At 42.2% G+C, this 140,460-nt stretch overlaps 9 protein-coding genes and 2 long non-coding RNA genes across 24 annotated transcripts; 6 read left to right on the top strand and 5 right to left on the bottom strand.

Moving 5' to 3' along the window:
* Window positions 1-30,065: 30,065 nt before the first annotated feature.
* On the bottom strand, window positions 30,066-48,805 carry LOC107313370. Its single transcript, XR_001554970.2, has 4 exons — window positions 48,676-48,805; window positions 36,793-36,938; window positions 31,203-31,286; window positions 30,066-30,495 (listed from the first exon to the last, which is right to left on the bottom strand). It is a non-coding gene; the product is annotated as an uncharacterized LOC107313370 (long non-coding RNA).
* Window positions 48,806-49,769: 964 nt separating this feature from the next.
* On the bottom strand, window positions 49,770-66,201 carry LOC107313488 (glycerol-3-phosphate acyltransferase 3). The gene is made up of 12 exons (XM_015861802.1): window positions 65,970-66,201; window positions 59,758-59,830; window positions 55,975-56,245; window positions 55,431-55,505; window positions 54,870-54,959; window positions 54,561-54,654; window positions 54,041-54,156; window positions 52,841-52,896; window positions 52,375-52,460; window positions 51,981-52,109; window positions 51,380-51,459; window positions 49,770-50,874 (listed from the first exon to the last, which is right to left on the bottom strand). The coding sequence occupies exons 1-12, from the start codon at window positions 66,111-66,113 to the stop codon at window positions 50,748-50,750; spliced, it is 1,341 nt and encodes a 446-aa protein (XP_015717288.1). The 5' UTR covers window positions 66,114-66,201; the 3' UTR covers window positions 49,770-50,747.
* A 7,439-nt stretch (window positions 66,202-73,640) lies between these two features.
* LOC107313427 (glycerol-3-phosphate acyltransferase 3-like) lies at window positions 73,641-96,368 on the bottom strand. Of its 6 annotated transcripts, none has more exons than XM_015861622.2 (13): window positions 96,290-96,368; window positions 94,707-94,881; window positions 84,371-84,443; window positions 82,524-82,794; window positions 81,331-81,405; window positions 81,109-81,198; window positions 80,112-80,205; window positions 79,709-79,824; window positions 78,117-78,172; window positions 76,992-77,077; window positions 75,833-75,961; window positions 74,809-74,888; window positions 74,109-74,354 (listed from the first exon to the last, which is right to left on the bottom strand). In XM_015861622.2, the coding sequence occupies exons 2-13, from the start codon at window positions 94,773-94,775 to the stop codon at window positions 74,240-74,242; spliced, it is 1,254 nt and encodes a 417-aa protein (XP_015717108.1). In that variant the 5' UTR covers window positions 94,776-94,881; window positions 96,290-96,368; the 3' UTR covers window positions 74,109-74,239. The 6 variants fall into 6 exon arrangements, with proteins under 6 accessions (XP_015717105.1, XP_015717110.1, XP_015717108.1 ...); XM_015861620.2 differs by lacking the exon at window positions 96,290-96,368 and adding an exon at window positions 94,981-95,654; XM_015861621.2 differs by lacking the exon at window positions 96,290-96,368 and adding an exon at window positions 95,099-95,654.
* ABRAXAS1 (abraxas 1, BRCA1 A complex subunit) lies at window positions 95,634-101,028 on the top strand. The gene is made up of 9 exons (XM_015861618.2): window positions 95,634-95,765; window positions 96,352-96,442; window positions 96,738-96,774; window positions 97,123-97,189; window positions 97,998-98,191; window positions 98,572-98,691; window positions 99,280-99,364; window positions 99,797-99,908; window positions 100,043-101,028. Exons 1-9 carry the CDS (start codon window positions 95,679-95,681, stop codon window positions 100,465-100,467), a joined length of 1,218 nt encoding a protein of 405 aa, XP_015717104.1. The 5' UTR covers window positions 95,634-95,678; the 3' UTR covers window positions 100,468-101,028.
* A 724-nt stretch (window positions 101,029-101,752) lies between these two features.
* MRPS18C (mitochondrial ribosomal protein S18C) lies at window positions 101,753-104,217 on the bottom strand. Its single transcript, XM_015861626.2, has 6 exons — window positions 103,797-104,217; window positions 103,635-103,696; window positions 102,741-102,824; window positions 102,346-102,403; window positions 101,963-102,022; window positions 101,753-101,878 (listed from the first exon to the last, which is right to left on the bottom strand). Exons 1-6 carry the CDS (start codon window positions 103,846-103,848, stop codon window positions 101,808-101,810), a joined length of 387 nt encoding a protein of 128 aa, XP_015717112.1. The 5' UTR covers window positions 103,849-104,217; the 3' UTR covers window positions 101,753-101,807.
* On the top strand, window positions 104,019-116,335 carry HELQ (helicase, POLQ like). Of its 4 annotated transcripts, none has more exons than XR_001554991.2 (18): window positions 104,019-104,196; window positions 104,282-105,020; window positions 105,501-105,679; window positions 106,286-106,486; window positions 107,537-107,609; window positions 107,770-107,867; window positions 108,380-108,478; window positions 109,164-109,309; window positions 110,159-110,398; window positions 111,166-111,307; window positions 111,603-111,707; window positions 112,187-112,406; window positions 113,166-113,319; window positions 113,887-113,985; window positions 114,273-114,446; window positions 114,968-115,081; window positions 115,446-115,580; window positions 116,129-116,197. XR_001554991.2 is itself a non-coding variant. In XM_015861610.2 (18 exons), the coding sequence occupies exons 1-18, from the start codon at window positions 104,044-104,046 to the stop codon at window positions 116,204-116,206; spliced, it is 3,153 nt and encodes a 1,050-aa protein (XP_015717096.1). In that variant the 5' UTR covers window positions 104,019-104,043; the 3' UTR covers window positions 116,207-116,335. The 4 variants fall into 4 exon arrangements, 3 of the variants coding, with proteins under 3 accessions (XP_015717096.1, XP_015717097.1, XP_015717098.1); XM_015861610.2 differs by having other exon boundaries at window positions 113,166-113,323; window positions 116,129-116,335; XM_015861611.2 differs by having other exon boundaries at window positions 104,055-104,170; window positions 113,166-113,323; window positions 116,129-116,335.
* A 1,150-nt stretch (window positions 116,336-117,485) lies between these two features.
* LOC107313431 lies at window positions 117,486-125,957 on the bottom strand. 2 transcript variants are annotated; one of them, XR_001554993.2, is made up of 3 exons: window positions 125,873-125,957; window positions 124,092-124,237; window positions 117,486-119,951 (listed from the first exon to the last, which is right to left on the bottom strand). It is a non-coding gene; the product is annotated as an uncharacterized LOC107313431 (long non-coding RNA). The 2 variants fall into 2 exon arrangements; XR_001554992.2 differs by lacking the exon at window positions 125,873-125,957 and adding an exon at window positions 125,736-125,862.
* Window positions 118,547-123,427, top strand: HPSE (heparanase). 3 transcript variants are annotated; one of them, XM_015861614.2, is made up of 13 exons: window positions 118,547-118,745; window positions 119,555-119,700; window positions 119,858-119,983; window positions 120,095-120,268; window positions 120,340-120,511; window positions 120,651-120,698; window positions 121,362-121,455; window positions 121,673-121,779; window positions 121,855-121,969; window positions 122,242-122,360; window positions 122,483-122,629; window positions 122,794-123,002; window positions 123,159-123,427. In XM_015861614.2, exons 1-12 carry the CDS (start codon window positions 118,579-118,581, stop codon window positions 122,951-122,953), a joined length of 1,575 nt encoding a protein of 524 aa, XP_015717100.1. In that variant the 5' UTR covers window positions 118,547-118,578; the 3' UTR covers window positions 122,954-123,002; window positions 123,159-123,427. The 3 variants fall into 3 exon arrangements, with proteins under 3 accessions (XP_015717100.1, XP_015717102.1, XP_015717099.1); XM_015861616.2 differs by having other exon boundaries at window positions 119,555-119,697; window positions 122,794-123,427; XM_015861613.2 differs by having other exon boundaries at window positions 122,794-123,427.
* On the top strand, window positions 125,502-131,564 carry COQ2 (coenzyme Q2, polyprenyltransferase). Its single transcript, XM_015861625.2, has 7 exons — window positions 125,502-125,766; window positions 125,856-126,022; window positions 126,700-126,821; window positions 127,040-127,125; window positions 127,987-128,120; window positions 128,557-128,745; window positions 131,006-131,564. The coding sequence occupies exons 1-7, from the start codon at window positions 125,502-125,504 to the stop codon at window positions 131,159-131,161; spliced, it is 1,119 nt and encodes a 372-aa protein (XP_015717111.1). The 3' UTR covers window positions 131,162-131,564.
* Window positions 131,565-135,635: 4,071 nt separating this feature from the next.
* On the top strand, window positions 135,636-136,920 carry LOC107313420 (placenta-specific gene 8 protein-like). Of its 2 annotated transcripts, XM_015861602.2 has the most exons (5): window positions 135,636-135,754; window positions 135,895-136,014; window positions 136,086-136,210; window positions 136,599-136,702; window positions 136,789-136,920. In XM_015861602.2, coding segments are annotated over exons 2-5 (336 nt in total). In that variant the 5' UTR covers window positions 135,636-135,754; window positions 135,895-135,908; the 3' UTR covers window positions 136,790-136,920. The 2 variants fall into 2 exon arrangements, with proteins under 2 accessions (XP_015717088.1, XP_015717087.1); XM_015861601.2 differs by lacking the exon at window positions 135,636-135,754 and having other exon boundaries at window positions 135,761-136,014.
* A 187-nt stretch (window positions 136,921-137,107) lies between these two features.
* On the top strand, window positions 137,108-138,583 carry LOC107313421 (placenta-specific gene 8 protein-like). 2 transcript variants are annotated; one of them, XM_015861603.2, is made up of 5 exons: window positions 137,108-137,192; window positions 137,744-137,873; window positions 138,007-138,131; window positions 138,228-138,331; window positions 138,419-138,583. In XM_015861603.2, coding segments are annotated over exons 2-5 (336 nt in total). In that variant the 5' UTR covers window positions 137,108-137,192; window positions 137,744-137,767; the 3' UTR covers window positions 138,420-138,583. The 2 variants fall into 2 exon arrangements, with proteins under 2 accessions (XP_015717089.1, XP_015717090.1); XM_015861604.2 differs by lacking the exon at window positions 137,108-137,192 and adding an exon at window positions 137,312-137,471.
* Window positions 138,584-140,460: the final 1,877 nt, after the last annotated feature.

Raw genomic sequence — 140,460 nt, 5'->3', positions numbered from 1 at the left:
TACAATTCACATAGACAGTAAACACTAGTTTCATTAAGTTGCCCAAATGAAGTCCATGAAGAGTTTTGAACTCTGAATTAGCCAAATTACTAATGTTGAGGGGCTAAATGTGAAATCTGCGGTGTATTGAAATGGTTCAAGAATCCAAGAGTTACTCTTTTTGAGTAAAATAATACTTATGCTGATGTTCTAAAGGTTTGATATCTCACCATACCTCTCCAAACCTTTTTGTTGAATCTAACTATATCGTAAGCCCCCCATGCTACACAGAACACAGAAGCTGTTATCAATAGAGATCAAGCCATTAGTGTAAAACAAAATAAAGACAGAACAACTCAGTACCCACAGCCCTTGATGAACCTACTTACTGAATCACCTTGGAAAGCCACTTAAGGCATCTGAGGAAGTCAAAGCACTGTTCTAGCTGTAATCTCTAATACCTTGCTCCAGCTACTACAACCTTTGAGGAATGCAGCTGGTGTCAAAGATTTAATGCTTTTTCACATTAGTGATGTCAGTGCAAAATGGCCATCTTCTCTGAATAATTTATCTCCCCACTGCATAATTTTCTTATCTCTTTTTTCCCTTTTGGCTTTTTACTGTAGATGGGAAGGCAAGCGGCTGTTAGTCCTCAAAAAAAACCTATGGAGCATCCTTCCCATCAATCAATTAAAAAACACTTACCTTACACTCAACATGATTTATTTCTTGTTAATACAATTGTCTCACTATATCCTTCTATTATTATACCCTTAATTCCATTAGCCATTCACTTAATGCTCTCCTTAAAGCTGACCCCAGTCTGGGGAGAAGAGAAAGAAAAGTTTGTATAATAGTGGCAACGCCAATAAAATTCTGAAGCTCTTCTCTTAAAATCCTGTAGGTCACTGGAAAGACAGATCCAGAACATATCCTGCGCGCTCTACAGGAGAATATTTATTTTTCATTCATTTTCAACTAAATGCCTTGTTGGCTCAGAGCTATTTGTATTTTCATATTTCACTATCTGCCGTACTTCTGACACGGCAACACTGGCACAAAAGGGAACTGTTTTCCCATACCTTCTCCAGCAAAAACAACACTGGCTTGCAGAAAGGTGAACGCAGTTGGGCACCTCATCACATCTCTTATGGCAGAGTGCCTGCTCATGTACTTCTCAGAGAGCCAGCATTCCCATAAAAGCCCTTATGGTCACCGGCTGAGAATCATCAGCCTCTTGCTCAAGGGAAGTTAGGGCCTGTCAGCCTCCCTCTCATCAGGCTATAGATATAAGGGAGGGTGCACTGGAGTTCCTGCCATGTGAGGCTTAGCCAACCCACTAACCCAGCAGGTTGCTTGCAACATCCTTGATCCCAAGTAACACACTCTCAATGCAGAAGGCAGACCAAAGTTTTTCCAAGATGAGTCATCACTATAACAGCATACTGGACCACTCCTTAAGCAACTTGCAGTGATATACCTGAACAACATAGAGTTCATAACCTCAAGATCTCCAGTTTTGATCCAATCCCTTCAAGCAGTGGCCCAATGATAGGTTTCAAATGTTGAACCTTCCCAAAGCCAGCTGTACACAACTTCCATTCACTCCACAGCTCCAAAAGCCCAAGAATATAGCTTTATTTTATTTCCCTTGTTTTCAGTATGTACCAAATGGTGATATTTCTTGCAGATTCACAAGCACAGCATGCATACCACAAGCCCAATGGAAGTCAACTCCATTGAGTTGACAAGTCCCAGCTTCTGGTAGAAGAAGGACTCCTTCCTACTCCTTTTACTTACATGACTGGGGAAAGATGGAATTTGAAATGCCATAACTCAATACCATCATAGGGGAGTTTGTCATAGTACACAAAGCCCTGAAAGTTCCACAGTTAAGACCCCTATGTACCAGCATTTTGCTAGGAGGTAGTGCTCTGCCAGTTCCCTTCCTTCCCCTATAGGCAGGGCCTGTATTTTGGCTGTCATTATAAACCTTACAAGCTAATAAACATGGAAATTGGACTATGCTTTGTACAGCCTACCTACGGTGCTTCAGTGTTTAGCCTTCACTGTTTTAACAGTGGGGAAAATCTTTAGATGTGTGGTGAAGAGGAAAGGATAGGAAAACAAACGGTCATTTCTTTCAGTACAATGTGAGACTTTCCTCTACTATCACAGCGAAAAGAAAAGGTGTTTCTTCTGCCCCCATCAGTCATAACATTTAAATCACAAGGCTAGCCATGAAATCTTATGCATCATTTAGATCTTTGATGTTGAAATGACTACATAGTAAAAACATGTTGGCAGGGCTAAAGCGTTTGCTGTCAAAAGGGAAACGCTGATTTATTTTTTTTTTTGAACAGTTCTTCTCTTTCGCTTTCATGAAGCTGCATTATCATAATCCCCAAGTTATAGCTCTGATGAGTAATTACTCCTGCAGAGTGGTTAGAGAACTGCTACTCAAAATCCTCATTAAAACACTTATGCATTTCTTCCATCTTTACCTTCCAGCTATTACCAATTACAATGATGTGTGTATAAATATACACTTCCCTCCTTGATGATTATCCCTATTTCTCCTGCCTAATTCATTCAGTAAGGCCACAGTTCAATGCTTTTGAGGCCACAATGGCCTCAATGGGAATTAAGGCTGACGTCAGAAATAGTGAATTGTGGCTTCTGTGAATGAATTTGATGGGAAAAATCACACTGAATATCATTGAAAGACCTCCTACTCATGCAGCCAATGGCAACTTGCATAGTATGAAATAAGGACCTCACTTTAAGTACAATCAGTAAAAGTAATTGACCATTTGAGATATGCTCTTCTACTGTCGCTTTAAGGAGAAGAAACAGAGCATAGTTTTTTACAGACTCTCTCTATACACATATTTATATGATTATACAGTGGGGATTTCTGACCAGTGCGAGAAGATATTTTTGTTTTGTTTACCTCACCTGCAGCCTGAGAGGTCAAAACTCACACACTCCCAGGAGATGCTCTTCTGCTTTCTGAAAAGCAATATGTTCCAAGGTAATGCAGCTGATCATTGTAAATAAAAACACTGATGAACACTGATCTCATTTCCAATGTCGTTCAGAAAAAAGTTGTGTAATTTAGCACAGAACCTAGATTTGTTGCTTCCATTATGAGCCCCTTACCAAGAGAAGGCTGAGAGAAAAGTACCAGTATTACCACCTGCTTTGGGAAGTTATGCCTCTATTAACAAATCTTCAAAAGCAGAAACTTTAGGAGTTAGGCTATTCCTGGTCCCCTCTACCTGAGGCTGTGGCAATGGAAACACACACTGATAAGACCAAGAGAAGGAAAATGATCCCATGCAAACCCTTGGGATCAAAACAGCCTCCCCATCTCTTCAAGTAATTTAAACAACTTCCTTAAACATCTTTGACCTCCCCACTCTCTTTGGTGCAGATGAAAGGCTCTGCATTGGGTCCCACTACCTTTCAACTTCCCCAGTGTCTCAGAATAGGAGATAAGTCCTGTTTCCAAAAAACAAAACATTAGAGGCGTATGACAGAAGATGTGCACTGGTAGCAACCTTTCCTTACTTCTATGTGAAAATAAGGACCTTCATATTTTTAACAGACTCAGCATCTCAGCTGCTCTGGGTGGTCATTTAATACAGCCACCCGTTTATGGGCTTAAGACACTCCAGCTACTGATTCAACTTCTAAAATTCATTGGGCAGGAACATCCAACTTGGAGAACTGCATCTAGAGACAGAACATCACCCAGGAAAATCTCCTCCCCTTCCATTAACCCTACAAAGCAGTTGAGTAGCACATACACTACAAAAGGGTGGCCCTCTGATGCAAGCAAGAAAAAACGGATGCACTTTATCCTCTGCATAGAGATAGGTATTTATGGCCAGCACATAAAAACACACAAGACTAGAAAAGGTCCTTCACTAACTGGAAAGACTCATTGTGCGATATCTTACGTCTTTTCTAAAGAAGATACAAGGGAGATACCATGCCCATAGTATTTACAAACACAGAAACTGATTTCTGTAACAGTGTTTCCTGCTTTGCTCAAAAGCTGTACATATCTGAAATCTTAATGGCTCTTATGTGTCCTTTGAAATGTCTAAGGCTCGCATCCAGGAAGAGCAAAACTAACAGGATGCGTCTCGCTCTGAAAACGCATTTTAACTTCATAAGATCATTGACAAACATCTTTACACAAGAAGTTAGCAGAGAAAACAAGCATTGAATTTCAAGAGCAGGTAGGCTGAGCAGTAAAACCAGAGCATCAGCCATTCCACAGGAGATAATCCATTTTATCCCCAGCAAGGCAATCAGAAATAAGTGTTAATAGCTCAGCTTTAAATTGCTCAATATTACTAAGCTACAAAATTCAAAAACTGAATGATTAACCAACAAGAATGAAGGCTTAAAGCAGTGAGAAATCACTCCTCCCTCAAAAAAAATAGCCACATAATTTTTTGACTTTTCCTCAAAAAACACAAGGTTATCACTTTTTAACGCTACTCTTTAAATTCACATTTTACTTCTCTGTCATGGAACACAACCTTTGCTAGAAGATTTACAATAGGAGAACAGCACTTTGCAACACATGGACTTTAAAAAACAATCAAACACATTTTCAAGATCAGATCTTAAGTTATAACTGAACTACAGACAGACAATCTGCCTCAATATTGTATTAAATTCACCCAAAGTAAGCAGCAGTACAAGCAACTAAGCAGTAGATACAGATTCTGAATACAGTCATTTCTTCCTCTGTAAGGTTGTACTATAGCTAACTACTCACAAACCTCCCTAAGTAGGAGAGAAAAGTCAAGGCTTCAAAAGGTAAAAAAACAAACAAAAAAAAAAAACAGTTGCTTTCCAAATTCCCTATCTACACCAAGGCATACATGCCCCATTCCCTGGGCAGAAATGCCTTTTAAAAGAAATGCTTCTAAATCTGTTCAGGTCTTGCTTTCTTAAAAGTTATCCAAAAAATGACATCAGCAATCTTCTCTTGAAGAAAGGTTTGAGCTCATTTGCCACAAGCAAAAAGGAGCACAGATGTTGTTGTATGAATTTATAACAGGGTTTTAAGAAAAACTCTGAAGATCCAAGACAACAACTTCATTTGCTCCCCGCATGCATTCAGATGCTCCTTTTTTAAGCCAAATACTCTGCCACAATAACCTCTAGTTAACACCATAAGAAGTGCTGTACCATTTGCAGCAATTAAAATTGGACAAAGCAATAAATCGTTGGGACAATCCCATACTTACCTGAAAATTAAATGCAACAAAGACACTCAGCTGCAGCAGTTCCACGCTGGCCTTCCAAGAGCTAGAGTCTCCCAGGGATAGCACGCTCCACAAACATATCAAGAGGATGACCATCCCAGGCAGACTGAGAAAGCCCACACCACATGCCTACAGCATTGCTAAAGAAGAAAAGGAGCACGAAAGCTTTATAAGCTACTACAGAAATACAGCTATAGTCAGAGACTGCAGAGTGAGAACAGGTGAGACTGTTCCGGGTAATTAAGGCACCAGGTGCCCTCATGGCTTGCTCAGACACAAATGATGAAATTGATTGCAGCTGGCCAATGAACCCCCCACAATCACCCACTGGTGAAGGGGAACTGAAATCAGTCACTTTAAGCACCTGCAAGCATCACTTTGTTGCTTAAAGAAGTACCTGGTTAGAAGGGAGATGTGTGGACATATACACTGCAGGCTTTTAAATGATGCAGAAGTAAATATCTCTAAAAGGTCTGCAAGTTATACAGCACCCTGGTCTAGGGTGAAGACAAAATAAAGAATCACAGGTGTTGGAAGGGACCTCTAGCAATCCCCCAGTCCAACCCCTTCATCAGGTTCCTCCTCACCCAGCTCTCAGCCTGCCCAGGTGTTGCTGAATGGCAGCACAGACTTCTATTGCGTCAGCCACTCCTCCCAGCTTTGTGTCATCAGCAAACTTGCTGAGGGCAGACTCTGTCTCCATCTGCTCTGCTCTGATCAGGAATTGCCTGGAGCTCTGTACCCAGTCCTAGGCCCCCTGGTACAAAAAAAGACAGGAATCTCCTAGAGAGAGTCCCGCAGAGGACCACAAAGATGATAAAGGGTCTGGAGCATCTCCCCTGCAAGGAAAGGCTGAGTGAACTGGGTCTGTTCAGCCTTGAGAAAAGAAGACTGAGAGGTGATCTCATTAATGTTTATAAATATCTTAAATGTGGGAGTCAAAGGGACATGGCCAACCTCTTTTCAGTGGTTTGTTGGGACAGAACAAGAAGAAATGGCCATAAACTCACGCTTAGGAATTTCTACACTAATATGTGAAGGAACTTCTTCATGGTAAAGGTGACGGAGCATTGGAATGGGCTGCCCTGGGAGGTTGTGGGTTCTCGTTCTCTGGAGATACTCAAGACTTGCCCGGACACCTACCTGTGCAGCCTGCTGTAGGGAGCCTGCTTTGCAGGGGGACTGGACTCGATGATCTCTAGAGATCCCTTCCAGCCCCTACAGTTCTGTGATTCTATCCCTTCACCCAGCTCACTGAGGAAGATGTTGAACAAGTCTGGATCCAGCACCATGCCTGTGGAACACAGCTAGTTACAGGCCTCCAACCAGACTGTGGCACTGATCATGTCTCTCTGTGCTCTACCAGTCAGCCAGTTCTCAGTCCATTCTGCCATCCTCTCATCTATCCTACACCTCCTAAGCTTTGTTACAAGAATGTTGTAGGAAGCAGCATCAAAAGTGCTGCTGAAGTCAAGGTACATGTATACTGCTCTCCCCTCATCCGCCCAGACAGACATGACATCATAGATGATGACTACTAGATTGGTCAAGCATGATTTCCCTTTGGTAAACTCCTGCTGACTACTTCTGATAACCTTCTTTTCTTCTATATGTAGGAACACACAGTTGGAACCTGAGATATCTGCAAACCCATTTGTTTCTTCTGTTTTTGTTTTTGAAAACATTTTTCTTCTTAAGGAATTGACTAAGTTCATTGGCCCCATCCAATGCTGTATGGGAAATGGTGTGACATTTCTTCTGACAATTAACATATTTACAGCTGTAGTCCAAGAGTTTCTCCTTTTGTAGACCCACAAAATGGCCAGTCTGAGAGTCATTCCTCTGCACACAGGCTTTTAGCAAGAAATGACTCTGAAACATCTCATTTTATCACAGTTTAAGAACAACATGCAGTTCATTCATGCTAGGGAGCTGCTTATTCTGGATTGAACAAAACTGGGGTTGTTTAAGAGCAAGAAATAGCCATAAATTGTGATCACCTAAATAGGAGTATCATTTCATAAAATACTTTTTATGTGAGCCCTTTTTCACAATCTGATTAGGTAAGTTGTTATAGCCACTGTATATTTTCAGCAGTTGTACCTCTAACTTAGAAATAATGGTGCTGTATTGACCACAAGATAACCCTTCTTCATTATGAATAACATCAGATTATATATCTTCCATACTTTTTTGCTTTATTCAACAGTTTTTGGTGTGCCTGACCTTATTCTATTAATGCTAAGCAGAATTAATTAAAGCCACATTTTTTTTTCCTACTACAACATATTTTGCCTAAAAAAAATAATGTATTTCTCCCTGATTAATCTTTCATAACTTAAATTATTACCTTTTTCCAGGGTTGTCACTGTTCCATATTCTTTTTTATGAGCCACGATTTTTTTAAGTATAAATCTGAATCTGCTTTCCTAACGTGAACAGCTGTTACACTTGCATAGTCCAGGCAGGGCTCCCAGCAGCCTGGATCTGAAAGTTTGGCACTGTGACCAAAATGCTATGCAGTCTAATGCATGTGCTGTGGGGCTGAGGGAGACATGTAGAGGCTACTGGGCCAAGAAACCAGCACTGTGGTAATGTCTGCTGATTGCCAAGTCTGCATATTAAGGAAGAGATATCTGATCTCATTTCTATATGCACAAGTCTGCTTCAGGTTGCAACTAGCTATTTTTTCCCACACATGCCACTTCTGTAGCAAGGAGTCATCTAGGCTCTTGAAACTGAGGTATGCCACAGATTTCTGGGGCATGTGGAAATCCTGCGTGGATGTTTTGTGAATGGTTTCCTTCTCATTTCATCACTTCCCTAGAAAGGCTTGATTTGTGCCTGCATCACATGTTTGTACAGTTTAGACAGCTGCAGTGAGGTAGGGAAGGACTCTGCTAATAAGTCAGTGTATGCAAGTAATGGAAAAATGGGATTTATAGCTGCGATTCTGCTTATTGTGGTCAAGAATATGTGTTGCTTCCTAGTGTGCAGAGAAGAGCCCTCTGAATTCTTGGGCCAAATGTGGAGTTGCTTCCCTTGTAATTAAATACAGCATTTCTCTGGAACTTTATGTTTTAAGAGACATGATGAAGGTGAAAAACTACGTCAAGAAAACTATGGAGGACAACTCCAGTTCCCACAGCAAACTCAGTGAAACTGAGATAGCAGACAGCACTGGTTATAAGACATTTTAAAGGACTTACAGAATGGGAAATACATTCCCCCCAGCCCTAAAATCTTAGTGAAGTAACAGCACTGGATTTAATGTGACATCATCCCTTCTCACTTCAGGCCATATTTTCTCTGCCATACTTTGGATACACTTGTTGCATAGCTTCACCCAGTAGCTAAATCTTTGCTAATCTGTGCTAAGTAGGTTCCAGTCTGACATTCAATGAACAGTATTATTTCCTGCACTCTGTAAGCATTAAATGTATTTGACCAAGACATTTGGTATGAAAAAGCTCAGTATGGAGCAATCTGTTCCTGAGGTTATGCTTTCCTCCTACTCAACAGTGCTATTTTCATTTCTTCCTCGTTGCCAGGGGATCTTGCCATTTCCTGACAGTTCATGTATATAAGCAGACAAACTAACATAAGTAGAAGGCTCACCTGTGCAATACTGGAAAAAGCATTAAAAAAAACCTGCTTGTTTCTTCTGTTTTCCTGGCAGGCTCAGAGTACTTGCATAGCCCTCTGTGGATTCTTCCCCCAATTATTTGCAGCATACCTAATATGTTTGAGATTAAAATGCAGGGAGAGAAGGGCAGCACGGTTGTTGATAGCTATAAGCAAAAAAGTCTGGAGTCAGAAGTGAAGCAGTTAAAGCAGCAGCAGCAGCATGTTTACTAAGCCATTTGAAGTTGATAGCCCACACGGCCCAGCTTTTTTCTCTATCTTCGTAAACCGCAGTGAATTGATGGAATGACCTGGACTTGATCTTCAGGGCAATATGTCTGATGGCACCACTGGATTGATAAATTGATTCAAAACTATTACCATGGTGAAAAAGCAATAAGGTCATAAAAATTGCATCAGCTGGCTAAGTAAATCCTGGCATTTCATGACAAGTAATGCAGAAGAATCGCAAGAGGATCTGGGCATGAGGCTGAATGAGTGAGCGAGAAATGACTTTGAAGAGCTCATCATCTCCGATCTATTCTTCCTGCCAGCGATTCATGCCTTCGCATAGTGCCACTTCATTATGGGGAAATAACTGTACACTTCTAGCATATTCCTGGCCGTCCCTGGCGGCCCCTGGAGGACCCTTAGCTGGTTAATACCTCATCATGGGCTTCATTGAACACTTTAATCTGCACTTGTGTGATCAATAGAATCCTGGTGTAAATTAAAAGGACAATTTCATGTAATCAAGCCTGTTAATGCTCATTTTGAAAACCATTATTTGTGGAAGGCATTTCGAAGAAAATTACAAAGCGACAGGCTGATGCACTCAGAGCTGATTCCAAAGCAGGTTTTTCTTGTGGCTGTGGGCATCGGGTTGGTGGGGGCCCATCGGCAAAGATATTGCCGTGACAGGGGAAGGAGGCAGGAAGAGGTAGAGAGGGGTGGTAGGAGAAGCAGTCCAGCAGAAACGTGCACCTGCTTGCTTGCCTTCATGCCGGGAAGAAAATGAAATTTTCCAGTGTTCTATTTCTGTGGCAAATTCAATTACTGTGGGGACTTGTTCAAAGCGGTGTAACTTCCAAGAGGTAGAAATTGAAAACCTGGCAGCTAATGAAATGGCAAATCACTAGTAAGTTAAGACAGGGGCTGTCAGTCAGATACAACACCTAGAGAAAAATAGCCCCTTCCTTCCTGTTTTCAACAGGCTATCATTCTCCCCGACTTCCCTTCAAAAAGCAAAACAAAACTTTCTAGAACACCTCAGTAATTATCTTACTGGAGCTTAAATAATCCTCAGTGTCACATGATGTTTATTCCAAAGGAAGCATTAGTCTGCTCCACCGAGGAAGACATATTTTGCTCTGAGGGTAAGATTTCCCAAAGCAAATCTGGACATTCAAGCAGCTCCTGCTTCCAGTTGGTCAGACACCAACAGTTTTGAACCTCTGGAAACAAGAGACAGGGCAATCACTGAATGCTTTCCAACCATTTCAAAACGTACTGCATGACCTCAGCTGACCAGCACTGCCTAGAAGATAGAGATCATTTGCCAGGTGTCTGTTGAATACACCAACCTGCCACTTCGACAACACTATTTGTAGTGTTGAAGATATACCCTATATCTTGAAAATGAAGTTCCATACAGGGACACAGAATAAACCCCATCAATATTTAAATGCTTCTCTTTGTGCCCCTCTACGCACATGTATACCCATTACTGAGATCTTTACTTTTTCTTAAAATCTAGTCCCTCTTCGTTTTCTTCTCTGGTTTGGAACAGCCTGAACTCTTGTTGGGCTGTCACTTGCATCAGCGCTAACTTCCAAACTGAGCTTTAGCAACAGTAATGGTGGAAGATGCTGTTAGGGACTGCAGTCTGAACTTAATCCCAAAACTGTAAATGGCGTAGAAGCAGTAGAAACTAGAAGCTCACCGCCTTTCCAGAACATCCTCCTGTGCAACCCTTCTAGGAATCCCTTCTTACCAGTATTGGTTGTTTCCTCAACAAAACATGTGTTCATCTCCACTTATCCATACTTCTGCTCTCAGTGAATGGTCATTCAATAATCACCCAGTCTCTTCTGAAATAAGTCACTGAACTAAAATATTTGTCTATTAAGATCAGGCAGGCACTCACAGGCGCACTGAAATGGAACAGGCAGCCTAAATTCAGGCTAAATAGACTGCAGCACATAGGACCTTCAAGTGCAAAGAGCAACTTTTTACTTACAGGACAAAATTTATACCAGCTTAAATAAGAAAAACAACATAGCAGAGAAAGCAAGCCTTCCCAAAATAAACTGTCACACGACAATTTATTTTTGAACAAATAGATGAAGAAGAACTCTAAATGCATTTTAATTACACAGAAAGTACTCAACCAAGAGTAATTGTAATTGCAGCAACTGCCACACCGAAAATTCCAGACAGAAGAGAAATGTAACAGCCCAAGCTAATCTTGCAGTACTACTCCCACCTCCAAACTTACTCAAGTAAGGAGCCGTCATTCTCCATAAAGGGATGGCTGTCTCTAATTTCTTGCATCTACTCTCTTTCCTATATGATAAAGGCCATAAGCTATCTGACCTGCTTCTGGTATAGATTGGGGTAAACATCAAGATAAAACTGGGCTCTATAACACTCCCTTGGTAGCTGTCAATGGTGAGGTTCTTCCATGGCAAAGGGGCTTACAGACAAAATAGCCACAAGGCATATGCATTTGCTGCATGTCTTTATGCCACTATTTTTCTTAATGAAGTCACCTAAGCTTCAGATGATCCCTCTGTTGCCATCCAACATATTTGGTTCAGTTGCCCTGATTTTAGTTCTGTTCTAGAAGGAGCCAACATAAATACTCATGCAGAGTTGGATAACCAAAAAAAAAAAAAAAAAAAAAAAAAATTAGCATGTGTGATGGTAGGATTTACATAAAGATGCGGCATGGAAATAGATCTATTTCTATATAGTTAGATTTCTCTAAAGCCAGCGACAGATTGATTGCCCGCAAAAGTAAACTGTGAATAGTGTATAGATTCCTTACTTCAGCCATGTTTTCTTTTTGTCTGACCAAGCCCAGACATCAGCGGAAAGGCAGGCTAACTAATCTAGGAATCAGAAGGAGCGTGCTAAATCGCTCAAGATTAATCAGGAAATAGAACTAAGTAACTCTAATATTAACACACGCCTGAAGAAGAGAAAGCCATGAGGAAGGATGCTAATAATGCAGTACTTCTACTTATTTTTATCTCATTGTCTGTTTTGGAATGAAACTGTTCTCACTCCAAAACTAAGAAAGCAAGAGGACTAAGTCTTGGTTAATGAGGCTAATCACCAGGAGGCGTCCTGTGAACTTGACAGAAGTTTCCCAATGTCTGTGAAAATTTGTGTTGGCTGGGCAGACAGAAATTCAAGTTAAGCATATTTATTTTGAGAAGAACTACAGAAAATGAAAGGAAGTGGGAACAACATGAGTGAAGAGAACAGAAGTTGACCCTACACATTTAGAGAAGTAAATTCTTCAAAGTGAACTGAAGGTAGAAATGATATCTCGTACTCATGACAAATCAGATTTAATCTTTAGAATTTTTACCAGGCTGTGTGAGAAAATAATATGATCCCTATTTTCAAATGTCCTATACAGTTGTAAAGAACAGAAAAAGAAAAAAATCTAGGTATACACTACTGCGCAGACAGCATACATTTTGTATGAACAGTAATAAGTTCCACATTCCATACTCCAACAAGTCAACCGACCTTCACAGCAAACTTAATGTGTAACACATCAACCTGGGCCTAAGAATGGGAGGATTGCATACTGATGCTGATACAAAAATGTACGTAGCGTTAATAAAGGAGAATTATATTCCTTAATTATGAATAAAGAAATCTAACCTGAAGTCAGTACACAAATCCCAGAACAGAAAAGCTCACTTGGACAATACCCTAGCTTTACATTCTACACTTACATTTTTAATATTGCAGTACTTAGAAAGGCTTTTTAAGTACGACTACTGCAAGTAATTCTCAGTGTAATTCATTCTTATATTAAAGACTGCACTATACATAGTTCAGATCTAGAAATAGTAGCTTTGGTTATGGCTGTTAATCTACTTGGTCTCCCTAAAAAAACAAAACTTGCAGCCATGCTAACTGTCTGTACTTCTTGTCCCTCCCCGATAGCTTTTCAACCCAAGAGATTCAGACCAATTCTGATGGACAAGCAGTGGTCTTGAAGACAAAGAGTTCCCACTGCAGCCAAGTAGAGACAGGGAGAGAACAAGCCCCTGTCAGGGCCTCTGGAGAGATCAAAGCCATGACATACGCTCACCAGCAGGGACACAAATGCTGTTGGACTCCCTCCAGAGAGTCCACACAGAAGCACATTCTTGAGACAGACCCACACAGAGCTGGACTTTATCAGCCCTCCTGTTAAAAGCACTGCTTGTCCCACCCGTGCAGCTCCTTACAGCAGTGACCCCAAATGACGTCCATACTCATAGTACCCTAGTTACAATGAATTCAGAGGTGATGGAGGAATCAAATCACTTTCACACAGGAGAGATGTATTGCTAAAGTAGTTTCCTTTGCACTGGTAGTAAGCCCATTTGTACAACAGTGTATAACTCACTTTATGTTTGATACCAAGGACCTGCAAAAATGAAAACTGGAATAATCCAGCAGAAAAAAAATCAGCATGCATTCTGACTTTCCTGACTTTCAGGTTGCATAAGCAACCTGAGCGCACAGCCCTCACTTCACCCTGGGTGTTAGGTGCCAGTGCCTCGATGGCAAGCAGAGAGCCATCAGGTTCACTGCCTGCTGCTTTTGTACAAAGTAGCTTAGCGCAGAATCATCTTAAGCATGCATTAATTACACTGCACAACATTTATGATATGCAAACAGAAGCTGTCTTCTCTCCTACAGAGAGAGGCTGACCTCCACACAGGCAGACTCCAAGTCTCCGGCAAAGCTTTGCTGAAATCAGCAGAGCTCTGCAGAAAGATGACAGTACAGCTTGGACTGCAAGACTGGGACTGAAACCCACATGAAGGAACAGAGAAAAATAGTGCCTGTTTAAAATGTGTTGAGGTCCAAGAATTTACTGGATAATAAATAATTTGCTAAAATTCTAAGATGAACTGGAGCCTTATAATGATTTTACTACTAATTCAATCATTCTAGAATTCTTGATCTTAATTAATTGTTGTTGGCCTAATTATAAAATTTCTTCCATTTTATAATGAGTAGAAAGTTCTGAAACATAAATTGAAGATATCCACATATTTAATAGTTGTTTCTTAACCTTTTAGGGCATTTCATTTTGTGCAGTCAATGAAATCAGTGTGAGCTTTTTTTCATTTATGTATAGGACATTATCTCAGATATTATTGATCAGACAACAGGACAGGTAGTGTTTGTGTTCTCCTTTTTCTCTTCCCCTCTGTAATGTTTCCATGCCATGAATACAGTTATTATAGCACATCCCACTCCAGCACTCAGCTGATATACCATTTATGGTCTCCATTCACTCTGTTTTGCTCCTTTTCAGTTTACTTGATCTTATGTCATCTTTAACAAAGCAGCAGAACAACTGTCATGCTACTCCAGAAGATGTCCAGAAGATGCCATCATCTCCTTCCAAACAAGTGTGTGCCACAGCTTTTTCTAAGAAGAATCCAGCAAACCAATAGAATCAGCATAAACCCCCATTATAAAAGCAGCTGCATGCTAGAATCATAGAATTGCTCAGTTTGTAAAAGACCTTAAAGATCATCAAGTCCAACTGCAAAGAAGAACCATGAAAGGACAGAACAGGGTAATGATGCTGTTGATCTTGCAAATTGTTGGAATAATGCATCAGTGGAAAGCACTAAGATTGTCTTTTAGGATGCCTACTTTTGCAATCTGCCGCTGGGAACTGCTTTAGTAGGGGGCTGGACACAGTGATCCCTAGAGGTCCCTTCTAACCTCCATGATTCCGTGATATATCTGGAGAATATCATCCAAAACAGACCGTCAAGGATGGGCGGTACAAGAAAAACCTGAAGTCTGCAATGGCCACACTAAGGTTTTGAAACATTCTTTCTACTCTCCTTCCACAATGTTTCACTAATTAACTCCTGGTTTCATTGGGAGGCACCACACAACAGTCTGGGGATGTAGCCTTGATTCTTGGAAATCCCCATCGTGGTGGGAACATGTCCCTGAAGGAATTGTTCTTCATGGAGGATGAAAGGTTTCTAAGAACCATGAAATTGAATCAAGTATAAAAAAAAATAGAGTTAAAAGTAGAAAATGAATTAATAGGATTGCAATCTCAAAGAAACAGTGATTTTTTCAGAGTAAGTGATAAATGATAACAGCCAGCTATTCCTGGAGTCTGTTTCTCTCGTATCCATCAGTCAGCGCAAAGCCAGTAATGCCAACTCTCACAGTGCTTCAGAAGTGGCATTCCTTCAAGATGATAAATCCCATTCCTGAGACCCTTTCCCAAAACATATGCAACTCAAGAGGGCAGCTCCCCCCAATATAGTCCCTGGGAGTTAAATTCAGAGCTCGCCTTCCCTTCAAGGTTCCTTGCAATCCATAAGCTTGCTGCTTAATTGAAAAGTAATGAAGATATCCATGCTTAGCATTTCCCTCAAGACTTTTGACTGCTGTAGCCAAGCTTTTTCATAGACATGTGAAGAATGCTTAAAGTGCTCACATCCCTCAGGTGTTGCCAGGCAGCTTTGTTTACTGGCTATCCAAAAAATGACTCTTATCTGTCAGAGGTGGCTGCATACTCTGAAGACATAAAAAATATTATGTATCCACCCTCCCTTCAGATCAGCTGGGGAGGATTTAGGTTTCAGCTCAACATGTGAGCTAAAAAAAAAATTACATTTTACACAATCATATAGAAAAAAGCAGTGAACACAGCTCATTACCAGTTTTTGACAGGGCTCAGTATGTCAGCAATGGAATCCACATGAGGATTATGTTTTGCAGTGCCAGACACCAAAACCTGACTGACTGGCTTTGAAAGGCAGCATGCAATCAGGCGTCACAAAGAATTAACACACACTGAAAAGCTGCAAGATAAAGAACACCTTGTAAGGAGGTGCTGGTAGCATCACCTCTGCAGCATTACTTCAGAGGGACAAAGTCCCCACACTTCTTCCCCCAGAGCTCTGAAACCCCTGAAACGAGTCTGTCTAGATTGCACACCCCTCCTGCTGCTCAGCTTCTCTTCGAGCTCCACGCATGGTGAAGAGTGGACATGGACAAGTTTTGAATATATGCTCCAGGATCTTTTAACCATTTTCTTCTCATGTATAAAGGAAATATGACTTTTTATAAATCTAATCCCCTCTCACCCACCCATTACATTTATTCAGGGGAAGCACATAACACTTGCGACTCCCACAGACACCACCAAGTGCTCTGCTGTTGCTTTCTTTGGACACATGGAATAACTTCTGAACAAGTGAGCACCTTCTTAATGGCTCCATTTCTCATTTACTTCATTTTCTTACCGATTTATTTTAAGTGGACTGTCTTTTTAGCTTTGATGCTGTTTTCTGTCATGACCAGAGAAGAAAATAGTCCATTGTAGGTCAGAAATAACAGAAAAAGAGTTTAGATTTCCACAAAATGATTTCCTCCAGCCACAGAATATTCAAGACTGCAACTAGTAATAAAAATAGGAGACTGGAGGCATTTTCCTTTCATCCATGAACATCTCCTCCTGTCCATGAGAACAGACACGAGTTTCCATTAGCCAAAGACACCAGAATACTGATGAGTCTCTGGGAAGAGCTCTGTTCGTTATTGCAAGTTGGCAAGACTTGCTTTTCTGACTCTATCCCTTGAATGTTAAAGAACCATTAGAAGTGGATGAAAAATACAATTAAAGCAATTTCATCTTTGCAGGAAAGGGTATCGCACGGGTGAATCAATACACCTCAAAATATACATACAGAGATGAGGCATAGGAAACCATCAGCTGCAGGAGTTGAGATTTTTCAGCCTGAGGAGGTTAAACTGGATGCGTGACAGAACAGTCATAAGATACATAAACATTTTGCTGGAGACAGGAAAAGAACGTCTTGTTCACCACATTCAAATGGAGGAGCCAAGGAGGAAGGGCCATAAGCTGCAGGCAGAGAAAAGTAAATTAGGTATTTTTTAAAAAACGCTTTCTAATGGGGAAGATAATGAAAGCCATGCAATGGACTGCCTGGACAGGCTGTGAAGCCCATGGAAAGGAACGCCTTCAACCTTTCCTTGGACAGTTGTCTGTCAGGAAGAACAGAAGTGTCACTGAAATTTCTCCAAGGAAAGAGATGATCTGTAACATCCCTTCTGCTCTATTTTTCTGCATATTCTGCAGTTAGATTAGGAATGCAGCTGGGGAAAAAAAAAAATAAATAAATAGATCATGGCAGTCAGAGGGAGAAGTCTCTACCTTTGGCTAGTGAAGAATCTTCCAGGTGCACTTGTGTCTCAGTACAGCGGTTGTTTTCAGACAGAGGAATGACACTAAAAGTAAAGTCTAGCAAGGCCTAAGAACATCAGTACTACATCCTAAAGCTGAGGGCTGGCATTTATAGTTTCTCAGACGGTAATGACATAGCCATTTGCTCAGGTGTACACACAGTTTTGGGTCATAAATAGCTCAGTGAAAGGACTGCCCCTAATTTTCTCCAGCCTTTTGTTTGTACACCACCTGGCACAACACTGCTAACCAGGGTAAACTGCAACAGAAAAGTTAACTGTCAAGTGAAGGAAAGAGACAAGCATTTAAAGGAAGCTAACTTGACTGCTAGAAGCATTCATTTGGTGGAGTCTACATTTAATGGTCTATACATTTAATTACATTTAGTCAACATTTTCTAGGGGAAATCACTGGTGGGAGTTGACCCATAAGAAACCCTTTCTAGAGCTCTGAGTTATGGAAACAGGTGAGGTAGAAAAAAATTTCTCCTCTACAGGAAATGATTACTGCAACCTCTCTGTGGAGATGGAATGACTCAGTTTATGAGGCTTCCAGACCAACGCTCAGTTAAGAAGCAAATGTTTAAAACGCTAAGTAGGCAGAGCTGTCCATTTGACTATTTGGCTCAAGATAGTTCAGAGGTTACCCTTGTGATACAGAAGGCTGAGGCAATCACGGAAATCATGATAAATGTGTTTTCCAATGTAGTGCCCTGAATGCTAGCACATTTTTTTGCTGAACATTATAGGGATACTTTGCCCACTACATAATTGATTTTCCAGTAAAACTTAGACTCCTTCCTGATTCCAATAGAAATCCACAAACCATTTTCTTTAATTATCCAGCACTAGAGTAGGAAAGGGAGCAGACGGTGGAAGTGCAGCAGTGTTGCTGAGTACTAGAGTTTAGTAGCTGTGAGAATATCTGTTGAACTGTGCACGTGTGTGTATGTTCACATAAACAAGGGTATCTGCAATGCCCAACAGGTTTCACAAATCACAGTAATACTTAAGCAACTGAATATGTCTCCAGCACACATTCAAGTATTCAAAGTTGCTGGATTCAGCACAAAACTTTTCTTATTATCCCAAAAATTTCTTCTAATTTGAACAGAAAGTACCAAAGCCTCCTATCAATGAAGAACTGAAAAGCCGTGCCGTATACATATTCAATTCTGAAACTTACAGAAGATGTAATTTGGAATAAGTCTTCAGGTAGTTCAAGACCAATCTGCATAAGCTCTGTGTACTGTACACAAAGCATCGTCTGACAGTTGGACCAGATGATCTTAGAAGTCATACCAGCAAACACAGACTCTTCTCCAACACAATGCATTTAGATGCATTTGATGCTGTTAGTGCTTTGTCCCAAGGCACCAATAGTCAACCTGCTGGTCATAACAGGAATTCAGAAACAATGAACTTAAAAAGAAAAAGTGCTAGGTGTCACATCAGCCTGCAAGTTGCTGGATTTCTTTGCAAAGCATCAATAGCCAGTTGGCCACATCCTTTTCTCAGGTAAACATTCCCATAGTCACATGAGCCCATGCTATCATTTGACAGTTTCTAGATAAGTAAGGCTGTCCTGTTTCAGCAAAGAGAGAAAGTACTGGAAAAGCAAATATCCGTAAGTGCTCTGCAAAGGCTTTCTTACCACTCCTCGCAGTGCACTGCTGGCAAAAGATGGGAGCATACTGCTGAAATGCAAATGCTTATTCCTCTGAGAGTGGATCCAAGTACTACAATTGAAACACAATATACAGGAAAAAAACAACAGCCACTAAGTCCAAAACTACTAGAAGGAACATGGCAAGAACTTAAGGCGTCTTTACCCTTCTGGTAGTTCACTCAGCTCCCAGAGAGACTCTCTCATGCTAATCTTTACTATTTTCCAGAATATTCTGAAACAAAACTCTCTCTCAATGTAAAAGTCCATTACTGCTTCCTTTCCTTTTCCCTCTCAAATAACCTGCTTTTCAATCACAATTTCTTTCAAAAGTTCACAAAAGGTAGAGGGAGGAGATGAAAAAACTAGTGCATGAGTAGCAGGAATGAATGGAGAAGGCAGGCAGATGGGTCTGCGTGCATCCATTTGTCTATGCACTTGCCAGAGTCCTGTTGCAAAACAAGGTATATCATATTGCAGTAGCGAGAGCATTGACTATTTTAATTCAGAGGTATGCATCCAGGGGCTAAGGCCCTCTTGTCATTGATACACTTGACTGGCAGGCATGGATCTTCCCTGTCAAAATATCCAAGTGTTTAAGTAATGACTAGTGCCACTTGAGTGGAAAAAACTAGGCAAGCTGTCAATACAACGGGTGTCAGAAGCACATTGTTACTCATCCTAATCACAGTAATTGTACACAGGGAGAGGCAGGGAAGAAAAGGAAATGAATGCCTATCTGCTGGCAACAATGCAACTTCATTTAACCTTAACAGACCAGGCATTGATATCATTTCTTCCTGGCACTCTCTGCGATCCTGGTGTCAAAACAGCTTCTCATTTGCAATGTATGACAATTTCCTCACATCTGAAAAGACACTGCTGCAAGTCAATAGACTATAAATTGCACTTGGAAATGGGATCATCTTAACTAAAGCCTGCCTGCTTTCCCCAGGAGGCCCCAGCCTGCTCCCCCTCCTTTTAATAATTTGTATGTTTAGGTGTTCGGTCAATTTACTCTACACTTGTAATGTCTTATAGCCAAGACCATCAATCAGATTCGGTGTGACAAAAATATCCTGCTACAATATTACAGGTTATTAAAGGGATGATGGGAGAAGGCTGCATGCATTTACTGGGCCCCTTTTTTCTCATCTCAGGAAAGCTGTCACAGACCTGAGCTGGTGATTCATCTTCCCTTTGCTACCAACAGGTAGCGGCCAGGAGTGGGCTTGGATGAGTTGCTCTTGACTCCCAACCCTTGTTCCTTCTCCAGCTACCCACTGACATTTTTCTCCCTTCTAGAAGAAGGCACAGCACATTGGCCATTGCAAAGGATACCTGGGTTATTAATTCACGGCTTTCAAAAAAGCAAGCAAAGAGCCCCAGAAAAGTTCAGTTTCAGTTAAAGGGCTTCCATGAAGGGTCCATTGCAACCCGTGACAATGTATTTTTTGAGGCAGTCATGTTCACACCAAAAGCATTTTGCATCAAGTGCAAAACAAATGTTGACAAAATGCTTCCGTTTGTACATTATTTTCATATTTAGTTAGAATACATGCTATATTCTTATGTGTGTAAGAAATACGTAAATATTTTTAAGTATCAGGACTCACCATTTTTCCTCAGCCTGAAGTTGTAGAGCAAAATGGGGAGGAGTGGAAGGGCAGCAGCTGGCTCCTCAGTTACATAGACTACAAACTGTCTGCACTAGGGTGTCTATTTATGACACTGCACATCACCACCAGAGCCACGTGTCAATCTCAAAATTGAAAAAGAAAGGGCTGAAATAAAGTAATAAGCACAAAGAACAACGAGAGGCCTGCATGCTGCCCTGGGATTTCTACGAGTAACAGTCCAGGTCAGGAAAGGTCTGAAAGGATGCAGCAAGCAGCACACAGATGCTGGGAAGAGCTACATGATCTTCCTTCCTGTGTTTTCTTCAGTAGGAGAATCACTCTGACTGCTTGTGATAATCCAGCAGTCTTTACACTTTAAACTAATAGTCTTCCACCAAGACTGCAGTATTTCCCATCTTTTGCAATAGGGGTAGTGTTGTATGCCTGATCCAGAACTCCAGCATGATATCCTCATGCTGGCAGATCAGACACACAGAGAATCGCTGGAAATAAACAGGTATTTACAGTCTGCACCACAGCTGTAAAGCAATCATGAATGGGGACAGTCTTACTCTTACAATGAAATACATGACTGTATTCATGTAACTCTGCTCAGGAAAAAGGGAACCACAGCCCAACTCATCTGCAGTGTGCTCAACAGTGTACATTGCTGTACATTATGTACATTGCTGAAATATATATTTACAAACAGACTCAGATTCCACCCAATTTCCCCATGCTGTGCTATGTTCTGTTCCTCTTTGTTACCTATGGACTGTGATCAGAAGATGCCACAGAAAAACTCTGCTACTAAAATGACAACAGGCTGTACCCAGTGATGACTGAACTGCAGAAAGCTGTGTGTGGTACTCACCTCCAGCCTTGCTCAGAACTGAGTCTTCAGCAGGACATTTTATTTAAAGGTTTCTGTCACTCACAAAGTAACTTCAGGCAGGGGAACCACAGACAAGTTTTTCTGGTCCTTTCTATCCAATATACAGTAACCTATGAGGTGGCTGCTGATTTCTGTAAGGGAGCGGACACAGCAATCCTTAGAATTCTTCATCCTATTTTTTCAAGAGGCAGATGCCTACTAATTGCAGTGGAATTACAGAATAATAAAATGGCTTAGGTTGAAAGAGACTTTAAAAACTAGCTCCAACCCTCTTCTGTGGGTTGGACTGTCACCTACCAGCTCAGGCTGCCTGGCATCCCATCCAACCCAGCTTTGGGTGCATCCACATCCACAGCTTTCCAGGGCAACCTGTTTGAAATAACTATAAGAGAATCACAGAGCCCATTTACAATGTCATTCAGGAACCCTCTCAGTCTCAGGTGACTGTTATACTACACGCCCATTACTCAGATTTCTCCACAAGATGGCTTTTTGTGCATAAGAAACAAGGCACACAAGACCACAGGGCTCTCCTGGGGATATTTACCTTCAATAAGGTGTTTTCATCATGAGACAACAGCTGCATCTCATGCCATGTGTTGGTCCTGAAGGCAGCACCTGCAACAACCCTATGGCTGCCACACAGCACAGAGTCCCTGCAAACCAGCAACTCATGTTTGTTTTTCACTTGTTACTGGAGACTAATGTCAGCAACATTGTTGGGATGTTTGTTTGTTTAAATGCAATTTCAAGCATGGCTGATTTCGTATACTGTTTCTTAACAGAAAAGGTCACGGCTGTTTTGCTTTGCGAGCCATTAAGGAGGAAATTCATAAGGCTCAAATCCTCAGTGCAAATTAATACAGGCCTCTAAACCAACCATGAGCTCCACAGTTGGCTTTTCTTCAGTGCATCGCACTCCTGTGATTTAGGCAGCCCCGCAGGGGATTGCAGGGCAGCAGCGTTGCCTTGAGAACTGAAGAGGAGGTGTATAAAATTAGTGATTTTTTACTTTAATTTTTTTAAAGCAGTGGCCATTTTAAAAACAAAACAGCGTTTTAAAAACAAAACAGGCAGCCTGACTAATTTACTATTATCTTGTGTAGCAGAATTTGGACATCAGCAACCATGGCGTGAGTTACAGCAAGGCGTGCTATAGGATGCTGTGATCTTTGCACGGCCAGCCCATTTTTTATATATTGAACTTTGAACACACTGCAGCGTCTGCGCCTGTGGAGAGATGGCCCAGGAAACAGCTAGAATATTAAGTACCCCAATATATGTCTCCCAAAGGAGGCTGTTGCTAATATTATACATTGCAACAACATTGCCTGAATGGTTTATTAATGGTAGCAAAACAGAGTGAATACGACATACAATGATAATAACAATAAATGTTATTTATATGGTGCCTACCCACGACAGCACTCTAGAGGCCTCACAAAAATACACTTAAAATGCTGGCATTGCAGTATTAAAATATGCCCAGAGCTTCAATGAATAAAATGGATGCGATGATTAAAATGTGATTTACTTATACGCCATTCCCTTAGCAGCAAATAGACATTTTAGAGGGACAGACAGACATTTTTTTAAATGGCTGTCAACTTCATTTGCCTGTGCATTTGGAAGGCACCTTATGGCAGTATCAACACATTTTCAGCACAAGCCATCTGCAGTCAGGCTCCTTTTAGGACTCAGAGCAGATTCCAGAGCAAGAGAAGCTCCTGAAGCTTCCAGATTGCATTATGTATGCAAGCAATTATAACTGCAAGGTAAATAAAAGTGAACTTAGCTTTAAAATGTTCCTAGAGCATGAGACAAGTGTGACACAACCCAGGGATATCTAACCACATCTGAAAGGTTTATTAAGAAACAGTAACAAGACTTTGACCAAGGCCGCATTTATCTGCTAAAATCCTTTCCTTATACACTTCATCACAGCAAAGCTAAGGGGAGCATCAGCTCATAGCTCTGCCTGAAGACTTCCCCCGTTAAACACTCTCTATTATGCACCAAGACATCACGTATTGCCTCTCATCTTCCCACACCAAACACGTTTAAAATAGAAAACACTGAGCACACAGGAAGTGTGCACAGCATAACTCAGTGTTCTTATGCCCAACAAATGCTGTTTTACAGAAGTGTGAGTGTGTATTCATGCTGCCATTTTCAAGAACAACTATTCCAGCACCATAGAGAGCACACGTCAGGACAGACAGACTGTGCAGACACTTGGCTGAAAGGAAAACAATCTAGTCTGAACTAAACCTCTGATAAAAAGAGTTAATTGCTGTTTGTTGTGGGTTAACCCCGGTAGGCAGCCAAGCCCTATACTGTTGTTCACTTGCTCCCCTCAGTGGTAAGGGGAAAAAGTGAGAAAACTTGTGAGCTGAGATAGTTTAAGAGGTATGAAACACCCACTTTGAACATTCACCATTAGCAGTTCCAGCCATGTGCCCTCCCACAGCAGCTGCAGCTTGGGTGTCTTATCAACACTGTTTTGATCACAGGTCAAAAACACAGTGCCAGAAGGATGGCACAAAAGAAAAAGAAGATTCTATCCCAGCAAAAATCAGCATATTTTTAGCTACTTTAAATGTACTTACATGTATTGGGTTTTGGGGAAGCTTTTTTTGCTAGCTTGTTTTCCTGAAGACAGTAAAAATCTGAGGTCACTTATAGGAAAAGGGAGAGCTTGGCAAACAGGTGCAATCTGAAAGTAAATAATAAACACATAAATAAATAAATGATCAGTAAAGTATTAGTGGAATCCAAGCAGCATTTTAAAAACACCAGAGAATATGACCTATTTTCTCTGTAGAACACATAAACCATTACAGCAAAACCATCTTTAATCCCAGGGATTCTCTGTCACCACATAAAGATCTACTGCTACCCCTTCCCATGCAATAAGCATGGCATTCTTCTTTAACTGTGAACAATGAACATTTCTCCTTTATCAAAGAACCCAAGGGAGAAAAATCATCTTGTCTTTGCATAAAACACCACTCGTTTTTATGCTTTATATAAAATAATAATGAATGTGGAAGGATCGCTAAGTTCCAAATCAATCACAGTCTTTTGATGTTATTATTAACTGCACATACTCCATTCTTGTGGTTTATGGTATCATCAGAACCCCTCAATTGATTTATACCCTGGTGATCTAGTTGTCTCTATTCATTATCCCATATTTAATTAATATATCCCTCAGAAGGAGTTGTCAAAAGACAAAGTTAATTACAGCAGCAGCAAAAAAAATCTACTCAAAATCACGTGTCACATTTTAGTTCAGTGACAGCTCCCTCAAAGGAACATTTAAGACACTTTTTGCTGCTTCAGTGAATAACTACTATTGTATCTTCCCACCCAAACAATACAGCAGACTAGTCTCTGCTATTTACAAGGCACTTTAGACTGGAAGAATTATTATTACATTACTATATCTTTGAGCTAGGCTTCAAGTCCTGATCCTGAAGAATGGAGAAACTGGCAGCAAGTTATTAACCTTATTCATTGGGTTCAAGTAGCACCCTTTATTGGGGGAAAGAGAGTATTATACCTGGTCTATAAATTCATCAGAATTTTATTCAAAATTATTCCAGCTGTACAGGCAATCTTCTGTGAGATGCTTTCATCATGTTCAAACAAATGACTCCTTCTGGAGGAATGTTTGCAGAAATGGTACATTCTAAGTTCGAAAATATTGATATAAAACGAACATTATAAGTCTTAAGTATAAATATTCACAGTGGGAAATAGATTCCAAGAGCTGCATTTATCCAGAGGTGTAGGGCTCACACATTCTACATAAGCTGCCTGACTTGTCTCGACTTTTGAATATTTCAAGCAATGTCTGTGGGAGCCCAGTTACAAATAATTGGCATTTTAAGACGTATCTGCAGAATTTAAGTGAACAATTTTGAATTACAAATATGTTGATGAAATTCTTTTTCCAAGCCGATCTTCAAACTGCACGCATCGAGTGAGCTGAGGATGAATTCTGCTATGTATGTAACACTTTTGCTCTGTGTTGCGTCACACAGTAAATCTACTGAACTCTTATTTTTAATACTTTTTGGTTAAGGTTCCTTTCTCAAATTCCTCTCTTTATACATACATTTGTTACTCTAGATCTAATAGTGAAATAGTAAATTCTCAGAGGGATGTCGAAGTTAGAAATATGAAACTGGCCAAAAATGATCTAAAGCTGCCCCAGGGATGAAAATCAATGTTACAGGTACTCATACCTTCCATCTAACAGTATCTTACTGTACACAGCATATATCTACATTCTTTCTCAGAAACCCCCTCACAAATCTTAACCATACAGCTGATTCAAAAACCTTATGACAGATTCCCACACCTTTTAGACTAATGATCACTGTTACCCTTCAAATTTTCACCACTTCCAGCACTGCTACTTAGAAAGCAGTGTTTATATAAATGTTATTCTAGTTTACAGGTCTGCAGACCTGCCACAGACCACTTACTGTGACCTCATGAACCACAGCCCGCAATTTGGGAACTGGAGCTTTGAGATTCAGCTTCCAGCTGTGTGTGTTTACCTACCATCCACTAACTGCACAACAGAAACAGCTGTGGAATGAATGGCATTGCTACAAAGCAGTTGAGGACACCCACATAAAGAAGTGTAACTCTGCTCTTGATTACAAAAGCACTATAACATGTATTTCATTTCCTGAAATCTTTCTTTTGTCATTCACAGACTCTTAAACATAAAAGAGGGGTTTCAGCTTCAGTTTTTCCTGTAAGATTTGACTATGGTGTCTCTGACTGCCATAGTGCAACACTGCCACTCAGGGATAGGCCAGACCTTCCCTCAGAGTCCCAAAAGTTTCAACACTTTCCCAACACTGCTCTTTATTTGGGACATGTAACACCAGCATCCATGACAGTCATACTATGCTGGAATGTAAAACTGAAAAGTATCTCTGTCTGTGGACAATAATAACAGTTAGCCTATCAGATGGGAAAACACACTCTAGCATCCTTCCAAACAAGATTAGTGCTGCTTCCTGAGCAGATCGGTCATCAACAGCTTTGTGCCCCAAGCAGGAGCATGGGAAGCATAGTTCCTGTGATCTGCCTTAGAAGACAGTACTATGAACAGTGACCTGCAAGATAATAATGGTACTCCAAAGGTACTCCTTAGGGCTCCTTAGCTCCTCAGGCTAACACTTTCAAAAGCAGGTGGACAAAACTAGATCCCTTAATCAATGTTTAACCATTTGATGTCTTGATCTTGCAAAGCACTTAATTGTATTCCATCTGGCAGTCCAGTTCACCTCCAGAGCGCTGCTGCTCTGCCTACAAAATTAATGATGGTTTTTAAGGCTTTGCTAAACTTCCAAAAGCTGATGTAAGGATGCTACTGCTGGAGTTGCCTGGAACCTTCAGATACCATCCAGCTCCCTTTTACTACAGCATCCCAAAGGGGATACAATTTCTGCAGGCACTGTTGATCTAAGACAGAGTTCATCAGTTAATTCTATGTTATTCAGACAATTTAGTGAGATTACTTTAGTTTATTTATCATTTCTGAGTATACTTCAGCTTCTTATTCATTCATTATTTGCAACAGTCAAACACACAGATGGCGCAAGCAAGCATTGACAAGCAGAGAAAACACTGAAGGCCCTCAACTTAGGTTACTGCAACACGTGACAGAAAATATTTACAATGAACATAAATTAAGAACATAAAGGACAAGTATAGTCCAGTATATTATGTAAGTCAGAATTATTAGTTCCTTAAGTATTGAAAAAGGAGTGTACTGACCAGAATCAGAGAGCTCGTCTTTTGGGATGAGGAGTGAACATCCCCCATCACTTTCTGGCATGCTCCCTCCTCCAGGGACCACATGTTTAAGGATAGAGCATAGTTTACTTGCAGTACTACTTTCAAATAACACACGAGCTCATGCTGGCATTGAAATACAGTGATAACAGATACAGGCTGAGGAAAAAGGAAAACAAGTCTGTATAGAATGGAGAGTATCAATATTCTTCCATCAATACAAGGACACTAAAAACACATTTAAAATAACCTTCATCAGGCTGCCTGCACACATCCCTGGCACAAATCACCAAAGTTTTCACGAATTAACTGAGAACCTGATAAGTAAATAATCCTCCTTCACTTGCATAGCAAAAAAATGGAAGGGAAAAAAAGGCTGTGAAGTGTCTGCTTGGGAGTATATACAAACTAAATCAAAGGTATTGTTCAAAATTTACAGCAGGTCATCTCTTCTTTTTTCCTATTTCTTTTCAATATCGAATGAAGGGCTGACCAGCAAGGTCAAACTTTCCTTATTAATGAGGCATTGCTAGAGCTTTGTCTCATTAGGGCACTCAGAACTATGCATTTACTGCAATTTGCAGCACTTAATAGAGAAAGGTCAGAGCGGGTTACGTTCAATTTCCACTTGGCAGAGGGAGGAAAAATGGAAGCAATTCATTTGCACAAATTTGAATAATTCTTCTCAGTCTCCTTTTCTTTATCTATGTCTAGATAATTCCTGCATCTTAGCCCACTCACAATCATCCCAAACCTGCCAACAGGCAGCTTTCTATGAAGGCCGTAATGGAGCTGACAGATTCTATGAATCCAGGTGTCAGAAGAAAGCCATCCGCTCCCCCCTTCCCCTCGCTCACAACAGGGAATAGGAGCTGCCTCTAGTGAGCTCTTAAACTTATCATAAATGTATCAAGATTGCTGTGGGCCATGAAACAGCTGTAGACAATTAATCTTTCCACAATTCTTAGGCATAAGAATTGCTTTCTCTGCGAAGTAACATCTGCCATGCTGAGGTGATTATTCATGGGCAATGGGCGCCACCATAGTTTTATGCATAGAGCCATCAGTGGCAATGAAGCAAAATTTATAGTTTTCCCTGGTTCAGTAAAAATAACATTTCGGCTGCATTAAAATGTCATCCATCAGCATTGTCCCAGAGCACAGGGCCCCATCTCATCCAGAGAAATTAAAAAGTATTCATTTTAATGCTAACTCGTGAAGCTTGCAGTGACATTGCTTCTTTTTTTTTTCCCCTTCCCTCCTCCTTTTTTTTGTAAGCAATATTGAGGAGGAGGCGGAGAACTGAAGGAAAAGGTTACGTGGTGCAGCGAAGCTGAGGATTAAATGTGCTACTGGGGAGTAATGATATACCAATTACTGGGCTGCTGGTTCTTATTTATTCATAACCCCTGAACGCTTAATCAAAAATCCTTGAATCAAATTGAACAACTAAAGAAGGAAAGTTATTTCACAGAGATAATGTAATTCTTCAGCTTAAAAAAAAAAAAAAAAAAAAAGTAATAAAAAAAGGCAAGAGGGTGCCAAATGGATAGAAAGGCAAGACACAGCACTTGCCAGAGTAGTAGGGTTAGTCTTTTAAAACATTAGCTTAAAGGAGTAGGGAAATTTAAGCCGGAAATGTAATGGTCGTAATTTACAAGCAAGTTTCTATTCTAATTTCTACAGTAAAGCTGATTAATGCCTGCTTTGGCAGTGTCCTCAAGAGAGAGGAGTGTGCTAAAACTTATGGTGAGAATTAAAAGTGCTTTGCGTTGCTAATGTGTCATGGCTAGATTGCAACAGCCTTGCTGCCTGCATAGCATCTTCCTTGGGCAAGGAGCAACAAGGGTAAGGCTGCTGTCCCTGGAGGTGCTATTCACGTAAGCAAAGACAACACACACTGGATTTAAGAATCTATTTGGACAGTCTATGGACAAAATATATTTTTCCTTGGTAAATACACAACAGGAAGGAAGAGCAGACCACATCTGCTCCTTTTGGAACAGGACTCAGACTGCCTATGCCCCAAAGCCCACAGGCAATGAAAAGCTGCAGTGGGTCTAACTCACGTCTTGGCTACTAACGTGCCTGATTTATTTTGGTGGAAAGAAAATATTCAGAGTATGAAGAGATATATAAAAAAGGTTGGAAATTCCAAAGAGCTGTATCTAAATTGGTCTCCATTCAAGTTTTCCAGAAAATCAGGCTAAATTAATTTCTGAAGTGTTCTTGTTCCACATGCGCAAACTCATTTGAAAAGAGAATTTAAAGCTACCATCTTCACCTTTAAAGACAGATTGCTTTGAAAAGCACACCAGCCTTGAGGCTGTAGGTGAAAAGCTTCCCCAGAAAAGCAAGCTTAGCTTTAGGCAGGAGTACACACAGTACACACATGGAGCATATTTTATCTTCATCTTTTTGGTCTGACTCGTTGGTAAAATCAGTCTGTGGACACACTGAGTTTTATAGTCACATTTTTACCTCCTAAGCTTTTTCTTTCCACGGTATTTACATGCAGAGAAGCTTTCCCCAAGGGTTCAAATCCTCTATATTTTGTGTTTTTCTTATGATCAATCTTATTACAGTACAAGTGCTCAAAAAGAGAAATTTAGGTTTGGATCAGGAGTGAGATTCAAATCCTTCAGGAATTTATCTGATGCCAAAATAACTGCTGCTGAGTCCAGAGCAGCTCTCATTTTATTAAAATAATGGTAGCAGGTAGATGTGCTATTATAACACAACTTAAGTCTCGAAGTACACTTTGTTCAAATAAAAAATACCACCTTCTCTATTTTGAGAGTCTCAAAACAGTGGTAAACGCGCAGTAACGTAAAATTTCTGGTCTAGTGCTTTTATCTGAGGAAGCAGATAATTACAGATCTGAAAGACAATCTACATGGCCGTAAGTGAGAAGCAACTCTCAGGAACTAAGTGGTGGTAAGCAACTCCTGTGAGGAACAAAACCAGTTTGTAATAAACTACAACCGACCAGGTTTGGTTTCAGCATCTTTCTTCTGTTTTTTGTGTGCTAGGAGGACTGGCTCAAGGCCCATGTTGAGGATGCAGAAGGTTTGTGCTGGTCCTTAGTGCATTCTCCACTTTTACTGATTACTACAGAAAAGAAAAAAAAAACAAAAAAACAACTGAGAAACAATGAGACCTGTCCTCAGCATGGGAACAAATAAAATCATTGTGATGGTTTGCACAAATTCTTTCCATCACGCTGCTGATTCATTGGACAGGACAGGTTCAGCTCTCAGGTCCTGCCTGACCTCACTCAAATTATGAGGTGACTTGCATAGAAGAAATATTACAATTGGCAAGATCAGAAAAGAGCAACAGTGCCTGCCAGGCTCTCTTGAGACTTCAATGTATCAGCCAAAGTGGCACGCTGAAGGACATAGGACCCGAAAGCAAGGGAAATACTGAAGGAGAATCGCAAGTAACAATCCTGCATAGATTCAGAGAGAGAATGAAACAGCTGGTGAGAAATTATTTAAGAAATGGATCTGACATAAGGAGAATATACAGATCAACTCGTTAAGGTGGAAGGGAAAAGACACCTCATGTTTACTAGACTGCTTTGTTGAGTGGACAGAATGATGAAGTATCGGCAGGCAAAAGAAACAACCATGAGAAGGAGACAGAGAACAAAAACAGGGGGAAAGGCACTGGGAAAGTTGGGAAGAGAAAATATAAATTTAGTTAAAAAAATCCATGTGAAGGAGAAAGACAAAAAATAGAGGTAGGGCAGAAAAGAAAGCAGCTGATACAGTTAATTTTCAGCCTCCACAAGACTCCAACATTTGCAGCCTTACACTTAGTTTTGAAATCCATCTAGGGAACGTAGATCAAGATCCCTTCTCCCTTCCACAGGCAAGCTGAACTTTCCTGGATTCAGTCTATGTGCAGAAATAACAACGTTTCGGTTACCACAGCTGAGAAAGCACAGTAATCCAGAGAAACTACAGACTTTGCACTTTTAAGGAGATTTTCTTTTTTCTTTTCTTTTTTTTTTTTTTTTAAATTTCACCTGACCTTGGCCTGTGTTCCTTAATCTTAAAAAAATATGAAGTTCTGGCTTATGAATATGCAGCTCTTTGTGCACAAAAATGGTCCACAGGCTGTAGACATCCAGCTTTGCAAAGAACAAGATCAAAGAAGGAAGAAAAAAAACAAAACTCTTCCAATTTCTATTTTTTTCAAGTCAGAGAAGCCAGGATAAAATGAAAACCTGGGCAAACAAAAAAACGAAGTCTGTTACATTTCATATGCTTAACTCTAGCAGCCACAACAGTTTTAAATACTAGTTAAGAGCAGGGTTTTCACAAGCACCAAGGAACAGATTCAAGATCCATTCAGTAACACACCTATCTCTGACAGCTTTGAGCATCAGAATCCCAGACAAACGGCATGAGATCAAGACGGAGTACATTTTCTCCTGGATGTTAATCTCAGTTTGCAGTTATTTCAGGGACCTCCTAAACCACAGACTGCCTCTTCAGCACTGGTTATAACATCCAGTCCACATTGACAGCACTGTTGAACTTCTGATGGAATAAGTTTCAGGCAGTCCTCAATATCTGCCCTCAGTTCACTGCTCTCTCTACCCCCCTCCACTACAAGGAGTCTGAAGAGCAGCAGTAGGAGATGCACATCTGTTGGGTCTACTGGCAATGGTGTCAGGCATCTCCAGATTTTTCCAGCAGCTCTCAGGATATGTGACTTCCTCAGAGGCCAATTTATCGTGCATTCAGCCGAGCAATAGCGCCCCTCTGTGTGACTCCTTCGTGTCTCAGAAGGGAAAATTGACTGAGATGATCAAGTAGGTGAACTTTTTCTGGATGCTAGCAATAGAAGCACGATCTAGTTTTCAATTTAGAAACATTTCAACTCAAATGGTAAGCCACAAGGCTTTTAAAATTTGGCTCTTTTTTCAAGCGTACAATTACCCTTCCCAAGAAACGTTAGGACAAGACTATTAACCACGTTATTGATTTTCTAAAATAACAATCTTACCATGACTTCATCAGCAAGTCTGCTAATGCCAGGCCATAACTACACTCAATGGTCACACCAAGTCATCTTATCCCACTAGGAAGGTCTCCCTCACCTTGAAGATGCCTGGGTTTCACCACAATACAGGCTTAATGCTTTGAGGGATTCATCAAGAGATTTTAATTATCATTTATAGTCTGAGGACTGGAAATCCCACTGGAAGTTAATGTTCATAATACCTATCTGAACATAAATTTCCCAGATGCAAGTTTCCACTAGGCAGAGCAGAAAGGTGCAGTGCACTGAGGAGCCATTCTTACAGGATGCAGCATATCCTAACAGCTTAGATATATCCCCAGGGTCTCCAGGGAACCTGCAGTTGACTTGCACAAATAGCACAAAACCAAACCTCTGTATCACAGCCTCCAAGGTCTACCACGCACTGGATTTTAACTCAACTGACATCACAAACCAACGTAATCCCACATCCCTTATGCTGAGTCAGAAAACCAGTGTAATAAGGAAAAGCACAACAACTTCAGCCAGAGAAATTTCCCATAAGCAAAAGAAAAGAACCAGATCCTGGCAAAGAAGTACTCTGCTAGCCACTAGCAGGTTATGAGATCACAGGCAACTGCTTACAGATGTGGGAGACTGCAACCAACATGAGAACTGTCCTCTGGTCCTCAGCCACACTCTTCCATCAAGCACTTCTCTACACGCACCTTCCTACTTGGTACACGCAGGGATGTGATCCTGTTCAGCAACTTATCAGCAGTAAGGCTGGTGCAAAAAGCAATTTTGGAGACACAAGAATTCCCAGAGAGCAAAAATAAAGCATTTTTGCAACCTCAGCTCCCAGCCAACAGTACCCCTTCATTAACTTTCTATGTATGAGGTGCTTTCTATGAGGTGCTCACATTTGGAACCAGGCAAATTATATCTTTTCTCATATTCTTCTAATAGGGCTGTACACCTTTTGCTTTTTTTTTTTTAAGTGGTTATTTACTATAATTTTACTTCATTAGTGTTAAAGACTTTATTTCATGTTAAATGTTGGGGGTCTTTTAAAATAGGAGACTCGGAGGAAAAAATAGAGGGCTACTTTATCAAATACATTAAACTCTTACATCTATTTGATTTTAAAAAATTGTGAAGCACAAATTATCCAGAGCTTAGCACTCAGAGTCTCTTCCTTGGCCTATAAAGTCAACAGTTATGGTGTTAAAGTTTAATCAATCCCATAAAATGTTACTCAGAAAGTGACCCTGGTGTTATGGCTGAAGTACATCTCCTACATTAAAAAGCACTTTCATGGAAGCCAGAGCAGTGTTATTGAAAGAGCAAGCTAATAGGTATCTAGATGAGGTTAAAAGAGGGAGGTAGAAGGAAAGGAGAGTACTGGGAGAGGCAATAGAGGAAATAAGCTTTTTTCAAGTGGTTCCCCATGGAACTAAAATGCAGATGAGTGGATGACCAGATTGGAAGGATAAAAAGCTCTTTTGACAACTGCCCAAAAGCTGAGTTCTTTGTGAATTTCACAGTAAAGCTGGATGCAGTTTTCATATTCAGTATGAGAAGATAACAGCATTTCTAACATCCAACTATCTTCCATGGAAACTAGAAAGCTGCAGGCAACACATATGTCAGCCTTGCCACATATTCAAAAACTAATTTACAGTTTGGATTGGAATACTCAGTATTCTTCAATGTTTCTGTCATGGTCCACAATTATCATGGGCCTTGTCATGAGTGAAGAATCTGAAAGCACACTAGACTTCTGAGGGAAGCAGTATGGCTTAAAATCAGAACAGGTAAGCCTCCCAAGAAATACAAAACTGCTCAACATGCTACTAGATATTTGCCTTTCACAAAGGACAACTTAGACTCTACAATTCATACACAAGTTATAAAGTCAGACAGATTTTATGTCGAGATTGCAAGCTATGCTGAGCTCTCAGTTCAGTACACTGTGTCTTTCAGACCCACGTCTAAACATATGCAATCCACTCAGATGATTAATTTAAATCTAATAAAATTATTATCTTATCAGAAATAGCCCCTATGGCAGAAGCTATGCAAAAAGGCTGGATGTGGCTCTGGGCAGCCTGGTCTGGTGGCTGGTGACCCTGCACATAGCAGGGGGTTGAAACTCAATGATCACTGTGGTCCTTTTCAACCCAGGCCATTCTATGACTCTATTATTTGTTTTCTTGCTTAAGAAAATTTGAAGTGATTTTTTCCTCTCAGTGCTATGGATGAGAAGTGGGCCAGTCTCTAAAGATTATTCCAAATCAGTTATACTCTGAAGTGGGAATTTTTTTAACTGACACAGATGAACACATTTAAATAATTAAAACATTGTCCTAGCCTGATCTTGAGTGTATTCCAATACTGCTATTCCAGAGGTTCTTTTAATGCAATGAGGACTTCTTGTACCTCTGAAGAACCAAACCTCTTCCACTGAAAACCAGGAAAGTTCTCATCTTAAAGGAAGAAAAAATTCTTTCAAGTCAAATTTGCAGATTTCACCCAGAAAACAACACTGGACAGCACCTCGAGCCTGCAGGGCACCCAGGCAAACCACTCACCAGCAAGCCCTCCTCAAGAATTTGTTAGCATCCAAAAGGAATCATTCTTCCAGCCAGTCAGAATTACATCTCAAATAACTGTACATTCATTCTCACATGATTAACACACAATGCAATAAATGCCTGAAATGACTCCAGCAGAAGACAGATACTGACAGAGTTTTGCAGGTAAGACTGAATGTCAAAAACAAGACAACAACCTGAGGAATAATTTATGGAAAGCTCATCACAATTCCTGCAGTTTTTTTGTTTCTGCTCAAATAAATCTGAAAACGCTTTCAAATACTAGAACCTAAATGAATCAAGTTGAATGTATGAAGGCATTAGAATATATCATCCAGATTCATGCCAAATTATATTTATCTGAAGTTCAGTTTGACCCTCTCACTTCACAACATCATTTGGAATTCCTCCAAATTTCAGTGGTGCTGAGAGCCAAAGTTTTGATGAGTAATCTTGTTGTGTACAGCAACACAAGAAGTATTTTAAGACTTGTAATACTTAAATGGAAAATTATAATACTAATTCGATTGTTGCATCTGAGAAGTTTACAATGCTCAAACAGCACAGTTTCCTCTACAGTGCTTAAGTCTAATTACACTGACAGTTTTCTTTGACATGCCTGTGTCAACTGAGCATTGTACAAACTGATGAGAACACTCACGTTATTAACTTCCTTTAGTTGTTCAGGTGAAATTCCAAACATCCAGAAGTTGACTTTAGTGGAACAGCTTCTAAGGTCTTCAATTTACTAATGGGTCCAGACCTTCAGAATGAGCAAAACTACATGCACAAGAGTCTGATTATCCTAGTGCATCCACTCACCCGTTCATTGGGGCCACTTTATCTGCTTCTCCTCCACTTCCCCCAATCCAGGCTACCTTTAAACAGCTTTAACCACAGGTTTTTCCTCCTTGCTGAGATACTACAGCAAAGCTACCACTTCCAAAGCTTTTATTCACTATTTGATCTAAATGCTTTGCCTTCCTTTGCATCTCACTATTCTAAAGTTTATCTTTCCTATATACAAGAAACAATTCTTTCCTTCTTCACACCCCCACAGATGAGTAATATCTGTAGACCATGGTTTCTTTCTCAAAACTGACATAGCAAATTATTATATGGCAAACAACAAATCTCTCATCTCCCTGCTATGCCTCAGAAATCCAAAATTCAAAGTGAAGTTCTTTTTAAGTAATCTCACGCTAAAGCATGATTCTTTATTATAATCTTGACTGGAAACACATTAGTAGTGAACACACCTATAAGTTCCAGCAGGAAGATGGCTTCTGACTTAGCAGAGATGCAGTGATTTATAAACAAATACATGTGTGCCCTCAGAGTACAGTTCAGATACAAATTAGTGTTCAGATCCCCCCGTGCAGACAGAGGATTGCCTATCTCAGTGTTATTCCAGTCTATTCAAATTGCCAGCTAAAAAAGGCTTTTTTTTTTTTTTGTTCCCTTAAATAACTTATTAGTTAAAAGGATGTGAATTAACTTAGAATGAATGTTCAATTCATATAGTTGAATCGCCATCATCATTATTACAGGAAGCTCTAATCATTACGCAGCCACTAATATCAGACATTCTGCTAGCTTGCCTTTAATGAACATGAGTCACATTTCATTTTAATGATTCCTGCACCCATGCCTCCTCTCTCTACCTTCTGCTTCTACCCAACCATGGGGGAAGGGTGGCCTTTCTAAAGATGAAAGGCTACCTTTTAAGAAAGAAATAATTCCCAATATCTTCATTTTATTGGTGCTCATGCTGCAAAGACTTGGATACATCCGGAAAGTCTAAGAAAGTACTCACAGTCATCTTCTTTCAAGGAGTCTCGAACTGTGACATTCTAAGTGGTAGCATGTAAAAGAAGCGTCTTCCTCAATAGAACTGAACTGTCTGTAGCACTTCCTCCAGAAGAGTCACCTTCTCATCTTGCTCAATCAACTCATCCTCTCCTACAAGAGAACACAGCAGCCGAAGCAGGGTGGAGTTGGCAGGAAAGGGGCTTGCAGAGGTGAAAACACACAAATGCAAACTTACTGCTATAAGGACAGAAAACCAAAGATCCCACGGGAATATTTCCAATCGCTTCACACCCTCCATTCTCACCCACATCTAACTTCATGGCAAAAATCAGCTACTGAGATACCACAGCTAGAGATGGCTAAAACAGCTGCATGCTTCACACAACTCTGTTCCCTGGTGTCTTTAATATATTCACAGCACAGATCATTTTTCAAAACAATCCCCCTCAGTCAGGGAGCAGTCAAATATTTCTGTGGCAGCCATAAACAACTGTTTGAGAAGCACTACCAATAACAGCCAAGGATAGGCACAAATTGTGCACTTTATGTGTCAGCTACAATCACACAAAATATGCAGCTACACTGATAAAAACCAGCTACTTCACACCAGACTTGCACTAAATTCCCTAAACTTTTGTTGCCAGTAACTACATCACTGAACTGCAGAATTATTTCATTACACTCTGTCATTTAAACATAATCCTTCTTCTATTAACCTGACTGATAGAGCCAATCCGAAGGCTGGTAGAGCTAAGTGTCACCAAGCTTTCTTCAAACAGTTTCATTTTCCAGAACCTGTTCGACATCCATGCTTATGTATAGCATCATGTAGCAGTGAGGTTTGGTCAACTCCTGAATTAAGGCCTCAAAAACAATCATTTTTGGAAGTAAGAGCTAATTGGCTTAATAACCAGTGTTCACACCATCCTTAAAAGATAAAAAGTTCAATGTATATGCTATATTATGTATGTACACTACTAACATTTACATACCCTACACACGCTACCACTGTTTCTGCACTGCAAACCCTTTATAGGGTGACTGAACATACTCACATCATTTCATTTGTTTCCAATTTGGCTTTGGAATACTAGGGTTATTATTTTGTGCATCCGGTTCCTTCTGCAATTGGTCTTTGTTATGTCTTAAACAACACAGCATCCCTTTCTCAGTTCTGTGGTCTATAGCACACAAGGATTTGCAGGATCACAGTTGAACTATTTCTGGAAATGCTGAACATCTCACACCCAAAATCTCTTTGTGGTGTAGCTCAGTACAGCTCAATCCATCACCACTGACTTTGGCCTGAAATGTTCAAATAGCTTTGGAACAGGAATGGAAGAGCCAAGTCAGCTAAAAAAACATTGTTGGTATGAAACATCGGCCAAAGCTTTTAGTGATCCCAGAAAAAACTGCTTTTGTTAAAAACAAAACTCAGATCCTCAGTACTCATCCACTGCTGTTCCCTTGCTTCACATCTATTATGACCAAGAAGAGAAGCAGAATTGCTGATTACCACTGGAAAGACCATTTTCCAGATTACCTGCAGAAAGATAAAATGATTAACCAAGAAAAAGACGTGGCATGAGTTCATATGTATGTGAAACTATTCTGCATCTAGGCATTGTCCATACAGATTCACTGCCCACACAGAGTCCCCTGAGTATCTGGGACTAAATTCTGACATTTCAGTTGATGCTGAACAGCATCTCCCACAAGTAGCTGCAAGGGACTGAGCCACTGAGTTAGACTCTGACCCTCGCAAGCTCATTCAAGTTCGCAATTATCCCAAACTGTATTCTTGTCAACAACGCACGATTTTCAATACATCACTTGCTTTTCAAGTCAAATTAACACATCACAGTCAGACTGCGCTTCCTGGACAACTCTGTCCTAATTGAGACCTCCGTGATTTTATTTCGAGAGAGCAGGAGCTTTCATCTGTGATTTCAGTTGCAGGGACAGATTGATAATGAATTGTGTAGGTTTCTCCAAACAAAATATCACGTCCCCTGGATGCAGCTACCTGACAAAAGACATTAGAGCGCAGAAACTGAGACTGTGCTTAAGCTCAGACATGTATTGTTAAATGTGACATGCTCAATTTATCATTAGTTATGAAGTGAAAACGGATGAATACACATTCAATTTAGTTCAGCTGCTTTCTTCATTTATCACACTCTTTCATCATCCATCATTCTTCCCCGCCACCCTTTTGATTTGAACAAATAACATACTTTCATAAGTTTAATCTAATTAATCATAATTGTAAGGTAATGTTCCCTTAATGAAGCGTATATTGAGCTTTATAAAGTTTGTTGCAATTTTAATAAAATCTGTTCCAGATAGAATCTACAAATGTTTTCAATGGAGCCAGAAGCATCCCTATTTCTCTCTCCCGCTCATTACTAAGGTTGATGATGATGTATCAGTACAAGGAGTTGCTCGAGCAGATTGCTCTTTTATAGAACAACTGTTTCAATAAATTGGAAAGCGTTCATCATTTTATGAGACAAGATGCACAGTTTAAAAAGTTAATGGAAATAGAAACAAATTAAGAAACAAACCTTAGAAAATGTTCATACCTTACTTCTATGAAATACTTAATACTTGCTACCTTCTGAGGGCATCCTGGGTGCCAAAAATTGTATAAAGAGGAAACCACTCATTAGCATCAAAGGTGGCAGGCAGAACTAGCAAGTTTTGCTGCAGTTCTCCAACTGCAGTTAACCCAGAAGAGACCTGCTGTCTGGCAATATCAATGAACAGAAAACTCTGCGTGCAAGACCAAGTGACAAAACTCCAGTTCTGCTCCAGGAAAATCTGGTGGACTGAGATGAGTCTTACTAATCTCTAATTTCACTTTCTCCCTGCACTGTCTATGGTGGACAATGTTGCTTACCTTTATCTAGTTGTGATTTCCCAAGGTTCACAAAACATTTTTGGAGCATCTGGGCAGAAAGCGCCGCAGACATTCAATATGACTTATGATTGTTATTAATGTGCAATTTCATTTGATCATTATTAACATACTGAGACTCTTCACACCAAGATTAACATACCCTCCATTTGCTAACATCACAGCACATTCATTTGTATCTGTTTCAACTCTTACATTGGCAATTATTTCAAAGTTGCAGAACCAGAAACAGCACATTAGAGAACTGACTTGTTTTCCCCCTGACAGAATTTCACATCTGCAGGCCACTAATGACAGATGCCTGCCCTTTTCAAAATTGGGCAGCATATCTGGTTAAAAGCCGTACTTTGCTCCAGGGGTTTCTGTCTGTGTCAGCAACCCAGTCATAAAGAGTACTGGGAAGTTAATACTCCACCCATCCAACCATACATCCACAACATTATTTCCACATTTTCATTTCTGTAGTGCAGTTTAACAACTTTTCCTCCAGCTTCATCCTAAACTTTTGAGAAGTATTAGCAAAAGAAATTATTTTACCCACTGTATGTAACTATTGTCCCCATCTAAGTGAAGACACAGCATGTCAAGGTGACAAGTGAACAAGCATCTATTCCATCAGTTTGTCCGGATGCAAGTCATTATAGGGTCATTTCATTACAGGAACAACAGTGTAGTTCTACAGCTGATTCCCTAACTTATATAGTAGAGTTTAAGAGCTTATTCCTTCCATTTTATGAAGTAAATGTTTCAAGATTTTTGCAGACTGTTAAGACAAAGTTTGTTTGTCACACTCCCTTTCTACACACAGCATTAGAGCTGCACATTTGTCAGTGCTGCCTTTGGACCTGGAATCTCCTCTTTCCTATCTCTCTCCTTCCCATTTCATTCACAGCAATAACATGTGCTGGTAAGGAAACTTCCTGGTGGCACTTTCCATCCCTCATCCCATGCAACTTGACTTTTCCTTTTCCCTCCCTTCAGAGAGCATTCTCTAAGCCCAAGCTGCTACAGTAGCCAGTAGGACCAAAGCACTGTGACCAATTAAGATAAGTACAAAGCATGAGATCAATTAATCATTTGTTATCTTTACAACGCAATAGCTGAAGCTCCACGGTATGCAGTCCAATAATCCTAAGCTGCTCATCTTCTGCTAAGCTGATCGTTCATTATCCAGAGCATAGCAGTATAAAAAATTCTTCATTGTTAAAGGCAACCAGTCTAGCACAAGTGACAAGTCTTTGAAGCTCCCATCCATCCCAAGCCCATATATTTTAAGATGCCTGTAATATACATGTTAAATCTTAAGCAGATTTATTGACCTGATCCAGTTTTCCATGAAAGCAAAGGGAAAACATACCAAAAACTCTTGGGAATCAGCTTCGACAGTTCACAGCACTGCTCTGCCTTACGTGCTAACACCGTTGTAAGGCAGAAATACACAAAAGTCCAAATTTGATGAAAAAAAAAATATGCCTTCTGTGAATTGAACATAGGCAAAAATTGCCAACCAGTTGTCTGCTGAATCTATGAAGGCTATAAAACACAGGTGCAAGACATTCCAGTTCTTATTTTCATTGCTCTGCACTGGCCTGTGACCTCTAATGCAGAGAGAACAGCAAGATGGGGATGGGGATGACACGGAAGTCCCATGAGGTACAAACAAGTTAATTCTCTGCAAGAAAATACTCAGACACAAGGCGACGCTTACCACTTTGTCCTAATGCACAGCCATTTCTTTTGATAATAAAATGGCACTCTTTGATGAATCACTTCAACTTGGCAAAGAAAGACTGCACGTGACTCACCACTGCTCCTCAAAGCAGGTCAGTAACAGAGACGGGATAAAAGACAACTCTATGGAAAGCAGTAAAGACCATCCATTTAAAGAACAGTCATGGTCAAAAAAAGAAGAGTAACTTTGATGATGTAATGAGAAAGTCCAGTTGAAGGGAATGAGCTGGCCAGCATCTGTCACCATCTTGATGTTGAGAAACACCCGATTTGGAAAACAAACAAACAAAAAACATTTGATTTGTTTTCATTCCAATTTTAAATATTTAAATTTTATATATTTAAAAAAAAAAATCTCACAACCCAATCTCAGAATCCGCTTCCCTTCTGTTTCTTCAGGTTCTTTTTCCTATAGAAATTGATGAGTGGAAACAAAACTATTCTGTATACCAAAATGCCTTTTTGCCTGCTTTTTCTTGGAAATGCAAAGGGCAAGAAAAGAGAAACCTTAATGTGGTATAGAACTTCCAAGTTAAATTCTTCCATTTCTGAGAAGCTCAGAAGAAAAGCAACGTTGCAGTTTTTCACCCCAGTTTCTGCAGTGTTTCCACCAGCGCAAGTGCAAAGAGGTAGAATTATTGGAGCACAATGCACCCACCTGAACGTATCCAAGCTGAGGGAGAGGAGGCAGTGCCTAACATGAACAGCGGTCCTGCCCATGTGTGCCAGAGGCAGCAAAAGTTGAAGCAGTGCTGCATCTCTTCCCCAGTACGAGTACATACAGTAAGTGGTGAGGGGGCAGGAGTTAGCCCACAGCAGACTTTGCCTCCTCAGCAAAAAGCAGAGCTATTATTTTCCCAGCACTCTTCTGTCTTGGTTTTCCCATTCTTACAGTTCACATTTTCTGAAGGACTTGAGGCCATCCCAGGGTTGTGTCCTACTTAATATTGGCAGCTGAGTCCGGCACACTCATTGAGGATCCCTTCATCCATTGAAGAGGGTGGATGAGCCTTCTATTTAAGAACTAATTTTGTACAAAGCACAATCTCTTACATTTGGTTGGTTGTTTGCCCAGGAAGTTTCTCTGTCATGTACTGGTTTGGTATAAGATACTCTGCTTTCCTGTCAGTAGAATATAAAGGGCTTGGATTCAATTCATTATAATTTAATGCCATATTTGCAGTGAGATTCACCACTTAAAAAGAATAAATGTTGCCACCATACTATGCTGTTAGCAAAAGATAAGAAGAGAAAATATACTAATTACCATCTAAGTTACATATCTGCCAGTGCTAACTTTGCTGTACGAGACCACTGCAGCCTTGCTTTTGTTCTAAGGCAATAGCTCATAAAACAAATCTGCTTCTGCCATACAGCACTGTCTGCCTAGAGGTACACTGCTAACTTTTAATTAATGGATACTTTATAAGAAAAGCAAGAAAAACACAAGGTAAAAATAAAATTAAAAAACATAACAATGCCCATTTCAGCAAAACTACAGCTCACTCCCATACACATCCAGCATCAGTTTCGCAAGTGTATAACAGAGCATAATCAGCAACCCCCATGCCTGAGCTAAGCCTATTTGTTCTGCATCCACACTCAGCACGAGGAAGCTTTTCACTTGGGCAAATGTTAGCCTCAAAATTAGAAGAAGAAAAAAATCCTAACAGCATGTTAGCATTCACTTTTACCAATGAAAGCAATTATATCCCTTGTGTTTTTCAGCTTCTGGTTAAGAAGGTGTTTTACCTTCTGAACTGTTCTAAAAGAAAATTGTCAGGAACGGAGCAGATCAATTAACATTGGGGAAGAAGAACTGTATGCACGTGGGTAAGGGGGAAGGATGTGCAGGGAGAAAAGGAAGTGGTAATGAAGGGGTAGAGAAGGAAATGAGTGTTGTTTCTTGTGAACTACCTTATGTGTGCTGGCACCTTAAACCAGCCTTTAAGAAGAGAGATTCAGCCTAAAGATAAAATTCAGAAGGACCGGCTTGAATGGTAAGAGCAAACTTAAACCCTGACAATTACTACATAAGAACATAATTAATTATTTCTTCAACTGAATAATCTTGAATCCTACCACAAATCAATCAGCTCTTCTTGCCTAAGAAGCTCTGACTCTATTTTAGCTCAATGAAAACAAAATCAATGAAGGCCAATTATAGCCCATCTCGTTAGAGTATGCAAATAGTGCACCATATAGATGAGCTGCTATTGCTTTAGGGCGCTGCTGAGAAATATGCTTGTCAGGCAAAATGCAAACGTGAGCTGGTACTGGCCCCTAGCTGCATGCTGTAAAACACCAGCTCTTTTTCCAATAGATCTCAAGGGTATGCAAAAGCAGCAGAGACACTATGAGCCCCACAGGAGTTGATCATTAGTTCACTACTCACTAATTTAAGTTGCAGGAAGCCCATAAACAAAGGTTCAGAACAAAGGTTCCAGGTTAGTTACAAGAGAAGCACGGGAATTACCCAAGTGTGACTGACCCCACTTTCCTTCCAAAACATGAGATTATGAATAAAAGAAACTTTAAGAATAGAGAGCTGTATCATAACAAAAGGATTTCAAAGAGCCACCAACAATAAATGAACAGCTCACCCTCTCAAAGAACAGAGAGCTCTGAATGCCCAGGAAAGACTTCTGACCACAAACACAGGCAGTAGTATACATGCACTCCGCTACTGTGCTAATCACCTAAGCCTTAACAAAACCCAGACTGTAACATTGCAGGAAGCCTTATCTTCCCTCTGAACAGTCGAACTGTAAAGGTAAAAATTGCCAAACCAAAGCCTTCGCATGCGTAACATATGACCTCCAGCTCTCTGGGGACAAGAGGTTACTGCAGGATGAACTGCTACAAGCTGAACTCTGCCAGTACTCCTCAGCTCTGCACAGCCCCCAAAACCTGGTCTTGCTGGGCTCTGTTTGTCCTGACTAAACTCCCAATAGTTTACTCACAACAATAACTTCAGTTCAGGAATCACCTGTAGAGTCCAAGTCTGCTTCTGTGTAACAGAAGCTGATTGCCTAGAATACTAATCTGACAAAAGTAGCAGCATGCCCTAAATTTGGCTATTAGAAACAGCACCTCCTGAACCAATTAAGACAGGCTGCTGGTGAGTACTTGCTAGTGAGCACACACCTGTTAAATCTTAAACTTGTCTCTACACCGCAAAGCAATAAAGCAATGACATTCTTGGTTAAAAAGGTAGTTCTCAGTCTTAATTCTTAGCACAACGTTTACCAAGCCATTCCATCCTTCTCATGATGCTTCCAAAACCTCTGCTCACACTGCAGTAAATCACCTTGCTCAAATAACCTAAGGACCACAGACCAGCAAAAATACAGAAACTAGAAACCCCAATCTTCAGACAGCGCTCGATTGTCAATTCCCTATGAGTTTTCATAGAGATAAATGAGTACATGTCATTTCAAGGGAGAAGCAGAATCTAAGATATGTGCTGTTGCCACCTTCAGAGTTTATTTTGACCTCCTTTGAAGCACATTACATTTCTATATGGACAAGTGAGAGTGCAAGAATGTCCTGACTGAAACATACGCAGAGCACTGCGAGGAACAACACCTCTAAGTTGAAAACTAAAGCTTGGCCCTGGTGGTACATGAAGAGTTGATTGCTACTCCAAAAGATATTGAGGTGGTAAAAAAGAAACAATTGAGCTGGGTTTGAATACAGCATACTCTGAGCAGCAAGGTATTCCACAGAAGCCATGAATGCACTCCCTCGCCAATTATTACAAATTATGAGGAAGGTGTTAACTATAATTTCAGAGAGCTGGCCCATTTGTGCTATTTCTAAGCTTCTGAAGACTTACATTTGAACCCTATCTTTATAGAAATGTCAGAATCCCCAAAGATCTTCTGGTACCTCAAGCTTAAGATATGAGGTTGTCAGGCCTGCCACTACAGCATACAGTATCCACAGGAATTGATCATTTGTTCACTACTCATTAATTTAAGCTGCAGAAAGCCCATACGTGTGCCTCAGAACAAAGGTTCCGGGTTAGTTACAAGAGAAGCACATGGGAATTACTGAAGTGTGACTGACCCTCCTTTCCTTCCAACATGTGAGGTTACGAATAAAAGAAAGGGCATCTAAAACCTCCTTGGGCAACCTGTTCCAGTGTGCCACCATCCTCTGTGTGAAAATCTTCCTCCTAGTATCTAACTTAAACCTCTCCTGTCTCAGTTTATAACCATTCCTCCTTGTCCTATCACTATCAACCCATGTAAACAGAGGTTATCAGTCTCTTGCACTGAAATTAAAACCCCTGTCAATTCACATCTTTGATATATGCCATACACATATAGAATCACCTGGTGTGTGATAAGAAACTGGATATAATCCAGCCTGTGGATGTACGCTACCACAGGGCTTAAGGACAAAGGTGCTACTGCTGATGGGAACACAGGAAACATCCTGGAATTTAGCAGGGTAATGTCTTACCAGGATGCCCTTCCCAACACAGATGCTGAAACAGCAACCTGGAAAGCAGAGATTTTCTGCCCCTATGCCACAACTAGACTATAAAGAAGAGGAAGTAGCCAGGGGGATTTTTCTGTGCCTCCCCACTCTGTTGCAGGTGTAGCTCCATGAAAGCTCAGACCCAGGTGACTCCTTACACATCTGTCTAAGTGGTGGTAGCCCTCTCACAGTCTGCAGTGCAATAAGGTAACTCAAACACTTGCCCGTCCTGTGTAAACTAGTGGCATGTCTTCCTGGATAAGGCTGCTGCTTCCATATCTCATGTCTGTCTAGTATTTTAAAACAACAATATCATTTTTCTCAATAGCCAAAGGGTAAGAAGAGGTCATACACACCATTATAGAGCCTAAAAGCCAGATATTAATTTTGAAAGACTGTAATAGCTTTGTGATCTGTGCAACAAAAAAAGCATCACCATCATTCCAAATGATGTCTTACATGCACTGGCTTGTCTGTAAAATGAATTTACCTTTTCATTATTATTTACTGACTGTGCTTGTATTTCATTTGTATGGATTTTTTTCCCCAGCAAATAGAGGAAAAAACAGCCTCAGAAAATCTAATATAAATATGGAGACAGTGAACAATTATTGGAGTCTGTATCTTGACTCCCGAGGTCACATTTCTGCATTTTTTATTATGTTCATTACAGGGAAATAGAAAGGAGAAAAAGAAAGAAAAAAAGAAAACATTCTGGATGGCAACAAATCAGAGCTAGCAACAGCAAGGACATTCTTCAGAAGCAGCAGTACCAAAAAGCACAGCTGTGCTGAAACATTCATTCTTAGCGTTATGCTTAAACAACCAGTTTATCATCCAAATCAATATTCAAAACCCCCAAGATTCCTTAGCAGCCTCCTAGTCCAATAGCATATAGCCAGGCATAGCTGAGTCAACACCTGTGTTTTGCAGCACATGGTGGCACGCATCCACCTGCATAACTCCCAACCCAGAGCAATACAGCCTGTAGTTCTCAATCACCAGCCTGCAGTCAGGGCAGAGACTAGAGCCCTTCAAAGCTCCCACTGCTCATGAGACCTCATACAAATGTCACTAACTTCAGAACCGGGCTCATTCACATTGGTGTGGGGGAAAAAAAAAAAACAAATATCATTAGTTCCATTTTATCCTTTCTTAAAGCAAAGCCATCTCAGTGGAATCTTGTCTGGAAGGAAGGCTGATTAGCGTGCAGTACAAAACTGCACTGAAAAGGAAAATAATGGGACAGTCCAGAGACTGACTTGAAAACACTCAGGGGCTGCTCCTTAAGCATGAAAGATAGCCCAGTATTAGCAAGACACCAGTCTACAGTGTCCTGTATCAATGAAGTAAACAAAGCTCGTAGAGTTCACCTTTCTTAATTGAAAATAGAAGTGCCTCCAATCAAGGACAGAGCCACTGTGCTTAGGCTTTTCTCCAAGAATTTACTTGGGTTTTGAGTTGCTTTCCACAGGAAATGCAATTTACAACATCATGGCAGCTGTGAACCAGGCTCTGAGTCCCTAATAACTCTGCACCTGTCAATTGATTCAGACAAGTTTTAGAAAGGAAGCAAAGTTCTTTAAGATCAATACAGCTTACCAGTTTCATTAATACAGAGAGGCAGCCCAAGGACAGATTCCATTCATGCCTCCAAAGAAAGTAAGAGACATTATACATGGGAAATCTGCAGCCAAGCCACCTAGTAGTAATGCAACCCTGAGCCCCAAGTTCAATTAAAGCTTGCAGGCTAAAGTTAGGCACAAATCTAACTTGTACTTTTGCTTTCTCCCAAGTAAGAAGGAAATATCATGTTTACCACTTTGCCCAGGAGCAAATAAAGCTCTGAAACTTGACTTTATAACACAACAGTCAATCCCATTTGGCTTGCTAGATATGATTGAAATATCATTTCATTACATTTCTTATTAGCCTTCGACTCAGCAAGGGCTTTCCCTTTAAAAGCCAGTTTTGCCTTAAGCAAGGACCAAATCAGTCTTTGCTGCTTTCTCTAAATCTCAGAATCCTATGGCTGCAAGCTCTTACATTTAACATGGCAGCACCATGAGATTTCATTATCCACTACAGTTTGACTGTGAGCTATCAAATCCAGAAGCAGGAAACTGAGATATATCAGCCCACAAGTTGGTTGTGAAGATCACCTTAAGAATCCTGCATTTATGCCTTCGCCTGATGTTTCTTATTCCATCTATTGAAGAATATAATACTGCATACATTTTAAAGTTCTCTCTACATACATACTTTAATAAAAGACATATAAAATGCATCTATTTTATATGTGTGTGTAATGCACACATGTGATGGAAAGTACAGCAATAACAGCAGGGTGGCAAAGTCTTTGGCTACAGCAAAAGAGGACAAGCCCAAATGCAGAAGATGTGAACACAGAAAAGAAAGAAGAAAAAAAAACTGCTTACCTTTTGAAGGCCTCAGGTAGGCAGGGATCTTCAGCAAGATCCCCTTGCCTCCACTGCCAACCCTTAAGTGAGGATCCTGGCTCCATCCTTTCCAGTCATTCAGCTGCACTGCATGCAACTGAGCTCCCCTGTGCTGGCCCTACCATCCCACCAGGTGCTCAATCACTGGTTCAAGCTGTGTCTTAGCATTTCTGCTACAGCGTGTACGGGTACATTTGTGCATGTATATATGCCTGTTGTACAGCGACAATAATGGAAAGAAAGATGGTAGTTGTAAATACCCAAAAGGTTATTTACAGGAAAAACTCACCCGTATGGAAGCCTTTGGTCTGCTGGGAACCGCTGAGACAATCTCCACCGAGGAGCAATCTCCAAGAGATGCTGCCTTAGTGGTGGTCAGCCCTTAAATGAGGTCTAGAGGAGATGGAGTCAAGCTCCACCCCTTCCAGTAGCACAGCTCAATTACTCTCACCTGTGCTCCCACAGCTAACCGACACTTGCCTCAGCTGATTAATCAAATGTTCAGGCTGTGATTACCAATTTCCCATACACCTGTGCATGTTATTTAAATTTTTTCCTTACAGAAGGCTTCCTACTGACAGTACAAGCTAGCAAATCTAGGTCAGAGCAAATACCCAGGAATTATGACCACATTCATTAACCCAAAGCTTACACAAGTTCATCTTAACAGGACTAATATAATAGGTCAAAATGGAACTAGGTTCAATTAAGAGAAAAGCCTTTGCTTGCATCTCATTTTTGTTACTTCTCAAACCTTCTCCATAGAAATAGTTTTGCTCTTATAAAGGTCTGTAATGCTAAACCTGGAAGTATTTGTAAGAGTTGGTTTCTGATGTCTTCTTGTAAGGTCACATACCTCAAACACGTTTCACAACCAGCTGTACAAAACAAACAAAAAGATGACTGTGCCTATGTAATACTCAGACATTTATGTCTGCGGAAATTCATGTACCTAGAGATAATGGAAAATGTATCAGGAATGCTTATTTGTAAGTCTATGTTGGAACAGTTTTAAATGTGATTTTCAGTTCTAGTACAGTAACTTTTTCTACTCTGTCTTAAAGTCTCTTTGCTACAGGAAAAGACATAAAATCAACTCACAGTTTGTTACAAATTTAGAAACTCATTTATTTCCAGTTAATTACTTTAATTACCTGAGCCTCCCTGACATGACTTCAAGTTCAGTCTGCATGATGTCTCCTACTCTAGACAGGAAAAACACTAAGCTAGTTTAAAGGGGAAAGAATGGAAAATGGTTAGAAAACAGGTAAGTGAGAGCTCAGCAATAAGTGGTTCTTTATGTTACAGTGACTTAAGTTTCCAAGAAGTAAAACTGCTTTGCTTAAATACTTATAGCAAAAGAACATAAATGCCACACAACACTCATTAGAAATATAGAATTTATTAACTCTTTACATTAAGACAGCAACATATTGCAACTTAGAACGTGCCACTTGTATCATAGATGACTTACAGATCCTCTGTTTACAGCTATTGCTAGCCCAGAAATGTTTCACTGAATTGGAGTGGCTCTTTAAACCTTTCAGTCATTAGCAGCAATTTTTGCAGGAAGGTAGTCCTGAAAATCCACTTCATGAAAATACATCTGTCAAAGCCTATGGTAGCCAGCTGTATAACGACTCTTTATAGTTTGTGGTCTAAAGAAACCAACTTTGACAACAGCAGTGGGCAAGGAGATTGAGGACTGGCTCCCTCCCTTCAGAAACAGTTTTCAATAAAGGCAATTCCATGTTGTAAGGCCACCAAATTCCTCATGGTCTTTGAACTGCACTTTTGGCAAGGCAAATTCCTTCCCTGTCCTTCAAGTTATGTAGTCCTTGCTCCCCTTTCCCTCCTTGCACATCCAGGTGCAAGTTAACAAAAGCAGTCAATATTACAGTTCTGACATCATCCTAAAACACTGAAGAAACCCACAACTAGAAAAGCCTGAGCAACAGAAAAAGAACATTGTTTAAAGCTTCCAAGAACCACAAACAATAATTATCCGCACAACCAGTGCCCTGACATTACTCAGTGTACTCCCCTTTATTCTTACAAGCTCAGGAGAAAGGTGGTGGGTTTTTTTGTTTTTTTTTTTAACCCCTTTAGTCTTTCAACTCTTCACATGTTCTGCAGGAGAATACAAGGACTTACAGTGCCTTATTGCACAAAAATTCAGAAGAACAAGGAAGTGAAAAGAGACAAGGAGACACTGCTGTCAACAGGCTCTGCACCAACCATACAGAGAACATGTATACACAAAAGGGATTTTGTTGCTTTGTTTTTGTGTTAATTAAAAAAAAGAAAAACACTATTCCTGCTCAGGCTGGTTGCAAAATACTTGTTTGTAAGAACCACCTTTCAATCTGACTCTGTTCCTGCAGACAGACTTCCTTGTGATCCATTTCTCACTAACATCTTGCTGTAGTTTTTCTGTTGTTCTTCCTTGAAACTATCTTTGACTTTTGCTCGTTTCAGACCTCCATCCCTGCAACAGAGAAAGAGTGAAGAATAAACCACCATGTCTGCTGTTTTTTTTAATTCCTATTGTCAAACTACACATCATGTCAACTAATTTAGTCAACTCTAGTCTTAACATCCAACATCTTGGAGATTGTTCTCAACTTCTACACTCAGTTTTAAGCATTTTTTTCTTTGTCTCTCTAAGCAGTAAGTACCTTAATTCTTAATGTATATGTAGTCCAAGTGTAGAGCTCATTTATTAAAGCAGTCTGATCTGGCACTGTCAAAAAGTCCCAACTAAGATACAAATCTTAGCCCATTTGAGGCACTATTTCCTTATAGCTGAAACAGCTCACCCCTTCTCCATCGCTTTTTTTATTAATATACATGTATGTGACTGTTACAGTTACTCCCTTGTATTCTCCCAAGTAAAATGAAGTTAGGTGCACTTCTCAATCAGAAACATTTAACAGCAGAAGCCTACAAGTTCAAGCAGTCCATGCAGCCTTAACAAGGATGCTACCACTTACCAGGGAAGTTCAGTCAGTCCCCCTTGGCGAGCAATGGCTGACCTTACTCGGTTGGCAAACTGAACAGCGTCTTCTCCTTCCTTTGAGTGTTTTAAGTTGAATCAAAACAGAGAAAAGTAAATTCAAACAGACCTCCATCACAGTCATCTGCTTCAAATTAACTCTGTACCCAGTAATCCCACCCTCCTCATGCCAACATAACCTGAGGTTTCTATAGGATAAACATTTAGATAATTTTTCTCCAGAGTACTGAAGTTAAGGGAAGTTTTGCTCCAAAAGCACAGATTAATAGAGGGGATAAGGTTTTAAGCTACAGATGCATCATAAACTACAGCTTGCATTAGTAGCAATGCTATCATACACAACAGTTAATTTACCACTATTCTTTGCATCTTTAGTACAGCAATGATAGTATCAAGCTGCATTCTACATCCAGCAAAGATTCTCCCAATATTTCAGTACATCTGGAAAAGCTAAGCCCAATCATTTATTAAACTAACCACCAATAAAAGCCCTTTACAAAACAGTTTTGGAGACATGGAGTAGACAGGGGTTTTGGAGAAGAGGGCAAAGAGACACTTGCAAACAGTGATGATCTTACATTTCTAACCATCGGAGGCATGTACCACACGTGGCAAACAATGGCCCAGCTGGTCATTATTCGCAGCAGGTAGCTGACTATGTTATATTTGCTGCTGTTCCAGAATGCATCTCCAAACTGAGGATCATACTGCAAGGGATCACAGGTAAAAGAAAGATGAAAACACTCTTTACCCCACAAACTGCCACAGTCTGTCTTAAGTGCAAGGTGGATGCTTTCAGCCACAGGCCAGGCTCATTCCAGTCACTTGCAAGCCAGGAATCAACCACAGTGAGTAACCAGTCACCAAAGTTACTGTGCTTTTCATTTGCAGCTCTGAGACAGCTTCCCACCACCCTGACAAAAACAGACCCCAAATCATTTTCAAGCTGAACAGCCAGACACTTTCCCATACCTTGATTGCAACAGGATAGATTGTCCCTCCTATTTCAAAGCTGCCCTTCTTGAACATCATCACAGATGTATTGTTTATACAGGTGCCTGCCCAGAAGATAAAATTAGTATTTCACAAAGCCTAACACATTTCAGTAGCAACAGCAAGGAGGAGCAAAAGCAGGCACTTATGGGTAAGTTAAGCACCTCTCCCCACTTGCCTTTCTTCCTTCTCTTGTGACTGATTCGCTGTATAAAGCCACAGCATGTGTGAGAGAAAAAGCTCAAGGCTAAGGTTAGATCTGTAGCACAGTGAATAAATATTCACGTGGCAAAGTAAACTGTCTTCTCATTCTTTGGCAAGGACACCCAACAGGCAAAACAGTATTGTATTGCCCTAGGGTAATCTTACATGAAAAATGAATAAAATAATAAAGTTAACCCATCTATGCAGAATTGGAGGGAAAAAGAAAAGTTCAGCTTCTTACCTTCTGGGAAAATTAAGATTGGAAGCTTGTTCTTATCTGCCACATGTTCCCTGAGTCTGTGGAAGCAAAAAGTAAAGTTAAAATAGCTGTTTTTCTACCCCTCTTTCCCCATGCAGGTGCATCAGATTACTGAACACGTTTGTAAGAAACCAAAACTGTTTACTGGACACAAATCTGAACCTTCCCTTCTGTTTGCAACAACATTGAAACATTGTGCAAAGAGCCCTTCATTACTATATACAAATTACTCCAAATAGCAACTTTTCCTGTATGTTACTTTATGAATGGTTGTCACGAAAGCCAACAAATGTACACTAATAGGTCATGACAATTAACTCAATCAAACTCAATTTACAAGAAGTGTCTTAGAGCAGGAGAAAACCTTCATGGGCTCTGCCATACTTGTTGGAAGCTCTTTTTCAGACAGGTAATTCCCCACACACTTCACCTACACATTAGCAAGCAAAGACTTATTTCTAACACCTCCCTTCTTGAATCAAGCCTAGACAGATCCTGCTAGTCCACTTTATAAGCAGAACTCAAGTAAATTTAACTTAGATATAAATGTTGGGACTTTAATAGCAAAGTAGCTGTTAGGATGATAATTTCCCAGATCTGATATTTTGGGCTTGTCTCTTGCAGTTCAAATCCTAATAGAACCTTTGTACCTGAACCATTTCAATCTTTCAAGCAGTTCTTCACTGTGACTCAAGAACCATTCATTTTGGCCACTGTACCAAAGCCCACACAGACAAGCACTTCCAGGTCATTCTGAATAAACCTGATCAGAGGATACCATCTCTTCAACCTACTACAAGAACAATACTCTGTTTCATCCCAGCTTACAGTAAATTGCAATTACAGGTGACTCATGTCCCTATGATTAGGGTTTCTAATTAACACTGCCCATTTGGAACAAAGGCAATTGCACATGCCAAAAGATGACACTTCAACAAATCAACCTTTTTCCTCTCAGAATCTTGAGGTCGTACAAATTCCCCATTTCCCACTGCAACCTCGCTGCCTGCTCATGCTTCTGTCCTTCCACAAACTCACTTCCTGATACGGCTCTCTTCAAAGTTTACTTCATAAACTGGGATCTTCAATTGCAGAAGGATTGTTCAGAGGTGTTCTCTCAAGCACTAGAAGGTACCAGAGTCGCACGAGTATTGCAATTCCCTATTCCAACTCACTTCTCACCTTTTTGTCACTAGATGGCGGTCTTTAATTTCCGAGCGCTCAAACCAGACATGAGGACAGGCCTTCACGGTGGCTCTTTGAATAACTCCCATCAATCCACCATGAACTTGGCCAACCTGCAGGCCCAGTGAAACATATCAGCATACAAGACCCTCAGAACAGAACAGTTTCCTTTCCTGCATCCCCAACAGATTAGATCATACTGTAAATCATATCTCAGGACTGAGTAGCATATACAAAAGTTATTAAAGTGCATTCACTTGAAAGGATCTACAAGCATGCAAAAAAGCCTCTCAAGTATTTCAAACAGAACCTGAATTGACATTCCCAGAGCAACTTCACCAATATGCAACTTGTAGCCAGACTTCAACATGCTTTATTTTTTTTTTCCTCCAGTGACACATGCTCAAAGTAACCTTATCTACCAACTTTGAAAGCTAAAAGAAATAGTGAACTCATGAACCAATATGCCAGTCTTTCCTTTTCCCATCTTTCCTCTCTGTCATCAGTCTCCTCATACCATTGCATAGCATCCATCGTTGGTCAAAATGATCGCATCTATCGGTGACGTGTGGTTGGCAACGCAAATGCCTCCTTTCTGAGGTTTGTTCTCCCTGCAATTACACGATTTGTTGTTAGACTACCCAGGCACTCAGCACCACATTAAACACACAGTTCTGCAAAGCCATCAGTTAAATCATCACCCAGCATGACATAAACCTGTGGTTCAGGAACAAACTGCCCTCCTCTCTGCACACCCCCCCCAGTTCCTAATAGAACACTCATAAACAAAGGAGCATGACAACAGTTTTAACATTAGCTTGCTCACTTGTTGTGGTAATGGATAGTTCCAGACAGAGCTCTCACAAGGATCCGGGAGCATGTGAGGTGCACCACTTCACTCAGATAGTTTTTCAGACTGAAAGAGAAGACACAGACATCTGGGGCACGCTGGAAAGCAGCTAGACACATGGGGTAAGTTCTTCAGCCTACTCCACATAATACAGGGCTAAAAGATTTTCCTGGAATTCTGGTGTAAGAGGACTATTCCCAGGTCTACCAATCACTACAGCATCTATGTCAAGAGGTGCATCAGGACTTTGGTCTCACCAACGCAAGGCACTTGTGTTGGGATTTAAAGAACAGTCTTTTATTTTATTTTAATTTTAGTACTCTGGGTGAGTATTTATCATGACAGCAAGAAGGGCCCCATCAAAACACTAGCCAAACATGGCAAGCAGCCATCCTCAGCAAGGCATCATTCTTGTGGGTTAAGCAGACTGTCAGTAGTCCACAACATGTAAAACCTGTCCAGTCTCAATCTTGAGTTCTTTGCACTGATGCAAGGCTACATAATTGGCAGTTTGATCCTCACACAGACAGCACTCACCTGCCGTTTGGCAGCTGTCCTACCACTGTTGTCCCCACAATCATTGAGATAATTCCAATGGCAGCAAGAGTAAAGCTACAGAGAAACAGACATAAAAGCCAAGTTCAATTTATATCAGTAACACATTGCAATGGAAAAGGGGCTTCAATGTTCAATGATTCTGCAAATCCTTTACACAGTCAGTTAATTCCCTGATACACAATGCTCAAAACCAAACTAGCTAAGGCAGTAGCATCAGATGCCCTGATGCATGTAGTGCTGCAAGTTTAATCCTGATACTTAGAGTACTGCACAGTTAACATTCACATTTTCAACATAAGTGACTTAGGGAAAGTATTCCATGAAGAAACAATCAACAGACCTCATATACGGTTCTCAGTGCACAAGATAAATGCTTTGAATGGCTTCTTAACAACTGAGAGAGGAGAGTTTAAACCACTTCATCTTCTGTATCTGCCAATTTTTTTTTGGTCTGAAAAAACTGGGGAGGAGCACATTTATGTGATCCCTGAGCAACAAAATCCCTCAGCAGCTGCAAGCTTACCGGAGTGGCAGAAGGAAGCAGTACCGCACTATTACCCCAATGACCCACACAACAGTAAGCCTCAGGCTGACGTAGTGGAAGTTGACATTAGTCCTTGTGAGGAGATTCCAAGAGACCAGCTCTTCAGAGGAAAACCTCTGAGTGACTTCATCTTCCACAATGGCCTCAAACCCTTTTCTGCAGAAATAGAACATGTCGGCGAATTGGAACTCCATTCGATGTAGACCTGTGATTTCTTTCTCCATAGGTGTTTCATCTCTTTCAATGATACCTTAAGGAAGAAAAGGGTAACCATGTGAATAAATACATAAATTATGTATGTCTATAAATTAAACCACTGTTTTTCAGAACTCTGCTTTGGTTTAGGATACAAATCTACTGTCAGAGCTGGACATTAATATTTTTAAAGCTCACTGTTTGATGAGTATTCATTTGCAACTTGAGCTTTTAAAGGCAAAAGTCATGTAAGCTAAATATAAAGATCAAGTAGCTGCTTTCTGGTCTGGCTCATGTAATTGATGACTGAAGAAATCTAGAATAGCATTTAACCAGAACAACCATCCCCTGAGATGCTCAACTATATGACAGAGGTCCAAGTTCAGGTAACCACTCTGTCAGATGCCCTCTGACAAAGTGCATAACTGCTGTGTCGCAAGGTTGAGATAGACGGGTAAGGAGGAAGCATCCAGCTGTTTCAAATTACAAGAGCCTTTCTCACAAGTACACACCCTGCAGGGGTTTAACTTCCCACGAATTCCCAAAAAAGCCTTACCAGCAGAACTCCAGAAATATATTACGCACAACATTCACATTACATCTGATGTGGGATTTACTTCTACTGCACTGTATCACACACATGTGTGAACAAAAGGAGCTCCAAGAAATGCCTCACAAATCTCTGATGTAAATACTGAAAAAGCACCAAGACAGACATCACACTGCAACAAACTCCTAGCACCTTCAGCTCTGAATTCTGCAGCCACAGCTTGCCATTTCATCAAGACCAGCACATTTTCCTATCACTAGCCTATAAACATACAGAAATAAGTGGCACACCCAAACACGCACATGTCCTTCAGAATCTGAATTATGCAAACAGCACTACATTCAGCAGCATGTATTACTTCTGTGTAGCATTTTAAGCACAGATCAGAGCTCAACTTCACATCTCATTCCTACTTTTTCAGCCAGTCCCTTAGAAATGTCAGGGAACCTGACTTCCACACTGCAGACAAGACAGCCCAGCCTCTTGCTCCACACAGCTGCTGGGGTGGAAGACAAGTCACAGCCAACAAGCAGTGAGACTCCAGCACCCAGCACACCAGTAACATTCCTCACACTGCTACTCAGAACCCAGAAAGCTCAGCCAAGCAGCTGCTTTCCCAGCTCAAACTGCCATGAGAACCGTCACAAGGCTCAAGTTGAACACACTGTTGGCACACCACAGCTGTAACCTTTCCTCACCAGCTGCACAGTCATCATCACACCTCTGTGCACAGGCTGCCTTTGGGACAAGGTACTACGAGCAGGATCTAAAGCTATAATGATCAGAACTAAGCACATGCTACTTAAGTAATATGCTTAGCCTCCCAGTAATCAGAAGATGGTATTTAACAGCCTTTAATCCCTTGGCCATAGGCAGAGCTCAGTTTGCCAGGGGTAGCTAAAAGACAGCATTGGGCAGGAATACAGCAAAGATCTTTCTCAACAACACACCATAGCTACTACATTACTCAGCATGACAACACAAGCCCTGAGCCTCTTAGCTCTCACACACTAGTTAGCTAATTACGCAAGCCTCAAACTTCTCACTATCTGCTACTTACAGTACTTGCATATATCTTCTAGTGGATGTCACTTAAGTAACTTTAACAGTGTTTCAGTGTTGTCATACCCATCAATTTGAAGAGGATTGGGTTTTGACCAGCCAGCACTTGTGCTGACAGCTCAGATCTGGCTCCCCAGCTGCTCTGAGACCCAGATCTAAACACCTGCTCAGCCAAGAGCTCTAATACTGGGACCAGCACAGAAGCACACTGCCCACTAAACATTAAACACAAGGTAACGGTCCCAGGTATTTCTTCATATAGCAAGAACCAATCAACATATTTCTTGAGACTCCTCACACACATGGGAGCTGACTACTATTTTTTCTAACAGATATGAAATCCACACAATTTGGGTACTGGAGAGAAAGGCAGTGTCTGCTCAGTCACCTTCTCACTTTCAAGAGACTAAGTGAGATTAGTATTTAAGGTCTTCAAGGTCTTTGAGTAAGCACATTATTCCTCTGCCAGGAAAAATCAGCCCATGCATGTGCAATGTTCCCTTCTTTCCTGACCCATCTCCCAGGAAGGACTGGGTTCTCAGGATAGACAGGAGAGGTACTGCACATTCCCTTCGTATCAGCCAGCACTGGGCACACACGTGTATACACACGTGCAGACCCCTACCTTTACCCCATTTTAATCAGCTACTCAACAATTCATTATCAGCAGAAATTTCTCCTCCCTCAGTAAATATTGCATAATGCAATCAGGCCTGCTTGTATGCTGACACCTCAGCAAATGCTAATACAGGACTGATAGACCTTCACCCACCCCGGTCACCAAGTAGTCTCATCCACATACAGGATCCTAATCATAAGTCAGTCCTTACAAGAGTAGTGCAGAGAAAGCAGTTTAGTAGGAGAGAGAAGATATCTTCTGTGCTTTCCATACCTCCTCAAAAAAGTAGCTCAGAGAAATATGCACTACTTAAGTATTCCCTTTCTAAAGCTTACTGTTATGGCTGCAAACTGACTGAGTGTGCTATCATCAAAGCCTGTTTCAGGCCTGCCATGAAGACAGCACAATGACCAGTGGTTCCAGTATGGAAGTATGCTCCTTTGCAGATGAAACACAACTAATCAGCTCTGCAGCTCCATCCCCATTTTACTCTATCACAGTCACATCAGCTAACTGGTAGAATCAGATAATAACTGACTTGTATACTAAAGGGCAACTCCTCCTGCTTCCAGCTCTGCTGCCAAACAAAGAGAGAGAGACAGAGAAAATGCTGGCACTAAAGCAGTCAAGAAAATACAGCAAATCCATGGGGATACAAAGGCAGTTGGTACCAGGACCAAAGCTACACTCACTGCATACACAGCTCCCACATCCTCTTGTGGCCAACAGACCCAGCATGAGCTACCACAACACATGCACTGTATGGGATAAGATACAGTTGTTGTTTTTCAAACACCACCACATTATTTCAAAATGAAGCTAAAGGAAGAAATATAAAGCAACTACTCAGCTGTCTTGACAAAAGAGAGCAGCAAGAAGCTTACCTGGCTAACAGTGAATTAACTAACTCAAGGGAACGACACTTAACACCAGCACACTAATTAAGAGAAAAAGTATAACAGCAAACACATCCAGTAGTCTTCCAGTAGCACTGAGCTTGTGAAATGCAGTCCACTACACAGTCAGATCTACTCAGATATTACTAGATGTACCCTGATGCTCCCAAGATAGAGGAGCTGGCAAGCAGCCTTGCAAGCTGTAACCTAAACGCAGCTTTCAAGACAAAAGTAGGTTCATATTGCAACTCATATTTCCACTCTGCAGGAACAGTGAATATGCCAGTAGCATTGAGAAATAAGATATACAGTAATGTCCATCCCACTCCTCTACTACTTCTCTTTCTTGAACTCACACATACTTTCCCATTTGAAAAGGGCTCAGTCTGCCTACACCAGCATATTAGTCTTAACAATATGATCTCAGTCCAAGTTCTTACCATTAGCGGCAGGAATCTTCAGTATCTGTGGCTGTGGCTTTTTGACACCTTTTTCTATCCGTATAGTGGCCCACTGTTGAAAAAGAAAGAACTCATTAATTTTCCAAATGTAGTAATCACTTCAGAAACAAGTCTCCTGCAAAGCAACACTTAATAACAGGTTGTAATTTTCAGTCTCTTCATCCGATAATAATCACTGGTATTCCTAAAACCATATATATAGTAACCCTCTGAAGAAACACTGGTGAATATGTCTAATAACAAAAACCACGCAGGTACAGTCAGCACTTTCTGACCCTGCTTGCCAGTCTTCAGAGCCAGCACAGAGCCTGTGTCATTTCAAGCACAGAGCCACCACAAGCCTCTGTCACTAGGCAGCTCCTGGAGCTGAGCTGCACAACAGCCCCAATGAGCAACACAGCACAATGCAACTCATTCTACCAATGCTATTTCACTGTACTGAACTACAAAAAGAGTCCTCAGTGGATTAAGACCAAACGAGGCCTGAACAAGCCAGCTCACCGGGGTTAAACTGTTGGTTTTTTACTGCGTGGTTTGGGTTAAGGAGACTGAAAGAGTGGATGAAGTAACTCCTGCTCTTCTGGACACAAGGAACACACTGATGCTTCTCAGCACCTCTGCCACCCACAGACCTGAGAGGCAGAACCTCCCTGGCACCATGAAACATCTTCTCACTTGCAGTTCTGACAAGGCTGTAGCCAGTTTAACTTATTCTTGGCTTTCTTGACCTTCAGCTCAGTCAGTTCTGTGCAGCACCGTGCAACAGCTCTTCTGTCCATATCAGGTTCCGTTTTTATCAGGTTCACCACAGCAAGCCCTCGGCTGCCCTAGAGCTTGCCCTTCACCCTGGAGCAGAGCTTCTGCCCTGGGTCTACTCCTCTGCACAGCTACTTTGCCAATGGACAAAATGTCCAGCTGAAGAGGACTCACTTAGCAGCTCATTCTGAAGGTAACTGTTGTAGTTCCTTCCCTGTGAGACCTTACCTTATTTATAGAAAAGCTATTACGAAGCTATAAGTGATAGCTTTGTATATTGATCCAGCAGCTCCTACAGAAAAATATGGATATTTTGCTGTTCAGACCTCCACAGCTCCAGCAGCAAAGTCATATTCGTTCACAGCACAAAAGCAGGCTGTGTTAATCTACAAAGAAAGGACTTGAAGCAAGGTAGGAGAGATGGAAGTAACAGGACATCATTTTGGCAATGTGTTTGATTCAGCCCAAAGCTAAACTTGCTGTTTTCTCCTTTTCCATTCAATAAAGCTGTGGGGCATTGGGGATTCGGGTCCTTCCTGAAGGCATTACCTCCAGCACATAACCTCTCAAGACCAGCACTGACAGAACCACTTCCTATATCCCATCTTACTAAATCAAGCCCTCCTCAAACACATCTTCAAAACCTTGTGCTGGCCCACTTTTGCTTTGCAGAACCAGAGAAAAGAGCTTCTCTGAAGCTCAGAAAAAATACACAACTCTCTTTAGATTATTCTCATTATAGAAATCATGTGGTTACAAACTCAGCTCACACCAAAAGAAAGTTTGAGCCCAGCCAAGCACAAGGCAGCAACAACTTGAGGATACAGGCTATTGAGACATGGCTGTGCAATACACTGAAGTTTGCAACATGCCAATATATAGCAATATCCTCTGACACTTCACTTAGCAAAGCAAGTAGTGGACTTTTCCCCAAAGCACATAGAAACCGCAGGGTCACGTAAGCCCACTACATAACCTTCTACCACCTCCTCAGAAGACATTTGTGCTTCCTGCTCAGTCTGACAGTCCACAGGTTCATTTAACTTCAGAAAGCTTTGGCACCCCCAAAGGAGAACTTGAGGGGCAAAGGAAAAGATCAGAGAGGACTGTTCTCTCAGCAGCTGGGCATGGCAACAGCACAGCACCATTACAGATGTTGCACAGAACGTTTCCAGGGACTGCTGCCTTGCACTCCAGCAGGGGAGAGCTGAAGCAACTTCACTTTTGCTGCCAGCTCTCCCAGGAGACTGAGGCACACTTCAGAAAGCCAAGCAGCCACAGCAGGCCATCTTCCTTTCTTGTTCCTTTCTCACACTTGAGACTTCGGGTGCTTATCAGGACTCAGCTTTACCAGCTGCTACTGCAAACTGGTTTCAAATCCTATTAGCTCTTTCTCCCAGGTCTGTCAAACTTCCAAAGACCAGGCACGTGCCAGCAACCAAGCAGCAAGACTTGATTCTAACTCAAGTTTACTTAATGTAATCATGCCACTTATCCTCAGGCACTTGAAATAAAGTGCTGGCTTTGACAACACTTCTAACTTTGATCAAGTGAGAAGCTTGTTTATATCCAACTTGGAAAACAAGAAGCACCACACGCAGCTATGTGAGTCATTTTCCTTCCTCCTTGCCAGCTGGTGATCTGCACCATCCATTGCGACTTCAGCTGTTTCCTATCCTAATGCCCAGCTTCACACCACAAAGAGCTTTCACTACGTAATCTGACTCATCTCACAGAGAGGAAAATACCGCGTGCGCATACTAGAGATCAAAAAGCATCCTGAAAGTCAAGTACGGGCTCAGTTTTCTCAAGCAGATGAGCGAAAAGCCACATGGCAGGTTTCATCCATGTACTGCATTAACACTGACATGAGTGTAGGTGCTGAGTAGGCAGCCCAAGGCATCAGGTGCAGACCTAAGCCTTCACCAGGGACATGGGAGCCAATTTTGGGAAGAAGCATAAAACATCAGATTCTTCAACGTTAAAAATAAGTTGTGTATCTCGTGCTAATTGTTGAACTAGTATGTAAAGCTAAAAATCAGCACAGTGATAAAGTATGCATATAACGCAGATCCAACTCGGTAATGCTGCCATTCATGCTGCTCAGGGCTAATTAGCTTGTGTGCTTTAGTCACACACACTGGCCTGAAGATACCATGCTACATCTCACCAGATAAGAACAGCCTACCAGCCTTCCCTTCAGAACGTCGCCACCTCTTCCTGATAGGAAAGGCTTTTAAGTTTCCAACCCCTGAAAAAGAAAGCACCACACACAGCAAGCCAACAGCCTGTAGGAGATAGTTAAGTGACCTACAGGGGTCATGCAGTACTCAAAAAAAGCCCAATTAGACTTCAGATGCAAAAATAACATCTTAAAATATCGTCTCTGGTTTAGGAGTCGTGTTCACTGATTACTGAAGAGAGATTACCGAACTACTGCAGCTGAATGAAATCCCAAGTCATAACGGTGTTAGAATCACTGCTGTTCCTTTATTTAAAGAGGCTGGAAGGTTACACTCAGCACAAAAGCTGACGTGCTAGTTTAGGTGATCACTCCTTCCTGGAGGCCTTCCAAACCTCAACAGCAACAGAGATTTGAGAGCACCTCCCACACAATGGGAGGCAGGAAATTCTGTGTAAACGAAAACAGCCCTGCAAAAAAAGGAGCAATCATTTCAGAGGGAGGGTGAAAGGTTCCCTGGTTATCTACATTATCTTTTCCTCACCCTCATGAGATGTCTTCGTCATTGCCTCCAAACAGGACAACATAGTCCAGCTTTACAGGAAAGAAGGGGGATCTGCAACAGAAATGCTAAGTAGCTTCTTTTTTACCAGCTCCATGCATTATAACCTTAAGGCAAGATGTGGCTAGAGCTGCTGCTCTTTGTAAGCAGCATTTACTAATTAACAGCATCAGAAACACTGTTGCTCATTTTGCTGTGAAGTCAGGAGCAGTTTCAGGTCAGTGTTGTTGACCAGGAAGATGTTGAATTAATTATTGATACAACCCCTGTGGAGGGTAACCCCAGCTCTAGTAACCTGACCTGCATACAAGCAGCCTTCATTATTAAATCTGTTGAAACCACCCATAAGGACCTGCATAGGACTAGGGCAGCTGAGGTACTTAATTAACATAGCCAAAGAATTGAAGATTTTGCAGTAGATGTGCTAAAACACTTTTCCAGAAGCTATTTCTGGCCTGTCAGCAAGGGTGCATCATCCCTATCAGACTTATCTTCAAGAGCTGCTTTCCATTAACTTCTTCCCCTTCAGAGCTGTCCTCTTAGGTCAGAGTTCTCCACCCAACAGCTCTCAAACAACACCAACTACAACGATACAAAGACCTTCAGCAATGCTGTTAGACATCACTAGTCAGCAAAGGTTGCTTAAAGAAGTCAATTAATTCAACATGAATCAGCAGTCCCACAGTGATTCACAGATTTATAGGCTATGTATTTCCCCTTTCCTTTACTCGCCCTTACACTTAGCACTGCAAGACATAGCTCCTAATCCCAATGGTGGCTTAAAGAGCCAAACTGACACCTGGAGAACTGGGAAAGGAAGACACCCCATCCTACATGGCAAGGACCTACTGTTTGACCAATAGCACCAAAACACCCTTGTTGCCCTAAGGTATATTCTCAACTTTAGGTCCTCTTGGGTAGCTGCAGTGATCTCTAAAGCAAGCACCTTTGCTTCATAGCTACTGTTACACCCTTGCTCAGTGAAAGTGCATTCCCTGCCTGGCAGCATAATAAGCGATTAGAAATTGCTTCTGTTACCAGGGGCCACAGTTACATAATGTTAACACACCTACTACTCCAAGTATCTGCTACGAGTTACCACACTACAGGAGAAAGTAGCGTGGTACTCAAAAGCCCCAGAATTGGAAAGCATTAATGGAGGGGAGCATATGATTGAGACCAGGAAGGAAAGATGTACAAAATTAAAAGCTGGAAGCAACCTGGGGGTGTTTAGACAGTACAATACTCTGGGTTCAATCAACACAGCCCAACAGAAGTACATACTCAACACTGCTGTCTGTACATGCTTAGAATAATGCTCCTCGCTAAGGCAGCTCAGCATGGATAAGAAGCCATTGTGCACCAACTGATCTCCCTCGTCAGTAGTGTCATACCACCAGAACACTTTGATCCTTAAAGCTTTTCCTCTCCCTTTCCTTAGGCCATGCCTGCAGCATGGCAAATAAGCATCACCCCTTCTGAATCAAGTGTAAACAGATCTGTTTCTATAAGCAGACAAAAATACTGTCTCAAGTTCAGCACCATTCTCGCCTTGCTCCATACCACAGCCTCAATGAAAACTGCATGCCACAGGCTCATGTTTGTCTGCCACATTACACATTAGTGTGGATTAGCAGATATACTACATGCTTCAGACTATCTTGTTACTTGGTTCCCAAACTCCAGTGTCCAAAATGACAGAGCTAGTCCCTTGTAACAGATCAGCTCTATCAAAGCACATACATTACCTGACAATACAAGCTGTGCAGAAACGTAGCACCACAAGAGAGGACCATACACAGCCAAAGCAGAGTAACACTATACTTCACAAACAGCAATAGTTCCTTCAATCCAGCCCAAAGAGACAATAGAGGCTGCAGATGTGCAAAGTGCTCTACAGGCCCAAGATCCCACCACTATCTTGGCAAAGAAGAGGGGTTGGCCAGGAGATCCAAGGCTGGAACTGAAGAGGAAGCTGTCAAGAGAACCACTGCAAGGAGTCTCGCTTGTTCAAAACTGCAGCATCCTATGACTCAACACAGCCACTGCTCAGCAGGAAGCCCACAGACTGAATTCAACAGCCAAGGAAGTTTCAGGCAGCACAGCTGCACAAGGCTAACAGCCCTATATTCCCCACGTTCCGTTGTTAACGTTATTTCTGGCACAGAAAAGTCAGATGTGACAATACCTATCTCCAGGGGCTCTTGTAGGCACTACCTGGACCTGGCTCTGTGTCAAGCTGCTGAGCAAGGCGTAGCTGTGAGCCAAGGAACGGGAGACATTTCTCAACAACAGGCCAGCTGCGAGACGTTCTCTCCACGCACACGTTCTGTGGGAGAGGACAATCCACATCTCAAGTTCACCTTGATTCATCTCAGCAGGACGAGTCAGTTTGCTCAGGAAACGAAGCACAGCCCAACCTGGCCGGCTCAGAACCTCACAACCTCAGCCCGGATTGGGAACGGCTACTCTTCACCCTACACCAGCATAAATCTGCCTAAGGCCTCCAGAAAGCACTTAAGGCACGGAAAGCCTTAAAACGTATCCACGGCAGACACGCCCAAGAGCCATCGCTGAAGGACGGGACGAAAGGAGGCAGCACCCCCGGCACAGCCACAGGCCGTACCCGGCCCGCCATGGCGGCCCCACGCCCCCCGCCCCGGGTCAGCGAAGGACGGGCGGGCCGCCTACCTCCAGGGTCTTCACCAGCACCCACATGTAGGCCTCGGAGATGCCCAGCGAGATACCCAGCGCCGAAGGCAGCACGATGAGGGTGATCACCAGACTCAGCCACGCCATGCCCAGCGACAACGCCAGCGAGCCCAGCTCCTCCATGGCGGCGAGCGCCCGCCGGCACCTCCGGCACTGCCACTATCGCCGCGAGCGCGGGCGCCGCCGCCCTAAGGCCGTACGGCCCTACGGCCCGCCCCAAGGCCGTACGGCCCGCCCCAAGGCCCGCCCCCTCCGCACCGCACCGGCACCAGCGCGGTGTGCACGAAACGGGCGGCACCGGGCGGACCGGCCGCGGCATCACGACTGATCGGCTGCAGGGGGCGCGAGGAGAAGGAGAGCACGGAGGTGTCTGCATGGCGGTTGGGGACACAGGGAGCAGGGGGGACACGAGGAGACCGCTCCTCTGTGACAAAGGAGAATGCGTGTGGTTCTTCCATTCCACTTGCCTTAAGGAAGCATGTAACACATCACACCCCCCCCACAAGTTATCCTTGCTGCTGTACCAAAATTATCAGCCTCTCCTTCACTGTCTCTGTGACTGCTCACATCCTACCCCCACCTCACTTATGCTTTTGGAGGCTACAAACAATTCCAAATCCTCTTCCTCCTTTGACATCTTAAACGTGACACTCCTGGCCAAAATAGCACCTGAAGAACATTGCTTTGGCATTTCTACTCTATGCCATTCCAGCGTTGAAACATTTCTATCCTTTATCAACAATCTGTGTTCCTTCTGACTTTTCTCATCATTCCTCAATGTGAAAAATATATCCACACATGGTACCACAGCCCATTTTTCTTCCCTTCTATAAAATAACATTAGCTGTAGAACAGTATTATCATTAAAAGTTTGATTTTCTGGCCATTTTTGTTGAGCTTCCAAAGTATACATTGGCTGCCATCAATTACATACATTAGTAATTTTTCTTATGAAACAGATCCCATTCCAACTTTCCCCAGTGTCCCAAATGGCAGTGCCTTAGGTATTCCAATGTTGACAATTATCCAAGCATTAGCTATCAAAATACATTTTAAAAACATAATGATTAACTTAAGAATACACACATTCTTTCCCATACCTGTATCACCTGGAGCCAAGTGAGTTGCTTGTGCACAAAGCCAGAAGGCAGCTTGGGTCAGAAACAACAGGGTGTTGTTCATAATATAACACCCCGTAGAGCTACATTCAAAATTCACGTTCTCTTTTTTCACCATCAGGAAGACAACCATGGCCTTTATTCTTTACCCATGAATGTTCATTGCTGATGCAAATGGAGAATGCCAAGGGGGTTGGTTGGTTTGTTTATTCAGAGCATTGAGAATCTGGAATCTCTATCCTAAGGACAGATGTAGAAAAGTAGCAACAGCGTAACTTGTCTTGCTCCCCAGGTCAATAATATAGACATACCTGTGCAGTATGAGGGTTTTTTTTATTGGCTGACAGAACCTTAAAAATTAAAAGCAATGGATGATTTTTATCCATCCTGAGCACTTGTTAGCCAGGGTTCTCGTAAAACAAAAAGGTTGAACTCAATACAGTGCATGCCACACCAAATTCTGGAGTGAGGGGGCTGAGATCCGTCCATGTCCCTGAAACATCAGAGGAAAATCCTCGAGGCCTCTTCTTATAACATTCATCATAGAATTACCCAGGTTGGAAAAGACCTTGAAGATCATCAAGTCCAACCGCAGCCTAACTATAGTACCTTATCTTATATCATGAGGAAATAAGGTGTTACTTTCCTACTAAACAGCATGTCTGTTTTTACCTACCCCTGTTCTGGCTGGCATCAGACGTATTCAGACATCTGCAGACTCCATGAGCAAACAGTAGGGAATGCACAGCCTCCACCATTTGTTTCTTACAGCATGGGAAGATCACTATTTTGATTCTTGCTGTTACAGAAGGATAATGGGGAATAAAACGCTGGTGAAAAGAAATACTAACAGGCTCCAGTTTCAGGTGCCCACACTGAAGCAAGGCTGAACACATAAACAGAACCTACTGCATCCAGGTTTCCACTGTACTCTTAAATGAATAATTCACAAGGATATTAATGTTAAATTGGAGAAAAATCAATTTCCATGGTGAGCTGCTCAAAGAACCATTTTCTCTGCCTGGCAGAGTGTGTCTGGTAATGTGACATCCTCCTCTTAGTGACAAAGCTGCCAGCTCCTGGCGTGAACGTGCTCAAGTGCTTTCTTTCAATTCATCTTGCACTCCCATCAAAGGACAGCTAGCAAAAACTGTTGACTTACTTAAAGGAAAAATAAATTACTGTCGTTGCCAAGTGGCCTTTGCCTCTTTAAGAAAAAATATATATATATATCCAGCTGTTATAAACCACTGATCATTTATCTACTGATAAATTAGTTTAAAATTCATTCCATCATTCCATTTTGTTTGTCTGTATGTACTCCATGAGAACATGCAGTCCTACTGCCCCACTCCTGCTTTTTTCTTTCAGGTATTGTAACCATACTTTCACATGAACATGGCAGCATCATTCCACCAAAGACTCAGAGAGTGCACTCACGTTAACAGTTTTCAATGGTTTCATTTTCTGAAGGCCTATTTTATGTGCAAAGACTACACACAGTCATACTTTCTAATGCAATCCTCACACTTTGACTTCTGCCATGAAGCACAATACATGCAAAGAAGTGCAGAAGTTGAAATTAAATGCTCTAAGTTGATCTAAACCAGATGCTCCAAATGAATCCAAAAACTGCAGAGCCTTTTAATTTATTTCTTTTGGCTGTACTTATTGTATCCTACTTGATTATCAGTCCCTGTAGAGTCTGGCTCTGGGGTGTGTAACTGCAAACTTGGTTTCCAGAATCAGAGCAATCCCACTGAAGTATCTGGACAGCATTGTCTCCTTAAGCATTGCTAAGTTATTGTACATATTATTGGCTGCTGGTGGGTCAGATCTAGTAAGCTTTTTGCTTGTCTGCTGTCACTGGAGCCAGCAGCTTCAGAATATCAAACAGTAGGTATCTGTATTCTTTTAGAAACAAATACGGTCCTACATACCATACTTATTCCAATATTACCTTCTATCTCGTGCCATTCTGCTGTTCTGCAATGGCAGGTAGCCAATAAACCACTTGGGAATTCTGCTCTCTTTCATTTGTCTCGTGATCGCAGGCAGGTCATGCCTTCTCTCCAGCACTTTATTTGCTATAACACACTGTAAAAACTGATATGCTGTATACACAGAAGAGTCAGATAGTTTCAGCCTCAGTTTGTATCCTGGAACCTACCTGGAATTTTACCCTCTGCCGTGCTTCTGTGAACTTCTAATCCTTGTTGCACAGAAACTACAGATAAGCTTTAGAGGTAGCTTCGCTTTTACACAGCTTTTATGCCTAGCAGTCCGTATTCACAGAGCTGCAGTGAATTGTGTGCAGCCCCCAGCAAGGATTGAGGCGCAGGAGCACTGCACATTTTATCCACTCAGCACTGAGGTATATCACACCTCAATCAATTTAAATTCCATAAATTAGAGATTACAGTTGCTAGGAGTTCAGTGATACAGCTACAATTAGAACACTTTTAAAATCCTAAATCTAGCTTCTCATTACAAAGTGGGTACCCAAAAAAGAGTGTTAACAGAAGCTAGCAGAAACAAAGCTGATTCTTGCTGAAATAGCCAGCATGAAATGGATTGCAGCAAAGAAAACTGCAGCCAAAGAAAAGCACCCATTTCCACCCAGGGCTGCCAGTCAAGTGGCTTTTCCCAGAAGCAAGTACTTCAGCCAGTCCAACCTTTTTCCTCACAAGCCCCCAGCCTTCAGGAGTAGATTGCTAGGTAGGCCCAAGGCCACACTCTTCCCTTTTTTCCACTTGTGGAGTTCTATTTTGAGTAAATCGTTATATCATCCTTGGCACAAACAGCACCTATCCCAGCTGCATCTGTTACGGGGCTCCAGAGTCAGACTCGTGTCTTACTGCACTTCTCAGTCTAGTAAGTCACACTAAGTTAAACTCAGCCCTACTACAAAGCCTAAAACCCTGGAATATTTTTCAGCTTCTCCTTGTGCAAAGGTTAACGATCCCCAAACCAGCCCTGTTTACAGCACAAAAAGGGGGCACCATAGGGCAGTTCAGCTGCCCGCCCACAGATAGCACACTCTTTGGCTGCCCTTCGGCATTCCACCTGGTTCTCTTTCCAAAAGGCCTGGGCTTCACATAGCTCTTATATTTCTTAGCCGTCAGCTTTGCACACGTGTCTCACACAACCAAGAGTGTCTCACGTACACCTGCACCGAGGTGGAACCTGAATCTTTAACACCAGCTTTATAAAAAAGGAAATGGAGAGATTCCCTCCAGTGATGGAATGAATCAGTGATGGGCAGACTTTCACAGGTGGTCAGCATCCAGCATTTTTCATCTCGATATACACAAGGTATTGAGGTTGGAGCATTTATCCTCCCCTGTATGATTTCATCTCCCTGCTTCTTTTCCAAATGCACATTGTGTGCACACACATGACTCCAAGCACTTTGCGATCTCTTTAATGACCTCAGTTCCTAATGAAATAAAATCACAACATGAAATGTTACTGTTCTTCTCTAGCACTGTAAGGAAGGACAAAACGTGCTGCTACCCATTTAGCAGGGAAATTATCTTTCCCTTGCATCTTTTTCTCTTAACTGCTATTGTGATTTGTGCATCTCAGATGACACATTAATACGGGTCTGTGCCTCCCTGCCACATGAAAGGTGCATGCAGTGCTGCCACCTCCTGATCCCACAGCAAGAGCAGCTGGTCCCAGATGGGTGAAGAGCAGCTGGGTAGAAGTCAGCTTCAGCTTTAACCTAACCTTTCATAATGGCACAGCTGAAGTTTTAGAGACCTTAAATGAATTTATGGTATATACATTACATATATATAGTTTTCTAATCAGATGCATTTCATGGAATAGAATGAACGCTGACAAATCAAATGGTTGTTTGAAACAGAATACACAGTTTTATCAAATGTGTGGACATACTTAAATCTCTTGTAAAGTTACACACTACATGGGTAAAAGAGACTGACTGCCCATATATGATGCATTGTTAAGATATGTATGTCATTAAATACCACCTATCAATTATATATGTAGACTAATAGTTAGTATTTAAAACATACTAATATGAATGCTTGTGATGTCCTTACAGAATATGTTGTTTAATAGCTGCCTATATGATGTTAGAAAGTAGTATAGAGTAACTATCCCTGCATTAAAATAAAACTAGCTTTCTAAGTTTTGCTTGTAAAAAATCTGGTATACATGGATGTAAGATTTTTCTCAGTATTATTCTATTCAATATCTACTGGTACATGGAATGTTCTGCCACCTGCATCATCCTTACAGCCAAATACAAATGCCAAGGGATATCAATTGATGTCAATAATCCACTATTGCACACAAATCATGACTACTGATTAGTAAAGCAATTATCATATTAAAAGAGTTCAACAGGGCTCAACATACTGTAAAATTAGAAATCAGTCAATAGCACGGCCATTATATAGAACAGCATTGATTGGATGTACTGAATGCTAGCCTTGATGACAATTGATCAGAATGAACCCTGCTCACAAAGGAGCCTGGTACACTAATTGAGGAGCCATCATTAAATAGAATAGTAAATCAAGAAGGAGAAGGGGAGAGGAGAAATGGGGATACAAAGCTAAGGTCCTGTAGAGAAACAGTAAAAAGAAAAGAGCCAAGAAGGCCTCTGTCTCTATACTAGCTCCTGAGAGTACTTCTCCAAAAGTAGATGGCCCTAAGAAACCCCCACAGGTCACCTCTGTCATCTGTTTCAAAGCTAGGGAACATGTTTGAAAGCACATGGACAAATGGGTTTTCCACCACAGGACAAGCATTTCCAAAAGCAAATCATCCTTAGAGTACAAGACTCAGAGGTTCTGTCTGTGATGAATCTGTGACCTAAGTTCACCGGTTTACTCGAAATCAGGCCTCAGGCCACACAGCCCTGGAAAGCTGTACAGGCTCCACTGCTGTTTTCACTGCTGCTCTAAGAAACAGATGCTGGCAGAAACAAGACCAGAACATCTTCTGTATTACAGTGCCTTCAGCATTACATTGAATTTCCAAGTACAACTGAAACAAACATCTCTGCATTATAATGAAATGTTAAGAAGGATGTACAGAGAAGAGTTCTCTAGTGCCAACTAGATGGCACTATTCACACTACTTTTAATGCATGTTTCTTGTAATACATACAGGGAGTCCCTTGGAAGATGCAAAAGGGACTTGATCAGGTAGTTAGGAAAGAGAGAAGATCTCCCAGTGATGTACAGCAGGTCAGCTGAAGTCAGAGAGAAGAGCACTGCAGATGTTCCTAAGCATAACACAGCTGTAGAAGAGACATTTGGGAAACAGAGGATTAAGAACTCTGTAGTTACAGCAGCCAGTCTTCACGCACAAATAAATTAAAGAATTACAAGGGGCTTTTACCAAGCTCTGACCTCATTCTCAGAGTCCAAAAGGATTATCTTAGATGCTTATCACTATGGCAATAGTAACATGAGCATCTTCAAAGTTGCTTCTGAATGACTTCTATACAGGCTCCAGGGTTGGAAGCATACCTGAAGGAAGACATTTTTTGAGTGCCTGATCCTCTGAAGGAAAAAAAAAAAACCACACATAAGAAATAAGTTGTGGTTTCACAACTTCCCACTCGCAAGTTATCATGAGAACATGATCTTTTACTGCCACCACATCCTCCTGCTGGGGGAGGAGGACATGCTTAGCTATGGTCTTTTGGAAACCAACTCCTCCATAACACTAGTACTACAAGTACAGTAAACAATCACAACTAACAGGGTCTACCAAAGGCCTCCGCTGACAACTGCAAGTGAAATACAGAACATGCATAGAATATCAAGGGAAAGAAAAGGAGGAGATGGAGGGGTGATTAAAAAAGCAACTCCAAAAACAAGAAACATTTCTTCTAAGCAAGGTAAGAATGTAGTTGCCATTTGATGTCAGGCTGGCATTCACACCTCAGCTGTCATTGGGTTCAACGCTTGCTTTAAATGTCACTGTTCTGTATAAAAAAGTACCTCTTTGACAAAGTGTTTAGCTTTTTCTTGTTAAGATAGGAGAGAAAACAGACACACACATACCCATGCCCACTCCTTCCACAGCTGAACAAGCGATCTGTGACACTTGCAGATTCAGACATGCAAGATGAGTTATAACGGTAACAAGGATCACACATCCAACAGCTCTCCTCCTCTTAGTGAGCTGGGGAAGCATTGCATGACAGGTAGAGAGGGATATCATCTCCTACACTCTTGTAAAAACACAGTCCTAATGAGAAAATTCATGTTCCAACAGTTCTGACCTCACCATCTCCTTCTCTCTCTCTTTGCCTATTCTGTCTCTCCTTCTATCTCTGAGCAAGATGAAGTGACACAGAAATGTGGGAACCCTAGACCCACTGCTCACCTTAACCCTTCACATAGAACTACAATCCCCGTTAGTGACTTTAAGACATCTGCCAAACAGAAAAAAATACTTGCAATTTTAAACTCTGGAACACTGAAAAGATGTAAGCATCATTTAAGATTTAAGCAGCAATAATTACAACAGAGCACAGCGGAAGCCATGACATAGGCTTTAATTCGTGCAGTGTACACGGACACAGGAAGGGATACAGGAAAAATCAGACAACAAAGTATAAGTTTCAGAATATATTTTTCCACACCACTCACTATCCTTGGCTTTAACCAACTGATCCCCATGTCACACAAGCAGACACCTGGCACACATTGCCATGGCTGCTGTGCTGCTGTTAGTCACTGGGACAGTGGGAAATCTCCTACCTGGCAATCACTTGTTTTGTAACACAGAGTAAAGTCACAAGGGTTTTCTTTCCCCCCTCTGACATACAACACTTCATCCACATCTTGGAATTCTGAAAACATTATGGTGAACGTTCCATGTCTTCTCACAGGACAAGTGTCTCTCTACAATAATAAAGTGCCTGCAGTTCACAGGAAAATGGTGAAACGAGATGCTGATACAGACTGCAAAGACATATGTTTTATTAGTAGTTAAGAAATTAACAGTTAATATCTGACAGGGACAGCAAGAAAGAATGTGGGTTTTAATAGGAAAAAAAAAAAAAAAAAAAAAAAAAGCGCCCATTTTCCATGGAGTCCAGTCGAAAAACAAAAAAACAGGAGATAAAATAAATAACATTTAGTGAACATTTCCATTTCCCACAAACCCATTTTCTGTCACTAGCTGGCAATATTTTTTCTGTTGCTCTTCCTTGAAAGACTCTTTGACTTTTTTTCTTTTCAGTCCTCCATCCCTGAAACATACAGATAAGGAAATGGTCTTCAGCTCACGTCAGAGTAAAGGTAGAAAAACATTACAATGTACTGCTTTGTAACAGCAACTTCCACCCTAGATGCTGGCTTTTGCAATGCAAAACTAAATGATTTGTTCTGCCAAGATCTATCACACTATAAACAACAGCCTCCCTTTAATCTGATGTTTAAAAAACAAAGTATTTATTCTCACCAAATTCCTCTTTCTGGCTGGAACTACCTGTCAGCTCTGTTTATCTTTTTATATTTTACTAGTCTACCTATAGTAGTAAAGCTGTAGGAAATAGTGGCTCATTCAGAGTCTGTATGGGTGATGGACTACAGCCAAAGCAAAGAAAACAAGGAAGAAGTTTTAAAAAGAAACCAGGCTTAAGTTTTAGATTACAAAGCACCTAAATATATCTTTAACTCATCCTCAAAGGCGTTGCCTCTTACCATGGCAGTACAGACATCCCTCCCTGAGCAGCAATGACAGCCTTGACTCTGTTGGCAAAGTGAACAGCATCTTCTTCTTCCTGAAAAAGATACCAGTGATTTGCTGTGCCGTTGAAACATCTCAGCATCTCACTTGAGGAGACACCTTTTGTCAGAAACCAGGCACTCCAGTTTATGACACAGCTGTACTTCAGCTGCTCCTGAGGAATGCCACCTGGCAAGTCAGCATGCTGAGTTTCCCATTTTCCAGCATGAAAAGAACAAATTGTGAGGCTCTATGCTTTCCATGGCAATTCAAAGTAACATGTAGAACAAAGCCTCAGGTCAGGCCAGAGCCTGGGAATGTGCACCCAGTACCTTGGCACCAATCTAACCCCAGGAAGCTGGGAACACACTGAAAGGATCACCTTGGAGGAGGTGAGCTGTCTTAAACAGAGCTGAGGCCAGACACCACAGTACCAGTGAATTTCCATGGGCCGGTGAGGGTCTGTTTGCTCCAAATGCAGAAGTCACTCAAGATGCATTACAGCAGCCTGTCTTCCAAAACTAGGGCTGAGCAAAAGATGGGGTAGGCTGTACCAGAATGGGCTTTGCTGGACTAAAAGTCCTGGCTCTCAGCTTCAGATTGGTGTTTGGGGCAGTGGACTGACACAGACATTTATACAGCATTCTCTGCTCTTTCTGGTGTCCTACACATCTCAATACACCAGAAAGAAAAGAACCTTCACTGAAATTAGCTTAATTTATGTAAAGGGTGTACCGCGAACCTCAGAGATGGAAATAACAAAATCAATGTAATAAAATTACTTTCGGAGCAGCCCTCACATATTAGGATTGCTGTCATTATCCTAATAGGCTGCACATCCTGATTGACAATCTTAACTTTAGGAGTACAGTGTCACTTTATACTATTTCCATTACATAGACAATAAAGTTTTACTGACACATATTGACAATAGTAACACAGGTTCCCTCTTAGAAACCATTTATGAGCATTCCCAAAGCACAGACAAAAGCCTAATACCTCTTTGACCATTGGTGGCAGGTACCACACATTGCAGACAATAGCCCAGCTGGTCAACACATTAAAACTATAGGTCATCATGGAATACTTGGTGCTGTTCCAGAACGCATCTCCAAAGCGAGGGTCATACTGGAAGACAAGAACAAGCTAAAGGGCTCAAACTGCTGTCTAGGTGGCACACTGAGGTGTATAACATACACGCAGAAGAACAGGACCAGAGGTAACAGCAATCAGAGATAAAAAAGCACTTCAATAATGATACAGTAGAAGAGTACAAAAAGGTATGATGTCAGAAAGAGTAAGACATCAGTTCTGAAGAAAGGCAACCCAAAGGCACAGAACACCCATTATATGCAGAACAAGAGAATATTCTCGACTATATACAAGTGCAGCTGTGCTCAGTTCTGATCATACAGGCAGGCATTATTTATTTATTTTTGCCAGGAAGCTGTATAATGACTTGTTACATGAGGGACAAATCTAACCACACCTCTAGAAGTAATTATAGTTCAAAGCTCCATGTTTTAACATTTGTTACAAGTTAATACAAGTTAACCTTTGTACCCTAGCAGAAAAAAGGGCCTGTTGTACCCAGGGGTGTATCAGACTCGGCGCTGACAGTCGGTTGAAGAAAGGGACTGTAGCAAGCTCCCCAGGGCAGTGATCATAGCACCAAGCTGCCAGAGTTCAAGAAGCATTTGGACCATGCTTTCAGACACTGGGTTTTAACGTGGGACGATCCTGAATAGTGCCAGGTGCTGAGCCAAATGATCCCAGTGGGTCCCCTCCAACTCAGGATATTCTGTAATTCTAAGAATCCTTACAAGCAACACAGGACCCCCAAACTGGGACAGATCCACTGAAACAAATCTTAACTATAACTAGACAGAGCTACTCAGTATGTAAAGATTTGTGGTCTACAGATACGCTGACTTGAAAGGTTTACTCGATAATGCTCACACTACTTGTAACAATTTCCATAAGGTTATGCAACGTTATAGCTTCAGGAAAAGGAAGTCACGTATCTAGAGCCAGAATGTGTTGGCTAAAGCTTACTAGAGAGTCTTGCAAGTGCCAAAAGAATAATTCAATTACTAGTGCATTCATCCATCAAGAGCCTGTAGCCCCAGAACAGAAAGACATCATTTTCCATACTTACCTTGATAGCTACTGGATGGATGGTCCCTCCTACTTCAAAGCTTCCCTTCTTAAACATCATAACTGATGTGTTGTTTATGCAGGTACCTGGCCAGAATGGAAACACATGAAAAGTTCAATCCATTCTGCAGTCTTTCATTCAGAAATATATTCCCATTATACTACACGCTATGTAAGAGTCTGAGAAGCAAGAGCTAATGTCCCAATCACTTGGTAGAAGTGTTAAAGGAGATCACCACTTAACCAGATAAGGAGCAAGATAAGGAGTGGCTGGAGAAGGAAGAGAGTCTGTTTGTAATTCAACAAATCACAACAGGAAAATTTAGTGGGAAAAGGAGAAATCTCACAAACTACACCTTCACACCAAAGAGGGTCAACTAGTAGTCACCTGTGCTCTGGGCAGAGGGAGAATGAGACCACTTGAAGCCCCTCTGACTCACTCTCAGAATAGTCTAGATCTCAAACTGCACTTGGGCAGGGGTAAGGCCCTGCCTCCATCACAGTGTTAGAGGGGGCCTCACAACTCCTCGAGACTCCAGACTCACTTACAACTGCTGACTGAACCACTTCTTTGGGGCAGGTCACAAGCATTTGAAAGGCAGAATACTGCCAGTTCAGGTATGCACCCACCACAGGGGGAACAACATCAATTTCACTGCAGGATCCAAGGGAGGATGATATCTCATTTTCTTGTTTTATCCTTTTCTCCCTTCTCTGTCTCTCTTGCTTTCTTTTCCTCTCTCTCTTTCCAAGGCATACTAGAACATAAAGTAAGCCATACTATCATAGCTTATTGCCAATAAGGTCTAGATAACTTAAATCTAAATATCATAGTGGGATACAAATTAACATTTAACTGATCATTTGGTGTTATTTCACCCTATTTGACCTCAAAATTCTTGAGCTCCGATCTCCATACATTACCCAGAGTATCTCAGAGTCAGGCTGTAACACACTAAACCAAATAAACCATCATAAATTCTGTTACGTAGTAGAATCTCACTTTTAATATCTCACAAGAGCTCAATAATTCCACAACTAAAAACAAACACCTCAGTTTTAAAGATTAGGCATGATAAACTTCACTCAGTGTAAATGAGCAAAGCAATACAGAATTGGTTCCTACCTTCTGGAAAAATTAGAATGGGTAATTTGGCCTTATCTGCAATGTGTTCTCTGATTCTGGGGAGAGAAAATACAATTTCAGTGTATGCTTCATTTTCGCAAAAGACTCACATTTCTAAGTGGTAATAATCTAACTAAGGATTATCTCTTACATAGAACAAGAAAAGCTCTTGCCTAATAGTTCTTCAACGGACAGTGGTCTCAGCAAGGATGTGTACTAGTTTCAGGCCTTAAAGGTTTTCTCTTGCTAAATGCATAAATAGATTCTTCACAAAAATTCTACACACTCCTTTTATTTCACCATTTGGACTTGATTAATAGAAAGCCTGACAATGATACAATGGCACATAAAAATTGCTTTCTATTTATCTTTGGCAGGTTCTAGTAATGAATAATGTTGAATTTTTGTTGACTTGTTTTGCTTTTTTAATAAAGTGTATTCTATATTTTAAAGTTTTGTGTATACATTTATATATAGTCACACACACACCAGTTCATACACATCTAATGTTTCTCCACCCCTAGATACGAGAAAGAAAGCTACTTCATTGAATTTTCTTCATTACTTAAAAACAACTGCATTTAAGCAAATAATCCACTTTGGCAGATTACTGACACACGAAATCTATCCATTTTCAAGACACCTGTCATTCCTATGAATCAAAAGCGTACAATTCCACTGAACTCCACATAGAAGAGCATAAACAAAACGTAAACAAATACCAAAAAAGCAGAGATCTATCCAGTAAAGGGGCACCTTTTCCCTTTCCTAAGGGTTAGTTGCCATAAATGCTTGTTTTATGTTAGCTACATTGCACACTATTTCACGAAGATTTCAGATGACTAAGAGGACCTGAGACACCAACAAATGCCAAAACAAGTCTATCATTTTCACATCCTTAAAAGTCTAATATACTGCCTCTTCCAGGAATATTACTGCAGGCCTTTGGAGCAGCACAGGCAACAGGCACTGACACTTCTCCAAGATGCTCTTCCAGCTTCTAGCAGCTAGGTGGTACCATGGTAATTTATTTCACCACAAACTTGTTTAATTCCTTCTGCTGACTTTCCCGTGCAAGACAGCTGAGTACTGTGGTTGTTTCTAATGGGCTGCAACTGGCTTCCTCAGATAATCTGTCAATCTCCACAAGCAAATAGCTAAGACCAATGTTAATGTTTGTTATTGTCAGCTTCCTTATCTCCTGTATTCACAGCAGACATAACCAGACTTCTGATGCTCAGAGCTGATGGACAAATGTGCAAAGGTAAAGTACAGTCTAGGAAGCTGACAGAATTCCAGTGCTGGTTCTGGCATCCAGAATCATAAACCTTGAAAATGAATGAGCAGGCATCTGCCTGTGGCAAGCAGCCTGATTGTGCCAGTGTGGAAATGTACAGTGGTTAGAGGACAAACAATCAAAAGACCCAGAGAGCAGTGCTACAGTCTGCATCTTCATTGTCAGAGTCATTCCAAATCTTACCTACTGCTGCCTGCCAAGAAGAGATGCAGGGTCAGAACACTCTCAGCTCACAATGGGACCTCACAATTACAAGACCTGATGAGAAAAGCAAGCAAAGATCTCACCACCCTACCTTTTTCTCACCAGATGACGATCTTTCATTTCTGAACGTTCAAACAAAACATGCTGACTGGTTTGCATGCAAGACTTCTGAATAAGTCCCAGAAGCCCTCCATGTACCTGGCCAACCTGAAAGCCAAAAACTAAAATATTTATAAGGCAAAAATACACACAATTATTTCATTGACAAAATTCTAACTAAAGATACATCAACTTCTAAACTTTTTCCATGAATTATACCAATTGTTTTGGCCAAAAATGTGCGTACACTTACCTGTCTGAATAGAAGTTCTAAATAGGAGAATCTGAATGCTTGAAAATCCCACTCTTCCTACCCATAACTTTATCCTCCTGCCCAACACCATATCTGTGAGTGCCTCAATATTACCAATATTTACCAGCTCTCTTGCTCATACCAAGGAATAGCATCCATCACTAGCCAGGATTAGAACATCTAGAGGAGATGTGTGGTTGGCTACACAGATGCCTCCTTTCTGTGGTCTGTTTTCCCTGTAACAACAGCCGTGAGAGGAATTAGCTCATGTTTATTCTTCAGACTGCAGGCCCCACCAGGTCATCTATCTAGTGAATGTACTTCCACAACAAAGATCCTTGGTGACAAAAACATACAATCTACATACATTATCTGTAGATAATGGAAGCATGAGAACACAAGACAATTTAAAATATAACTCTAAGGTACGTTAAAACGTCCGGCTGTACATTACAGAAGCCGTCTTCCCCCATACATTTGAGAGTTCCTTCAGATTTCAAAAAACCATTTTTCTTACAGTTTACAATATGCATCATTACTGAAGAAGGTATTTCAATGGCATTCATTACCATTCTCAAAGGCGCATATCAAAGACTACTCAAGCACTAAATCTGAACTCATAGATAATAAGAAGCATGGCTTTCTTTCCTTCCTGAATTATCAACAAAAATTATTTTGAGGGCCTCTGTTACATAAAACCCTCATAACTAAGCAAGCAAGATATTGGAAGTAGTTACTAAAACATCATCCATAATATACTAGAGAGCTGAGTATGAAGACTTAGGTTATCAAATTGGCTAACAGAGCAGTTGATGTTTTTGTGGTCATGTTTTTCTAGGCAATTATAACATGTTAATAGCAAACATAAAGGAAAACGTATATGTCTGTATTTAATGAAGAATACAGTACTATTCCAACACTGCATTCTCTGCAAATACCCAAGAGACAACACAGCAGAGAACAAAAACATCTTGAAAGAAATAAAGATAGACCGAGACTACATGATCTGCACAAGTTCTACCAAGGCTGCAATTCAGTACAAGTATCTGTGCATTAATGGAATAAAAACCCTCTTTGAAACTTGAGATTCAGTACTGAATGAAATGAATAATAGACAAGAGCAGGGTTGCACCACTCACCTGTTGTGGAATTGAACAAGACCACTCAGACATCGGATGCCTAATGCAGCACATGTCATCTGAACCTGGTTACTCAGCCAGTGCTTAACCCTGGAAGGGAAAAGTCACCCCACAATTGTACACATCAACTCTCCAAATTCAAGTACATTTCAGTTCCAATAGCCTAATTCAGCTCCTCAATGAAATACAAGAGAAGTGGAAAGAGCCCTCAGAAACACCCACCTGCCATTTGGAAACTGTCCTACTACGGTAGTTGCTGAGACCAGCAAGAGGATGCTGAAGAAAGACAAGAAGATGCTAAAAAATAAAATAACCTTCATTAATCAGTAAGAATCAAATTTGGAAGAGGAAGCTGAAAGAGAAAATCTTTTAACCCTTTAATTCTTTTGCAGGATGCTTCTATCCACCATAAGTAACATCAAACTATCAACACAAAGCAATCAAACCCAATGAGATATGAGCACAGGTTTTCATTCAATTAATTCTCCAACAGAAAACTGTGTTTCTTGAAGCCTGTTTTACAAAAAGAACCACAACTTGACCTCTAGGCATTAAGCAAAGAATTCATTGCCTTCAAAGATGGCAAGTAATGATTACGTGATTTGTTATCATAGGTGAGATTTCTGAGTAGCAAAACAGAGCTACCATTAAGTTTTTAAAAATCTACTCTGAAATTTCAGTAGCTATTTCTATTCCAAGCAATAAGTTACTCTACAACCACAAAAATTAGGTGTTGTTGGCTGCTAATGGCTTAGCAAAACAAACATTAAAGGTATTCCTACATAAATGGTGCCTTCTACATAAATGGCTTCTACATACCTAAGTAGACACACAGGCACTTGTGCTCTGCTTTGTGCCTAACTGTTATGAAATCCTTCTACATATTCAAAAAGAGTAAGAGGTTTTACAAGGTTCTGCTCCTTACTAGAATGTATTTATAGTTCTATCTGCCTGGTCAATGGGAATAAAGGCTGGTTTTGCATAAAAAAGCACTGACGTTTCTGTAAAGAACCACATTCTGCCTCTTCCATCCAGCCCTGTGCTGACAGAACGCTGGCTTTGCTTCACATCCTGAGGGTTCAGCATACAGTCTTCTCATACTCACACAGGTAAAGCCTGATACTCTCAGCTGAAACAGCTTTTATTTTATATAATAAAAAGATCTCCAGATGATTGCTATGATTTAAAAAAACAAATTAGATGAAGACATGTATTTGCACATTAATAAAACATACAGAACATAAGAAACACACATCTTGGGCTTTCTTTTTTCCCCTCTGAAGATTTTTAGTGACAACGTGGGAAGTAAAGTCACGTCAAATTCTTATTTCTGTACTAGTCAATAACACATAATGTCATACCTTCTATTAAAAGTAATATGAAAAAACAATCCCAACAAATTACATTTGGCTCACCGAAAAGGCAACAGGAGACAGTACCGGATTAAGATCCCAATGAACCACACAGCAGTCAGCTGCCAGCTGACAAGGTGAAAGTTGGCATTGGTTCTGCTGAGGAGATTCCAGGATAACAGCTCCTCAGAGGTGAACCGCTGTGTGACTTCATCTTCTGCTACTGCCTCACACCCCTTCTTGGCAAAGTACATAATATCTGCAAGGTTGAAGTATCCCCTGTGCTGACCAGCAATCTCCTTTTCCATGGATGTTTCCTCTCTCTGGATGATCCCTTTGTTTCAAGACACAAACAGAAAAATAAAAACAAAAAACCAAGCCAACAGTATGAGGAAACAAGTCTTATTTCCCACTCTGTAAAATGGACAACGTAGAGTCCATAAAAAGGAAAAATAACTGCTTTTTAGAAATAGATTTCATTCTATTCTAAGCACCATAATTGCATTGGTACACTCTGTGTGTATACTAGCACTTAATTCCATGAACTTCTTCTCTAATCCTACGCCATATCAAACCACTAAATTATTGAAGGAGACAAGCACTCAGAATGAACTGCATAAAAAATCCTGAGCACAACACCTACTTCACTGCCATTTATCAAACAACGTAAACACACACAGCTCTAAATGTTGTCAGTGTACTGCTTAGATCTCTTCTCTTGCCTTCACTCAAAGCTAGGCATTGTCTATACTGTTGTTGATTTTGCTGCTGTTGGTTAGTTTTACTTTTTCCGCAATATTTTCCCAGCTGTAACAAACACCTTCCTCTGTTGTTTTTTTTCCCCTCAGTCATCTCCTCCCCATCCTCTCTCCTTTAAGAGTCATCTCACTACCAACTAGCATTAAAGCTTTTGATTTTTCTCTGAGCTGTACACACCATAAGAGCACAGTAGAGAAAGAATAAAAACAAATTCATATTTCATATCAGTAAAATTAATGCCTCACAGGACAGCCACTCCTGTGATCACACCAATGTTTGCTGAGATCACTCGGAGACCAGATTCATACCTGGCTGATTACAATGGCTAGGATTCCCCTGAACCATATCAGCTAATATTCAGTTTATTTTTATTATTATTTTTGTAATTTTCAAATAAGGTTCATTTCAAGAGCCTTAACCAACATATCATTAACTGATAAGAATTTGAGAAATTTCTCCAGCTGCACTTTGGTCAAACCTTCAACATCCAGGAAATCATCAGGCTTGAAGGTCGTTAGCTAATAAACGAGTCCACCAGTGACAAACAACTAAGAATGGCAGTTGCCAGTTTCTTTGTGGGAAAGAAGAAAGGAAAAAGCAGATATTAAAAAAAAATTTACTCTCTCATATTCTGCCCCTATACCTAGAGAAAGTGCAAGAGGTGTCTGTGATCCACAGGGTAGCATAGCTGCTTTACTTGAGGCTCAGTCTTTCATGTGCTAGGAGATGCAAGAAGCAAGAGAAAACCAAAAATGACCAATGTCTGGTGCAAATCTTAACCATCCCCTAATCTTGTAAGTAGAGAGAACTGTAGGAGTCAGAAATACAAAACAGACATGAAAAGAGAGACAGCTTCCCTCCTAGTTATCAGCAGTTCCTTTCTTTACCCACACTGGTTTCCTTTAATGCCTTTTATTCAGAAGGCTCAGTCATTCTCAGACAACTTTCTTATTATACACATAAAGCCTTCTTTGTCGGTTTACAACATCAGAAACTATTTGCTCATTAACTCCTTATTTACTATTCCAGTTTTCCTACTTAAAATCAAATGAAATTGATATATCTGTTCACTCTTTCCTGGGTAAGGTATCACAGTAGCTGTCTTTATACCAGATGAACAGTGCTGTGTCACTTTTGTCCAGAGATCTTACCATTGGCGATTAAATTTTCAAGTGCCAGCGCCTTCTGCATTTTTATTCCCTTCTCAATCTGCAGGGTGGCCCACTGTTCTCAAAACAAGAAAAGTAGACATTAATGGTTTTCGTTTTGTCATTTCCAGGTACTCCGCAATATCTTTACATGAACTGTCTGAGACTCCTTTATTGAAGCCAGGACTCAGACTTCCAGTGTTCAAATTCAACCTGAAGGCTGTCTTGAATGCCTCCTATTTCAATAGCTACAGTGATTGCCTGTAGTCACTACAATGAAAGACCATTCGGCTCAAAGTCATTTTCAGGAGTTTTTATTTTCCTTTAACCATATTACTGAGCTACCTATGAGGTTCTCTGAGGACCATGAGTTCCAAATTCTGTCTTCCCCAGTCAGCTTCAGACAACAGAATGATGCAAACTAACATCACTGACATGAGAAACATTCCAGGAAAAGACTTAAAAATGGATTTTTAAGAATAAAAGAGTTGATGTCAGCCTTACAGCATTCATGCAAATTGTATTAACAGCATACAAAGGAGGGACGATTTCATATTCACAGCGTTTCCAAAGTAGTAGTTGTAGTAATGAGTTTTTATCCTTCCCTGTCTTGTTGAAAAAAAATGAAATATTTCTTCTACTTGCACAGAATTACCACTAAACTCAACCATACCAATATGCCTACTTCTAAAGTTTTATGTTGGCAAAAAATATCTTCATTATACATATATAGGCATATAAACAGCAGCCCTCAGTTCTAGACCTTCCTCAATTTGTATCAATACATATGTCCTAATAATGAACTTCAGGTTCTTGTGCGTAGGCTCTGATTGTTTTTTAAGGAATCAGTGACCCACTCAGCAAACATCCACACCTGACATTAACTCTTCCACCTACAATGACAAAAGTCCATCCTTCTATTCAGGGTATGCTCTTGGTGAACAGTTTGTTTCTAATCTTATTGACATGCACAACTATTTAAGCAACATATAGATTGACCACGAAGGGTTTTCATTACATTGCAAATCTATAAATCTGCATATGTCATTAACTTTGACTAGATTTTTTCTATTCTTAAATTTTGCATGGCTCCTAACAGCTCCTTCCTTAACTATTGAAGTTAAATTCAATGACAAGACAGAGACAGTTTCTCATGGCAGAATCAGGATGTTGTAGTTACTTTTGGTTGACTTTTGCTACCTGCATCTCGGGGAAAAAAGAAAAAAGAAAAAAAGAAAACAATACCCAAAGGAAAACAACAATAAATATAGAAAGACAGTGATGTGATATATTAAACTCCATTAAATCCATCTTATATAAGACCACTAACTCCCTAAGAAAGCTGAACTGGTACATCAACCATCTCAAGTTGTGGTAACACAGTGAGTCATTCAGGAGTGGGAATCTAGGAGATATCAAAAACCTACAGCCCACACGCTGAGAAAAGAAAGAAGATACTCCACAGCAACAAGAACATTCTGAAAAAAATAAAATAAAAAGATCAAGGTATACGTGTGGAAAATTTAAGCTGTTCACATTCTGTTGCTGGTCTTCATCTGTTCCCTGGTATCCAAAGGAATGAAGGATAAGAAGAAAAAAAAAAATGGAAAAAAATAAAATCACCAAAGCTCAGCAAATAAAGCCCCTTTTCTTACTTTCTGCTTTCTTGATTTGATCTGTAACCCTTATTTTGCCCATCATGCCCCTTCATGAACAATCATCTGCCAGTTGGCAAGTACCTCCAGAGATCAGTTTGCCCCTACCATCTTTTGACTATCTCAAGAGGTCTACCTTTTGATTCCCAAGTAGAAAAAGGGTACAATCACTAAGTGACTCACAAAAATATATTAACTGAACAAATATTTTGAAGACAAAACTGAACAAACATTGAAGAAATTGCCTCATAAAGCATAGGATCTTGCCTCACAGCAGAGAGACATAGTGGGGCAAAAGCAACACTGTAATTAAGGAGGAAATAAGGCAACAAAGGCACAGGATGAGGCAGATGAGGAAGGATTTCCAATAGAGGAATGGCTACACATTAGCCTGGAAAACAGTGTCTACAAAACCTCAGCTGGTGTAGAGCTGGCACATATGATACAGTTACATATTTTGTCTTCTAACGCAACAACTTGGAAGCATCCTATGAAAGCAATGAGCAATGGATATGAGCAGCAAAAAGTTAACACCTTTTCACAGGACAGCTAAACTGCAGAGTTCATTGCCCAGAACATATTGCTAAAGATTGATTGAAACAGGTTTAAGGAACATTAAAGCACAGACAAAAATCATCATGGGATGCGCAACACAAAGTCACCTCTCCTAACTTATGAATCAGCACAAGATGTCAAAGCAGCGGCTAGCAGGGACAGTATTCTTAGCAAATCAGGCAGCTCTTAGGCTTCTCATCAAGCATATAAGCTGTCTCCTGCCAGAGCCAGAACTATTAGTTAAACTTTTGGACTGATACAGCAGCATAGCCACTATCTTCTCCAGCATTCTGTGACATCTGTATGCTTAATTTGTTTTTGAAATCTGAAATAAGGCTTTTTGATTGCCTTTGTTTTGTACAGTATTGAGACACAACTGTCTGTCTGGTCTTTGTTGCAAAACCGTAATGAAAGGCTGTTCTAAATAGCTTACAAAACCACAGATGTTGTAACTAACATGGAATTGAAGAGCTGAATGGAGTTACTTCATTCCTAAGTTTGCTGAGCGAGTGACAACTCAGATACCGTGCTTTCCTCCCACCCACTTCTCAAGTGATGAGGACACAAAAAGTCCAAACATCCCTCAGGTGATCCCACCTGAACTACTGAATATTTGACTCCTCAGCTCCAACAGCCCATGCGAGGTGCCCTATAATTACCTTCTGAACAAAATGAGCATCCATAATACTATATCATATTAATTACTCTCTTCATAGTACATAACATTATAAGCTACATGATATCAAGCACTAACATTTTAAATCTCATTTCTTCTGTTTTTCATCTCCTTTTTTCCTTCTAAGTACAGGTCAGTGTGTTGTTCAGCATTCTTTTTTTCTGTATTGTGTAAGAATTCACTTTTATCTCTTTGTCCTTCTATTTCCATCTTTCACTATCTCTCTTTTCCTGTGACCTCTCAAAAGCTTTTTCTAATCACCAACCAAACTGAGTTTTTCAATCCTCTTCTTAACTTTGTTCTCATGAGTGACAAAGGCACGGTGTTTCCCTTGGTGAAATTATTCCACACTAAGTTTTCTGAGGTAATTACCAAAGGCCCAAAGGGTTTTCAGTGCCAACTAAAATCACCGCCTATGATCAAGCACCATGTTTTTCCATCAAGCCATCCTAGCTAGCCTAATTTTCCCTCTTCTTGTTTGTGGAAAAAAGATTTGTTCTGTTTCAAACAAATAAATATCTAGATTCCTTGCTGGAAAAGAAGCAAAGGACAAATTCAACTATTTCCATATATAAATTCCATCCTGCTCATCTATATCAGTCACTGTTCCCATTGCTAAAACACTTCAGTGAAGCTGGAAATCAAAAGGAAGCACTTCATCAAAGGCCAACATTACCCATTGCTTATCAACAAATTTTTCAGACCTGAACGCCAAGCAAGTTCTGTACAGACTACAGATATCCTTTCTTTGCAAATGCAATGTTGAAGAAAATAGTACTTGGTCTTAAAACTCAATTTTCACATCTACTCTTTTATTTTTCTCAAATTCAAAAAACTTGAAGGGAAGTAAATCACGTTTTTCTTCTGTCTCCATGTTTGTGCATTCATTTCAAGTTGTACAAAGCAAATATAGACTGCTCTTTGAAATGTTCTAATCTTTTTACAGGACTACAGGTAATCCATTCAGCATTCAAGATCAAATTTCTTGTAAAATATCCATCAGTTGTTACATACTGCCTAATGAGCAGTATGCAGATATTGCTGAGATATTGTTGCCATCACGCTGATATACAACTCTAAGGATTTTTGGAGTAGCTATGGGACAAGGCATCCTATTTTCCCACTCAATCTAGCAACAGTAACAGAGAACAGTCTTTCTGCATCACCTGACCAGCAAGACCTCAGACAAACAACGTCACAGGTAGAAACAGATTGACATTTCAATAGGTTACCCAGTGCCAAGTTGGCTCATGTCTTGAACTGTATGTAAGTCTGCTTTAAAGCTTACTGCGTGCCAAATAGCAGTTTCCACAGTGCTAATTGGTATGATCCCCAGGACTTTCAGAAGAGGCCCAGAAAGTGCAAGCGAAGGCCTCAGCCCAGCATTTCCATTTGCCATGGACATCTATGTCTGAAAACAACTGGTAACACCTACAGATTGCAGCCATGTCCACTGCGTTAAACGATGCTTAAACAGCTGAAGACAGTCCCTGCCAAAGAGCTCTTAATCACTCATAAAAAAAGAGACAGACAAATTGTAATAAGACAGAAACTATGGAGATTTGGCAGGGCAGGGAGTAGTAGTATTGGTATTAATTATATCACATTGCTATGAGACGTGTTTAACGCAATGAACTGACAGCACCTACTTTTGGCCAGTAATGGGCATAAAAAGCCAGACCTGAGAAACAACTCGGAATCCTGGCTTATTAAAAGCCAAAATAAACTTTCATGATTATCAGCAGAATCAGGATCTTAGCCATGACCTGTTCACATCTAGAGAAGCACACTTTCAGAGGCTGGCATGCATTTCTCAAGCCTTGTAGAGCAGAAGTTATGACTGCTGGCTCACACAGAGCTATAAATGGAACTGAAACAAGTGCAGTCCGTATTCTCACCTAGAACAGTATTCATTCCTGCAACATAACTGAAACAATCAAATCAAATCCATTAAACTTACATACTTCTCAAATACATTTTCTTGTCATTTACAACTTCTTATAAATTAGTGCATCATTTTAATTATATTTGATTTTTGCAAAATACAGCATAAAGTACCATAACCAGCTTCAACTAGAAACAACATATCATGGAATCTCTAACAAGAAAACCTCTAATTTAATGAGAAAACCTCAACCTGGTACTGTACTATAGCCCAACACTTAACATCACTAAAGGTATCATTCAAAGGAACCATCATCTAAGTCAAAAGTGGGGAAAAAATATCCCACCAAAATCAAACAAAAAGCCACTCGTCCTCCAAAAAAACCCAACAATCCTATATCCAAAAGTCTCAAAATTAATGGAAAGCTTCCTGATGGCTTTCGTGGCATCTAAGTCAAATGAACCGGATTTTGTTTTCAATGTTTTAATATTAAAAACGTCCTGTAAAAAAGACATACCTCTTAACGTAATTCTCAACTTACCTCCAATGTTTTTATTACAATTTTCACATAGACATGAGAAATCCCCAACGACACTCTAAACATTGAAGGTAATAGAATTAGCACTACAAATGAAGTCATCCAGATTAACAAAGTTTTGCCCTCTGCAAGGCTGTAGCCTTGTCTACTTTCTTCCATGCTTGCTCCTTTAAAACATCAACCTGCTGACTTTCTTAGAATGTTTGCTCATCTGCTGTGGAGGATCAGGCAGGCTTCAAGAGACAGAGGCAAACAAAAGCTACACATTCTAAAAGCCAAAGCTACTCCTAGGAGGGAGCTGCTGCACTCTAAATCTGCCACCAGATATAGTGATAGCAAAATTGTTACCCCTTCTCCCGCCCTAGCTCCACCCACTTCCATATAATTGATAAGTATTTACTCACCAGATATACCACAGGGTAGAAGAATATGTCTGGTAATAAGGTGCTGTCAAAGAAGAACTCGTCAATATGTTAAATAGCTTACCCAAGGCATCCTGCCAATAAATCGTAATACAAAACCAAGTATGTGTGGGTTTCAAATCATCTCAAATGTTCTCTTCTTAAGAGAAAACGTAATGCATTTGGAGAAGAACTTCTCCAAACAAAGCCTGGTTAAATGATTATCTTCCTTGGTCAGACTTTCTACCTCACATTGGAACGACTGCCTCGCTTCAGTATTTCAACATAAGAACCAAACTGAAGCTTTAGATTTAAGTCAGCTCCTTGTTGTTTGTTTGTTTTAATACCACTGTGATATAGATGTAAATTGCAGCAGGCTGGAATCAACATCCGAAGCAAATAAAACCTGCTCCCTCTTGTTCTACAAGAAATTAGCCAAATTGTATCACAGGGTTACAAAATGTGCTGTGGTGAAGAAACAAGTCACATATCTTTGCAGGAATCCAAACACGTTAGATAAGGAGGTTTCACCTCCTATCCTAGGAAACAGCAATAATTTAGTATTGTATTTTTAGGAAAGATCCAGTACAGCCCCTAATTCCAACCCCCAGCCTGTCCTTCTATATGCATCAGAGAAAGAACAGAAGTAACTGTATCCCTAAAACCAGCTCCACTTACAACCTTACCACAGAATAAATCAATTGACCTTGGTGGAATGACCACTCTGGGCATGACTTCCAAAGCAGTTAAGTGCAGGTCCATGAAAGATCTTTCCTTTGCAGGTGGTCACATACACAGGCCTGTATAAATGCAGGGGCTGTCCATTTGAAATTCCCCCATTCCCAGGTACCATGGTCTGGTCTTTGTGGTGGAGCAGCCTCACTCCGGGCACACTGGATTCTTCAGGAACTAAAGCAGCAGCACTCTATAAACGTGACCCATATGCTCCACTCACAAATAGAAACACAAGAATCGGGCTGTGCTGCACACTGCTATGTCCTCCACCTCATACCATGCACCCATGGAGTAATAAGCAGGCTCCCTGTTACAAACTCACGATACCATCACATGCTTCACGTGCCATATGATGCAAGTAACCTTTTGTGTCTTCAGATTTGTTGTTGGATGCCAGGCTTCAGGTCCTCGTGACACCACTGCACCTCCTTCTGCAATCTTTTATCTTCTTCCCCTCTTTATTTACCTGCCTCTGACAATCTATTTATGGTTTCTGTTTTCCTATTGCTCTTTCTCTCAACAGCAACTATACAGCAACTCTGCCATGTCAGGGGGCAGAGGGGGGCAATTGGCCCTGTCCCATGCACTGTTACCCACCATTCCCAGCCCACCTCACCAAAAGTTAGAGGCTGTTCTAGGCTTCTCTAGGAACAACATTTCTTTGTTAGAAAAAGAGTTCTGGTTGCTCATCCCTCTTTAGCATCCTTCTCATTTCTGGCCTCTTCTTACTGCTGCCTGTCCTGCTAACATGGTCACACAAGGCAGGGGGTTGTGGATGACAGGATGCTGAACCTTGGGCACAATGCAGTATATCTGAGAGCTGCCTTCAGCTTCAGTGCAGGGGATTGGCATGCACACCAGCTGGGTGCTAAGACCTGTGGGCGGGAGGGCGGAGGTAGTTTCTGGGACCTGACTTGAGTCAGGAAAGGTGGGCCAAATTAAATATCAATAGCTCGTCAGGACATAACAGCAAGGTGTAGCAACAGCTTTAATTAGCAATAAGCCTAGGCATGGACAAGAGGGATCCTCTCTTAAAAGGAGACAGATTTCCCTGCCTTGCACAGAGGAACTAGAATATTCCTCTCCTGAGTAAGGGAGAATTGTTTCCCTCCTGTGAAAACCTATAATCTGCACTTCCTCCCTAACCTTTGTCAAGTCATATTCCCCCAAATCAGAACAATAATGCGAACAGACAGTGCAATTCTTCCCTTCCACCTTCTAAAATGACAGAGCACCCAAACCCCTCCCAGGCTCACCCTTAGTCCCTGCTGAATGACAGTATTGCAGCCCTTTGTTAGCCATAATTTTCCTCCCAAAGCATTCAGCCCAAGACCTCAAGACCTCTGAGGCTTCCTTGGGGCTGCCATGACAGCTTCCACAGGCATATCTCCCAAAAACAGAGCACACAGCAAAGTTATGCCTGCTAAGAAGTACCACTGAGCAAAGAGAAGGAACAAAAAATGTGTGTGTGTGTGTGAGAGAGAGAGAGAATGTGTGGAAGGGGTGGGAGGTGTTAACAGTCTATCACTCTTCATCCAGTATGTCACATTTGCCATATAGCAACAGAAAATTCCATCTTTTTGGCCAGTTGCACAGGCAAACAAATCCTTTTTGCATCCATAGAACGAATACCTCCATCATGATTTAACAGTCTGAGAGGTTATTTAGGACAGAAAGCAATTTTTTTGAACCCTCTTCCTGCTAGTATCAGCTTATTCTGACATGGCCCAGATGCTTATTAGATGCTTTTAATCCAGACAAATGACTTTTGGCTGCCCAATGAAGCTGGGACATATTTGTATTCCATGAGGAACGGTCATTCTGCCACAACGGTGTCAACTGCCCACTCTTGGCTCTCAATCCTTGAGGTCATCCTTAATCCTTGAGTCATGTATTAGTTAGGCAACACTTTTTGGTTATCTTAGGGAACTGGAACCATGACCCATTCATTTTTTCCAGTGTGTGGAGAAGCAAACATAGCACTGACTACTACCAGTTTTAGCAACAATATTAAAAATAATAATAAAGAAAGGCCCTCTTGGTTTTTGATTAAACTTTTCTGATGTTTCAACCTCACCTGGATGCTAAACAAGAGCAAAATCATCTCTGGTAGCTCTATTCTGCTTTTTATAAAGACTGAGGTTTGTACTTCACTTGTGAGAGATCTCCACATCACCAGAATAACTTTAAATATCACCCATTCTATGGTGAGCAATTTCAGTCTGAATATTCATGTATGGAAATCACACAGTTTCCATGCAATGAGTGCAAACATCCACACCTCTCTATCCCTAATCTAACTGATCTATCTCTGCTGGTCTTTAGGTCAGCACAGATCTCATCTGTGTCACAAAATAGGTCTGTGTCTACATCTGACCACAGAGGAGTTGTGCTACTTATAGGTTATCTCTGCCTGTCAACAGTAGAATTATGACGTTGAAGAAGTGTGTTTAAGCATTGTATTACTCATTAGGATGATTGTAACATGCTTAGCTCTGACCACACTGGCATTATGGTTTCCTCAGAAGATAAATTCAGTCATTACAAAACCTTAATCATCATATCAGGATACATCTTTATATCACAAAATCTGGGAGTCCACTATAAGATCTGCCTACATTTGTTTAACTCAGCAGTGTACAGATACCCATCAGACGATTAGGAGTCGCATGGCTTTCAATACACATTTGTCAATACAAATCTTGTATATGATTTGTATATCATTAACTAAAGAATCATGGAACCATTAAGGCTGGGAAAGACCTCTCAGATCACCTAGTCCAAACACACACCCAACCACCCCACCATGCCCACTAACCATGACCCTCAGTGCCACATCCCCACAGTGCTTGAACCACCTCCAGGGATGGTGACTCCACCACCTCCTTGGGCAGCCTGTGCCAATGCTTCACTGCTCTTTTAGAGAGTAGATGTTTGCTGCTATCCAACCTCAGTGCAACTTAGAACCATTACCCCTCATTCTATCACTGCCACCTGGGAAAAGAGGCTGAACCCCACCTCATTACAACTGTCTTTCAGGGAACTGCAGAGAGCAATAATGTCTCCTCTGAGCCTCCTCTCCAGACTGAACCATCCTAGCTCCCTCATCCTCTCCTTGTAAGACTTGTGCTCCAGATCCTGCCCTTCTTTGATTGTGATGAATACAGAAGAATCATTTATCAGTGCCCAACGTTTCCTCAAACTGATTAAATGCATAAAGCGCCCTCATTGCTCTTGTTTAGGAGTGGCTGCAATCACAGCACAAGGAATTTGGGGTTAATTTCTGAAAGATGCCAGAATATAAGTTCATTTTCACCATTTCCTCCGCAAACAGCTATGTAAGCTGCTCACATCCTTATACTCTTGCCGCCTTTTAACAAGGCAACATAATCCATGTCACTGTTTGCTCCAATTCATCACTTCAGCTGCATAGCATTTATTACACATTCATCTAATGCCCTGTGGCCTGGATTGCAAGAAATGCCTGATAGCTCTTTCCCATTTATCTTCTCAATCATTTTGCGTCACCTGAAGAATCTGTCATCCCCCTGTTCATTTATGAGCTTGTTGAGGGAGAAAAAATCTTAGCCAATTCTTCACTGTGAGAATAGGTAAGAAGTGCAATGATTCTCCTCATCTGAGTATTAGTAACATTAGTACGCATTTAAATACACTTAAACAATTTTATTTAAACCTAAGTATGCCAGAAAAAGCCATTCTTCTTCTAAGTTTTGCTGATGGGTTTAAAGGGAAAATAAAATGCACTGAAAATATTGATTTCTAATGAGAGATAGGAATACATAAAAATAGATGTGACATCCCCAGATTGGTGGAAGCAGCCCTTAAGAGACCGCATGTACATAAAAATTATGCAAAAGCTCATTTTTTACTTACACAAAAAGCAAATGTAGTCCTGGTGAGGGACAAAATTAAGCATTTCCTTTCCTGAAATGAAGAAACCATAGCGACCTTTACAACAGATCTCTATCTCGTTTCGAAGAACGCTGTAACTTCCACCTCTCCCTTCCTCAGATGGTTTTTAGAGCCGCATTCTGATCAGGAACACCTGCTAAAAATGTGGGGGAAAACATAACATTACTTCAAATATTAAAGAGAATACAACCATTAAAACAAGTCAAAATAGAAACTGCACAAACTCAGTTCATACCATGAGGAGTGGTGCAACGTGCTTTTGTCAGATGGCTGCTTCACGTTATTCCTCGTGCCCATACTAGAATTTTTGAGGTTATTAGCTAAGATTCCCACCACCATTCACAGCAGCATACCCTGCTTCAAAAGGCAGCTGGTTCTCCTGCAGATGTTAGCACTGCCAGCTCTGTGCTGGGATGTATTCTCAGGTGGAACGACACAAGCTTCCTACTCTTTAGTCAGGAACACAGTCTGCTCCGCTCACACTCCCAGCAGGACGACACGAGCAGTTCTGTTTCAGTGCTCTTTTGTCGCTTGGACTTCATGTCCAGTCCAGCCAGGACATCTCAGTTTGCTCTCAGGACCCGCCTGTTAAACTGCCTTCCTCAATAATAGCATTGTTTTCCCTTTAAAGGAGGAATTCACACTTGGGAATGACTTGATTTCGAAGAAGGGTAGAATTGTTTGAATTGGAAGGGGCCATTTGGCCAGCTCCCCTGCAAGGAATAGGCGTCTCTCATCCAGTCATCACAGTGGGAAAGTGAAGGGATGGGCGGTAGGAACAGGCCCGCACGGCCCCCTCACAGCGGGTCGTGCCGCCCGGCCCGGCGCAGCACGGTGCAGTACGGCCGGGTGGCTCCGATCCCTGCCCTGCCGCCGGCGACCGCTGGGGGCTCCCTCCGGCGCGGCGCGGCGCGGCCCGCCATTGTCGGGGGCATGGAGGGCGAGAGCACGTCCGCTCTGCTCTCGGGCTTCGTGTTCGGCGCGCTCGCCTTCCAGCACCTCAGCACCGACTCGGACACGGTGCGTGCCGCGGGCGGTTCGGGGGCGTGCGGTGACAGCGGGGCGGGCGCCGCGCACGCAGCGTTTATCCGCCATGTCTCAGCCCGCAGCCGCCGGCCTGCACACAGCCTTGGCTGCTGGTGCCGCTGCCGTGACGGCGGGCGGAGGCCGTGGCCGCGGGTCGCTGCCGGCGATGCGATGCGAGGCGCGGCGGTGCCACCACGCAGGGCCGCTCCTCGCTTCTTTCCGCGGCCCTTCGTTCCCGCTGCTGTTTGGGCTGCTTTCGCCGCTAACAGCGCCGGAAAGTTGCTTTTTATTTCCTATCAGATGCTGCGGGGAAGCGGTGAGAGGCGGCGCGGTGCTGCGGCAGCCATAGCGCTTCTGCTGCGGGCTGATAAAAGTTGTGGGCTGGGAAGCAGGCAGCACGTGGCTGAGAACACAGCCCAGCTTTTTGCTTTGCGTGCTCGTATACGGTTAAAAACGAATGAGAACCTGCTGCGTTACAAAGATATATGCGTCTTTTACCCCCAGAGGTGTTTACTTACAGTTAAGACCAAACTCCTGTTAGCTGTAGCTTAACGTGACCTTTTGTTCTGTCCCCAAAAAGGAAGGCTTTCTCCTTGGGGATGTGAAAGGTGAGGCCAAGAACAGCATCACAGACTCACAGATGGACGACGTGGAAGTGGTTTATACAATCGGTCAGTGCATCCTCATTTCTCATAGCAAGCTTGATGCCAGGACAGCTGTGACTGAGTGCAGCTGCCAGATCCCAGGCTGCCCATTCATGTCTATTGAGCCCCAAATGTGAGGACACTGTGTTGCCACTGATGACGCATCCCAAATGGTCAGGCACAGTTATTTCCCTGCCTAGCAGCACCCGTGCTTTGCTGAAATGGAACCAAAGTCACCATTCTATAACAGTTCTCATGACAGCATACAGAAAAATGTGTATCTTGAGCTGACAGATCAAGTAATACTGCTTTCTCATTTCAGATATACAGAAGCATATTCCATGCTACCAGCTGTTCAGGTGAGAAAACGTTAAGATGCAGAAATGTTAATATTAGATCTAATGTAATCAAGCCAGGTCATTCTGTGATTCTGAGATTCTAAATTTAACTCAACAAAAGTTAAACTTATATGGGATGCAAAACTTATAGTGGGGCAAAAGAAACACCTGGTAGTCCTACATGAGTTGTTTCACAGACTGATGTATCGAGTTCTGCTGTAAATAGGAACGCAGCTATGCAGATTTACATCCTGATGAGAAGAAAATCACAACGTGGTCCTCTGCAGTCATACTGCAAATTAATAAATACAAACATTGCCAGAGAGGAACTTCACAACACAAGTCCTAATTGTCATAATTCTCTTCTAGCTTTTATAATTCTGCAGGAGAACTGAATGAACCAGCCCTGAAGAAAATACTATCAGGCCATAAGAAGGTAATTTCAAATCTAATATATGCCAAGGGACTATCCCAACTTTTGGGGGTTGTTCTGTTTGTTTGTATTGTTTTCTTCCATCTACTCTAATATACTGCTTGTCAAGACAGCCTTCCCACCACCAAATTATTACTACTGATTTAGGTTATCTTTGACTAATGTTTGCCACAGCACTAGAATACGCTCCCTGAGGAGGTGGTTGAGTCACCATCCCTGAATGTGTTTAAAAAATATTTGCATGTGGTGCTCAGGGATATGATTTAGCAGAGGGTTGTTAGGGTAGCATGGTTAGGTTGTGGTTGGACTTGATGATCTTTAAGGTCTCTTCCAACCCGAGTGATTCTGGTGATTTTAACTTCGTTCTTTTATTTTTCCCAAGTGAACTGTTTCAACATCCAAAATCAATTACACTGATTTCTAGACTGAGATCAATTGAGGTCAACACTCAGTTCGCTCCCTTGGTTAAGCAGAAGCAAATTCACATACTCTATTCTCTGTAGAAGAACATCTCTTAAGGGAAGAGCATAAGCTGAAAAGCAGCAAGTTGTTAAGTAGCCAAACTACCTTTACAATCTTCCAGGTTGAGCATAACCTCAGAAAACTCTATTTCAGTGGTTTCCAGAACAAGAGACACTGTCATACTAGAAAATAGTCTTAGGCATACCAAGTGTTTAAGCATCTGCTTAAATGTGTACACAGAACCATTTAGGTCAATGCCTTTGTACTGGACTTCCCACTTTGCTCTATTATGGAATATACAGACATTGTAGTTTAAGAGTAGTACTGATAAACTTTGTTCTGTTTGCAGAGTGTAATAGGATGGTACAAATTCAGACGCAACACAGACCAGATAATGACATTCCGGGAAAGACTTCTCCATAAGAATTTGCAGTCACACCTATCAAACCAAGGCCTTGTATTCCTTCTGTTAACTTCCAGTGTGATGACAGAAAGTGGCTCAACTTACAGGCTAGAACATGCCTTACATCGGCCACAAGAAGGGTAACCAGTTTGTTTTCTAGGTTATTTAACAGCTTTGTTAAAAACTGACTTGCTTTTTATTTTCATGGGTGTATCTGAGTTACTGTTAGTACTAGTTTATTTTAGTTACAGCTTTTGGTACACTTTATAAAGCTACTGAGACAGGCTGCTGAACAGCCAGGTTTAACAACAAAATACTGTATTAATGCATACCTGACATTCAAAAGCAGGTTTAAACCACGTACAGAACTACTGCTTAAAGCCTAGTCACCTGTGTGGCACCCAGGAAGAATTATACTGTGCACCTCTGGTTGTGATGCCCAGTGAGAAGGAACACTGATATACAGAAGAGACATGCTTAAATGTTAATGCAGCATTTTCTCATACTTATGCTCTTTAAGTCTTTTCCAGAAAGTTCCTCTAGTCGTTACCAACTTGGGTATGGCTGAACAACAAGGTTACAGAACAGTGTCTGGTTCCTGTGCATCTTCTGGCTTTGTGAGAGCAGTAAGACAACACAGGTACAGTATCAACTGTACATATTGGTATAACTTTCCAGTAAGGTTAGTATAGCTGCTTTCTTCAAATGAAGATTTTTAAGCACTCAGAATAGTGGCACAGCTACATTCTGCTTACTTCTTGACTTGCTCCTGTAGTTTTTGTCCTTATGAGGAACTTCAGAGTTAGTTCAGCCGTGTATTGGCATTGAGAACAGTCTCAAAGTAAGCACCTAGCAGTGCACCAGTCTACATAAGGTAACCATAAGTAGAAACTTAAGTCTTGGTGACAAGAGATATGCAATAAGACAGATTGTTAGCCTAACAAAAGTAATTAATACTAGATTTCTCACTTCAAACTAAAGGTCCAGGTCATTTCCCCCACCTCCCCCCATATTTTTATGCATCAGCCAGTAGTCAGTACCATCTTCAGTAAAGTGGCCTCTTGAAGTTACATAAAATAAGCTTTAGAAAATCTGACTTAAGAATAGCTAATCCTGAAACAAAACAATGAAAACCTAGAATCCTTCCCTATGCACTGAAGTTCCTTTCAAATGAGCACTGATATCCACTGGAATCAATTTTCAGTTATACAATTGAGTTTTTCCACAGGTCAGAATTCTTTTATGAAGATGGATCCTTACAAGAGGTTCACAAGATAGCTGAGATGTATGCCACCTTGCAGGAGGAGCTGAAGGTCAGTTAAGTATACCCACAGCATAGATATTTTCAGCAGTACCGAACAATCAAGCAGTGTTTGGTATCCTGCACCAAGTTGGAGATGCAGTGCAAGATCATAAAGTTCTTTGCTGTACGTAACACTTGCAAATAGAAGTGTTTCTTTAATAAATAAAGATCAATCCAAGTGTACTGAGAAATAAGACAATTATTTCTGGAAATCATCACTAGCTTGTTAAAGCTCTTATGGGCAGGTGAGGACAAATGAAAGTCATTTCACCTCACTCAATACAAGGCTGAAGTTCTCATCTCCAAAACTAATCTCAGGCTAATTACTTCAGCTTTTTAATACTATTACCAGTATCAGAAAGTCAGTAGCTTTACGGGATTTGCTAAAACTAAATTCTGCTTTTGTTAATGCAGCTGATCTCAAGTGATCTTTTTCTTCCAGAAAATATGCTCTGATGTAGAAGTCAGTGAACGATCTGTAGAGAAACTCCTAACAGAGGTGAGCCAATTAAAAGAAGAAATCAATAGAAAAAAGCAACACAAAATCTCTTCAGGTAAGTTATGTCTAACGTTAGCATCAGTAAAACTGCAAAGTTACTTCACTGATGGAAAAGAACACTTGTGAACTTGAGGAAGCCAGAGCTGTATTGGTGGAAGAATATAAGAGTCTGTAACCTTTGTTTTTCAGGAGGGAACAAAGATCACCTAGAAGAACCAAAGGAGAATGTTCTGCTTTGTCAGGCACTGAAAACATTTTTCCCCAATTCTGAACTTCAGACATGTATTGTTTCCTTCAAAGGAAGGATCTCTAAGCACTGTTGTAAGATTGACCATAATATTAATATCATGGACAAATTGACTCTTATGGTAGAGGAAAGGGACTTCACTGAAGTTGAATCAAAACTAAGAACCAAGCGCAAAGTTAAAGTCACCACAACAGGACCAAAATCATTCAAGAAATTAAGATCACTGCAACTTGACCGAGAATTACATCAAGATGAAGAGGACAGCAACCAGGAAACAAAGCTTGCACTGAGTAGCACTGAAACAGATGAGGAAGCACTGGAAAATCCCAAAGACACAAATGAATATTCATACTCTCCCACTTTCTGATCACTTAATGACTTGCCCTGATGTATTTGTACAAAAAGCCACTGCCAGGATATTAAAGTAACATAAATTACTGTACTGCAGGGATGGAAATAGCTTACTGAGTTTTTGTAAAGTACAAAGATGTATTTTTAAATACACAAATCTTGTTTGGCCTAAGTCAAGCAGAGTCCAAATGACATTCCTTAATTATGCCTTGCAGAGTTAAGTCTGTATTCTCTATCTCAGGGTTCTAAGACGAATGCTAACACAGTGCTAGCATCGGATAATCTCACTTAATGCCTCAGTGATAGAACTTCAAGCTGCTGCTGAAGATTTCAGGACCACTCAAACAATGAGCCTCTCCTCAGCAGAAGATGATGTGCAGAACAGCTATTTCTAAGATGCATCTTGATAAGCATTAAAAACTTTTTTTTATATATAAACAGCTATCTTGGTACTTAACCGTCCCTTTCTGAAATGGAAGGGGGAAAAAAATGGATTTCAGGAAGACTTTTGAATAGGTTTAATGTTCTGTACATCTAGGGGGTATCTGCTATTAAATCACACTTTTTTCCAGATAAATTTAGACTCCACACTATAACTGGCACCCACCCTTCAATCAGTGATGCAGTATACCAGCCATTAAAATAGCTCTCCTCAGGAGAAAACACTTTATCAACAAATCAGTTTACTCCCTACACTCTCAAAGGGAGAACATAGTCTAGAATGATAATCCCCTCAACTCAGGATCTATCCTAGGGGGTCCACTCACATTCCCAGAGAACAGCACATCAAGTTGGTCCATAAGGAGGCAGCAAGTCAGTGAATGACATCTCACTCACATACAGCTGCAATTTGGCACAGAAAATACCCATTCTACCTCAGAACTCCTTGAGTTTTTAACCTCTTCGCAGAGAAATTGTGGTTGCCAGGGACTGTTGGGCACATCTGCGTCGTTCATCAGGACTTCCTTTAGATGTCAGGGGTACATATATTTTGCTCATCAGGGCAACAGCACATCCATAGCACATCCCCCTCCTATTGGGTAATCAGCAGTTGATCACATAGTTGTCACACAGTGGGCTGCTAGGTATGCACAGTGACTGCATGGTTGTCCTCTTCTCAGAGATGAGCCCCATAAGTCAGCAACAGCTGAAAAGGGTTTCTCCTGGTCACCCACCAGTATTTCTTACCGCTGCAATCATCATGATCATTAACCACAAAAGCTTGCTGAGCAGGTTACATCTCAGATAGGTGCCACTGAACAAGCTTTGAGCCAAAAAACTGTTCCAGCTACTCACACCAATAGAGAACTATTAAGCATGACACTTTTATTCTGATTTCTTTACAGTATGTTATTCTCAATACTTAACATTACAAATCTTGGGGTCTGTGAGAAATGCTGGGTTCTTAAACATAACTGGCATAAATCCTGTAGGGAAATAAAATGGAGGATTTTTTTAAAATAAAGGATAAGTGTAACTTACCAAATACTCTGAAGTATAACAATACTTACCAAATATATGAGCTCTTTTTACGGCTTTTGAAATTTCTTTCTGCTTCTTATCACACAAGCCTAAACAAACAAGTCATTTTTTTTAGCTTCCTGGTTTCAACCATAATTCACTGATAATGTTTAAGAAGGAAGAAGCTTTATTAGTGACAAATTGCTCTGGCTTTGTCAAAGCCTTCTTACAAAAAGGTATGCACACTTACATACTTCTTTACAGTTAAGATTAAAAAGTGATTACTCATCTCATTTCTGGATGAAGGCTATTAGTTAACATGAACACTTCAAGATGTGCACAACTAGTAACATCCAGCTCTGTAAATGTACCTGATAGGTGAACTAGACTCTAGAAGACATCAATGTTAAACAGTAAGTAGTATTCCACATACCTGTTATATGCCTGCCATAAACGCGGCCAGTGTATGGAGAAACAAACTGGGATAGAAGCTATTAGAAAGCAAAGACAAGACTATAAGGGTTGCTTTGTAAAAGAAGCATTAACTTTCCCATATTTGGATCTGTTTCTTACTGAACCTTCCACATACCCTATCATTTAAGCTAAATAAAAGTAGAACTAGAAATGAGCATTTTATCTAATAGGCCTAGAGATCTGAAGTAACTAGTTACATAACTAGACTTACCAGTAAACACACACTACTTTAGTTTTTAAATCCTCTACACATTGGTATTAATCATTCAGTATTGCTTCAGACTTCTGCTCCCAAGCCCTTGAACACGATAGACCAATTTATTTCACATAAACATATATTTTCAAGGCACTCACCTGCACGTTCTTGTAGTCCACATGTATTCCACATAAGATACACTTTTTAGGAGGCTCTTTATATGGATTCTCCATTTCTATAGGCTGTAAGTAGACAACAGCTAAAATGTTTTAAGTTGCAAGAATACAGTCAGCTTGCACTCAATTTCACACAGACCCTCAGGGAAACAAACTGCCTTCAAAGCAAAAGGAGCCCCTCTCCTACAAAGAGGGCTTGGGGAAGTTAGTTGTTTAGTCTGGAGAGGGCTCTAGGGTGACCTCACTACAGCCTTCCAGCACTTGAAAGGAGCAAACAACGAGACTGACTTTTTATATGATCTAATAGAAGCAAGACAAGCAAAAGGACATAAAACAAAAGCAGGGGAGACTTAGATTACATGTAATGCAGAAAACCTTCACTTAAGAGGGCAGTAAGGGCCTCGCTTAGGCTGCCTCATCTCTGGAGGTATTTAGGACCAGATTAGATGGGATCCTGGGCAGCCTAAGCTAGTAGGGAGTAACCCTACCCATGGCAAAGGGTTAGGGACAGGTAGGCTGTAAGGTCCTCTCTAATTTAAACTATTCTGCATTTTGGAAGAAAATAATATTTTTTTCAGGTGTGAGCTATTTTAAAACAGCATGGAAAAGGTACATTCATAGAAGCAGACCACGCCTTATTCAGGGCACTTATTAACACTTAATAGTTGATTCCAGAAACAGTGAGAAGTAGCAATGAGCACAGTCACCTACACAGCAACATATCTTTTAATCACGAGAGCAGCAGGCATAGCACAGGGTACTACTTTAGTTTCTATTGCTTGTTGTTTGGCCAGCTCACCTACTGATATCAAGAACCTATGTATAGTTACCACGAAGAAGGCACAATACACCGCGGAACGAGAAAGGAACCCTTACCAAGTCAGACTGGGCCTCTGCCTGCTGATGCTGAAGACGACAAGGCCTCCCCCACGCCAAGGCTACACAGCAGAGAAACAACACCGTCAGCAGCAGTTGGACAGGGCAGCATAAAGCCACCACAGAAGCACACAGCAAAGGAGCAATGCACAGCTCGCTCACCCGGCACCCGCCTGCAGCACAGCCCAGCACCAGCCACAGCCAGCGCCGCCATCTTGACCGTTCCCGTCTCTCCCTGCGCACAACTTCCCCCCGCGCCCTTCAGCCAACCGGAGATACCATCCGCTGCCCAATGGGGCTGCGGCTTGCGCTTCTTCAGGCAGCAGCTTGGAGTTGAAGCTGCTCGTGTCTGTATCCTCCGCCATGGCCGCGGTGACGGTACCGCTCTGATGCCGCCCGGCTCCTCCTCATGGCTCAGCCCGTTCTCGCCGTGCGGAGGAGGAGCCGCATCAGCTCCGCTCGTAAACGGAGCCACCCGCCGGTGCGGCCCGGGGCCGCCTGCTCGCCGGTAGCTCTCAAGAGACGCAGCGCTGGCGGTGAGGGGGCCCCGGCCGAGACACCGGTACGGAGGTTTATGCTTCAGTTGCTAAGGCTTTTCTAGCTTGTTTCCTCACAATGTTAATCCTCTTGTTGTTCTGTTTCTGCAGTGTAACGATGATAGTGAGGAGGATATGTTTGGTGACTACGACAGCTTCCAGGAGAGTGATTCTTTACTGGCTCGAGTTCTTGATGCACAACAGCAGCACCCCCAGGATGAAGGCATGGATGTGAATGCAGCTGGAGAGTTTGCACATGGGAATCTTCAGTCAGATATGGACCAAAACAAGCAAGGTAACTTGCACACTACAGAAGATAGTAGCATACATAAAGTGGATGGATATCATGGCTTCCAAGTGAGTGAAAATGACTCCAGAGACACCAATGAAGAGCTCAGTGACTCTGTTTTTGATGAATTGCCTTCATCACAACTGTTGTATTTGGAGCAAATGGGTGAGCTTTCTTCTTGTTCACGAAGATCTGCAGGCACAGAAATGATGGATAAGTGCAATAATTCCTCCTTGGACAAAACCCGGAGTATGTCATCTCCATGTCCTGACTCTGAATGTAAGAACAAAAGCACAAAACCTTCTGAAGGCTCTAAGTCTGATTCGTGTAAAAGTGTGAGTCTTAAAGATCATCTGAAAAATGCAATGACTGGAAATGCCAAAGCCCAGACTCCAAAGGTCTCAAAGACCAAGCAGCTTAAAGAAGCTATTTTATCTGAAGAGATCTCTGTTGCTAGAGAAACAATCGGATCATTGTCTTTTGATATAGGCCCATTTTATGGATTACCCAGCAAAGTTCAGCATCTCCTCAGGCAATTTCGGGGGATTGAAACACTTTATGGTAATACAAGTTATGGCTACTTGGAAGCAAATTATTGTAGTATAAATGAAGTATTTTCTGTTTATTCTATTGTGATGTAAAATTACCTGTTTATGGTTGACTTATTGCCCATTGCACAAGCCAGATATTAAAATTAGAATATTTCCAAGTGTAAAAGTGGGATGATGTAATGCTACCTGTTGCATTTGAGGGAAGAGCCGAAGTCATGTTGGATCTCCAGAGGAGGAAGGATAAGAAAGTTAAGGTAATAATAGCTATGTCAGAAGAGAATTGTTTTTCAGCGGTGTGGAGGAGGATGGTGTAGCTTACAGGAATCCTTTTTTGTGTGATATCTAAGAAAATGGGGAGGCTTGTAGTACTTAACTGAAGAAAGCTCCTGATTGCCAAATTGGTGGGTTTTACACAGCAAGGCAAAGAGCCTTATGGGGGATGAACGTACCCTTAAAAAGGATTGTCAGTAATTCTTCTTTAATTTTACAGAATGGCAGCATGATTGCTTAACATTAAAATCCCTCCAGCAGAGGAAGAATTTGATTTACTCGTTACCAACTAGTGGTGGAAAAACACTTGTTGCTGAAATCTTAATCCTCCAAGAATTACTCTGCAGGCAGAAGGATGTTCTGATGATCCTGCCCTATGTTGCCATTGTCCAAGAAAAGGTCTGAAAATTCCTGGTATTGTGCATGTTCTGCAATGTGCCTTGTTATGTGACTGGCTTTAGCAGTAACATTAGCTAACAGTATTTTTCCATTAAAAGCATTTTGGGAAACAAGTTGCTTTGCTTTTAAGCTCTGTGCTGAGACTCAGTTTTATTCTAAGAAAATACTGTTGTTATCATGTCAGTATGCTATAAGAAGATATAGATAGATAGATAGATAGATAGATAGATAGATAGATAGATAGATAGATAGATAGATAGATATAAATGGGCAGGTTCTTGAAATGATGGCATTCTGCAGTGTCACCTGTATTTTTGCTCTTACACAGTGTCTTGCTGTCAACCCTTGTAGCAGAGTACTATTGTAATAAAGACAGATGCTACTCTGACTAGATCACAGTGAAGTTAGAGAAAAGTTAAACCACTCTCAATAAAGTTTGTGAACACTTTTGCTTTTCAGCTGTGGAAAGCAGTCATAGTTGATGTTTTGCTTTCCATATGCAGTTGATTTAGGTGTGGACAGGCTACATGTGTGGTTGAGTAGTTAAGACGGGTCTGAAATACCAACTGATATTGGATTTTGTTTGTTTGTTCTTTGTTTTTACAGGTTTGGGCTTTATCAAGCTTTGGGATAGAATTAGGTTTCCTGGTTGAAGAATATGCGGGAAGTAAGGGAAGATTTCCACCCATCAAGAGAAGAATAAAAAAATCACTTTATATTGCTACCATAGAAAAAGGACACGCTCTTGTGAATTCTTTGATTGAAACAGATAGGATTGATGACCTCGGTCTAGTTGTAGTAGATGAGGTAGGTCACAGGATTCTCCATAAATAGCTTTAGTTTGTTTCATTGGTTTAGTTTCCTGGACTTATTGTGTCACAAATAGTAATAGTATTATAGTAATAGTAACTTTGTTACTGCATTGGTACTTTGGGAGCAGAAAACTCAACTGCAACCAATGCCCATTGTGTTGAATGTTATTTTTATTCATCAACTGAAATATTCTGTCACAGTAGACTGTGTTAACATAGAGAATCACAAGGTTGGAAAGGACCTACAAGATCATCCAACCGTCCTCCTGTTACCATTGCAACCACAATGTCTACCGTGTTCGTGGTTAATTGTAAATTAACTGTTTCTTTGACTCTATAAAGTAATAAAAATTAGAAAGTGATATTGAGTTGTCTGACATGTGGTTTTGCATATATGTGTTGTGTGTCCGAATTTGGTATCCTGGGATTTTGGGGCTGGTCTACTGAAGAGAAAATGAAGTCACATTTCATTGAGAATTACCTGTTGCTCTGCTTTTTAGTAATGTAACCAAGTTGTATTGCTAAAGGTTAATTATGGGATTGAGTCACATGTGTAACATGTAAAATTGGATGTTCAACTCTTGGAATGCTCCAGGCTGACCTTTTTTAAGCACAACTCCTCTAAATGTGAAACGGTTTAATAAATAAGTTAGGCTTTTTCTGGTGGCACCTGCCTGTTAAGAAAAGATTTGTTTAGGTTCTGTAACAAGTGTTTCTTAGCAATAAGTTGAACAAGGTAAGTTTATGTTGCTTCATCTCCATGCCATTGCAAGGGATCCTATTTCCTTGACACTTGTGATATAATGAAATGGATGCAAATTTGAGCTGCTTGTATTCTTGGATCTTTTGTCCTATGGTTCTTAAATACGTATTAATTAAGGCAGTACTTAGGGAAGAAGCTTAGTGAGTCATTTTACCAAGTGGAACTCTAGATGGAATCTTGACAGACACTCAACTCAAAATTACTTAGAAATAAACTGTAGTATTTGTGGGAATATTTGTAGCCCAGTAATAACACTTGGTTGCTTTCTCCTCTGGTCTGCAGTTGCATATGATTGGTGAGGGAAGTCGTGGAGCGACGCTGGAAATGACTCTTGCAAAAATTCTTTACACTAGTAGTAAGTCAGTCTCTAAAATACTGTTTTATGATCATCTGTAGAGAGAAGTCTTGGCTTTGATTTCTAGATCTGTATTGTCTTGGCTTAAGAATTAAATACTGAGCAAAGTGTTTTAAATGGTGACCATGGAAATAAACTCATTTCAACTTGTGTTTTACAGAAAATACACATATTGTTGGGATGAGTGCAACTTTAAATAATGTTGGAGACCTGCAAAAGTTCCTGCAAGCAGAGTATTATACTAAAAATTTCAGACCGGTATGTACACAAAATACTGTAGAACAGTCGTTGTTTCACAGAATCACAGAATTATCAAGGATAGAAAAGCCTTACATGAACATGCCAGAAACTTTGAAGTTATAACAGCCCTGTTCAGACCTTCAACATGGGCTGTGTGTTTACTTTCCCAATGTTTTAAAAATTAAACCAATGTGCGTGCTAAGGCTTGCAATTGTACCAACAAAAGCTTTTTCCGTGGTATATACATCATAAGTCCTTACATTATCTGAACTAGTGATAAATCATTACTGTTTGTGTAATGCGCTTGGAATCTGAGCTGGTGGTCTTCAGTCATGAGAACTGTTTAAGAGCAGTGATGCGTATTCGTAGCTAATTAGACATTTGTTTTGTCAGAGCAGATAATTAGACCTATTTTTTAAAAGTGCATGCATGTATCTAAGTGAAGCATGATGCTCAATAAAAGCAGCTACATATCAATAATGGCTTCATCTTGGTAATTTGACTATTGTTTCTGGCTTAAATCAATCTAGGTAGAGTTAAAGGAATACATAAAGATAAGAGATTCAATTTACGAGGTAGACAGCAAAGCAGAAAATGGCTTTACTTTTTCACGTCTCCTTAATTTCAAGGTAAGATCCAAGTTTCTTTGAACTATGATTATAAAACATCATTATTCACTGATGCCTTTGCAGTGCTTTCACAGAAGAAATTACATAGTTGACTTGTAATGCATATAGCAAAAACAGTAGCAAACGGGGAGAAAAAGGTCCTTTAAATATCAGATGTTTAACTGTATTTTAATGTTCATATTGCTCTTAAAGTAGGTGAGGCTTGTTTCTTTTCAGTATTCTCCCATTCAAGTGGGCTTGAAAATTCCAGGGAACTAACTGCTTCAACTCTTTGGATATTTAAGAGCTGTTTTTTGCTCTTAAATAATAGAACATATGTTCATTGTTATAAGCTTATGACTCACTTATTTGGATTCACTTCAGTGTTAAGAGTGGTGGGTGATGGCATACTGCAACTAGCACAAGCACCATTGCTGCTGTGATAGTAAAGATACTAAGGAGGAGGAAGAAAAGTATTTGATTTTTATATAGCTATACTGAGCTGAATCTTTTGGTAAACTGTAAAGCACTTGGTTGGGAGAAGTTCATCCCACATTCTTGTTTTTTAAGTCACCTTAATGCAAATGAATGACCTGTGAAGGCAGAGCGCAGGTACCGAGTTTAAGAATTAAATTTAAAGTTTACTTGCTGAGTTTAAGAATTAAATGCTACCTTTAAAAAATGATGTTTGTCAATCTGTTGATAGTATTCTAGTAGTCTGGAGAAAGCAGATCCTGACCACATCGTTGCACTGGTTACTGAAGTTATTCCAAAATATTCCTGCCTAATCTTTTGTCCCACTAAAAAGAATTGTGAAAATGTGGCTACAATGGTTTGCAAGTATCTGAACAAGTATGTTTTATCTCCTGTTTTGTTATTTAATTATTATTATTATATATGGAATTATTGGCTAGAACTTGGGATTTATCTTAACTATTATGGTAGTGGCTTTTCTGGGTGAAGTGTGCTTTGAATGTACAGAATTATGTGAAGCTGTTAATTGGATATATTACAGAAAACTGCTCAAGGCTTATTAGTAAACTGTTTTATAAACTTTGCTCAGCAAATCTGATAGAGAATAAATTTTAAAAGCATGATAAATGTATATTAGAAGCAGTTAACCTTGTCTTATTGGCACTTATCTCCACAAGCTACTTAAAGACATTTTCTCTATAGCCCTGTATATTTGGTCACGTATGTCATTAGTTGAACATGGAAGTATGAAGTATCCTCTGCTTAAAGGATGTAAACACTGTACTGAGCTGCATGTACAAAAGAAATTGAGATTTGTTTGACTGGATAAAAGTCTGATTTGATATAGTTATAGTCTAGCAAGAAATTACATTGATTATTCAAATTTCCCTGCCACCAATCTTGGAACCAATTTTCATGTTTATAAGCTTCGCTATAAGCTGATATTGACCTTCCCACTTGTCTTCAATGTGCCTTATACACGTAATCAATATTTGATGCCTTCTGTACCCTTGTTTCTTAACAACAAAAAAGAAATCACTTGTGGGTGACTTCAGTCTCTACTTGTGTATCACTATTTTAAAGTTGTCAAAAACAAATCTTTATCCAAACTCACATTTAGTTACAGGAATGGATAATGAACAGAAATATAGAAGCTATGTCTGCCTTAATTTTTGTAAAGTGATTATTAATTGATCAAAGTCTGAAGCAATGTTTTTTGCTCTAAAGAGAATTCAGAGCTCACAGGGAGAAAGAGAAACAGGATCTAATTAAGAACCTAAAGGATATTGGAAATGGAAGCATCTGTCCTGTTCTGAGGCAAACAATTCCTTTTGGTGTTGCCTATCACCATAGTGGCCTTACAAATGATGAAAGAAAGAGTATAGAAGAAGCATATTCTAGAGGTGTCCTGTGCCTTCTTGCTTGCACAGCTACGTTAGCTGCTGGAGTCAACCTGCCAGCCAGAAGGTTAGTTAACAGATATGTTACATTGTTTCATTCTTGCACTGTAAATAATAATAATAAACCTTAAATTGGAAACATCACAGCTCTAATAAGTATCTTTCAGCTGATACTTGGAAATTTCAGGAGGAAGTAATTTAACACACTGAGCTTAGAACAGAATTAAAACTGTAAAGTTATCACCTAAGAAAAATGTATTGGTATTAAGTCTCTCAGAATGCATGGCTGAGGAACGCTTTCCTGAATGGATGAAGGAATTTTTACTACACTGTGAGATTTCTTCAGTATTCAGTAATAATGAGCAGGTGATGATGCTTTTTAAATGCTTTCACAAGAATAACATTTAAATCCTAAAATAATTATTTTAGAAGGTGATGTTTAAATATATTTTATGAGAAGCACCTGTTACACCGGTATTGATGGCATGTCTTGCCGTCGTCTTTAAGACCAAAGACTAAGAATCCAGATTTGTGTGTATGCATTTGATTAACACATCTGAGGGGAGATAACTTTATTTCTCTAACAGAGGAATGTGGTCTGTTTTTAGCATTGCTGACTCAGGGTCAACGTTGTTTGTGTTTGATGAGTAATTAAAATGGATTGTGGTTCAAACTTGAAGTCGTTGAATGTTGTTTTGTTAAACACTTGTTTTGAAACAAGTATGCTTAATTTTGGTTAGCTTAGTTGCAAAGCATGAAGCATTTTTAAGATATTACAGCTATAGTAATTTAATATGAAGCACAGCTTGCTAATGATTCTTTTTTGTTTTACAGGGTGATTTTAAGAGCTCCTTATGTTGCTAGTGAGTTCCTGAAGAAGAATCAATATAAACAAATGATTGGCAGAGCTGGTCGAGCTGGTATTGACAATGCTGGTGAAAGTATTCTCATAGTGCAGGAAAAAGACAAACATTTGGTAACTTTTATGAAGCTGTTGCTGGTTTAAGTCATTGGATTAAGCTGGTGAGATAAAGAGGAGTAGATGAGCTCCTTAGCATAATTTCTGTGGAATTTGTTTGAAGTAATTGACTTGTGTAATACCTGTTAATTGCTTTGGTCATGCATGGATTGTTTTCACCATTAGCTATGAGTGCTAGATGCTTACGCATACTGTGTTCATAAGCAGAATCACAAGTATCCATACTTCAGAACATTTTAAAACTATTACATAAATACTTTTATCTACCAATATATTTCTTGGGACCTTTTAGGTTCGAGATTTAATAACCAGTCCTTTGGAGAATTGTTACAGCAATCTTCTGCCAGAGCTCACCAAGGGAATGCAGTACCTGTTGCTATCACTGGTTGGATTAAAGGTATTGGTTAAGTATTATGAGAGTTAAAGTGTTTGGGGGATGCAATAAATATTGTATTGCTTGATTCTGTAGGAAAACCAACTTAGCTAATATCAGCACAGCTTCCCTTCAGATGAGTGCAAAACTGTGACTAGTATCTTTCTCACTTAAAAAGTAATGACACAATGTGATGCTTTTCCAGCGTGGACAAGGCCCAAGTTCTGTCTGCCTTCTCCAGTGTCTTAATACTTCCATTTCTGATACTAGACTCTGAGTATAAAAGCTAGTAACAGTCTAAACAAATTAACATAATAGAATAGCCAGGATAATAAACAAGTGTACATGCTGTCCCATCAGATCTATGATCAGCTGTCTATTCTATTCGTCATTTATCTCTCTATAAACAACTTAAATGATAGTCTGAGTAATTGTTTTGAATAGCATGCTCTTTTATGCATGACACATTTGAGCAATGCTAATCACTTCCAAATCTTATACAGATTGCAGTTACCCAAGAGGAAGTGTACAGTTTTATGTGCCATACATTGCTGGGTGTCCAGCAGCAGCTGCTGTTGAAAGAGAAGAGCCTCTCGGAGATCGTTAGAGATGAGCTACAAAATCTAATAGAAAAGGGACTCTTAAAAGGAAAAATAATGGAGAAGGATCAGAATTCTGCAAGTCCACTAACAATCACACTATTGGGTAAAGCTACATATAAAGGTAAGATTGATTTTATTCTTCAACAAACACTTTAATTTCAGCTGTACCTCAGTTCAATGTGGTTTTCTCTCTTCTCTTTGAAAAGCTTTGAAAAAAAGCCTGCCCAGTGCTAGTTTAGTTACTAAATAATGTGTTGGACTGAAATTAAGTATGAGTAAGCATTGTGTGACTGAAATGTTATGGGTATGAATTTGAACATGAATCACAAGAAGACTCAAAAGAGAGCTGTATTAAAATTAATGACTTAATTTGCTTTAGTGTTTGTAATGAAAATTGCAGTCTCATTTTTACGAGTAGGTATTGTGAGTAATGTTATTTTTTTTAGCCTACAAGGAGACTGATGGGGAAAGGAAGTAATTTTACACGTGGTCCAAATCTAATGTAAAAAGTATACCAGAAAGTATGGTTTTTTTCATCTCATAGCATAAAGATGTAGGACAAGGAAAGCATTTGTATGAAACTGAGAGATAGCTTCAATCTGTAAATCTTACAAGAGTTTCTTCAAAAGAAGATAATTCAAATGTTCCAAAAGCAACACAAAACGTATGTGGAAATCAGCAATCGCAGACTTATTGCAGTTTCTTTTTACCAGTAATGATAGATGACAATGATTATTTGGGCTGCACTTTTCTCTTGGATTAAGACTGCACTGCCAACAAACTTTTCTGGAAAAGCAAAATGATGACTGCATGTGAGAATCTGATGCACTAAACTCTGTGTGCCTACCTAAAATTGCTGAGCATTGTATGCTTGTTTTAGGGTCTATAGATGTGTCGTACTGCAATCTTCTTTACAAAGAGCTGAGGAAAGGCTTGGAAGGGCTGGTTCTTGAGAGCAGTCTTCATCTTGTCTATCTGGCTACTCCATATGACATGGTTTCCAACTGCAGCCCAGACTGGATGCTATACTTGAGGCAGGTGAGATTTGTATTTCAAACATTGATCAAGGCATTTACTAATGCTGCTTAGTGGGCTTTGAGTGTGTTTATACATACAGAATGTAATTAGTACAATGTTTTGATGAAAAGGTAAAGATGCTAAATGTTTTCAGTCACAGGGCAAAAGTGCTTTTCTTTACCTCAGGAGCCTAATTTGTCTTGTGCATTGATATTTTGTTCACTTTGTGAGAAACAGGAGCATAATGGCACTAACCTTTGTATAACTGGGGTTGTTAAAGCGTGGTACTCAACAATTTGATGGGTAGTGGTAGTTCTCCAGGGTTTTTAACTGATTCATCTTGAATTTTATATATAGACTGACCTTCATTACCAAATGAGGTGAGAAATGTGATGCTGTGTGCACCTTCATAATAAAGCTGTGTATGCAGGTGGTATGCGTATTAAACATATCTGATGTGAATTACTTTGTAGAGCTAAATATACTATTACATACATTGTCTGCAGCTGTTCTGATTTGTAACATTTAATTTCTAATTAGTTGTTATGTAGAAATGATTTTGAGTGTAATCAATCTTCCTTTAGTTCAACCAGCTGAGTTCGGCAGAGCATAAAGTAGCAGATATGGTGGGAGTACCTGAGAGCTTTATTGCAAAAAAGGCTTCTGGTCAAGCCATCAGAAAGGTAGGCTGGAGATTTCTTATGCCTAAGACAACAGTGTAGTCTTGGAATTTGACTGTTCAGAAATGCTGGATTAACTTTCTTGAAAGTATTTAATTATTACTGTTCTTTTACACCTTAACTTTTTTACCTCATCTTGTTTCAGAATGTTTAATGTGTTCGGGTCTAACATGTACCTGCTTTAGAGATGTGAAGGAACAGGGATGTAAAGATTTAATCCTTGAAGAATGAGAAGGAAATTGTGAACTTCTCAGGGATTGCTACTGAGTTCTAATTTGTTTTATTCCTAGAATGTGGACAGTGCTGTTGTGAACAGGCTCTACCTGTCATTTGTCCTCTATGCCCTACTGAAAGAGACCAACATATGGAGCGTCTCAGAGAAATTCAACATGTCCCGAGGTTATGTGCAGAATCTCCTTACATCTGCTGCCTCATTTGCCTCGTGTGTTCTTCATTTCTGTGAGGTAGTGTTAAATATCTCTTGGTATCTTCTCTTGGTTGGTTTTGCAGAAGTTGGAATTATCTTCTGTTACGTTAAACTTAAGGGATACATTGCATTTCACCTCTCCTGTGTGTAACCATACATTGTCAAGATAAGCATGTCAGTATGATGGTGCATATTTCTTGTGTTAACGGTAAGTTTGGTGGACAGAAAATGCAAGAATACCTACTCTAAGAGGTCATTGATCAGTCATAAAATGCAGTTGATGGAAAATTATGAGCTTGTTTTTGTGAGATGAGCCTTTCTGGTTGTATAATGTCACTGTGAGAAAAGAGCTGCCTTGGTTAGTTCTTTGTTTCTTTCTCCATTGAAATAATGCATTCTTCATCCTTCAGAACTGTCCCAGACTTAGCTGAGGAGTGACAAATGCAACTCTGCAACAAGCTGGAAGAATTACGAACAAGAATCACTTTCCTGCTGTCTTTCTTCAGTGACTTTTTTACTGTCTTTTGGTTTGACTTTTAATTGTCTTTGCCTCTGCAGGAGCTGGAGGAGTTTTGGGTTTATAAAGCCCTGCTGACAGAACTTACCAAGCGCTTGACATACTGTGTTAAGACAGAGCTCATTCCTCTCATGGAGGTAGCAGGGGTTCTAGAGGTAAGTAAACCTATCTTGGACAAAGGCAAACTTTTATGCTAAATGTTATTATCACTGAAGTCTGGAAGACCAGGCTAGTTTTTTATTCCACATTTGGGATCGTACTTCACAGCAGTCTGGGGTATCAGGGACTGTTGGGGAAATGTGAGCTGGAGCCGGCCATGTTCTCCTTCTGGTTGCTGCTGCAGCAACGGTGAAAACACTGCAGTTGCCTGCTAATTTAGAGCTTTGTGCAAGGTGAATCAAAGGGAGCCTGGATCAGTATTAAAAATACACGTATAAATGTTTTGAGATGGTTGCAGAGATTAGGACTGAGGATTCTTACTGCCTCGTACAACAATATAACGCAATTTTTGGCTTGCAGGCACGAGCTAAACAGCTTTATAACGCAGGGTACAAAACTTTAGCACATGTAGCTAATGCAAATCCAGAAACTCTGGTGAAGACGATTGAGCATTTGTCACGACGTCAAGCCAAGCAAATGGTTTCGTCTGCTAAGGTAAGCAGGAATGTTAAAAGAAACTACCTGAGGAGTTCACAGTTTCAAAAGTGAATATTCGAATAACATTAAAAGAAAGTGGAAGATTCGGTTTAGAAATAAAGGTATTTGTGAATATTTGCAATGGCAAGAGTGATCAGTATTAATCCAGTGAATTCATTTTCTTAACCATGTTATTTAGCTAAGATGATTACAAGGGGAGTGAATTCAGTGACTACAGCCCTCAATGCACTTGAATGATTGGCAAATAGAAACTACTTAAACCAATTTTGTTTCTCGGGATGAATGTGTTAGTAAAGAGTTCTCTTCATTGGAGAAGCAAAGACCAGAAATGTTCTGGTTGCTGATCTGGAACAGTAAACAGTTCAAGGTCTTGGCATAATACATAAGATATTAGTCCTTGGAGTGCTGCAGTCCTGTGAGCAACAGCATTGTTTAGTTTCATTTTTCAAGACAAGATACAAACTTGGATTAAATACCAATTTTCCTTTCCTAACAGTATAGCAAGTGATTGTCTTAATTCCCTCATTATCTGATTGCTTTCACAGATGCTGCTGACTGAAAAAGCTGAAGCTTTACAAGAAGAAGTAGAGGAACTCTTGAAAGTACCTACAGATATCCCATAAACGTACTGACCAGCTCGGTCATTAAACAAATAATAATGAATTGAAATATCTGGGCGTGTCTCAGGTTTTTACCTCTGTCCTATATACACATGCTGTAAATGTAATAAATATTTATTATCTTTTTGTATACATTGTATTTGTGTGGATTTTGAATTGAAAGTATTTCTTACAGGCACCAAATGACTGTTCTGTCTCTGTTGATGCCTGGGGAGAGAATTGCGAAGGACGACTCTGTAAAAGTCTTTCAGATTGGGTTTAAATGTTATAAAAAGGTTTTTGAATTTCAAGGCAATATTAGAAGCCATATCAACTTCTGAGGCTACAAAGGTAAATGGTGGTTGTAGTAGTTACTGAAAGAGAGCAGCTCTAGCAAGGAGATACGCTTCATAAAAGCAGCTTTAAAGATGTCTTAAGCATTCAGTCATGACACAGTGAGCTCCTTTTTCAAACTGCTATGTAAAACATGGTAACATTAAAGCACTTCATGTCAGGAGTGATCAAATCGCAGTTGGGTCTGCATTCTAAAATGGTCTCTGCTGCAAAAGGTGGTGGTAAATAAATGGTGAGTGGTATTTTAGTGCTGATTAGCTTGTTTTGTTTAGTGAATCCTTGAGTAGCAAATAAATCTGTTAGCTGCCTTTTGATGGAAAAATGCCTCTAAAAAGGTTAATTCTCCTACTTTCCTAGTGGCACTGGGATTTTTAATAAATGGAATTGAATATTTGGAGTATTAAATGAGGCCAAGAACTTGAACTGTAAGTTCTTTCCTACACAACACCTAAGCAGCTGTTCTAAAGGCTTATTGGTTTGTTCAGCTGTTACTCCACTTGAAATGTTCTTGGACCCTCATACTGAGGGATTTTGGAAACAAGCAGAAAACACTTCTGAATCAGTCCTCTACAAATAACACAATAGATCCCTACAGCAGATCACTAACCTGCTGGCCAAGAGCAATCCTTGCAACCCTCTCTCACTGCTCGTGGTTCTGTTTGTGGCTTGCAGAGAGCTGTGTCCAGAAGGGGCTGGTGGGAGGCTTGCAGCCTGGTTCGCTGCTGTGATCTCTGTTCTGGAAAGGTGCTGCAGTGTGAGCTGGCCCTCTGTAGGCAGTTCTGGTCTCATCCTGTGACTGAAAGCTTCATTCATCACTTTCACAGGCCTGGCATGAGGTGCAAGTTGTAATGAATACAAAGCATGTGAAGGTTTTGTTTTGGTTTGTAGATACATTATCTGGCTTCTGAAATCAATGGTTTGTGGTACAAAATGTGAGGAGACATGAAGATGATGCAGGAGGCCTTTGAGAAGCACAGCCTGTGGTTTTAATTATTTAAGAAGCCTCATTTTAGGTACATAATCTACTTTTGCAACTGAGTTTTATTTCAGTGAGGTTTCTTTTATACACTAATCCGACACGGCCAGTTCTGTTGGTCTGCATAAATGCTGTGATGCCACAAGAGCCGTTTGGCCTTTTGCACTGTTTATTCTTCCCTTCTGTGTTCCCTTTGCACACATAAATACAAGTCAGCTGGTTGTTGCTCAGGAAGAACAGGGGTGCTGCTGCTGGTGATAGCTCAGCACTTCCGTGGTTGGGCTGCAGACATTCCCAGAAAGCTATAAGCTGTTGCTATAAGCTCCTGCTGTGTGCCTGCCATTGGCACCGCTGGCTGGGGAGCAGCAGGGCTGTGTGGTGGCAGTGGGATGAGGCCAGTGTGGAGCATCAGTGCTAAGAAGGAGTTTTTAGGCATGTCCTGGCCCTCTTGCCCTTGCTCTGTAGCTCCCAGTGAAGCACTCTGCTTGTACTTCTATGGGTGACAAACGCTTCTGTATTCATCTCCCTTTGCTTGCAGGATGTTTATATGCCCCAATAAGTGATGCTAATTGCTATGTAATGATAATGTAGTGCTACTCTGCAGCTGCAAGAGGCTGCACGCTCCCCAAGTGCCAGCAAGCACCAGACCCATCGTTCCCACCATCTACTGTCTGTGGACTGTATCCCAGATGTAGCATCCCGGTCGCAGGGCTGGGTGGCTGCTGCAACACCCGTGGGGTGGATGAAGGAGCTGCTGCAGCTCACCCCGCAAAGGGTAGACACGTGCCATAGCCCAGAATTGGAAGCATCCTGGTGATCGTGGTGCTATGGGGAGTGTCGCTGATGCTTCCGCTCCGGCAGAGCCGTGGGTGTGTTTCCGAACGGCAGCGCCGATGCGATCTGGTTGGTCTCGTTCTCATGGAGGGTGACTTCATATCGGGAAAACTGGGAGCGGGCGGCTGCGGGGCGGTGCTGGGGTTGCCCGCCCTCCAGGGGTGGTGCTGGGGCGGTGGCGCGGCCCGGAGGAGGAGGAAGGTGAGGAGGAGGAGGAGGAGGAGAAGGAAGGATGCTGGTGCTGCTGCTGCTGTTGCTGTTGCTCTCTGTGCCGCCGAGGCAGACGGCAGAGCTGCAGCTGGGGCTGCGGGAAGCCATCGGGGCGGTAAGCCCAGCCTTCCTCTCTCTTACACTGGATGCCAGCTTGGCCCGTGACCCGCGCTTTGTTGCCCTGCTCAGGTGAGCCCTGCAGCCCCAGCCGCTCCTGGGGGAACGGGTGAGAGGATGCCAGGTGCTGGTGCGAGACGCTGGCAGGGGATGATGTTGCTGGCTGGGAGAGAGGCAGCATGAGCCTCGGTGCGGCTCTGTGGATGCTTAGCAGGGCTCTGGGTGCTGTGAGCCCCAGTGAATGCCAGAGAGCTTCTGCTGCACGTAGAGGTGAACAAGTAGCTGCTACAATCAAAGCCTTTTTCTGCCTGTGAGCAAATCCCAGCTCAGGGCTTCCAGGTGATGGACTCCGGTCACGTTCTTTCAGCTCTATTTCTTTGTTCTCTTCTCCTTTGGATTCAACTTTTTGTGTTTTGCTTTGTTTTTCCTAAAGCCTTTTAATTTCTTTCCTTTTCGCCCTCCTGATCCCAAGTTCTAGCCCTGCCCCATTGCTCCAAAGCTGTAAGGCAAAAACCAGCTTTATCTGAAGGCAGGCAGCTGCAATGACACCAGGAAGTGCTTGGTGGCCCTGTATCTGCTGAGTGTCCCCACAGGGTGAGATAGGGCTGCTGCCATCCCAGATAGCACTGGAACTGCATGTCCTGCACAACGTCTGCTCTACTTTGAATACTCATTCCATACATGCTCTCGCTTTGGAACAAAATCCATCCATTTGGTGGTTGTCCATGGAAATAGGGAGAAACAGTGCACAGCCAGCTTGAAGCCCACATTTTGACGGGATGGGTGTCTCAGATCCTCTGCTGCAAGGTGTCTCTCTGAATGCTGCTGATGCTTTGCCTCCATGTGGGAGACGACCCTGGCATTTCATTTACCTTCCACAGACACCCCAAGCTGCACACTCTGGCCAGCGGGCTCTCCCCAGGATACCTGAGGTTTGGTGGTACCAATACAGACTTCCTGATCTTCAATCCCAAAAAAGATTCAACCTGGGAAGAGGAAGCCTTGTCGGAATTTCAGGCCAATGGCAGTAAGAGGGATTTGATCCCGTGCTGCACAGAAATGGATGTGCAGTGCTCAGCCCCACCCACGCACCTCCCAGTTCCTTGCGCTGGGTATGACCCTTCGCGTGTTGCCTGATATGGCGATGACAGCTTGGTTTCTCCCATCCTTCTTCTGCCCTATAGATGTGTGTGAAGCACAGCCCAGCTTTGCTGTGGTTCCAAATCTTCTGCTCACCCAGTGGCCCATCCAGGAGAAACTGCTCCTCGCTGAACAGTCCTGGAAAAAGCACAAAAACACCACCATTACAAGTAAGTTTTTGATGGGTTTTCCCAGTAGGGTTTGCAACCAACAGACCGCAGCCTGCGGTGACCAACTCCACGCTGAGGCCTGAGGATGAAGCTGCCCTCTGCTCCCTGCAGGGAACACTCTGGACATCCTCCACACGTTTGCCAGCTGCTCAGGCTTCCGCCTGGTGTTTGGGCTGAACGCACTGCTGCGCAGGGCTGGCCTGCGCTGGGACAGCTCCAACGCCAAGCAGCTGCTGGGCTACTGTGCACAGCGCAGCTACAACATCTCCTGGGAGCTGGGCAATGGTAAGCACTCCCGCTTTGGCTGGGGATGAGCCCTGTGCACAGAGTGGTGCTGATGGGCACCTCTTCCCCAGAGCCCAACAGCTTCAGGAAGAAGTCGGGCATTTACATCGATGGCTTCCAGCTGGGACGTGATTTTATCCACCTGCGGCAGCTCCTGAGCCAGTATCCCCTGTACCGACACGCTGAGCTGTACGGCCCTGATGTGGGGCAGCCCCACAAGCACACCCAGAGCCTGCTCAGAAGGTAGGCAGGGTGCCCAGGGCCCGCGTGACACCGCTGGGAGGATAGCAATGACGTGCTCTGGGGACCACGGTGGGCAGGGACATAGGGTGGGTACTGCAGGATGTCACCAGTACCTGCTATAACCCTTGTTTGACTGCAGCTTCCTGAAATCCGGAGGGAAGGCGATTGACGCTGTCACCTGGCACCAGTGAGTACCGTCAGCTGCCATCACTGCTCTGCTTATTGGCTGTTATTCTTGTTAAGAACTGTCGATTCACATGTGCTAGTGGAAAGCAGGAGGTGAAACACCTCTGCTGGCAGGTCCCAGATGTCTCTGTATAGTGCTTTGCTCTAAACAACAGTATTCGAAGAAGACCCCAAATCTATGCCAGGTGTTGCAGCATACAGCAGCAGGGACTGCAGTGTGTGCAAGGTCATTTTGATTGCTAAACATGTTTTACCAATAAAAAGAGAAGTGATGTGAAGAGAAGTGACAGCACAGCAGCTTGGCTTCTCAAAATGACACGCAGAGCTGCACTGTATCTGTCCCTCTCGCATGGAGAGCTTTGCAGCCTTTAGGCATATGCTGTACTTTGGTGGGGAACAAGAGCAGCCTTGGTCCACCTGCAGGACCTCTCCACCCACACCTGGGGCTTGCACCGAGTCCTCCAGCTACAGAAAGATACATGACTGGGAAGGCATGTGGCTCAGCACAAACCAGATGCATGCAGAGCGGTTGCAAGGACAAGCAGTGGCTCTGTCCCTTAGAACAGCAGCTGGTGCAGGGACACTTTGGCCTTGCATGAGAGTAGATACCAACGTAGATATTTTTCCTTCATTTCAGCTGTTGTTTTTTTTTCCCCATTTCCAGCTACTATGTAAATGGCCGAAGTGCAACGAGGGAGGATTTCCTGAGCCCTGATGTGCTGGACTCCTTTGCCACCGCTGTACATGATGTCCTGGAGGTACCTGCTCTTCTTTAATCCTCCCCATGTGGCCTTGCACACAGAGACTGTTTGGCTGTGCAACAATTAATAAGCATCCTCCAAACTCAGCTGCTGCTGACAGTGCAAGAAACCTTAATAGTAGCAAAAGTAATAAGAGCAATGGGCATAGGTGGCTGCAGTAACCTCAGCAGACAAAACTTGACCCGTCTCCTATTTCCCTTCTCTCTCCACATAGATCGTGGAAGCAACAGTGCCCGGCAAGAAGGTATGGCTGGGTGAGACCAGCTCAGCATATGGTGGGGGGGCCCCCCAGCTCTCCAACACCTATGTGGCCGGATTCATGTGAGTGGCAGGGCAGGAGCATGGGAGCTGCTCTCATGCTGAGCCCCAGTGTGACCTGTGGCGGGTTCCTGGCAGGTGGCTGGACAAGCTGGGGCTGGCGGCTCGGCATGGCATTGATGTGGTGATGAGGCAGGTCTTCTTTGGTGCTGGCAGCTATCACCTGGTGGATGCCAGCTTCACGCCCTTGCCGGTGCGTATGTGACCTATCAGGAAACACCATGTCACCGGGCTGCCAAAAACACTGGGTATTTCTCCCTGATGTTGTGCCCATGAGTCTGACATGGGGTTTTCCTGCATGGAGGGCAGTGTGTCCCCTATGGGCTCCCTACTAGCTCCACAGAGCCTCATAGAAGGGGCACAGCACTGCCAAAATCATGGTGTGACATGAAAAGCTATGGGGACCAGAAGTGGAGTTGCCTCAAAAAAATGAGTGCTAGGTGGAGATGAATCCCATTCCCCCAGGACTACTGGCTGTCGCTGCTATACAAGAGGCTGGTGGGCACCCGGGTACTGGAGGCCAGCGTGGAGCGAGCGGATGTGCGGCGCCTGCGGGTCTACCTGCACTGCACCAACCCTCGGCAGTAAGCAGCTATTGCCCACGCGGTGGCAGCACTACGGTCGTGCAGCCACCCCAGGGCAGTGACCCAGAGGAGGTGTGTGGGCGCCTGTTGTTTCTACCAAACCCGTTGTCTCTCTCCTGCAGCCCCAAATACCGGGAAGGGGATGTGACACTGTTTGCCTTGAACCTCTCCAACGTGACCCAGAGCTTGCAGCTGCCTAAGCGGTTGTGGAGTAAGAGCGTGGATCAGTACCTGCTGCTGCCCCACGGCAAGGACAGCATCCTGTCCAGGTGAGCCCACACCTCTTCCTCCTGGAGCAAGGACTGTAGGCAGCCTCAGAAACCTTGCCTATTTGGGGGCTGTTTCTCGTGCTGCTCCGGGTGCCCTTGCTCACGCCCAGAGCCAGAGATGATGCGGGTGAGCACACCTGCAGTGTCCCATCGTACCTTGGCAGAGAGGTGCAGCTGAATGGCCGCCTGCTGCGGATGGTGGACAATGAGACGCTCCCCGCACTGCACGAGATGGCCCTTGCCCCTGGCAGCATGCTCGGCCTGCCAGCCTTCTCTTATGGTTTCTACGTGATCAGGAATGCTAAGGCCATTGCTTGCATTTGAGCACGCAGAGTAACAGGGCTCGCCATGTGGTGCCACTTGTTTTTACCAGGTAGGGAGGTTGTAGTCACAGGCTGGAGAAAGCCAGGTCACCAGAAAGGCTCCAGCACCCTGACAGCAATACTGGAGGGGCTCGCATCCCTCCTGCTGGGGAAACAGCCTGTTTGGGAGAAAGTTGTCTCACGACAGCTTCTATCACCTGTATAAGGTGAGTTCCCACTAGTGCAGCTGGTTCTCTTGGAAGCACACAACTCACAGCACCATCAGCGCCTTACAACACTCATAGCACAGCGGGGAGAAAGCTAACATGCACCGTACTTCCCTTCTTTGAGCTTTAAAATGATGCTACTGGCTCAGCCGGGTTTCAAGGCAGGAGGAGTGGTTTGTGGCTCACAAGAAGGCTTTACAGCACCAAGCAAGTGGATGTTCTTTGGAACTGTGATCAAAAAGGCACAATAAAATTTGTATTTCGATGCAGAGTGTGAAAGGAGTGTTTGCTTACGCAGCGTATGTGCTTTGATATTGGACCTTTTCCCTTTTTTTTCTTGTTTTTTTCTCGTTTTTTTTTCTTTCTTTTTTTTTTTTTTTAATGAAATAAAGCAATTTAGATTAACTTTTGGCAGTTTTCCTAGAAATCCTGCCCAGCTGGGGGTGGTTATTACCTGCTGGGAGAGCAGTGGCTGGAGACTCAGAGCTGCATATTTACACCACGCCTTGATCTCTGATCACAACCTACATTCGTTTTCATTTCTAACACAGGAAACAGAATTGCTCATGCTTGATTTACTGTAAATCAGATGATGGAAGGTGGAGTAATATCACATGAAAATAGGGAAAGGGGAGTCTCCTGAGAATGGGGAACAATTTGGCAGTTGTGAGAGGAAGATGGCAGTGGGGCGTTAATGACCTTTGATGTTTTCTTTAACAAGTGCAATCTTTCATTCCCTAGATGGAAAATTGTTTGTGAAGGGCCAGGGTACTTTACAAGGAATAGAAATCTTATATTGAAGAAACTTTTCTAGCTTGTTACCCTGAGCTTCTAAAAAGCAGCCTGCAGAAGTCCTGGGTTTTGCTCATTGCTTATTTCAGAGAATATGACCAGAAACATTGTCATTGTAACAGCAAATGGAATAAAACTTACTTAACAAGACAGTGATCTGTGTCTGACAGGACAGGTCAGGATGCAGGATGGTTTTCCTCAGCATAGATGAACAGCAGTGAAGGTTTCCTGGAGGTTTCCTAGGCCTGAATTAAGCCTGGGGTGACTCTTCTTGTTGTGAAATACGACTAAAATGGAAAAAAATATATAATAATTTAAGAGTTTTACTCTGCATGAGTATCTTTTATGGTCCTTAGCACATTGGTTTACAGCTGCGGAGTGCCACTTATCAGAACAGAGAATGTGAGACATGTGAAAGTCTCTTTCTTATTACACTGGTTTTCTACTTCCTCCTGGCAGTCACCAATTTGAGGAACTAAAACTGTTTCTCTTGGTTTTTGACCGTGCAACAGTTCTCAGTGCTGGAGGAAGCATGATGGGGAAACTGTTTTCTAAGAACCCCTGAATGGTAGCTCAGGAAAGTTTTTATTGCCCACATCATACCTCACCAGATTAACTTTTACAGCTCCATCCAAAGCTCACATCCCCAGTTTATGATTTATTTGCAATAAGGTGACAGAGAACCAAGGGAATGAGGCTGCAAATCTGGAAGCCCATTGCAAAACTGTGAATGTTTACTGCCTTGTGATTCTATGATTCTTATGGTCTGGAAAATGAGACATACGCTGCTGTGTGGGTACATCTGTATTTGCATGCAGTAATCTGAAGGAAATTGTGTGCATTAAACACTTTCATATAATCACAGAATTGCTCAGGTTGGAAAAGACCTGAAAGATCATCGAGTCCAACTGTGACCAGTCCATACTAGCTTAACTCTTACAACACTCCACTAAATCACGTCACTGAGCACCACATCCAAACGCCTTTTAAGCACATTCAGGGATGGTGACTCAACCACCTCCCTGGGTAGCCTATTCCAGTGTTGAGCAACCCTTTCTGTAAGGAAGTGTTTCCTAACATCCAACCTAAACTTACCCTGGTGCAACTTGAGGCTGAGTCCCCTCATCCTGTCACCTGTCTCCAGTGAGAAGAGACCAGCTCTTGCTGTAAGCACCTTTCAGGTATTGGAAGAGAGCAGTAAGGTCTCCCCTCAGCCTTCTCTTCCCCAGACAAAACAGCCCCAGTTCCTTCAGTCTCTCCTCATAGGGTTGGTTTTCCAAGCCCCTCACAAGCCTTGTTGCCCTTCTCTGGACCGGCTCCAGCACTTCAGTGTCCTTTCTGTACCGAGGTGCCCCAAACTGAACACAGTACTCGAGGTGAGGCCTCCCCAATGCCGTGTAGCCAAACAGCAGAGGGGCTTGTAGTGAGACACTAAGTGAGAGTAGTGACAGACTAAATGCGTTGCTGTGTTGTTACTTGGCTCCCTCAGGCGAGGTCCCCACACAACCGAGGGCTGCTTTTAACTTCACTTACCGGGCAACGGCACTACGCATGCGGTATGGCGCCCCACATCGCCCCGCCGGAAGAGCTTCCGGCTACGACAAGATGGCGGCGCTGCTGTTGGGATTGAGCCGTGCTTCCTGCCGCTTACACGCTGCTCGCCCGGCGCTGCCCGCCGCCATCGTGGCGCCCCGCCGCCCTGCCGCCCCGCTGGGCTCCCGGCGGCCTCTCAGCTTCTCGGCGGCCGAGCTGGTGCGCGCCGCGCCGGGTCCGCTGCGGCCATACCTGCACCTGATGCGGCTGCACCAGCCCGCCGGTAGGTGCGCAGCGCCCGGTGGAGCTGTGAGCCCGCTCGGTGATGCTCTCCCTGCCCCCTCGCTCATCCCCAGCTCGTTCTGCCCGCAGGGACGTGGCTGCTGTACCTGCCGTGCACATGGAGCATCGGGCTGGCGGCTGAGCCGGGCTGCCTGCCTGACTGGCACATGCTGACGCTGTTCGGCGCTGGGGCGGTCCTCATGCGTGGGGCTGGATGCACCATCAATGACCTGTGGGACCGTGACTACGACAAGCAGGTGGAGATGTTCCTCCTCTGTGTCTTTGTCCAGCAAGAGAGCAGTTCATTTGTGTTTCTTCCTAGGGTCATGGAAATAATTTTGCTTTATATAATGCTAAAGCATTGGACTGCGTGGGCTTTAAGGTTCCTTGCAACCCAACCATTCAGTAGTCCTGTGATTGCATGATTCTATCCTCTTTTAAATATATATGTATTTCTTCAATCATTAGTTTCCTCTAGAGAATGGCTGCTGAGAGAATCATTCCCAAGCGTGAACATACCTTTCTGCTATGATATATTTCTTCCTCCCTTCACATTATTAAGGCATGTGCAGAACACTTGATACCTATTTAGTAATTCTGTAGGAAGCTGGCTTTCAAACTGCCCCAAATTGACATTAGACCCATGCATCATACAAATGCAAAACCTGTTTTCCCTTTTGTTTTTGTGGATTTGTTTGTTTGGATGCTTGGCACTCATTTCAGCTTAAAGGTTTTTCTAATATCAGTTTCTTCCATCAGTTTACCTGGCACGGTTTCTCTACTCCTAAGAGATTAATTAAATTCAACAGGACCCCAATTAGGGTTAAAATAATTGCCTTTTTCCATGTGTTGTATAACATGCCGTGGCTTTAATTTTTGTGATAGATTCAGAATACGTTGAGTGGAGTATTAATGTGATTCCTTCCATGTTTAGGTTGCAAGGACAGCAGGAAGACCCCTGGCAGCTGGAGAAATCTCCACTTTTCAGTCCTTCATTTTCCTTGGTGGACAGCTCAGCCTGGCTCTCTGTGTGCTTCTGTGTCTGAATTACTACAGGTGCCATACAAGTTACCTTCTGTTGCTTGGTATTTCCTTCTTTGTCCTTGTTAAAGACAAAGAAGGATTTTGAACAGCAGACATGCTGGGATCAGAGGGGTTGTAGTCATGGAAGCAGTTTAGTGCTTGTTGTTCAGTAGTTCAGCACGTGTAATGCTATACAGTGTCTTGTGATCTTTAGCCCAGCAAACAGTAAGGTTGCTTGGTGCTCTTTACAGTATCATGCTGGGAGCAGCCTCCTTGTCTCTTGTGATCACCTACCCTCTGATGAAGAGAATAACATATTGGCCACAGTTAGTTTTGGGTGAGTTGGAAATGTTTTCAGTCCCTTCCTTCTGATCTAGCTTTTGGGGAGTTCCACCAATTAGTTAGTGATTGAACTTCAGCAGTCTGGTTTTATGCAGCTATATGTTAAAATAAGATTAGCTTGCAGGCAATGTTTGGCTATGCCAGAAGCTTCTTAAGCAGTGTTTCTGCTTAAGAAACATTACATTACACATGCAGGAACTGTGTTCTGTCTCATTTTTTGTTCATAAGCAGTCCTGTCTTTTGAAGCATTGAGAGAAAATGAATGTTTGTCACTTGAGAAAGAGCTCGACTTGAAGGGTTGTCTTTAAACCTTTCTTAAAAATACATTTCTTTAGTCTTCAGCCTCTACATCAAGTCTTACACTGAAGGTGATGACGCTTCCGTTTCAGAGTGTGCCACTAACACATCTCTGTGCACCTTGGCCTTTTCACTCCAGCTGCCCTCAGCTTTATCAGCTAGAATTGCCTTTTTCAGCCTGGAGGTGCCATGCTTGGCTACTGTGAACTCTTCTGTAGTTAGTTTTACAGACATTGAAGTGCTGTGATGTCAGTGCAGTGGAATAATTTTGTGCAAATGCTTCCTTCAGATAACAAAATCAAATTTAAATGGGGGGAGAATGTGTAGCTGTGTGTATTTCTCTTTATATCTCCCTGGTATTTAATTTCAAATTTCAAATTACGTTTATTAATTAACCTGACTGAAACTATGTGCTGGAAAATAGAGATGCCAGTATTGTAGAAGAAACTGCAGGCACGCCATATGCTTGAACGAATGGTACTGAGTTGTATATATGTAATACAGACTGCTCCTGGCACCTTTTTAATTCATTTTTACATTTGGTTCTCTTTGTTTTTAGGGCTTACATTTAACTGGGGAGCCCTCCTTGGCTGGTCTGCTGTCCAGGGGTCCTGCAACTGGTCTGTGTGCCTGCCCTTGTACTTTGCTGGAGTCATGTGGACCCTGGTCTACGACACCATATATGCTCACCAGGTAGAGCAGCAGTGATAAGTTTTACAGCTTTGTGTGTGATTGTTTGCTTAATATACAGCCTTGGTTTTCAGTAGTTATACTAACCTGCTACAGTTCTTCACCCTGAGATGACCAGCAAAGGTAGCCCAGCCCTTGGAACTTTTATTGCTTTTTGCAAATGTTTTACATAGCAGATAAAAAGCTGGAAGTGTAACGTGATTTTCATGCCCCTTTATCTGCACTGTGTAAATTAATGTGCATCTGGTATTAGCTGTTAGCTGCTACCACAGCTCTAAAGACCTACCTTTTAATTGGGATTTTAATTTGGGACCCTACAAATACACTTAAATAGGGCTCCTACTGACAACTATTGGAGGCTTTAAAAAGGCTCCCTGTTTTACTTTCCTTATGAAGCAGCAGTCGGTTTATAGATTTTCTGTTAATCCTTTCATTCTAGGATAAGAGGGACGACATAATTATTGGCGTAAAGTCCACAGCATTGAAATTCAAGGAAGATACAAAGCAATGGCTCAGTGGCTTCAGCACAGCAATGGTCCTGGGTTTGTGCGTGGCAGGAATGAACTGTGACCAGACTTTCCCCTATTACTCAGCAGTGGCTGCCGTAGGTGCTCACCTAGCACACCAGGTATGATGGATTTGTTTCTACTTTCAACACATCGGTGTTCTTGATAAGGAATCAGTACTTTTCAACCTTTGGCAGTTCACCAAGTACATGAAAAAACAATCATCTTGTAAATATCTGTGTAAAAATAATTCAAGTCTTTTGACAAAAGCTTGCTTCCCATAAGTAACTTTTACAGACCTGTCTTTTGAAGAGACCCTCCAGCTGTCCATAGGCTGTAGAGCATTGGTTTTCAGTCCGTTTCTAATCATTTCTGCTTCACTTTAAGCTGTGATGTCTTCCTGCTTCTGATAGCAGCTGCAGTTAGATCTACCTCAGGATCATGGATCTGTGGTTTTTTTTGACTACCTTCTGGAGCAAATATCAATACTATAATCTCTTAAAATTTGATGTTATATTTCACTATTGTCTTTATAGCAGGAAACAGTCGTGTTCAGTCTTGTACTTATGGAGGGTTACACATTTTAATGTATATCAGGGGGAAAAAAAAGAAAATTGAGCTTGCCCATGAAGGAAGCAGACAGGATCTTGTTATCTGAATGATTGCATTCTTCAGTCTTGTTGTAACAAGTTAGCCCTTAGGAAAAGTAATTGCTGGCCTTTAATACTGTCAGCAGTCTGAGGGGTGAAGAATGGAATTAACACAAAATTTGATGTTTTGGGGCCCATTACACTTCAGTGACTCTTCAGAAGGGAAGTTCATGCAGCTCACAGGTACTAGAGATGTCCATGGGTTATAAAACTCCTGCAGTACTATGGTCTGTTACCTGTCAGCAACTGCTTTCCTTAGAGATTGTAGTTGGAAATTAATGGAGGAAAGCGTTCCACTTTCCACTGCGGATTGGCCTTGCACTACAAGTTGTGGCACAAGTAGAAATTATCTTCCTGCAGAGAGGATTTTATTGGTGGGGTTGCAGGATGTAAGGGACGAAGAATGTGTGACAATAACCAAGCTGTATAAGCATGTCACGGAGTAGCTTTTCATCACAGAATCATCATAGAATAGCCTGGGCTGAAAAGGACCATCCAGTTTCATCCCCCCCGCCATGTGCGGGGTTGCCAACCACCAGATCAGGCTGCCCATAGCCACATCCAGCCTGGCCTTGAATGCCTCCAGGGGTGGGGCATCCACAGCCTCCTTGGTTTTCCTTAAGTTAGTGAATTTGTGTCTGAGGGAGGAGTTTGGGTCACACCGGTGCCAAATTTCTGCACTGCTGAAGGAGACTGAGATGTCAAATTTGCTTTGCGTTTCTGAAGGTACATCTTACGGCTTGGCTGCTGTTGGGTTTCACTTAGCCATCTTGTGTTTTCATTTCTCTGTGCTCAAGGTGCTGACAGGCTTTAAGGGCGTGAATAACACTGGGATTTAGAGATGTGGGCAGTGTTTCAGACAGTTTGATGAGAACCCATCCCTTCATCTCTGCCCAAGTGCAGATGGCGGAGGAGTGGGTTTCCTAGGGAGGCTTTCATTTCTTTCAGTTGGATGTGCTCTCTCTTGACCTCCTGGGTAGTGCAGGAGTGAATAGCAGGATTTGAGGTTTTGGGAGGTGTCTCTATGAAATATTTTCACTTTTGTTGTTTAAGATTTATTTTCATCATTCTTCCTGAAAGACTTCTGTATCAAGTTTCATTGCTAGCTCTTGTTTTTCAATAACACTGCTCTTGCTGCACTGTGTGGTTTTCTTTCTTTCTTCTCAAGCTGTGAACAGCTGCCAAGCTGGGCAAATCTTGCTGCGAGCAGGTGTCCTAGTTCCTCTTTGCAACAGGGACGTAGGTGAACAGTGAGAAGCAGCTGAGCGTGAGCTGGTTGTAGCGTCTGGTGTAGCTGGGCAAGCTGGGCAGCACAGCAGCTCCATTGCTTTCTCTCCCTTGCTTTGTTTCTACCAGAGCACAGGGGGTGAGCAGAGATATGCAAGGTGCAGGAATGTTGTTTTTCTTCTTCAAGTTCCTGTTGAAGAATTGGCTGCCTTCCTGCTGAGGAAAATATCTGAAGGTTTCTTTACCTGCTCAGACATTTTTACAGATTTTACTGTCAAACTGCACACATGCATATTTAGGCTGCTTGTACTGTGATTCCTTGGTAGGGTCCATGAGTAATCCCATCCTCTGCAAGCACAGAGCATTCCTGTTTCTTTTGGGGCTCAGGGTAGGTTTAGAACCTGAGAAGTTTTGGATTTATAGACTTTCCTGTGTCTGCGATGCATCAAATCTTTGTATGTCAATATAATGCTAACGGCGGGATGTTTATATTGTACTTTTGCAGATTTACACTTTGGACATAGATAAGCCTGAAGACTGTTGGAAGAAATTTGCTTCAAATCGTACTGTAGGAGTTCTGCTCTTCGTAGGGATCGTGCTTGGAAATCTGTGGAAAAGGAAGAACTCTGAAACTGTAGAAGAGCCCTTAGAAAGAAGGTAGTTGAAATTATTATAGATACTGATGTTTTAATCTGGCTAAAATGAATATCTGTAAGGCAGGGAGCACTTTTAATAGGATTATTTCTGGTTTATTCTATTTATTTATAAAAAGCTGATTATTTTTTTCTTTTTTTTTTCTAAAAACAAACACAAAACTAACAAAACACAACGAAACAAAGCACATGAGACTGTTTTACAATGTAAGTTGTGATTACTCTTGAACGACTTCAACCTCCCTAATAGTGAGGCTGCTCAGTTGCTCCTATGTAATACAAGGGAACTCCTGACCTGCTCTCCAGACTACGAGCCCAGCAGTTTGTACAGAACAAGACTGATGTCTCAGTGGCAGGATATAGGAAAATGCAAAGCAATTTCAGTATGTAAATAAAATCTATCTGTACGTGTTTGGTGTTATGGTTCATTTCAAAAGCATTTACGTCCTGATTTGGAGCTTGTGTGAAGTAATCAGATTTTTAATTTGACATGTCTGGATGCAGTCAGTGCTCCATGAGCTCCAGAATGCAGAAATGTCACCAGAAAGTATTGCAGAGTACCTTATGCTCAGAGCACTGCATACAGGCCTAGGCCTCCAGCACAAGAAGGATACAGAGCTATCGGAGCAGGTCCAGAGAAGGGCTATGAAGAAGCTCACAGGACTGAAGAAAGATTGCTTGTTTGGCTTTGAGAAGGCTCTGGGGAGACCCCCATCCCTGGAGGCACTCAAGGCCAGGTTGGATGGGGCTCTGGGAAGCCTGAGCTGGTGGGGGCAACCAGCCTACAGCAGGAGGTTGGGGTAGGCTTTAAGATCCCTTTCCAGCACAACCATTCTGTGATTCTATGATTCTGTGATTTGAATGTGGACTACCATCTTAACAACCAGCAGCTAATGCCAGCCAAGCATGCATGAGTGGTGGTTGGCTCTAAACTACCAACTTGTCTTGAGAAGTGAATCTCATTTCCTCCTTTTAATTCCAGTTGCTTACCTTCTGCTTTCTTCTGTTTGAACTCCTATGGAAGGAACTTGTTTGTAGGGGGAGGCCTGTGAAAAGTAAGAATAGCAACAGCGGGTTAAAACTACAGGGCTCCAAACCATTCTTGGGCTTCCAGTGCTTTATGGTTGGCTGGTTATGCAGCTGGCATACTGGTTGCACTTCTCTTTGTTACCTGGAGTCTGCATTGTGGGACTTGCTGTGGAGGGAGCAACAGGCACTCCTGTTCCAGGAGCTTCAAATGCCAGAGCTGACCTGTGTTCACCTGCTGGTAGGTGGTGCGCATGCAGCTGTCTACCCTCGTGTCTTAGTTTCAGCTGGGAAGGAATTGTTTTCTTCAGAGTGTCTGATATGATGCTGTTTGGTTCTAGGAGAAAAACAATGCTGATAACACACTGATGTTTATAGTTGCTGCTAAGCAGTGCTGTACAGAGCCAAGGCCATTCACAGCGAAGAGCCCTGGGAGCTGGAAGGGAACAGAATTAGGGCAGTGGACTTAAACTAGCCAAAGGGATATTCCATACCATATGGCATCACGAGGAAGGAGAGTTTTGAAGGGGGCAAGCAGGGCGGTTGCTTGTGAATCACTTGTTATATGCATTGTGTATATATTCATAACTATTATCCTTTATCTTAGTAAATAGTTTTATCTCAGCCCACAAGTTCTACTTTGTTTCTCCCGATTCTCTCCCTCATCTCACTGGGAAGGGATGAGCCAACAACTAAACCGCACAGGTAAAACCATCTGCCAGGTTAAACCACAACACCTGGTGCCATCTGAACAAATCACAGTGGGTTGTTTGGTCTGACTGCATCAACAGTTGGAAGAGGTGAGAAGTTCACTGAAGGGCTGAAGTCAGAACAGATTACTTTTGTCTTTGCATCCACCAGGTGCAAGAACTTTCACTTGGGTTTCGTTTAACTTGTTATGAGTTGCAGTGCACCAAGATGGTTGCTCATTATGGCATAACAAGCAATGGGAATTTGCCATACTGGGGGAAAATAGCTGGGGGACGACCAAATGGTGCCGTGATAGAGCTGAAAATGAAATAGTTGGTAGTTCCTATAGCTTGTCTTGCTACAATGAACAACTCTTTGTTCCCAATTTTGCTAACATAATACTAAACAGTTTGCATAGAAAGTCCTTGTATGTACCAAGTAGATAACAAGGACATACACTGATCCAGTACCAAGCAGACAAAGGAAGCTCTGTTAAGGAAAGCAAACATTGTGCGTCCAAGGCAAGAAACTGACACCCAGCTCAACCAGTGAACATAGTGAAAGATTTTGCTGAGTTAACCTACATCAAGAGGGAAAACTGAATGCATCTGACTTCCTATTGAGCTTTGATTATGAAGCACTTACAGGGTAATACAAGAATGTAGTGATGTAACTGATATTTATACGTAAGTGTCTTAATGTTTCTTACAGTACCTTAGGGATTATGGCAAAAGTTGCATTTCTTACATACTAATGTGTCTTTAAGGCACTTTGGTCTGAGAAGAGCTCACGTTCTGTGGCACCTGTGGAAGTCTCATGCCCCTCCTGCAGCAGCAGGGGTGCCCTGGGACTAGTGGGTGCAGTCCTGCCCGTGACATAGCTTGGAGATGGATGGGCTTTAAGGTTCCTTCCAACCCAAGCCTTGATATGCTTCTGTGCTTCTCTCAAACACACAAGAAACAGCAGAGGAAGAGTGGGTCTCACAGAGCCTTTCTTTTACTGGTAAGGAAACACAACACACCTCTGCCCACGAAGTGTCTGCATGCACAGCGCTGGCAGAACAACAAGGAAACCCGTCCAGATACCACAGAGTATAAAAGCAAAGTGTAAAAATATGGCTTACACCTCAAGGTGAAGGAAAACAAAGCAACGCCCAAACCTGTCTGTGTGTGTGTGTGTGTGTGTGTGTGTGTGTGCAGCAGGGCACAAATCCTCTCAGGGTGAGAGAAGAGGTGATGTTTAGAATCAGCCCCAGCTTGGACACCATGTCTCTCCAAGGCCGTGCTGCACCTCGCTCCAGTACATGCAGTACTTTGTTACTGCAGAGCTTGGTGGGACCACGAACAGGGAAACTACAAGTATTAACAAAGCAGCAGGAAGCAGGTGTCTGGTGAGTGGCCTATGAGGGAATCACTTCTGGGAAGCACGTTCACCAAATCTCAGCTCCAAACATGGCGGCCCCAGCTGCAGGAAGCAGATAACAGCGTGGGTCCTGCCTGTCCCTAGGGTAGGAGCAGGACGGGGTGCTGGGCTTTAGGTGGAGCAGCTGTGGTTTCACACAGGAAGGGCCTGGCCCTGCTGCCATCGCGTCCCACTGCTCCGAGCACTGCTGCCAGCACAAGCGATGCCTTTGCCCCACTGTGTCCTCCACGGGTTAGTAGTATGGTGCTGCGTACTCCCCAGCATGGGAGGAGCAGCATAGCGAGGGAAAATGATGTGTACACACATACACGTGTGTTGGTATAAATAAACTGATGAATAGAAACTTAACAGCAAAGCTTAGTTACCAGCCAGCAAGGTATTTATTGGCAGCGCTGGGGCAGCACTGAGGTAACTCACCAAGAGTGCTCCCCCAGCTGATCCTTTGCAAACAGGTTATATTTTCACATCTGTTACACACATGATGGGGGGAATGGCATCAAGCTGCACCAGGGGAGATTCAGGTTGGACACTAGGAAATACTTCTTCCCTGCAGGAGTGGTCGGGTGCTGGCATGGGCTGCACAGGGAATCACTGCCCATGGAGGTGTCCAAGGAACGCTTAGATGTACTGAGGGACATGGCTCAGTGAGAACTATTGGTGGTGACAGGTGGACGATTGGACTGGATGATCTTAGAGGTCTTTTCCAACCTTGCTGACACTGATATTCATCAAATTTCATCAAATTCATTCCCAAATTCATCAGCCTGGCCACCCCCACTGACTGCCTAACAGGTATTGCCTCCATAGCTATCTTCGATGTTATCTAGGGTCCTTCTAACATCCATTGTTAGTCCCTGAGGGTCGTTTTCTTCCTCCCAAGGCTCCTTTTGTCCCTCAGATTGCCCTTGCATTCCGCAGCAATCAGAATAGCCCGCACACACAGATAAAGAAGACAAAGGGGAACATCTCGTAGCTGTTCCCACGTTCTGCTGTTCTTCTGCCTTGTTAAAGCAGAGCAGCCTTATAACATCCTCCCATCTACAGCAGTACATCACAACCATCATCCACAACATGCAGGGATTACTGCGGTGTTGCAAGCAAGCACTAACAGAACATTTTGTGTAATTACTGCTTCAGATCGCTGTTTTTCTACTTTCCCCTGCTCAGCGAATGGCTTAATGCAAAGTGCTCGCCGCATCCTACGTGGGGATCGAGGGGCGCCGTTAAAAGCTGCTTTACGGGCAGGCTGCTCCTTGTTTGCGGCTCCGTTCCGTTGCTGCAGGTGCCTGGTCTCCACGTGCAAGGTCGGCAGCACCCGGTCTGACTATCGGTTTCTGTTCTGGGCTCTGAGTCGAGGCGCGGGACAGGGAGGAGCCGTGCATTCATTGGGGGAGACACATATTTGTTGCGAAGCACCCGCTGCCCGGCACCACTTTCTTCCTCCCCTCCGTCCGTGCACCGAGGTGAGCGCGGCCCCGGGAGCGGCTGGTTCCCCATCCCGGTGCCAGCAGCTCGGCTCGGCACAGCTGCTGCGAGCGGAGCCTTTGGAGCGAGCGGTGCCGCGAGGACGCGCTCACCTGCCTGCCGCCCCCTCCTCTCGCAGCCCGGCTCTCAGCGATGGCCACCGTGGTGACGATGCAGCCCCAGGCGATGCCCACGGCCGCCAACGCCAGGCCCATGTGGCAGACGGGGCTGATGGATTGTTTCACCGACTGGAGCGTCTGTGAGTGCCGGCGGGGCAGGGCGGGCGGCGGGGGCCGAGAGCTCGTTCCGACGGCGCGTCCCCCTTTGCAGGTTGCTGCGGGCTGTTCTGCTTCCCCTGCTTGGCCTGCACGGTGGCCGGCGACATGAACGAATGCTGCCTCTGCGGGACCAGCGTGGCCATGAGGACCATGTACCGCACTCGTTACAACATCCCGGTCAGTGGGCTCGGGCGGCGTGCTCCCTTCTCCCCCCCCTCGGTTTGTCTCAGTCCCCCGCACATCGAGGCGGAGGGGCCGCGGGCAGCGCTCAGCGCCTTCCTGCCCCCATGGGGGATCGGCTCCGTGCGGGGGGTGGGAAGTGCTTTTCCTGCTCTGCCTCGGACCGGGAAGACAAAAGATAAGTTGCCGTCCCGAGGCCGGTAGTCAGCCGGCACGTCCCGCTCGCTGTGCTTCCATCTCCTGCAGGACAGCCCGCTGCTCTGCGGGCAGATCGCCATAAAGAGACATGAGATGCCGAGGGTGACCAGCTCGGCACGGCCTTTTCTGTGTCAAAACCGTGTTTTTGGGAAACCCCGCTCTTAGCTCCTGCCTCTCTGTCCCACAGGGCTCCATCTGCTCTGACTGCTGCGTCACCTCCTTCTGCCTCGTGTGCTCCGTCTGCCAGATCAAGAGAGACATCAATCAGAGGAGAGCGATGGGCATCTTCTGGTCGGTGTGCCCTGTCTTTGTGCCCCACACCACAGGGGTGTATGTGGCTGCCTCCCCCTCCTCACTGCCTCATTTTACCCTTGCAGATGCCGTAGAGAGGACGACACCACCTCTGCCTCATGGGAAAGAGGTGTGAGACCACCTGCGACCATTGCCTTCCCCCCATCCCCCCTCATTCATGCCCCCAATAAAGAGCAATGCTTACCTTACAATGCTTACCTTGCCTCTTGTGTCTTGTACGGATGGATTTCCACTAGGCTTCTCCCAGTTGTACCTTTCCTAAGCAATCTGGGGTGCACTTGGGGTTCTGGTGGAGGTGTCACCCTCTGTCATGTCAGGCTTCCTCATCACACTGCAGGCGGGGCGCATGGACGTTGGCCGGGAGGAGTACAGGTTGGCAGCACCCAGGGCATAAAAGGGCTGGGGAGTGGGGCAGGGCAACACAGTGCCAGGAACAGGGCAGGTGTGTGCAGCTGGAGGGAGATTTGGGGTAAGACGGTGGGAGATTGGGGTGAAACAGCACTGCCAAGGGAAGGGGTGATGGGTATTCCAGTGGGAGTGGGTTGTGGTGTTGTGCAGGAGGAGCAGCAGCAAGGGACAAAGGTTAGATTCCAACCCCTGTGCTGGGGATCAGAGCACAAAGCAGCCTTGCCTTGTATCCCCATTCAGGGCAGGCAGAGCACAGGGAACTTCTTGCATGGGATGTTGCAGGGCATTGCCATCAGTTAATGAAAAGCTGTTGAAGCTGTGAAGCTGAAGAGAGAACAAGGTGGGGTGAGGAAGGAAGGGGCCTCAGGTGGGGCTGTTTTGGGTGTGGGCACAGAGGTAGGAGTGGGTGTCAGGTAGAGGCTGTAGCCTCTGGGCTGTGGAGGACGGGAGCAGGGCATTGGTGGCCTTAGGGAGCCGGATAGTGGGGAGGGATGGGAGATGGTGGTTGGGTGTGGGGAAGGGAGGAGAGTGGAGGAAAAAAGCAGGCTGCCCTGGAGCTGCTGAGGGGGGAATCCCCTTCTTCCCTTCCTTCCCAACCATCCTGCCTTCCAGGACGCTCAGTGCAGAGCCCTGACCATGGCCACCCGTCATGTGGTGACGATCCAGCCCGGCTTCTCTGCGTCCCCACAGCCCGGCAGCTGGAACACAGGGCTGCTGGACTGCATGTCTGACTGCGGTGTATGTGAGTACGCACCAGCCCTGTGTCTCGGGTCCCTCCCGAGGGGATGTTGGTAGTGGGGATGTTGGTAGCGTTGCTGTGCTCTCCTCCTGGGCTGGGCCAGGCCGTGAGCTCGGGGCTTCCCTGTTTCTCACAGGCATCTGTGGAGCCTTCTGCTATCCCTGCCTGAGCTGCCAGGTGGCCAGTGCTATGGATGAGTTCTGTCTGTGCGGCGGCAGCGTGGCCATGCGGACACTGTACCGCACCCGCTACAACATCCCGGTCAGTGGTGGGCTGGGGAGGGGGGAAGCGCTGTCAGGTGACCCTGTGTTTGCGGAGCCAGGAGGGGTTTTTCACGTGATGGCGTTTTGTCATCAGGGCTCCATCCTGGGTGACCACTTCTCGGTGCTGTGCTGCCCCTTGTGCTCTCTGTGCCAGCTGAAGAGAGACATCGACTATCGGAAAGCACAGCGCACCTTCTGGTCAGTGCTCCCTGCACCCCGGGGTCCCAGAGCCCCTTCCCAGCAGGCCCATTACCTTCCACCCCTCAACATCACCTTCTCTTGCAGATGCTGCTCCCCTGCCTGTGAACCTGCCTGTGTGAACTGACGGCGCTGCCCTTTAGGACTGTTTGGTTTGATGTGTTGTTTTTAGGGCTTTTTTTCGCCCCACTGATTTGGTTTTTTTCCCCCCTCTTCAGTAAGGCGGTCAATAAATAGCAGTGCTTGCCTTCACTTCTGCGTGTGTCTGTGTTTATTCACTTGCTGTTCCCTGATGTTATGACTTCTGTGGCGTCCAAAGAACAACATGCAGCTTTGTGCTGAGCATTCAGAGCAGCACCGAGCACACCCGGTAGAGACCTTCTCTTGCAGAGCTGCACCAGGATGGGACTAGACCACAAAATTTGGTGGGAAAATAAAGAAACAGGCAATGAAGCAGAAGCTGAGCCAGCTGTGGACACCTCAGCTCCCCCCTGCATGTGGCAGCAGGGCCTGTGATGGCATGGATAGAGAAGCGGTGGGGACCACAGTCTGGCTTCTCATGTCTGCACGAGCCTCATGAGGAACCACAGTGCAGAGCCCACCTGCCCAGAGCCCTCGGGTTTGGGGAAAACCTGTGTGCTTGTGGGCTGCCTTGCTGCACAAAGGCATTTGAGCTCAGGGCACCATAGATGCCTATACACCAGTGACAGGTGAGGACAGCCCTGTCCTTTATCCCCCACACTGCTGAGGGACCCCTCTGGGGCTCCTGTTTCCCCTCCCTTGGGGTCACTGGGGCTGTGCGGGTGTTGGCTATGTGCTGCAATGGTTTCCCTGCCCATGGGTGTGAGCTGGTGGTGAGTGGATGTGCAGAGTTCTGTAACATAAAGGGCCGCGGAGGCTTTGTTGCTGTGTTTTTTATTATTCTTGGAAAGCGATTACGTTTCTAACAATCCCTTTCTGTATGTTTATATTCATTTACTCAAGGTGGTTCCGGTGTGGCAGAAATCAAACTGCTCCCAGGACTGAGCCCAGTGGAAGGCATAAAAGCATCCTGCTGCAGGATGGTCTGTCACAGGACACAGCATCAGCAGGCACCAGCCACCGGGGTCCCTTCTGCCCTGGAGACCTCCTGTGGAGAAGCTCTCACAGCAAATCTGCTCCTGGGTAAATACTGAGTTAATGTTATCCCTTTTCAGTGTCAATGTGTGGGTGGGTTTTAGGATGTGGTTTGGAAGGTGGGGGCTGTTGAAGCTATGTCCTTCCTGCTGGAAGCCTGGAGAAGGCTCTGGGGAGACCTGAGAGTGACCTTTCAGTATCTAAAAGGGGGCTATGAGAAGGAAAGGGACAGGCTTTTTATCAGGGTCTGTTTGAAAGGACATGGGGAAATGGTTTCAATCTAAAAGAGGGGAGATTAAGATTGGATGTAAGGAAGAGCTTCCCTTCCATTTCAGATGATTCTATGGTCTTAAGACATCTCCTTCCTATCTGCTGCTGACAGCTGTTTTTCCAGGCAGCCCATTCTGTTCTTACAGTTTGTTACTTATCGTAGTTTCTCCATCCTGCACTCAAGGACGCTGCTCTTCTTAATAACCTTATCAGCCATGCCTTGGCTCCTGGCTCAGCAGCTGTGTGTCCTTACTGCTGTGTTTAATAGGCTGCCTGTATGACCACTCCATTCTGTTCCCCTCAAGACAGAGTGACAGCTTTCAAGGTCTGACCAGCAGGGCCCTCCAGGCACCAGTGCTGTACAGAAAGGTACTTAATTCTGCTTGCTTCTCTGGGAAGATGCACAACTATTCTAACTCTGTTCCAGATTCTTTTGCAGCTCTGGTCCAGTGCATAGTCCAGCTCATAAACAGTCCAGCTAATGGATGTCCCAGATTATTTCTTGTTGCTCCTGTTCCTCAAAGCTCGTGGCTGCTCTGGTTGTAAAATCTCCAGCTGATGGGATTCTCCAAGGCCACATTCCATTAGCTTTGGCTAATTCCATCTCCACCTAATTAATGTTGCTTCTTTTGTTATAAGCTAATTGAAACTCCACTTAAACAAAAGCTTGTGTTTGGCTAATTTGACCTCTTGCGACAACTGAGGATTGTGCCAAAGTCATAAATCAGTCATTGTCATAACTT

Source organism: Coturnix japonica, chromosome 4 (assembly GCF_001577835.2).
Source record: "Coturnix japonica isolate 7356 chromosome 4, Coturnix japonica 2.1, whole genome shotgun sequence".
NCBI classification, from domain to species: Eukaryota; Metazoa; Chordata; class Aves; order Galliformes; family Phasianidae; genus Coturnix; species Coturnix japonica.
This window is presented reverse-complemented; position numbering and strand designations above follow the sequence as displayed.

Coding starts and splice junctions, on each gene's coding strand:
- LOC107313488 (XM_015861802.1), bottom strand. CDS start 66,113: ATGGAGGAGCTGGGCTCGCTGGCGTTGTCGCTGGGCATGGCGTGGCTG. Junction 55,506..55,974: donor TGCTTCCTTCTGCCACTCCG/GTAAGCTTGCAG, acceptor GTTTCTCTGTAG/CTTTACTCTTGCTGCCATTG. Junction 52,110..52,374: donor TCTATCCTGTTGCAATCAAG/GTATGGGAAAGT, acceptor GATCCCTTGCAG/TATGATCCTCAGTTTGGAGA.
- LOC107313427 (XM_015861624.2), bottom strand. CDS start 89,835: ATGGAAGAAAGTAGACAAGGCTACAGCCTTGCAGAGGGCAAAACTTTG. Junction 84,444..89,679: donor TTGTAATAAAAACATTGGAG/GTAAGTTGAGAA, acceptor TTTTGAGAACAG/TGGGCCACCCTGCAGATTGA. Junction 80,206..81,108: donor CTTGTTCAATTCCACAACAG/GTGAGTGGTGCA, acceptor CTGTTGTTACAG/GGAAAACAGACCACAGAAAG.
- ABRAXAS1 (XM_015861618.2), top strand. CDS start 95,679: ATGGAGGGCGAGAGCACGTCCGCTCTGCTCTCGGGCTTCGTGTTCGGC. Junction 98,192..98,571: donor TTACATCGGCCACAAGAAGG/GTAACCAGTTTG, acceptor ATGCTCTTTAAG/TCTTTTCCAGAAAGTTCCTC. Junction 99,909..100,042: donor GCAACACAAAATCTCTTCAG/GTAAGTTATGTC, acceptor TTTGTTTTTCAG/GAGGGAACAAAGATCACCTA.
- MRPS18C (XM_015861626.2), bottom strand. CDS start 103,848: ATGGCGGCGCTGGCTGTGGCTGGTGCTGGGCTGTGCTGCAGGCGGGTG. Junction 102,404..102,740: donor TGGACTACAAGAACGTGCAG/GTGAGTGCCTTG, acceptor GCTTTCTAATAG/CTTCTATCCCAGTTTGTTTC. Junction 102,023..102,345: donor TTATGGCAGGCATATAACAG/GTATGTGGAATA, acceptor TTGTTTGTTTAG/GCTTGTGTGATAAGAAGCAG.
- HELQ (XM_015861610.2), top strand. CDS start 104,044: ATGGCTCAGCCCGTTCTCGCCGTGCGGAGGAGGAGCCGCATCAGCTCC. Junction 110,399..111,165: donor GTCAACCTGCCAGCCAGAAG/GTTAGTTAACAG, acceptor TTTGTTTTACAG/GGTGATTTTAAGAGCTCCTT. Junction 115,082..115,445: donor AGGTAGCAGGGGTTCTAGAG/GTAAGTAAACCT, acceptor TTTGGCTTGCAG/GCACGAGCTAAACAGCTTTA.
- HPSE (XM_015861614.2), top strand. CDS start 118,579: ATGCTGGTGCTGCTGCTGCTGTTGCTGTTGCTCTCTGTGCCGCCGAGG. Junction 119,984..120,094: donor CAAAAACACCACCATTACAA/GTAAGTTTTTGA, acceptor TGCTCCCTGCAG/GGAACACTCTGGACATCCTC. Junction 120,269..120,339: donor CTCCTGGGAGCTGGGCAATG/GTAAGCACTCCC, acceptor CCTCTTCCCCAG/AGCCCAACAGCTTCAGGAAG.
- COQ2 (XM_015861625.2), top strand. CDS start 125,502: ATGCGGTATGGCGCCCCACATCGCCCCGCCGGAAGAGCTTCCGGCTAC. Junction 125,767..125,855: donor GCGGCTGCACCAGCCCGCCG/GTAGGTGCGCAG, acceptor TTCTGCCCGCAG/GGACGTGGCTGCTGTACCTG. Junction 127,126..127,986: donor TTGGCCACAGTTAGTTTTGG/GTGAGTTGGAAA, acceptor CTTTGTTTTTAG/GGCTTACATTTAACTGGGGA.
- LOC107313420 (XM_015861602.2), top strand. CDS start 135,909: ATGGCCACCGTGGTGACGATGCAGCCCCAGGCGATGCCCACGGCCGCC. Junction 136,015..136,085: donor TTTCACCGACTGGAGCGTCT/GTGAGTGCCGGC, acceptor CCCCCTTTGCAG/GTTGCTGCGGGCTGTTCTGC. Junction 136,211..136,598: donor GCACTCGTTACAACATCCCG/GTCAGTGGGCTC, acceptor TCTGTCCCACAG/GGCTCCATCTGCTCTGACTG.
- LOC107313421 (XM_015861603.2), top strand. CDS start 137,768: ATGGCCACCCGTCATGTGGTGACGATCCAGCCCGGCTTCTCTGCGTCC. Junction 137,874..138,006: donor CATGTCTGACTGCGGTGTAT/GTGAGTACGCAC, acceptor TGTTTCTCACAG/GCATCTGTGGAGCCTTCTGC. Junction 138,132..138,227: donor GCACCCGCTACAACATCCCG/GTCAGTGGTGGG, acceptor TTTTGTCATCAG/GGCTCCATCCTGGGTGACCA.